Raw genomic sequence first — 144,179 nt, 5'->3', positions numbered from 1 at the left:
ATCAGTCCTAACTCTGCTAAAGGTTTTTAAACTGCTGTTTGTTTCTTGTGTGTTATTAATGCAGATAACTTCCAGTCAAAGTTAACCAAGAGTTGCTGGCATTAGATTAAAGTATGGTATACAACAGATATGCTGTGGCTGCTATTACGTATTAGGCATGGTGCTAATTAGACTGTGGCTGCTAATACACATTAGATCATGTAGCTACTGTAAGTCAAGCCAGGCACTTAATAATCTTTTGTCAAAAAGAGGTTCTTCTTACAGCATTATTCAAAGATTATGTGATCCTAAATACACAATTAATGTAATGACAGGTGAAATTTAGAATACTGTATGCTTAAAAAGGAAATATATCACAGGAAATGTAGTATCTAAAATACTATTATTAATTGCTGTTAACAAATTTACAGTAGCATATCCATAATTTTGTTTATATGAATTCAGTTTAACTCCCCAAAATAAAATAACAATTTTGTTTGTAAGCATCCATGTCTACATTTCCATATTCCAGAAATATTGCTACTCGTAACTTTAAATTGAAAACTTTTTTAAAATTATTTTTAATATTCTTTTTGTTGCAAGGAGACAATTGATAGTCTGGATTGAGATCACTTGAAGAAACAGGGATGCTGTATAGAGTGGCCATACAAGGAATTATGCTGGGTATACTTGTATGTATGTGTATACAATGTATGTCCTATATTGGAGGGATTTTTACCTATTGTCACAGCCACACAGCAGTGAGGAAGAGAGGCATTGCAGATGGCAGATTTCCCTGGACTAATAGTGCCATCAAAGGGATGTGAAAATCCAAATAGAAAGCACTACCTTCCTCTCAGAAGAGGTCACTGAAGGAAACGGGAGTTGAACTTGTGTGGCTTCCTATTGTGTAGACTCTTACTTGGGTTCTGCTAAGACTTTCCTTCCCAATTGTTAATATCAGAAAGCTGTCAAAGGAATGTATGAGATGTAATCACTCAGATTCACGAAATAGATCATTAATTTCTACACATATAAATTTACTCATATTTCACTTAGACAAAGAGTTGGGGGTACTATGTTTAGTGAAAGTGTGTACTGAAATGTATGAAACAGAGCACAAACTATTCCTTACTTCTGATTCAACATTTAGGTATGTTAGCGATGCAAGCTGTCTTCTGTGGCCATGAGCCAAGGCAAAACAATTTTATGTGTAGGACAGACTAGAACAATTTAATTTTCAATTTTACATCCTCCCCCTGTGTTTTCTAGATGATAAACAGTAATCAAAACATAGATTGTTCTTGAAAAAACACTGCTTGCAAGGGGGTGAACTCTGTACCAAGAATTCATACAGCAAACACTGAAATGACAGTAGATAACATCATTAGGTATCAAGGAGAGAGGAACATCAGAAATTTGTAAATAGCTCTATACTCATAACTCAGGGAAATAGCAAGGTGCTATGCACTAAACGGTCAGTCTAACTAGAATTGTGTCAGTGGAGATGGGTTCAAGTAATTGGCTCAATTTACAGTGAAATCGTCAATTACAGTGTCAAGATTAAACTAGCAGTTTAATATCCTTGCAGCATCATTGATCAGGTATGAAGCTAGTGAGAAAACTATAAACTAGAAAAGTAGGCAAATGGGAATTTGAGAATGATAGATTCAATGTGGCAGCTAAAATCAGAGCTGCAGAGTGGTCAGTATGGTAAGAACTATTCACTCAAATGTCATAGGATTTCACACACAAATAAGCTTTGTTATATAGCTGAATGTAAGGAATACAAAACAAATCTTAATGTAAAATGTCTTGCAAATGTGAAAAATAATGGTATTTTGGCAGACTGGCTAACTATAGTGATTGCTTTTTTCAGTGTACATTTACTACTACTGAGTGTTTCAGATTGTTATGACTAGGAATAAATGGTTAATATGTCTTTCAGTGACAATGCATATCAAAGGTGTCTGGGATAACACAAATCTCAGAGATGCTCACTGCATAGCATTGCTCCAAATTGTTACAGGAGTAGGCAAAAATGTTTGGTTAATTTTAAAGTGGGTAGTACCGTATTAATGCCAATTACAATCAATGAATACATGATATGCACATATATGCTTATATATGAATTACATGAAAATGATGGTAAAAAACATACAAAACAAGAAACACAGAGACAATGCAATAGTACTACAGAAATGTGGAAAACATGAGAGTTTATGTGAAATGCTTAATGCATTTTGGAATCATAAAAATTAAATATAAAAGACCAAATGTGATATTTTGACTTTTTTTTTTTTTTTTTTTTTTTTTTTTTAATTAAAAGCAGTGGTGAGATAAACACACTTTGACTTTAATGAAGCTGTCTTTTCTAAAGCAAAGTGTCTTTCCTGACTTATATTCATCAATTCTATTGTAGACTTGGTAGAAATTCTGAGGAAGATTTTTGCTTCCTCCTGACTGAAAGTAGTTTGACTCAACTGTGTGTTAGGTAACTGTAGGAGAAGTGCTCCTCTGTTTTCCTTACTAGGTGCATCCGGATAACTCGCTGGCTTTCATCTTGCAGCTCAGACAATCTGACCACAGAATAGTTGCGTAATTACCTGATGCTGTCAGCTTTGCTGCCTTGACTGACTGGTACAGGACTCTTTTCGACTGCAAAAGTCTTCAGCACCCCACAGTCTGGACTGTGGAAAGAAAGATTAAAGGCATTTCTGAGTTCTTCTCAGAGGGGGGTAAGACAAACACATTTTACTGTGTGTGTGGTTTTTTCCTTTGATTTTTTTTTGTTGCCAGGTCTACCTATCAGTGTGTTAAGATTAAGAGGAAAGAAAGCTCTCCCTTGGGAAGGGAAGGGAAGGGAAGGGAAGGAAAGGAAAGGAAAGGGAAGGAAAGGAAAGGAAAGGAAAGGAAAGGAAAGGAAAGGAAAGGAAAGGAAAGGAAAGGAAAGGAAAGGAAAGGAAAGGAAAGGAAAGGAAAGGAAAGGAAAGGAAAGGAAAGGAAAGGAAAGGAAAGGAAAGGAAAGGAAAGGAAAGGAAAGGAAAGGAAAGGAAAGGAAAGGAAAGGAAAGGAAAGGAAAGGAAACTATATTTTAGCTAAGTGAAAATTTGACTGAAGGAAGTAAGAATATATGGAATGAGCCTGGCTGCACGTGACATTGTAAGCAGTGTGAGAACAAGTAGATGGACAAAAGAGCACAGAACGGAACTGATGTTCCTTTCTAGTGCTTGCTATTATCTCATTGTAGGTAAACCACATATGTATCTATTCGTGTGAACAGAAACTTGCAACATATTTCCTAGGCAAATAGCAACTCTCTCTCTTTATTTGGTATAATACTAAATTGATGAAAACAGCCAGGCAAAGATGAAAAACAGAATCTTTGGGAAAGAGAGTGTTCTGTTTACAGCATAACATGCTTTCATTCTCCCAGAATGGCTCTTACCTGGCAAACTGAAAACTCCTAGAAAATCATCTTCCACATACAAATATGACAGTTTTAACATTTTCATGGCTCTGGTGCCATGGTTAGCATTGGAAATAACAGAGCAGAAGTGAGAAGGAGTGCTAACATTGCAGAAGGAAGTGTATGAGTATAGAGGTGTGTGTTTCACTAAGAGGAAGCAGGATCCCTATGCCAGAATAGAACAACCTTGAAAAAAATTAGCCAAACCCATTTAATTCACCAAGCAGAAACAAGGAAATATCACAGTACAGTCTTTCTGCATCTGCCAGACCTTACAATTATGAGAAAGGACAGCATAAAAAACTCCCCTTAGTAAAAATTCACTGCACCCATTACTGACATAACAGAAATAGGAAGTGGCTTTCTACATCTTTCCCTTAACTCAAACTCTTGGGCTGGCCTTTCTGATTTAGTTCAGCTTACCACAGACTGACCTACTTCAGAACAAGTGGGTCATGATACAACTTCAAATCAGGAAGCCTAAAACCCACTCTTCTCTGCAAGAAAGAGTGTGTTTGAGTCAGAAACACTTTCTTACTCTTCTTAGGATGGTACTTTGGGTCAAGAAAAGAGATTTGGAGAATCTGTGTTGGCAGAAAGAACCCACAGTTCTCAAAAGGAAGCTCTTCGTTGTAACCATATTAATTTTACTTCACACTATCCAACACAGTTGTCTCCAGCACTCTACATAAATGTATACTGCAGCCTTTCAAAGGCTTTTGAATACTGACTGATAGTGAAGTTTATAGTATCTTAACTTTCAGCCACTCCTGCAGACTGCTGACATAAGCAAAAATGCACAGGTCACAACTGATGTATGTTATCTTTCCAAGCTGATAACATCAATAATTTTGATCTCTGTACATAAAAGCTGATTACATTGCTGCAGATCCTGAGTGTGGATGTCTCAGCATTTCTTTTCTTTCCAGTGCAGATATTTTTGAACTCTCTACAGTGTGCATAGAGTCTTCAAAGCTGGCCTTCCATTGTTCAGAGGCTGCGTGCACCTTTTGGATGCTGAAAAACCTCAGGAAACAATTTTACCCCAGCAGCCGAAAAAAAATCTTTCTAAAATTACGCACTAGTTGCCTGTTTTCATGAACTCTAAAAAGCTTAGCATTTATGCTTAATAGTGCAGGGTTAGTGGTATGGACTTCAGCTCAGGCGCCCTACTTTTGTGCATCATTGCTTGCCTAGCCCTTAAGCAATTAGCTGTGTTGAAGTCCTTCCTTTCCCTACAGTTGTTACCTATGCTGCCAAAAGTCTCCATGGATAATCCTACCTGCACCAGAGCTGTAGTTCTGTTTTGTCACATACCATTAGTTACTATCTATTTATTTTGCATGCAAGCCTATTCACAGTGGCACTTTGGGAAAAACTTCATCTCAGAATAGCATAGCTCTTCGCCACCTTCTCAGATAGTCAGCATTTTATTTTTTTTCTATTTTTTATATAGGAATAGAGTAAACAATGCCATCATGCCAGCAAGGAAAGCGGATGAGAGTCGAGGCCTGATTTGACTGATAATGTCATCAGCACCATTACCTCTTATTCCTGATGATGACAAGCTGTGAGATGTGTGTTTGAATGGAGATTTACAGGGAGAAAGTAAGGCAAGAACATGGAAGGAGCTGTTGTTACAGAGCTCTGTGGCTGCTCCACTTCCCTCTTCCGTGTTCAGACTGGGCTGCATTTGTCCTTTCCATGCCTCATGAAAAACAAACAAAACAAGCTTGTTGGTATATGGTATGCAAAACCTTGAAAAAAAAATATTTCTCAAGAATACCACAGTAATTGATCCAATGATGCAAATACCATCCTGAAGTACAGGACTGAAGAGAGGCTTATTGTAGAAAATATATTAAAATAGCAGATACTCCTCATTTATGTTGTATAGAAGTACCAAGCCTTCAAATTTAACTAACAAATCACACATAACACTTCTAGTTGGTGTTAACTAATACTGAAGACATCAGAGAGGCTGCATGAGTGTTTGCAAAGAACAGAGAGGAAGGAGTTAATGTAGAAGCAGCGCCCATGGCATGTTCATTGTTAGCATCATTTAAGCTAAAAGAACAGAAAAATATTTATGCCTAGAAAGAATAATTGAGGTGGTTACATATTACGCTAAACAAATACAAAAAACTGTTAAGACACTAGAGGACGCCAAGACTAGGGGTTGTTCAAAAAGTTGTTTTTGAACAGGGTCATTCCAAATAAGTCAGTTCTGTTGTAAAGTTGTTTAGATTAATTGTTTTCAATGAAAATATTTCCTATCCGCCTCAAGATAACCAATCTTCCACATATGAATGAGACAAAAGATCAAACCAAACCCCAGTCATGTCTCACAGACAACCTGGAATTGGCCATTGTATTTTACTTCCTAGCTTTGCAGAACCAAAGGTCTGTCTTCAAAGTGAAGCTGTAGGGAGTCCTGTGAGTGTTTCACAGAAGTCACGTACTGTTAGACAGTGACCTGAACCTTGTTCTAGTGACCCCTCACCAATGATACGGGCTGTGAGGAGACTGATGAAATGAAAGGATGTTGGCTGCTTCCCCCCGTCGATGATCTACAGCCATTTCTGCATAAAGATCAACTCTTGGGTACATTATCTTCTAATGGTTCCATGTTGGTTACCCTTGTAGCGCACTCCAGCTCAGGCTTTCAGGCTGACACCTTGATTTCCGCAGTGCACGGGTGAAGCCCTGGGCCAGCCCTTCCAGCTGGTGGTGCTCAGTGGGGCACCATGAGGTGACTGCAAGAATGGCAGAAAAGCCTTCAAATACCAAGCCCATGCATAACACATTGTTACAGGTAAAATTAATAGGGAGAGGTACAAATCAGTCCACCTGGGAAACAAATCAGTCCACCTGGGAAACAGCAAGCCTGACTCTATATTGATGAGCTCCCAGGTGACTATTGCTACTGTGGTGACATCTTGCTGTTACAACAGCTAGTTCTGCTGAAATGCAGGTTGAAAGCCTGGATGATGGAGAACAGAGAAAGGAAGAAACCAGCGCTCTGCTGCCCGCCTGTTGCAGACACGGCACAGCCCTCGCTGTGAGGGACCCCGGCCAGGGCACCACCACCACCACCACCACCATTTGCCCGCCCCGCAGGCGGCGGGGCCGGAAGATGGCGGCCGCCACTGCGGGTGGCGGCGCATGCGCGCAGGCTCTGTTTGGCCGTTGCCGTGGCAGCGGGCCGGGGCTCGGGGCTCGGGGCTGGCGGCGCACGATGGGGCTGAGGCGGCTGCTGCTGCGCTACTACCCGCCGGGTGCGGGGCTTGGCGGCCTGGGGGCGGCTGGGTGGGGGCTGTCGGTAACCACGGCCCTCCTCGCGTGTGCACCTTGCTCGTGTGGGGCGCTGTGGGGCACAGGGCAGCTGCTGTAGGGCTCCTGTCCGCCAGCGGCGTGCTGCGGAGGGGGTGCTGGTGATGGCACCTCGTGTAGGCGAGGCAGGTGTTTGCGCATCACCTCGTTCTGCTGAGGCGCGCGGCGTTTAGGAGTTCAAAAGTCGCGGCAATTAGCACCAAAAAGCATACGTGTGGTGTAACGGCCTGTTTAGTGGACAGTTGCCGTGTTGCTTATTTTTCGTGTGGTTGTTGCGTGGCTTCTCTGAGCAGCTCTGTGCTTTGATGAGGTATTGGCAGCGAGCTGGCCTCGTCGTTAGCTCCTTCAGGAGAGTGACTGCTTTCACGGAGTGGAACAAGGTGGAGAGGGCAAGCCCAGGGAGTGTGATGTGATAACAGATCTTTCTGTCCAATTAAATGTTTTCCTTACATACAGTGATGTGAAAATTAATCCAAATTATCCATTCCCACAGAAAAGCAAGGAGCAGCAGAATACTGAGCAATGAGGTTAAACATTTTAATGCGTTAGCTCAAAGTACATCTTGTGGAGGTGATGGAGCACACCTGGAAATAGGAAGTGTGCTCTGGTTTTCTGTGTGTCACTGCCTTTGCAAACAGTGAAATAAATGTATCAGTTTTTGTAAAACAAATTTTCTGGGCTTCTTGGAAATACAAACTGCAGCAAGTATCTTCAGTACAGTTTATTTGAAAACAGAGCTGATGAAATCATGTGAAAAGTGGTTGGGGAAAAGCAAACACCAACAACTTGTTATTTTCCAGAATTGAAAATGGATCATAAATATTTAAGTAATAAGATTTAGTATTTGTTATCATATAAACATAGCAGAGTTGTTCTGCTAACTGAGAATTCCTAACCTCCTTCTTGTCTCAGTAGCTGGAAGTAGGTCTGCTAAGTCAGTAGGGCAACACAAGCAGAAGCATTAACAGTATGCATTATAAAATCCCTAACATCGAATTATAACCTGTTTATCATATATTTTTAAAGGAATTATTCTGGAATATGTACAAGATGGTGAGCCGAAGACCAGACCTATAGATCTACTTGATCTTAGTCCTGAGTAAGTATTTCAGGCAACAACAGTATCTGCTGTTTTATAGCGTGCTTATATACAATTCTGATTATTTTAAACATAATTGAGGTGAATGATGTTTCTTTCACTAAAATGCACACTGAAAGATCCAAATATAAAAACTATTTATTTTTGCCTACCTGAAACTGTCCAGCTCAGTATTCTTGGTATAACAAGTCACTGTGTGAAAGATAAAAGTTGTCTTGCATTACTTAACAGGAGCATAACCACTGAGAGGATACTAATTTATGGGTATATTAGTAGCTCCTGTTTAGAGGACTGAAATAGGAAATCCCTTTTAGACTGCAATGATTTCCATGCTAGCGGGAAGGCTAGGCTTTCTCAGTAGGACTGGTTATAAGTGTATGTTTGCACTTTCAGTGCTGCATATTGTCAGTCCTCAGTTTATCTCATGGATGGGTAGGATTCAGCAGTTTATCTGATTGTAGAAAAAGAAGATCTGATTCTACAGATTAGTTGTGAACTACTTCCTGGGTTCTTTATGAGTACCAGTGGACTGCGGACCATGTTCTAGTAATTGCTATCATAATTATGTGTTACAGCAGCATACATATATCTGTGAAGACACACACAGAGATCATTTTAATGCTTTCCACATCTAATTTTTGTTGTTGCTACTTCATGGGCAATTCACGAAGCTCCACTGTAATTTAAATACTTATGCCAAAACCAAGTTTGGATGCGCATCTCCCATGTCTGACCGTCTGTGGAAACCCATTGAGAAGATAAAGCTCTTGCTAAGCTAAAATTCTAACAAGTTAAATCTGACTGAACTGCTTTACTAAAGAGGGAAGTAAGAATCCAAGAAAGATTTATTCATATTTCTTTTAAGCCATTACAGGATGAGATAAATGAATAGCATTTAACTTCTTGCTTTCATTTCTCTGCAAGTAAATAATATGCTTGCATTTATAATCATAACTATTGCCAGAGGATGAAATCTGTTTTTTTTTTTTCCCTCATAATTAGCACAGATGTCATAGCCTTAGTAGAAGAAATTCAAAAAGGAGAACCTCTCATCACAGCTTCATGCAAGGAATATGTCATAAATTTAGTACGAAGATTGCAGGAGAAGCTAGGGGAACAAGAAGATCACAAGTTCTATCTTTTTAAGGTCAGAGTTATCTTTAAAATAATATTGGAGATTTGGGGGGTTTCATTGGAATGTTGTAATTATGTTTTTAGAGCTGTGTATTGTACTTGAGAGCAGCATTTGGACTTCATTACTAATTTCTTGTGTCTTTTTGATCACGTCTTGTGTCTTTTTGATCACATTGTTATAGAGACTGAATATGGCCTGGTTGTGCCTGTCAGGAATTCCCCCAAAAGGCCAGAGGTATAACTGTTCCTAAACTCTATTTACACAGGCATATGTACAAGGGTGTGTTTTGGATGGAAACAAATAACTACCTTATTATTCAAGTAACTCTGTGGACAAGCAACACCCATAGTTAAGTTTAAACAAAAACTACAAATAGAACCTAAATAATTAGCTGCTGGGAAAGGCCCTGAATATTTTTATACCATTGTCTTCTTGTTCTTCGTTTTGTGGAACTTAAGTTTGATTTAGATATTTGGGTACATACAGTAATACTAGTTGTAATTACTTTCTGCCAGCCAGGACATAAGCCAATGAACTGGATAAAGAGCAGTTTTCAAGGTTAGGGTTCATATAAGCCTTCCATAGTGAATTTTGTAAATAAGACTGGAATAATAAATGGAATAATGATAATAAAAAGTTTCTTCATTCTTTTTTCCTTGGAAAGCTGATGAAAAATGTAGTGTATGGGCATGTACCCACACTTCTTTTCTTTGAGTAACGGAGTCATAGTTTCTGTGTTTATACTGTGCTTTTTTTTTTTTTCTAAATTAATTTGTCTTCTTTTAAGTTGTAAATATTAATACATAAATATTCACATCAATATGCGAATATGGACGGTTTGATCTTCAGTTTACAGACAGCACTTTGTAAATGTATTTGAAATAATACAGTTTTTTAAGAGCAACGACTAGAGAGACTTTTTGGGACTTGAAATCCAGGATTCAGTCTATCAGAAGACAACAGACTTAACTGTATTTAATTAGGCAAAGAAAAACGAAATTGCTTCCAAGAGATGGCATGTTGCAATCTGAAATAACTAAGTGTTCTGTCTTCATTGTGTCAGCAGATGGCGTTGTGTAGCTGTTAAAAATTGCTGGTCAGTAGTACGGTATTGATCATTGTCCTCAGCATAGAGAGAGAAGGGAGAAGTTTTGTGTTGGTTGGTTTGGTTAAAAACAGAATTTGCAATGTTGTTAGATATAATTTGGATTCTTCTGAGCAACAGTGCACATCTGAGTGAATAATACAAAAGATCTGTACATTTAACCTTGAAAACAGAGCTTTCTATAATACAGTTTCTTAAAACACAACAAAGACTTTTTAAATTTAAGGTATGCTCTCAGCTGTTATAATAACTTGCTTTTCACAATTTTTTAAAATTGTTTGTTCCTCACCAAGACTGACAAATACTCAAATGTATGTCCAGATTTCAGTGTAAATAACCTAACTGTCATTTGGTGGGTATAGTGCCGTGTTTGATCAGTTCAGAAATACTTGAGGAGGGCAAATCCAATTGATGATGGCTTAGTTCTTTCACAAAAGAGTAGTTAGAAGTGTGGGGAAAAAAACTTGGTTTAATTTTCAGTTCCATTTAATGCATATAAACGAAACGGGTATCTGACTTTCTGAGATACTAATAAAATATAAAATATGAGTGTGAGCATGATTTTTTTTTTAACAATGTTCAGTACTTGCATTGTTTGGAAATGAATATTTTTTTCCTATTGCTCAAGAGCATGATCTTAAGTGAGTAGATAGGCAGTGAGATAAATCCATCCTTTGGTTATTTCCAGTAATTGTGGTGACAGTGCAGTGTTAGGCACCCCGCAGGGAAGCGAGCCATTGTAATGAGTTCTCAGGTTTTAAATTACTGCATTGCAATGGCACTCTGCACTGATTTGCAGATATTATCCTAGGGGCTTCTGTAACAGATCTCGCAGAATGGAGGTATGTTTTTTAATATCGCCCTACAATTTGATTATTATATCATTTGCACAAGAAATTCTTGCAGGTTTGGAGTTCTGTGGATGAAGCAACTGCAGCAGTAGGCATCGAAAGAATAGCGTTAGTTCTGTGGTCTGAAATTGAGCATAAACCATCTAATTTTCCTCCCTTTTTGTTCATAACTGTTAAATGTATTTGTTGTTTGGATTTGCCTGCATGGAACCCTAAAGATGTCATGGATCAAATTTCCATTAATTTCCATAATTTTTCATACTTATATGCAGACATTTGTACACAGTGGGTGTTTCAAAAAACAACAACAAACCAGAACCAAAGTATTTTTGTCATTTCCATATCTTGATTACCCATTCCTATTCTTGCAGCTGAAAGGACAACTTGTTTCACTTTCTTTAGAGAACAGAAATTTTCTGTTTCTCTCTCTCTCTGTCCCTTACCTGACCATTGTTATTTCTCTTCCATTTCCATGAGTTCATACTCTTCTGAGTCGAAGATCTCTGAGCTTCCGTTATTTTCCTTTCTGAGACAGGCAGCTGAGAAAGCTAGAGATGAGAACAAAAAGTTGAAGCCATGGTAATATGTCACTGATTAAATGGCATTGCTCGTAAGTCATTCTATCTTCATTCGTGATGCTACAGAGCAGCGGACCACTGCTGTATTTTTATCATCCCTTCACTCTCAGCAGTTGCTGTCATTTCCCAGGTCATTATATTGTTATTCTTTAGAGGAGAGTCCAGCTTGTGGTAGATGGAAGTTGTTCAAATGCAAACAATATTATACAGTAGCCAGATTATATATTGGCACACTGACTTTTATTGGCCAGTGTCTGAAACTACGGTTACCTATGTGTCTGAAACTATTTTTATATATGTTTAATAGGCTTTAGTATATGTTATTATTGGTATGAGGTAATTTACATTAAGCATATGTACTGTCTGATTAAAGGGCCTTTGAAACATTAGAAAAACAGTATCCTCCAGAATCTAAACAACACAGGCAGAAATCCAATCTGAAGTCGCCTCATTGAATTTTGTTTTGATAAATATCTTTGTTACTGTTCTGTATGCTTTTTTGTCATGACCTCATAGGATACAGCTGCAGCTTATTTTTGTTCTTCCTGTTTTTAAAAGCAAAATCATATACTAGCTGAAAGCATCCCACATATGACGTAAAACATTCAGAATACTCAATTCATCTGGATCTGATGCTTCACTATTTAAGGCTTAAAAGTGGTTAGGATTTTCTTCATCAGGGAGCTCACTAGGCATGCCGCCTTCACTCATTTGTTTTTGCCCTGTCAGCTAAGGTTACCTCACTGGTCTCAGAGAAATCGGAGGACAAGCAAATGGGAAAACACAGTTCATTCAAGTGAAATAAGAATTTTAAATCAATGCTTTGTAATGTCTGCAGCAATAACTTGCTGAGGCATGACTTTTTTGGTTGTTTGTTTTTTAAGTTAGAGATTGATATATTACGGCTGTAACTGCTAATCTGACAGGAGGAGAAGATTGCACAATCACAAGATGTTAGGCATCGGAAGGGACCTTGAAAGATCATCTAGTCCAACCCCCCTGCTGGAGCAGGGACACCTAGATCATGTCACATAGGAAAAATACTAACCTATTGAATATTTTGAATATATATATATACAAGTGTGTATATATATATATATATATATATATATATATATATATATATATATATATATATATATATATGTTATTTTTTTTTCACGTGTCAACTGTTTTCTTCTCTCTTCCCCCTTCTATTTCAGGTCCTTAGGGCACATATGTTACCACTGACTAATGTAGCATTCAATAAATCTGGTTCTCGGTAAGTTGTTTTCAAATTCTAGAAACATAATCCCTAATTGAAATCTTGTATTTGTAATTTACATTGCAAATCAAATTCACTGCTCTTATCTTTCTGAAAAAAAGTCAGCCATGCTATTTATAAACAATGTTAGCCGTGACTAGGGATTAGACTTTAGGCTTCTGTAGGAGAACCAACGGGATATGCAAAGAAGTAGTGAGTGAGATTCAGTGAATGTCATTTTCTTCTTTCAAGATGATAGTTTGTTGACAATTACCGTATTTCACAAAGAAGCGCCTTTATGGCAATACAGCAAGCACCACTGAAAGCTGAAAGAGTCTTTGACATAAATTAATTTGGGACTTTCGTGCTTGTGGAATTTTGTGTTGATTGATTTCACTATGGGCCTATACCAAATCGTTTTTCTTTAATGTCTTGAAAGCAGCAGCTTGCATTTTAATTGAAATACAATAAAGATTAGAAACAAGTGTTTTATATCTCTAAATAAATAATAAAAAGGGATCTTCCATGGTCATTAATCAATATTTTAGAAAGAAGAGATTTAGGGTCTGAGACAATGCTAACTGAAATTTGTGGAAGTCACTTATTTTCTGATGTATCAGGAGCAGTAACATATTCACAGTATTCAGAAATTATTTTCTTTGTTTTAGCTTTATCACTGGAAGCTATGATAGAACCTGCAAAGTATGGGATACTGCATCAGGAGAAGAGCTACGTACACTGGAGGGACACAGAAATGTTGTTTTTGCAATAGCTTTCAATAACCCTTATGGGTAATTATATTTTTGCTGAATAAATAACAATTGCTAATTGCATTATTTTGCAAATACAACACTGTTACTAGAGTTTTGAAGTAAAATACACTATCTCAAAGAGTTCAAATTCTGAATTGGAAAAGTTCTACTGTAGCTAATCACCAGGATGGCACTGTGTATTGTTTGTATAAGCCATACATATAAGCGTTTTTTCTGCTTTGATTTTTAAAATGATATTAAGAAATTCAAAGCTTACATTTCATTAGGTATGCAGTGTCTTGATAAATCTATGTACATGCCAGTTTAATGTATTGTAACACAGATTTATTTCTGATAATATCTACATCATCAGATTATAATCATTCCTTACTGCCTCCATGTAATTGTATGTGAGATATGTATTTAATACAGTTTCTGTTGCCGCAGTTAAAGAGAAATATTTCTGTCATAACAAAAATGGATTTCTCCACTTTTTGTTACATGTGTATTACATAGTCATTACTATTTAAGACATGATATAAAAATGTCAGAGATGTTGAGTAATTTTTATAAAATCCACAGGGTGCCGCTGTATGAATGTCAAATATGCATCTGTGCATCTTTTGTTTTCTGCAATAACTGTTTGCCCTAGGTCAGAATTGCCACCTGTTAGATGAAGAAAATTATGTTAGGCACTGACTTTTCATTGTTGTTTGCTTCCTGAGGAAGCTTTTGTATAAGTAAGTCATTTTGCTTCTCTGCAAAATAAGATAGAAAATAATTCCTGTGTTTATATTGAATCACATTACTGCTTTCACTGTCAGATGCCCTATTTACCAGTTAAGCAATACACAGTTAACATCAGGGATTAAATGTTAAAGACTTGTTCTTATACTATTTGGAGCATCATCATTTCCTTCTGAATGAAAAGACTTTTTCCAGCTTAGAGACCACTATGTCAACGTCTTATATTCTCATATTATTTTTTACTTTAAAATAATAATTCATGAGATTGTTTTATATAGTTCAAGTGAACTAATATCTAACAAAAAACTGTGCAGAGGTCAATAACTAGACTGTAATATAGGAGTGGAGAAGCAATATATAGAGAGTGAAAACCCGATGGAAACCTTGTGCTATTTTAATTCAAAACTTTAATTTAAAAAGACCATTTTTTCCGCAAATTTTTAGGTTTCAATATCCATTCCCTTGCTATGTTTTCTGGGTACCTCACTTCAATCTTGCTCTAACTGCAGTTAGTCACAACTCTTCCATTGACTTAAGTGGGAAGAGAGTTCACTCACTGAAATTTGCGGAAACTGCTTACAAAAAACAGACTGGAACAGTTTATAAACAAACAAGCTCTCTCAGATGAAATGACATAGCTTTTAAATACTTCTGGAAGTACAGCAGATAACCTCATTCCTAATGTAAGTTCCTCATCAGTTATCTGCTAATTTTTCCCATTAATATAACTTCTGCTTGTAAAATCCTGCTCTAGGATCTTGTAGTGTAGCAGAATGCACCAAAATGCATGCAAAAGCTGAAACCCCTTCATGCAGCTTTCTGCAGGGAACTCCAGATACATTGACCTCTGTCTTGTGTCAAGCTTGTGCAGAGGGAGTGCCTGCTGGCTGAAGTGATGGCAGGTGCCCTTCGTTCTGTGCACGGGAGCAGAGGTAGAGAAGGTCACAGCTGCCACTCTCTTCTTTGCAAATCTGCACAGGAGCAGTCAGTACTTAATTAATAGAATGTATTGCTAAACTAAAACATCATGCAAGCGGGAATCTGAAGAAATATACTGCTCTTATCCTTTGAAGACTGGGTATTGTTTCTGTGAGTTCTACTGTCTTTGAAGTCAAAGATTTTTCTTCCAAATAAAAATGACAGTGTTTTTCCATTTAGTGACAAGATTGCCACTGGATCATTTGACAATACCTGCAAACTGTGGAGTACAGAAACAGGAAAATGTTACTATACTTTCAGAGGACATACTGCAGAAATTGTGAGTGCTGATGAATGTTTCTTACTCCTTTCTGTTTCCGTGCAACATTATAAATAGCTTTGGGTTCCGTGTCTCTGGGAGCTGACACTGGAAGGGGCAGACATTTCGCAACATCTGTTCACACATTCAGATCCTGTGAGTTTTCCTGCTCTGCACAAAGAAAAGATACTCTGAAAGTTCTTATGAAATAGAACAAACTATATACAGTTGAAGTGGTTATTTTATTTTTTTCTACATTTTTATTTGCTAAATGTTTAAACATTTTTGAAAAACACAACAGTCTGAATTTTCAATTTATTGCACATATTATTCCTTGATTTTTTAATGTATTGTCCTGTTATGTTTCTACATACATTGTATTACCTCTCATTTGCAGAGCTAAATACACAAGAACATCATTGCTTGCTTCATGCCCAGGACCAACTGAAGCCACAGAAGAATCAATTTCTGAAATAAAATAGCATTTTAGTATGTTAACTGAGAGTATGTGGGATGATGAAATGTTAATGATTTATGACAACGAAACAGTTTAAGCTTAAAGATCTTTGATTTCTGTTCTGGTTCTTCTATTAGCAACAGCAAATGTCTTGATGCACAGCACTTCAATTTAAAAGATCAGGGCAAACCCACTAAAACGCTCTGTTTCAGTGCAGAATATATTTCTGAATAAAAGTAACTATAGAATCATTATTCAATAAGCATTTCTGGAAACTGTTTCTGGAAACGGTCTGCATGTATATTGTCAGTTGCAAGACCCATAAGTAGTGTGAGAAAATGCTGCTTTACAATGGGGAAAGGCAGTGTTGGTTTCAGTAGGTTTTTAATTCTCTGTATACTTCTGAGACAGGTCTCCCTTACCATGAAGAACATGATTGCTCATTGAGATAGTTTGTAGTGATTTTGCTTCTACAAATTGGTTAGCTAAAGGCCCTTTCGATTTCTGACTTCTGTAGGGGTTTAATCTGATGTGTAATGAATTTACTACCCAAAGTGTTATGAGGTGTGCTCGCAAATAATTAGTAGAAGATTATAGCCAGCAGAAAATTCTGTTTCTCTGAATGAGACTTGTTTCTAAAAGAAGGCTGTTGTTGTGGATGCCCCTGGCAGGGGCATGTCCTTGGCTATTCAGTATTAAAAAAGAAAAAGACAAATGGACAGAATGGAAGTGCATGAGTGGCTTTAGCTACTGTTTTCCTTTTTATATGGCACCTCCAGCTCCTTGTTAGCAGAACAGTCATACTGAATAATTACAGAGAATGCTTTTTTTTTTTTTTTAATGTGAAAAAATGAATTATGGAAGTTGTTGAACTTTTGTTCTTGCTCTTTCATAAGTAAATATGATGTTGTGGGGGCACCTATGGCAAATGGCCTAGATAGTGACACAGAATCACAGAATCACAGAATTTCCTAGGTTGGAAGAGACCTCAAGGTCATCGAGTCCAACCTCCAACCTAACGCTAACAGCCCTCCACTAAACCATATCCCTAAGCTAAACACCTGTTAAATGTGCGAGTTTACAGTGTGTGTGTACGCAAAACTGGAATGCTTTTGCCCCAGACTGATCTTGTTAAAGAGGAAGGCTACCATCAGCCCCCAGGTGCTAGATGGGAGCACTCTCAGCCAACTTGTACAGTAGCAGGGGAATTTCAAAGATAGTTTTGAAATAAAGAAGTGGAAGACCCTGAAATGAAGTATATGAGAAACAAGATGACTTATAACAAGGTTGGGGAAACATTAGACTGGAAGCAGCAGTTGGGAAAAGCTGCTCTGACATGGTCAGAAGTCACCCTGACCATCACGATCTCTGAGTAGATCAGACAGTGTAGCCTTATTTTTTGAGAGACCAGGTGGAGTCTACATCTGGCTGGTGGATTGTCAGCATGGCTGACAAGCAGGCTTCCTTCCCACCCCATAAGGTGTGAGTATGTGAATTTGGATGCCTGCTCACTGGCATGGGGATCAGCAGATTACATGAAGTGACATAGATTTACCTACAGCTAGAGCACTTGTGTCTCCTGTGGAAGGTCCAAGTAGGGGAACACATACTCGTAGAAGGTGGTGTGTTTGTAACCCACACATCCTGGGAGAGGCGACATGTGAGCATGCGGGAGTGTGGCAGTTTGGGTGTGACTGAAACTTCTTGGAGCTGTAGAAGAGTGTTTAGAAATTTGTTGCTGTTAAGATTGCATAAGATTCTGATGCTGTAGTTTATTTACATATATTGATGCTGAATATATAGCTCTCTGCCAGATATGTATGCACTGTCAATACATAAATAAACTGCTTCAATTCTGTTTAAAACTTTGTGAACTAGATTTCTCCCTGTGATGCAAAATGAAGCACCTAAATAGTGAATTATAATCCAGGCTCAGAAAACAATACAGGGAAAGTTCCAGTAAGTCTTTTTAACACGATGTCATTGTAAAGCAGCCAATTAGTCTTCTAGATTTGAGTAGTCATCAGGAGCTATGGGACAAGGATTTGTTGCTCTCCTAATGAACTGTCAGCCTTATAATTTTTCTGTAAGTCATAAACTATTAAATCAGACTGTTGTCTTGTTTAGAAATATTGTGAGCCTCTTTCTTTGTTTTGAGAAAGGGTATGCAACTGATCTTTCCCACGTTTTTCTCTCCAATGTTTCTTGCTACAGGTATGTTTATCATTTAATCTTCAAAGCACATTGGTGGCAACTGGAAGCATGGATACCACTGCCAAGTTATGGGATATAGAGAAAGGAGAAGAAGTAGTTACTTTAAGAGTATGTTTTCTTTCTTTATGTTTTTAAAGGTGTTCCTTCCTTTCCTTGTTTTCTGACTAACAGTATAACTAATACTACAGTTTTAAAACTTGCACAGAATTTCTGTTACTAGATGGTCCCACAGAGGCTGCAATTACAAAACATTAAGAAAGCTTGAAGAGAAGGATAAGATTATGATGTTTTATAAGGAGTCCTGTTTATAAAAAGGCAGATTTTCTCATTTTAGTGATGTTACTGTTACAGGTTAGAATGTCTTCCATTGCTCATTAAATCATGTTGTTAATACTGTAATTTATCACCTCTTCTGCCTAAAGTAACTCTGAGAAATCGATGTCATCTACATGGATCTTCTTCATGTAAATATTGGCGGAGGAAAGCCATCCAGTTACCTCTAGATTGTGATTTTGTTTTGCTCTACATGGTTTGCTGGGATAAATGAATCATCTGATTTTGGTATGCATTGGTGAACAAATGTGATTCTGCTAAAATCAAATATGGAAAAATACCAGTCACATATCTGATTCATTATCTATCACTGGCTCAATGTACTCACTGCTTAAGTGATGTGCCTGATTTTTTGCAGTTGTTGGGATATCGACTGTTCTACAGTCCAGTAGGTCTTTTTGTTAAACTTGTGATATATTGGACAAGGCAGTAAATAAGATACTAAATTGTTGTAGACAGATTATGCTGCTGAAAAAGCTACATATTGAACTAAGGTAATGGAAAAGTCCTATTTGCATTCTCACAGTCCTTTTTTAAAATTTTCTCAGGGGCATTCCGCAGAAATTATTACATTGTCTTTTAACACCACCGGAGATAGGATTATCACTGGCTCCTTTGACAATACAGTAGCAGTGTGGGAAGTTGTCACTGGCAGGTACTAAAGTACTAATAAATATCATTTTGCATTACATATTTAATGACAAATGAAAGAGACAATGTTGAGCTACAAATTACAGACTTTTTTTTTTTCTTTTAGATTCTGTATTCTTTCATCTATTCATCTCTTATCTAGTTTTATTCTTCTAAAAAGAAGTGCCACTCACCAAATGCTTTTGTATGCAACGGGTTTAGGTTTTTGTTCTAAATTCCCATTTATTCATGGGATTGGAGGAGGCAGACAATGGTTATATCCTACACTTGTTACTGGAGAATGCTCCAAACAGGAAAATATTTTATCAGCATGGAAACTTGTGGTTTTGAAGGTGTCTATAATTTCTAGATGGAACTGACTGTTCAAGTAAAAATAAAGACTGTTATTTCATAGAAAATTAGTATGGTCACATTGACTTTAAAAAAAACACAGTGTCCATTTTCCTCCTCACACTACTTTATGTTAATGTATATTTATGAAGAGGAGAAAATTTGGTCCCTCTGACTGTAGAGAACAAAATGTCTTTATTATGCCACCAAATAATAACGTAATAGCTAAGTATGATCTTGTATTATCCTGAAAAATCCTCTTGTTTTTTTCAACTGGAAACTCAGTACAAGTAGGATAATAAAATGATTGCTCTGATTACTGACAGAGTAATTTATGAAGATAAAGATACTGTGTCTTCAGAGGTGATTTTTTTTTTTTTGCAAGAGCAAGAAAAATATCACTGAAATTAATATATAAAAGGAGAATGGGAGCATAATGATATTTTGGAGTAAAAAAACAATGTTGTATAGCTTCAAAATAAGAGTTATCATGATTTTAAAAAGTAATGTACACACATTAGTGTGTACGTTAAAGGCTTGATTCTGTAAACTTTGAGCTTACTCAACTTCAGCAGTTTAATGTTTGGTAGCACCTTGGAGTCACTCATTCAGCAAATAGGATGTTTGGTTTCAACTTAATTCAGCCTGGTGTTCTTGCAAGTATTTTTGTTTGAAAACAGCTTCTTCCAGCTTCTTGTCTAAGGCCGCACTGAAGTCAAAGTCTTGGGATTTATCGTTGCATTCTTTTTTCTACAAAATGAGCGTGGGCTTCACATCATGGCAATAGCAGGAAGTGGAATATGAAGGAAGAAATTCTTTAAACACTGGTAATTCTGGTAATTAGCAAGTGGGCAACACAGTGCCAGGGCCAGCATTCAGCCTTCTAAATGTCAGTGGGGCATGGATGCCTTTAGTAATAAAGAAGAGGTGTGGTTAGAAAGACTTGTGAGCAAATCATGCTTGTCTGCACACAGTGTCAGGTAGATTTGCAAAAAGCTTGTATGTGAGGTTGTGTGCCCTTCCTTCACCACATGAAATCACAGAGAAACACTGCTTTCCAAATGTGGGTATAGTTGAAGTTTTTTTGAAATATGGATTATATGGAATATATTAATTTAGTTTTTGAATATGTTGGCTGACTCTGATAGAGTACCTGTATTCCTCAGTTCTTTTCAGGGTAGATACCCAGAAATTTCTTGAGAGAAGCAGACATAGTAGACAAGAAAGAAACCTCAAGAAGACTCAAGTTTTTCATTTAAATTGAAAATTCTATATGGCATTTCACCAGCCTGTTTTCTTGGTTCTTCCTGATTGTGTATCTGATAGCTCATGGTTTCTGTGAGATGTGTTCCACATGTTCATATTTATTCTGCTTAATCACCAGAGATTTACACTGAGGCCTGAAGCCTGGGCTGTCTTTTCAAAATATGGGAATCAAAGCTTTATCAACCTCCTTCATGATTAGATTTTTTGGGTATTAGGTATTAGAATAATAACATTCTTGATGGCCAAATAATACGTTCAAAAAATAACAAAGATAACTTTTCTGTTTGTTAATTTTTGTATTTACTGTAAAAAGCTCTGCACCATTGCAACAATGCAGGCCTCACATTGTTAGAAAGGAAAAGTAGTCATTCTATAAAACAACATGAGTAGCATCAAGTTTTTATTATCATAAACAAAGAATTCAATTGCTCAGGAGACTTGCTTTGTGATGTGTTCATTTAGCATATATATTAATTTATTTACCCTTACAAATCTTATGTGACAAATAAAAACATTTCAGTTACTTAAACTCATTTAGTTGTTTTTCTAGTCATTAGTTTATCCATTAGTTAAAGCTGTTTTCTATTAATGATTCCATAATATTAGCATTGTGATAATATCCTAATTTACTTATCCTTTAATATGTATATCAATTAATCTTTTTTAGGGTTCATTGCTTTATAGGCCATTAATTCATAGTAAGCAATAATGGCTAATTGTACCCATCTTTATTCAGCTAAAGCTGATTGAAGATTTTAATGGAACTAGTATTTGTCAGTCCTTGTGCAGCAAGTTTAGGATTAATGTGGATTAGAAATCATATTCCAATTTGGCTGTCATTTGCTTGTTACTTGGGTACATGCTTACTTTAAGTACCTGATTAAGTTCCATTTGATATTCAGTGGATTTTAGAAAAGATTTAGATTAAATATTCTGGTGATACGGAGTTTTAAAAATACACTGTTTACAGCTCATTGAAGTAGGATAATGGGAGAGTAATGTGGAAAAACTTGCTGCATACGATTTATATCTAGATGAAAAGAAGAAATCGGTCTCACACTGAAGTCATCACATTTCACTGGAAATACAGTCATTAACATATTTTTGAAACAGAAGGGAGGACTCTTTCATTTTATTCTTCACTGCCTCTTTGTCTCAAAGAGAAACAATGGAATTGATGTAGTGCTGGAATGCTAAATGAGCTGTACCTCTCCGTTTAATTACTTTGATGGATAAAGTAGTGAAGATTTGACACCTTTTTATATATATATAATATACCGTTTTATAAGGCTGCTTTTAATTTATATTGTTATATACACACTAAAAATCTAAATTCTCTTTTTTTTTTTTTTTTGGTAGGATGTTACATACTTTAATAGGCCACCGAGGAGAGATTAGCAGTGCACAGTTCAACTGGGACTGTTCTCTCATTGTCACTGGATCAATGGACAAAACGTGCATGGTAAGGAACTTGAATATGCACTGGACACTCCTGTACATAATCTCTCTTGATATTCATTATAATGTAGCAAGCAATTAATTGTCAGATTTTATATAGAATATCGTGAATCCCTGTTTTCATTCAGAAAAGCACTGTAGACTATTTTAAAAACTTTTCTATAAGTTAGTTAACTGTGTGGTTTAAAATGTCACCCAGTACAGCTGAACTAAAAGGCAGACCTGGGCTGTTAAAAGTAATTAATATTGTTAGTATGGAAAATAAAGGACTATTTTTACATGTCCTGGAGTCTAATTCTTTTTTTTTCTTTCTTCTTTTTTCCCCTTAATACTTGTGTCACAAGCATCACATGTACTTTTGGCAGGTCACTAGGAGACAGATTTTCAGTTGGATTGCTTCTGATGAATGCCTGTGATTGTTAGCATTAAACTGCAAAAGGATTACATTTCAGTGGTGAGAAATTGGCCTTATTTCATCTGCACTGATACTGCACACACAACTGAAATAAAATTGAGATAGAGGTGCTCAGCAGTTTGGCAAATTTGGTATGCCAACACTTAAAAAAACAAAAATCAAACAACAACAACAACAACAAACAAAACAAAACAAAAACAAACAAACAAACAAAAAAACACAAAAGCAGTCACATTTATAGCATTCTTGTTTTGCTTGCTACGGAACAGACAAAGCTTTACAGCTTTTTATTTCCCAAATCCACCTCTTCACAGTTTATCATACAAAAGGTTTTCACCAGAAAGGTGGAATTTTGCTTATTAGAATCAAAGCAGAATCACAGAATGGAGGAATTAAGTGTCTGACTCTGAAGGTCCAAGCCCACCATGCCCTGTGTAATAGCTGAATACCTCGAAAGATATTTCAGAGGATAAGCTCTTATGAATATTTTTTTGTGTTGCAGACACCTCCCCCCCCTGGGAATTCAAAATGCCTATATTTAAAAAACAAAACAAAAACAAACAAACAAACCAAACCAACCAAACAAACAAAACAAACAAAATAAAAACCACCAGCAAACCAAACCCCGCTCTTCCTTCATTTTAGGCAGCATAAACAGATTGTAACAATTTAGACAGATACTGGTTCTTCTCCTGAATTCTGTCTCTTGTATCGTGTTTACTGTATTTTTGGAATTCTGTTCTGTTTAGCTCTTATGGAAGCTTTCTTGTCAGCTCCTTGATATGTAAAACTATGTCTTTTGTAAACGTGAGAGCATTAATTTAAACTAATACACATTATTCATTAACAAATTTGTAAGTAAATGCAAAGCCCATGAGCTTCTTATATGAGCTTGTTCATTTCAATGAAGTTCAGTTAAATAATGATGTGTATTGTAAGTTTCATTTAATCAAGATGCTGAAATACAAAATATGTAGTACTTCATTAGGCTGAAAATGCAGTGATTCTATTGATTGATATCCAGGTTTCATGTTAACACATTCATTCAGGCATCAGAAAAGACCTATACATGTCACTTCATTGATCAACTAGTTACCTTTCAAGTAAATTCACCAAAATAAGCCAAAAAATACCTTTGTTTACCTATGCAGCTGTGGAATGCTATGACTGGGGCACATATAGCAACTTTAACAGGTCACAGTGATGAGATACTGGATGTCTGCTTTGATTATGCTGGCCAGCGTATCGCAACAGCCTCTGCTGATGGTAAGTGAAGTGACTTGGACTACTGTAAAGATTCCAATATTTGCATAAAAGCATCTTCGTCCATTTCCTTTGTTTCTGTTCCGAACTCAGCTTGATCAAAATGGAGTATTATTAGTTGAAACTATAGATTGAGCTATATTTGTTGCATTATAGAAAGTTTTGCATTAAACTTTGGATCTTTTCCCCAATTAAAATTTTAGTATTTTTCATATTTTATTCACCTTTAACATCAAGCCTGTTATAATATAACTTGTTTGTGGCTGGAAATGTATTTTAAATATTTAGATAAGTGGCTTTTGAATGAATTTTGCTTTGGGTAGCACAGATTTAAGCACAGCAGGATAATACACAATGAAGAGTTGGTGAAATAAGCAAATTTGTTTGTTATTGGTATGCAGCAATTTTGCATGCTTATTATTATTTTTTAAGAATGTCGTGGTTTAACCTGGCCGGCAGCTAAACACCACGCAGCCGTTCGCTCATCCTCCCCCCTCCCTCTCTGGGACGGGGGAGAGAAATGGAAAGTGAAGCCCGTGAGTTGAGATAAAGACAGTTTAATAAGACAGGAAAATAATCATAACAATAATAATACAATGATGATAATAGTACTACTACTAATAATATGTACAAACAAGTGATGCACAATGCAATTGCTCACCACCCGCGGACCGATGCCCAGCCTAACCCCGAGCAGTCCGGCCCCCTCCCCCCGGCTAGCCACCCCTATATATTGTTTAGCATGACGTCAGATGGTATGGAATACCCCTTTGGCTAGTTTGGGTCACCTGTCCTGGGTCTGTCCCCTCCCAGCTCTTACTGCACCCCCAGCCTGCCTGTTGGCAGGACAGAGCGAAGGCTGAGATGTCCTTGGCTTGGTATAAGCACTGCTCTGCAACAATTAAAACATCGGGGTGTTATCAGCACTCTTCTCATCCTAAGCCAAAACACAGCATTCCACCAGCTACTAGGAAGAAAATTAACTCTGTTCTAACTGAAACCAGGACAAAGAATCACAATAAATAGTTTTCTGTATTTACCAGCAGAAACCATTAAGAAGACAACCTTTCCAAGCCAGATCATAGCTCCTTTAAATGTACTTTATCCTTGGGGAGAAACTGAGTTAAAACCTGTATCATTAGAAATCAAACTTGAGGATGAGGCCCTTCTGGCCTTATTAAGATGCTCTTATTGAAAAGCATACTTAAACAGAAGAATCGCAAATGGCTCCTAATCTATTAACAGGATCAGGAAGAGTCTATAATGCAGAAACAAGAAAGTGCATTGCAAAACTAGAAGGGCACGGATGTGAGATTTCAAAAGTAAGTTGTATGTGATTTACACCTTTTCTTATTTAATAATGTATGACATTCAATCCGCCATAATTATTATATATAATTATTATCTGCCATAATTATTCCGTGACACAGGAATACTGTTAAAGAATAAGCACATGTTTTTTAGTATTTTGGTGAAATGTTAAGACCACTGCCTGCTGAGACTTCTGCCATCACCCATACTCCTTGCTTCTGTTGGACCTCCTGCTCTTCACTCTTTTTCATTTCTATGCACACCTGATTTATGAAATGGAAGAGAAAGAACATTTCTGTGGGAAAATACATAAAAGGTCTAATTTTCAAAAGTGCTTAAGGTACTTGGAAGCTCAAAGCCCATTTTAAAAATCACTTGGTTTTGAGAAGTTTACTCATGTGCTTCACTGAAAATCTTCTCAAGCTCAATTTTGAATGCAAAAGTTCAATGTCAAATGCATTTAGTTACTTCCAAAATTTTGCATATTTTAAAAACTTTGTTATTTAATGCTTGCAAGTTTTCAATTTTCATTTTCAAATAGGTAATTTTCATTAGCTTCCATGCTAGTGGGATATACTTGTGTTGCTTTTTTTGGATGCATTTTGTAATTGAATTGTTCATATTTTGAAACTAGGATGGTTCTTTATGAACAAAACACACATGCTTTGATTGTGTTGATTTGGCTAGTATAATCACTCTACTGAGAATATTAAGTTCAGCAGTGCTAGTCCTTCCTCACTTAATATGCGCAGTACAATATTTGACACTCAGTGTAGGTACACTGAGGAATGTAGTCTGAATACTTGCTGATGTGGGAGGGTTAGGGACAGTACTCATCAGGGTCCACAGTTCTGGCATGATTTCTCTGCTGGAAGTGAGAATCCGCTGATCTGGGAGCATTCTGAGAAGTCAATCTATTTCTGCAGATGTTCTGTGTAGCTGTGATCACTTGGGAAGGTTATTACTTAGAATCTGATTTCTGGAGAATGGGCATTTTGCCCTCAGAAATTAAATAAAATTGCATTACAGTATAAACCAGGTAGTGTCTGGTTAGTGCTTAAAAAAATCTGATTATGTGGAAATGCATGCAATTTAGGGAATGAATGTTTAACAAAATATGAAAACATACTGCATAATAAGTTACATTCAGTGGGAGTTTGGATATTATACAGACATATGGTATTTAAAGTAGAACTCTATAAAATATGTGTATCTGCTACTTTGGAATAATTATAATGTTTAAATAAAGTTGTTACCATTGTAGAGCAATTGTGATCTTGGCAGATAATATTCTAAAGTCTTGATCCCAGTGTGGTCATTGTCTATGGACCTTGGTACATGCACAAAATTTCCAGCCACAGAAGTTTGCCAGGATGATGCTAGTGGAATACTTTCCTTAATTTTAGTGGGAAAAAAATAAAAAAAAAGAATGCAGGAGTTGCTGGCCTCTGTTTTCATCTTTTAATTTCTAGATATGCTTCCTTTTCTAGACAAAGTAATATGTTAAGTAATATAATTCTTTTCTATCTTTTTAAAAGATATGTTTCAACCCTAAAGGCAATCGTATACTAACAGCCAGCTCCGATAAAACAGCTCGACTCTGGGATGCTGCTACTGGACACTGCCTTCAGATATTAGAGGGTCACAGTGATGAGATATTCTCCTGTGCTTTCAATTACAAAGGCGATATAATCATTACAGGTAACTAACATATTCCAAATTATCTTTTTTTTTTGTCTGTTTTTGTAATACATTTTAAATCTTGTTATGCTAAAAAATTAAGGAGTCTGAAAAGAGCCCTGCCGTGACACGCCAAAAATAACTTAGCAGTGACTTAAAATACAGAAAAGCTATAACCTTTAAATATTTTTAGTATATATTAAATATGTAAATGTTTAATATATAACTATGGCCATGAAGAAATTTGTGTAGAGACATGAACGTACCTTACTGTCTGTCCTATGGGCATGTACTGGCCCCAGGCCAGCGAGGAAGCCATGCTCTTGTAATGCATTGCAGTGAGGAAGTTCTGGGTGAGAAAAATGCAAAGCTTTTTGAATGGGAGCATACCTATTGGGTACTTGATGCAGCACTTTGTTCAGGTTTCTTTCATTTCAGCCAAAAAATCCCAGGAGTGGGAAAACATGTAAAGAGTATTTGTGATTGCTTTGACCTTTGTATTGAACTACCAAAATATGGGGGTGCAGGATGATCTCAGTGAAAGATACTGCTGCAGGTCCTGCTGTCTTTTGCTGGTTGCGGAAAGAAAAAACGTTATCTTTCTGTCTTCTCTGCTTTCAAAGCAGTCTGTTGATATAGTTAACAAAAATGAGTATGTTGTCCTAAACTTTCCCTCACAATGTGTGTTTATTACTAGGGAGCAAGGATAACACCTGTAGAATATGGCACTGACTGAAGACAAGGAAAGATCCAGTATGGAATGTGCCTGCATCATGAGTTTTGTAGTCAATAAACTCAGTCTTCAGATCTTTTTTCTATTAACCCATTTGTTGTTTCAGCTTTGCTGAAGTAACCAAGTTACCTAGATTTTGATAGGTTAGACTTACTGATGTCTAGTAGATGGAGAATCACAGAGTAGCAGAAGTGACCTCTGGAGATTGTCTAGTACAATATCCCTGCTCAGAGCATGTCAGCTCAGCAGGCTGCCCAGGGCCCAGTCAAGTGGGTTATGAATATCTCCAAGGATGGAGACTCCACAGTTTTTCTAGGCAGTCTGCTCCAGTGTTTGATCACCCTCACGCTGAAGTGGAACGCTTTTTTGTATTTCAATTTGTGCTTGTTGCCTCCTCACTCAATACTACTGAAAAGAGTCTGGCTCTGTCATCTCTGTTACCTGAGAGAAATCATGATTAGCATGAATGAACCTGGGACGCCCCCGTTTCTTTGTGTCTTTGTTTTCTTGTAGCTCTCCTAATAAAAATAAATAAATAAAAACAAAAAATACAGCATTAGTATACTCTCAAGAGTGAAAGGTGTGTTGTTATGCACCTGCTTTGAGTAATTTTCTATTTTTTTGTGTAATAATAAAGTATTGAGTTAAAACATTAGTTTTGTTATTTGTAATAAAATACCCTACTTGATATTTTCAGTGAAAAACATTAAAAACTATTTATGAACTGTACTGTTATTAACTTTTGCATGCATGCCGCAGTTAAACTTCTACTCATACCCTTCCGTATTTGCCCACACCTTTCCATTCCTTTTTGGTCATCCCTAGTTTTCCATTCTTACCTAAGGTAAAAAAAAAAAAATAAAAATAATAATTTTAGTGGCAACTTGAAACACTGCCCCATCTAAGATTTGTAGCTAAGGTGTTGTCGACGGAAGGAAGACACAGACGCTCAATATGAGTGAACAGTGAACTTCAACTTTAATGGATAGCTCAGTCGCCTTTTATCTAGTTGGAAACTCATACATATTCCTAAACTCAACTCAGGATTGGCTAACATTTCCCGCGCTTTGCAGTTGCTACCGTCCTGCCCCAGGGGGCCTTCCCGATCGCCCAAGGGCATCGTGTCCTTGATCCTGATTGGCTCTCAGCCAGCTGTGTACGTGCCCAGACCCATGTAAGCTAAGTACGGTACTTCACTAGCCTATTGCCTCCCAACTGCCCAACATTCACATGTCCCACTTCACTTAACCATTCCTCCACAATTCCCCCGTTTTTATTTTGCTCAACAAATACCTTCTCTGTGAGTTGCTCTAGTTTCTTAGTTAGGCAGTTAAAGATTACATATGCAGCAATTATAATCAATATAACTATAAGTAGAAACCGAAGTCCCTCTTTAACTAACAGAACCCATCCACCCATGTTCCCAAAAACAGATTTAAGCCAACCGTCAAACCAACTATCTTGTACTACAGTTTTTTGTGTATGATCCCTTAACCATTTCAACTGGTCATGAATTGACTGACCATGGTCGGAAAGGTTAAAGCAACACATTCCTTCCACATCTTCACACCCATGTCCCTGAGCCAGCAACAAGAAATCAATAGCAGCCCTATTTTGCAATACAGCATGTCTTAGACTCTCCATATCTTGTGACATTTCAGAAAGAACTTGTGTTGTTACATTTGATTGTTTAACAGCCCAACAAGCAAGCTTATTAATGTTAGTCAAAGCGTGTGCAGTTCCCACACCAGGTACCAAAGAAGCAAAGAATCTTTCTGCTGGACCCCACAATTCTACATCATCATTACAGTCAGAACCCAAAGTTTTTAGTTCTCGTTTAATTCTTCTGCTCCTTGTCGAGTTCTGCCACGAGTGCAAATCTGGAGCGAAAAGTGCGAGTCGCCCTAGGTAACACGGTCCTCCAAAAGCATTGGCTGGTACTCTTTGCCATGCACGGTCCCCACAGATTAAAAACATGCCAGGTGGCAAAGCTTTGGCCTGACTTTGAAGCCAGGTCGAATTGGTGTCACCTATTCCATACGCCCCAAGTGGTACACTAATGTTACCGGTGTTGTTCCATCCGCAGTAATGTCCATTGGCCTCAAATCCAAGGGTCCTCGATGTTATGTTGGTCCAGTTCGTTTTATTTTGCTTCCCTTCACTGAGTACAAAGCATGTTTGTGTCCAGTTGCTACTGCTATTTCCTACTACCACAGACCCCAGGAGATCCAGTTCTGGAGGGTCCCATGGCAGTGAGTTATTAAGAGCTTGCAGGGCAGCAACTACTCCATCCGAGACGTTTGCAGAAAGGGATCTACTTAGTAGAGTAATACTGGCAGAATATGGTGCTAACATTTCACTCAGTTCCTCTGGATCCCCTATTGGGACCCCAAACAAACATGTTCTAAAAGGATCAGATGCAGAAGCGAGAGACAGACAAAATGAGCTCTGTCCAGACTGATTAGCCCAGGTGACCCATATATTCTGCTGAGGGTCAATTTTCCCTAAGATGGCATTACCATGTCCAGCCATTATTATAACTGATAACATAACCAAAGTCCCTTGTTCTGTTAATTCAGCCAAGGTCATTGTCATCCTCCTTAGTCGGCTTTTCTTCGATGGCTGGCTTTACACATTTACTAGGCACCCAGATCGGACCTGTAGGGGAAGAGACGCATACATAACCTCATCCCACATAAATCACATCAGCAGGCCCCGACCATTGTCCTGTTTTCATATCTCTGTACAGTACTCTCATAGCACATTTATTATCATTTTCAGACTTGGTGTAATGACGTGCTGCAGGTGGTTCTTCATTCTCCCCAAAAACACACAAATGATTAAGAACAAATAGAGTCTTGCCCACCCTTTCTCTAATATCAATAATGTCTTTAAACCTTCCCAAGTTTTGTTTAACTGTTTCATTAGCTCTTTCCACAATAGCCTGACCAGTTGGTGAATGTGGAATACCAGTAATATGTTTAATGTCCCATAGTTCCAAAAATCGCTTAAGTGGCCCACTAACATAGGCTGGACCATTATCAGTCTTTATAGTCTGTGGTACTCCCATTACTGCAAAACAACTGGCAAGATGACGTCGTACATCCCGGACTTTTTCCCCGAGCTGCGGTGTAGCCCAGATCATGTGACTATAAGTGTCTATTGTTACATGCAGATATTTCAATCATCCAAATGCTGGAACGTGAGTGACATCCATTTGCCACACTTCGTTGGCTTTAAGCCCTCTCGGGTTTACCCTGACTCCGAATCCCACCCCTGAGTTATAATTACTACACGTTGGGCAAGCTTTTACTATCGCTTGCGCATCAGCTCTAGACAGTTTGTAAGCCCGCACAAGTCCCTTAGCATTCTGGTGAAAAATAGCATGAGCCTCCCGAGCTCTGCAGAAGGGAGATAATGGCGCTTCAGTGGCTGTTGCGGCAACTAATTTATCCACCCGAGCATTGCCTTCTCCCAGTCCTTCCACCCATTGGTGACTTCGTATATGTATTACCGCATAGGATTTGCTTCTTTGTGCTATAGCAAGCTGTAAGCTAGTTAATAGTTCTGCAAAGTGTTCATTCTTTACATCTCTTAAGGCAGAGTCCTCTATGCGATTAGCTATGCCTACTACGTACAGAGAATCAAATACTACATTTAACATAACATCTTTCCATTTTATAAAAGCGCATACAACTGCATAGAGCTCTAATGTCTGTAATGAATCGTTGTCCTGGCCCTTTAACATTTGATGTTGCCAGCCTTGTTCGTCTTTCCATGTTATTGCAGCAGACTTGGAGCGCTTCCCAGCGTCCGTAAAAACAGTTACTGCATCTGCCAACGGAGCAACCGACTGCTTGGGCTGGGTTATCCATCCTTGGTTTTCCATCCATGACAATGTAGTTGATTGTAATGTCCTTGCCACTATTGTGGTGCCATCCTGCAATAATGCAGCTTGTAATTTTTCAGAATTCTGTATGTACCATTCCAAGTCACCTGGCTTTATTGGTATCCAGATCGTACTTGGCGGAACTCCGTCTATTTGTAGTATCCGATTTCTTCCTTTCTTTACTAATTCTGATAACATGTCAATTTTTTCTTGAATTGTTCTTCGGGGTTGCAATGGGGGAGCTATCCATTCCAATACCACAGTTTCCACTCCCGTCTCCCCCATTTTTATTTTTTGCTGTGTGATAGCACCCATCAAGTATTGCGGACCACACAGAATAGTAAGATCGAGTGGCCTGTCGGGTATGCGTCGATGTGTGACACGCGTTGTAATCAATGATGCAATTTGTTGTAATATTTCTGACAGTTTTTCTGATAATGTTACCTTTGTGGCAGGGTCGGTTCCTTTTAATAATGGCCGAAGGGAATTCAACAGTTCATTTGGAATTCCGACCACTGGCCTAATCCATTGTAAATCTCCCAGCAGTTTTTGAGCATCATTGAGAGTTTTGATGTTCGATCGGATGGTAAGTTTCTGAGGCTGAATAGTGGAATCCGTAATTTTCCACCCCAAGTACTTCCAGGGGCTTGTCTCCTGAATTTTTTCTGGTGCAATTACCAGTCCCATTTGTTTAAGAGCAGCTGCCAGAGCATTTTCCTGTTGCAGGGAAAATATCTCCTTCTGGGTTAGCAAAATATCGTCCATGTAATGGTAAATTATCGTTTTGGGCCATGCGCGGCGAATTGGTTGAAGTGCCGCATCGACATAGAGCTGACATAAGGCAGGTGAATTACGCATGCCCTGAGGTAATACAGTCCACTCAAATCTCTGACACGGCCCTTCACAATTTATGGCAGGGAGTGTAAAAGCAAACCTCTGTTTATCATTTTCATGTAATGCAATTGCAAAAAAGCAGTCCTTGAGATCTACAATTAACAATTTCCACCCTTCTGGTATCATAGCAGGATTAGGTAACCCAGGTTGCAGTGCTCCCATAGCACACATTTGACTATTAACTGCTCGTAAGTCGTGTAGCAAACGGTATTTCCCTGATTTTTTGGCAATCACAAAAACCGGAGTATTCCAAGGGCTTGTTGACAGTCTCAGATGCCCTTGTTGATACTGTTCCTGTACTAATTTATGAGCATGTAAAAGACTTTCCCATTTTAGTGGCCACTGTTCAACCCACACAGGTTCATCAGTTTTCCATTTAAGTGGGATTGGGAAAGTCCAAGCAATAGCCACACCTAAAAATTTTGATGATCTGTCGTGAGAACCGCTCCCATTTAGGCAAGGATATCTCGCCCTATTAACGCTTGTACTCCCTCAGGCAGTGATAAGATGGATACACTGCAATTTACCACCTTATCACCTATTGTCCACTGCAGCACTGGTGATCGACGAGCAAGAATCATACCTCCTACTCCTGATACCATGGCACTAGACTCAAATGTAGGCCAATGTGACGGCCAATCTTTTGTGCTAATTATCGATACATCAGCACCAGTATCCAACAATGCCTCAATTTGTATTTTCTCATCCTTTAAGCACACAGCGATCTTTTGTCGTGGTCTTTGACGCATACCAAATGTCAATAGCACCACTTTTCCCGTGGAGCCAAATGCTCCCTGTCCTCGATACTTTCCAGATTCTGGTGCTAACGATTCAGCAAGATGAGGCAATGGGATTAATTGTGCTATTTTTGTGCCCTGCGGCACATGAATTGGAGGGAACATTGCAGAAACCATAACTTGTATTTCCCCAAGGTAGTCCTTATCAATAAGTCCAATTAATATTTGTAATCCATTCATAGTGGCAGACGATCTCCCTATTAATAGAGCTCCCACGGGTTCACCATTAATAATAATTGGTCCAATAACTCCTGTCTTTACCCTGGTGGGTCTCGAATCCAATAAAGTCACATCGACTACTGTTGCCAAATCCAGGCCGAGGCTCCCTCTGGTGGCTGGTCGGAGAAAGAGGGAGTCGCTGCAGATGGTGCCGGTGCTGTTGCTGCCGCTGTCGCAAAAGCCGCTTTTTGTGTCGTCGCGGGGCGGCTCTTCCCGCTGCTCCGGCCGTTTCCCGACGCACCTCGTCGGCATGCCGAAGTGCTATGAGTATTTGATTGACAGTTCTGGCACCACACTGATTCTGTTTTACACTCCCGTCTGATGTGTCCCGCAATACCACACCGAAAACAACGGCGCTGCGGTGCCGATCCTCGGCCATTAGAACGTCCTCCGGGGGTTTGCAAAGGTGCAAGGGCGGCAGGCATTTTAGACTGCTCGTTCATGTTGTCACCTAATTGTTTTACTGCTTTTACTAACATAGCCTGTGGACCTACAGGTACCTGAGACATTCTTTCCAATCCTTCCTCTATTGTCCAAGTACTCGGCAACGTAGCTAATATACTTCGAGTTGAAGGGTTACAATTTTGGAGTGCACATTGCTTTAATATAGTGCCTTTAAGATAATCGGGAACTCCCGCGGCTTGTATTGCATTTGCTACTCGATCGATAAACAACCCGAATGGTTCCTCCCTACCCTGTTTAATTCCCATGTAGGACGGTATTCCCCCTGGTTCTCTAATTTGTTCTAATGCCCTTCTGGCTAGATTCATGGACACCTTAGCTTTGTCCGGTCCCAAGAGTGCCTGCGCCTCTGTTCTAAAATATGGTCCCATACTCATTAATTCGTCTAATGTAACACCATACAGGGGATCTCCAGGCGCTTGTATCATCGCTACTGCCTCTTGGCAGACACTGTGCCAATGTGCATTAAACAAAAGTTGTTGATGCTGTGTTAAGATTAATTTCATTGTGCTGCGAATATCTCCTGGGAGTAAAATATTTGTTCCCCAAATATAGTCTAACATTTGACGAGTAGGTTCTCCTTTTAGTCCAGACTCATTTACTGTAGATCGTAATTGTGTCAATAATTTCCAATCCAAATTAGTCAACTGAGCCTGTACATTTCCCTGTGCATCTGGAGGTGAGTACACCACCGGGAAGGCTGTTGTTATCTGTGCTGCTATCTCAATATTCCCGTCCTTCATTGCCTCATGAGCTATTCTTTTCCATGTCTCCTCCCTATCCTGTACATTGGATTTAAATGGATTTGTCGAAAATGAATTTGTTCCCGATTCCCCACCCACCCTTTCTCCTTTCTCTAATTGTGCGGGTGGGGCTGTCGGTGGCTGTGAAGAGTCTTCTTCCCCTGATATGGGTACAGACGTTTCCCAGCCACCCGAGGTCCCCTGTGGAATTATAACTGTTCTATATGATGGTGGAGAGGGGTAAGACTGTTCCTCAGCTCTTTGTTGAGTAGAGGAAGCAGCAGAAGTCGCCCCATTCTGACTGGATGATCCTAATTGCTCTGTTAGGGCAGCAGCTAGTTTTTGTTCAGCTTGGTGTGTTGCTAATGCATTAGTTACCGCCCTCCATGGCTTCATTAATTTTCTCGCCACCTTGTTATCACTAATCACCTCATCAAATAGTTTGTCCCCGAACTTCCTCCACTCTGCTTGTTCAAACACCATATCAGGATTTAAAAAACAACCCTTAGCTACCCCATAAGCTAATAACTCTGGCAATTCCTTTTTACAATATATACACCGTGTGCTCCGCTTTTCTAAAAAGGATTTGAGCAAATCATACGCCGCTTGCCTCTCCATACCTTTATATGCGTCGGTACCGTTGCAGCCTTTGCAAGACCTCGGCGGCGCTTTCCGGCGGGACCCTCTATGGGCTCGTCCCGGGTGCGAGGACCCCCTTTCCGAGCTGCGGGTGCGGGGATTTCAAGTTTTCGTCCCTTTCGCCTTTCAGGCCTCGGGTGCGGGGATTCAACAATTTTGTAATCCTTTTCACCTCCTGAGCTGCGTTGCAGGACCGGTTCCCGTATTCCGTCGAACACGTGGCCCAGGATCACTGCCGGCAGCGTCCAAATCCCGTTCAGACCGGTCCCTGTTCGGGCGCCATTTGTCGTCGACGGAAGGAAGACACAGACGCTCAATATGAGTGAACAGTGAACTTCAACTTTAATGGATAGCTCAGTCGCCTTTTATCTAGTTGGAAACTCATACATATTCCTAAACTAAGCTCAGGATTGGCTAACATTTCCCGCGCTTTGCAGTTGCTACCGTCCTGCCCCAGGGGGCCTTCCCGATCGCCCAAGGGCATCGTGTCCTTGATCCTGATTGGCTCTCAGCCAGCTGTGTACGTGCCCAGACCCATGTAAGCTAAGTACGGTACTTCACTAGCCTATTGCCTCCCAACTGCCCAACATTCACATGTCCCACTTCACTTAACTATTCCTCAACACTAAGGATCATGGCATGAGCTGCGAAGTGGATAATGAACTCCTGCAAGTTATTTGCCATCGTACAATGAGCTCTCTCCACCAATTGCCAACACGCTTCACCTGTGCTCAGCTCTCCCACCTCCTACCAGAGCACCTGAACCTGCAGCTGCTCTTTTCAGGTGAGTAGCAAAGTAGCAGAGCTGAGTGGTGACCTCTGGCAGGCTTGGAAGAAGGGATGAAGAACCAAAGAGGGTAGGATAGAAGAAAATAAGTGATGAGGTATTGAGTAAGAGAGACAAGGAAGAAAGGAAGCGTGTAGCAGAGAATGCACTTGAAGGTACGTGTTTATATTGTGTATCTTAGGGTGGTTGTAGACTTAAAAATGTTAAGTGTAACGTGAACTAGTAGTGCTGGTACGGTCTGGCTCTTGCTGAATGCTTGTCAGTATCTTTAAGCATAAATGAAGAAACAAAAGTGTCCTGGAAAACACCCTGGTTGTTTCAAGAAATGTCATCAGTGGGAGAACTAAGCAATGTGCTGTGCCTCATTTAGAATTAAACCCGTAGCAGGAGACAAGATGGCTAGTATTAATGTTGCAGTAATGCTTGTGGTGTTTCCTTCTGTCTTGTGCAAAGACTTGTGGTATCAGAGTGTCTCCCTAATCTAGAATTAAAAGGGTCAGGAAGGACAATACATTTCTGTTTTATTTTAGAACTGATCAAAACCCCTAAATCAATTTGCAACTTTAATAGGAGATGTGAAATGGTGAATTCTGGTTAATGAAAGTGGAGGAAACAGAGTATAATGAAACGTGCAAATACTGCTCTATAGTTAAAAACTGAAATTTGACCTGCTGTAAAATGATCACACAAAAAAATCTTTGGACTGTGAAAAGGAAATAGATTTTTGCTTAATCTTTGTGTTATTTTCTATTTTCTATTCCATTATTAATTTTCTCCTGTACTATGCTAGCGATTCAATGAATCAAACACCTGTAGTATCTTCTAGCTTTTGGTCCTTGTCCTATTTTTTATGATAAAATTCTGACTGAGTTGAGGTTTCACAGACAAAGCATTGAACTGGGAGGCCACATGGACTTTGTTTCTCTTTAGGTTTCCTGAGGGAATAGAACTACTTTTCATGTTATGTTATCCAGGTTTCTTGCTCAAATGTTTAATACATCTGCTCCAATTCACAGCACTGTGGAAAAATGTACTGACTTGGTACTTCAAAAAACTTAAATGGTACACCAGGTATATGCTTGTGTATGTGCTAGGTGTATACTAGCATACATGTGTATGCTTCGATGGTAGGCTCTCTACACCTTGATTTACCCACACGTAGATTTAATACATTATACAAAGACTTATCAAGAGTGCGTTCTATAGATTTATCATTCTAAAACCATTCTGTCTATGAATGAAACCAGCTTGATACCACTTCAGTCTTCACAACCAAAATTTCTTGTGTGTGCTCTAACTCTGTTGTCTGGTACATTTTAAGTCTTACCAAAGCACTTGGCTTCTACATACCTTGTGCTCTCCAAGCTACCACTTGAGTGATTCCCACTTGTAATCACAGAGCAGATGGAGTGGAGCGAGGTTTTCAGCATCTTATCGAAACTCTGTCAGCTTCACCCCCTGACATGTTATTGACAAGCATTACTGCAGGAGGCTCCTGGAGTTTGCTGCAGTAAGGACTGTCGCAGTGGAAATCAAATTTGCTTTATTGTTTCTGTCCTTTAGACCTCTTAATCCTTCTAGCATTTACCTCTGTGAATATACAAGTTTCTTTTTATGGAGAAAGAAGCCCTTAGCTTGTGTCATGTTGTTTTCCCAGGACAGTACATACATTTTGCAAGACAAGGACAAAGATTTCCATGTAAGTGTATGAGGTGTACTTAGACTTGACATATGCTTTTTGTGTCTCTTGAGATTCAGATCCTTTTCTGAATATGTGAGGATGATGTTAATACTCATACCCACTCAGGTTTTAAAAATGGCATTTTGCAAGAACTTGCTTTTGTGCTCCTCCTGTGTGGTCACTTGTATTTCCTGGGTAGTCAGTGAAAGGATATGGAACATGCCCTGCGTGGTTGGATGTTCCAGTTTGCTGTGCTGTACTGTGTGATTTTCAGCTGAAGCTTGGAGGAGGGCACAGTACCCCTCAGCCAGACCTGTCCTACACAAATTGTTTTAAATTAGACAGCTGGATTGTCAAACTAATTAACTGTCTATCCTGCTAAATGCTTGGCAACTACAAGGTATTTTCTGAGGGCCTATTCCTAGTGATGGCAACGGCCTTAGAGTGGATTTTAAACGTTAATGCAGTGGCATTGTGAGTTTGCTTAAATGTTACTTAGGAATGGCTCTGGCTTGAATTAAAATTTCCTTCTCAGTTGGACTTTTATTTTTTATAATTTATTAAGTGACTTATGTGGGCTCTTGATTTGAGTGTGGGTGGTTTTTGCTGTTTTTTAAAGGCATTTTGAACATCAGAGTGTAGGATTCATTGTGACATCCCTATACTCATGTTATGCATCTCTGTGTGAAACCAGACAGGAGAAAGTTAAATCAGCCTCTCCAGAAAGTTATTTGTGGAATTTAATAGGCTAAATGTAAATAGGCAACAGTTTTCATTATTGACCGCGATACAATGAGTAAGCTACTGAAGACTGTCGTAACACTGAAGATTTCTCACAAAATGGAGGAAGATTGTTTTTCAGATTCTAATAATTCCACTATTGAAAGCACCCTAAGCTAAACCAAACTAAATGCAAAATCTTTTTAAATGCTTGTTTTTTCAATAGGTAGTTCTCCTGTGTAATTCAGGTATTTACAGGCCACGTTCTGCACTTTGTTAGCTGGGTTGTACAGCCACTACTGGGACCTGCACTGCACCTGCTGCAGAAGCAAATCTCATGGGCTGCTTTGGATAGCCAGGGATTCCCTGAGTATTATAGGGCTTCTCTCTTTACAAAATCATGGTGCATCACTTTCAAGTACTTAATCAGGCTCCACTTGAACCTATGCCCAAGTTTTGCATCCTTTCATCTGATTAAGAGTCACCTCTTTTTGTTTATTTTATGGGTTTAATTTGATGGGTTCTAGCTTTTATGTTGCAAAAGACAGTGAGCAGCCACTCACTGCATCCTCATGGTATTAACAACGTGCATCCCACTCAGGTAAACAGGCTAAACCACACATAATTTACTCTAAGGCTTTTACTAAAATCTTGTACATTGTATGAAGTTCTTATGTATTTAAAGTTGACTTGAATTTTTTTTCAGGATATATCTTTTTTAATAGTGAACAACAACTCCTGTTCTAATTTAAACAGCTATGTTAAATGTTGGTTTCCTTTTTTTGTTTAGCAGTAGAAATACCTTTCCATCTAGGCAGTAGGGAAGTAAATATTCTTGCAGACTTTGACAGAAGAAACTCCTTAATGTCTGTAAGCATATAAACTGTAAACATATTAGTAAGCACTAACAGGGTTTTGTTATGTTGGCATTATTCTGGGGTTAATTCTTTGCAATGAATGTGTAATTTATTTTCTGTGATAGCAAGAATGTTCTGATTAGCCTTATGTCACCTGAATGAATTGTGGAATGTGAGGAAAGCCACTGCTCTGGGAATGAGGTAAAACCCAGTGCTGCTTTAGTTAGGGCTGTGGGTCAGATGTTTCATTCAGAAGCATTGCTTTGAGAAACAAATAATGGATGCTACAGGGATGACATGCAAATATTATTTAATTGGTCGAACATTTTTTTTTTTTAGGAAGACAAAGACGACATGTTATAACATAAATTTATTTCTGAACAAACTGCAACATTAAGAACTATACAGAGAAACTGCATCACGCTTACAACTTAGTCATGATATTTGTGCTTTGTAGGATAAGTAAACATTAATTCTATCACAGCAAAAAATTGATATACTGACAACTAACTGTATTTGGCTTAAAATAAATACACTTTCCCATTTATTAACTCAAAGCACTTTTATATAATACTTGGTGCTTTTTACTGACTTTCAGCCTCGGAAATGCTGAGCATTCAGTGTTACCACGCGTGTTGGTGTGAGTTGTGGATGTTCAGCAGTTTGTAGGAATAAGCCCAGTGACTGCACAATTAAGTTTAGTGTATGCAACAAACTGACCTTTATCTCAACAATAAAGAGACCTCCACTGTTCTGTATATGTTGCAGAGATGTAGAATTTCTCATGTTATTTAATGTTCTGTATTAGGTTTCACTGACAATTTGTTTCTCTCAACAAATGAGTGAAAATCATTCAACTTCATGAATGGTTTTAAAGATAAAATTGAGAATAATATGGCTCTTTTTCATAAATTATTTAAAACTACTTCAAAATCTTCAAAAATAGTTAGTGCAAAAGGATAGTTTTCTCTTCCCCCCCCCCTCCCAAGTAATAGTACAGAAGCATATATTGTTATATGGAAAATAAAATTTCTTAAATATTTTATTGGGAAAGGCTGGTTTTCTATTATGCTATTTGGGAAGGGAGAGGCAAAAGATAAAGATTTTCAAAGAAATAAATCTCAGAAGAGCTTTGATGTGATAGGTTATATTTACCTTTAAATTCAAAACCAATCTCTTTGGCAGAGTCGAGAGTATCACTGAGCACATGATACTAACAGATCAGCAAGAAGATGCTGTAGTATATCTTATCAAAGTTATATAAATGTTATAGCAATGTGAACTATCATACATAGTCCAAACACTTGCATCCAAAATGAACAAGCACGTGTGCTGAGATTTTAACAATCATTTTGATTTCTTAAAAATCTTAATTTTCATAACTTTCTGTCGAGGCAGCACTCTTTTCAGATGTGTATTTTTTTACTTTATTAACAATTTACTTGATTAAGCTAGAACTAAAATAATATTTTTTCACTACTTTTAACTCACATGTAGCATGTTACATGGTGCTTTAAATAAAAGCACTTTGTGTAACACATTTACTATCATCACTCCCTTTAACCAGGTAGGGACACTGAGGCACAGAGGTGAAATGACTCGCCTGAGGTCACCTGGCAGGCCTGTAGTGGGACAGGACTTCAGAAACCCGCTGCCGTGACTCCCATGACTCACAGAGCTGTGCTCGGGGACATACCAGGCATAGAGATCCCAAACTGCACTGCCTCTGAGGGAAAAGAAATTTCTTTTAAGGGTACTAACTGAGATTCTAGATCTCATTTCCTTGAGAAGAATACAGGGATGGCAAACAGCTATGGGAGAGAAATAACTGCATGGAAATAAACTGAAATGTGTTTTCAGTAGGCTTTTATTGTGCCATCTAACTGGAAAGATCTGGTGTGTTCAAAAGTTTTTACCCCTTAGAAGACCTTGGAGGTTTGGTTTTGTTTTAATTTTCTAGGGACATGGGTTTCTCTGTGCATCCTGGAACACACTCAGGTTCTAATAGGTAAACTGTACAAACATCAGTGTTGTTTTAGAACTGAATGTTAGCATACTATCCCATTTCAGCTGATTGATTTAATCAAATTGATGAAAATGGATCTTATTGGAGATTTAAGTCTTTATTGTGTAGTCCATTAATTCAGAAGGCTAAAAATCCATCCCATCCTAGTACAGTACATCCTATAGCACAATATGTCAAGAGTCCCTCAGGATACAGAAAGATACAATACGCCTTGGTTTCACTTTGCTCAGTGCTCAGCTGTGGAACAGACGCGTGCTGTTTCTGTAGAGTTTGTCTGTCTTTGCTCGTTGTACTCAGTGATGTTTGAAAGTCAGAGCGTTACACAAATCACTGCTTATTTAAACTGGATTAAAACAAAAATGCCAACAGGTGAACTTTCTTAACCCAATTCAAGGAGCCAATCAAACAGGCTTGGTGTCATCTCTCTGCCTTCCTCACTGAGCTTGCAGTACTGCACCACAGCATGAAAGATATCACCAACCTTCCAGGACTTCCGTTGAACTAGTTGCACAACATCTAAAAACTAAATTAGAGGAAAACAAACAAAAAAAGCGATAGCACTTAGGATTTGATTAGCACTTTGCTAAGGTTTTGTTAAATGAATTACATGCAAACAGCTGTGAGACCATCCTTATGTACAGTGCTCTATCAGCAAAAGCGAGAACAGTGAAAGTGAGCTTGCTACAGAATCAAAACCTATAAACAACTCACTCTTAAAATAATGAAAATGTGGCTATCCATTTCACAGAAATATATCCTCCTTCATTACCATCAGTTATATTTTAACTTACATTTGTGTTTCTGTATTTCCACCCAGTGTTTCAAATATTCAAACAGTACTGGTGAGTGTTTCTGGGTAAACTGTCACACGAAGACTTTTGCCACAGTTGTGGTTGAATCACGATTAGGTTCTATATTTGCCTGTTTTGTTTAGTCTCCATATAAATCAAGGGTTAAATATACATTCTTAAACAGCTGTAAAAAATCCTGAATTTTGTCCACTTTGTACTTAATAATGGGCTTCACAGTGTCACACATCTGGTCCCACTTTTTTTCAGCAGCATATAAATGAAAATCAAAGCTTTTCATTTCCTTGAATTTCACAATCAATATCTAATTAGCTTGCTCCTTCTACATTTCCAGTTTTAAACGACACAAGAAAATATTGTGTCTCTAGTTCGTGTAGCTGTTTGCTATTTACATACTGAAGCCTAAACTTTTAATATGTATTTTAACGATACTTAATAGGCACACGATTTCCAAGAGCACTGTTGTAGGCAGGATGTGCTTCATTATTCCCTAGTGTATTTTTGCAATTGAATTAACTGTTTGCCAAAGCACATGGGTGAAGCTGACAGCTGTTTCTTTAATTAGATGCAATTTGGACTGTTGATGCTGAATGCATTTTAAATTATGTTTGCGATTCCCAAATGCATGTACTCAAGAAAATCAAACAATATCTCTGCTACTCAATATGATCTTCCCATAGACATTATTTTAACAGATGAAAATACTGATTTGTAATACTTTTTTTCATTAATTGATTTGAATACTGTGACACTTCTCATTAGCTTTAAGGCTTGAACCAATCTTTCTGACCTTGGAAAAGGTCATTCTGGTTATTTCTGAAATGTTGTAGATAGCATTTAGTGGTGTCTCCAGCAGATTGTGAACTGATTCAGGAATAAAATTGCTTTTAGGCTCAGTAACTTCAATACATCATAACTGTTACTGCGATTAAAGTGAATTAATATTGTGCCCAATTCTGTGAACGCTACCTTTTCAATTCTGTTTTCCTGAGATTTTTTAAAATAGATGGTTGGGATTCCAAGTTCAGAAGCAGCTATCCACTGCAGGGTGGCTCGAAGCTCTGCGTCAGGGCATTCTGGTTCCAGATCAAAATTTATCACCAAGAGGTCCTTCTGACAATTGGCTGTTCCCACTGAGAGCCCTGAAGTACTTTCTGGAAAAATAATTCCAACAGTTACCGTGGAATTCTATGTATTAACTTCAAATTGTATGCTGTGATTGATAAGGTTCAACTTACCCTCTGTATTTTCTGTCTGTTCTTTAAGGAAAACCTTTTCTTCTACTAATTCACTTAGAAACAAACAACAACAAAGCTTGTTAGTGATATTTAGGAACAGTCTACAACACCGCGTCATGATGGACAAACTTCTCGCCCAATGTAAGACCTAGAAAACTGCAAGAAATATGCTAAACAGGATAAAATAATAAAAGGCTGAATATATTACAGTAATTTAATCTGTAAATCAGGAAAAGCCATGGGAATTGCAGTGTTATTCCTGTGATATGATGAAGTACTTGTACCAGTTGCACTACGTGTTACGTTTTATCTGCGTATCTTTGTGGTTTATGTAATGACAAAGAGAATGGCATTATGGTAAGATGCAGCAGGTCTTGTAACCTAGGGGGAAATACTGAATTTCCAGTGTCTGCGTTTTGCAGTGCTATAGTTGTTGGGTGATTTTTTTTCAGTTTTGCTTACTAGTTTTATTAATTTATATTAACTATTATTTTTTAACAGTTTAACTATTTTCCATAGCTAAACACAAACATAGCTATCAATGTCTTCAACTACTGCTCTTCTCAAATATATTAACTGTTTGGATAAACAAATTCTGCTTACACTTTGCAAAAATTTCAAGACTTCTCTTCTTAATGTTCCATTTTTCCTGTTAAACTACAAACCCTGGCTACATTTTCACTGCTTCAGCTTCCATTTCTGAACATAATGTCCACGCTCCTGTACATGTGGCAGGAACCTGAAAATTCATGTCTGATGTTAGTTCTGGCAATCACTTTGTCAGTACTGCAGAGTTGGCACTTAGGTATTTCTGGGCTGTCCTGTTCTGTCCTCAGCGAAGGACAGCAAGACATCGTTTCCCACATGGGAGGATGCTACCCTTACCATGCTCTTTCACAGGCTTTCAGAATCTCCCCCAAGGCTTCAAAGGACCAAGCATATACACACACTTGTGTAGTGGTTACTGCAAGATGTGGAAGAGTAAAATGGCAGTATGCAGTCTATGGTTTGTCATGACAGAATCATAGGTGCCTAATAATGTCCCTTCCATCAGATTTTATTTTACCAGTGTTCTGTTTGAACAGCAGATGTATTCTGGGCCTTGACTTTGATTTGTGGAAGGACGAACTGCCCTGAGTGGTGGTGCTGTGTTCCCCAACATCTGTCCTGCCAGGATCTCGTGCCTGTTGGCTAACACCTGTGAATAGCCACTGAAAGCTAATGAGGAGTTGGAAGTGTATCACTTTAATCTTTGGAAATGTCAGGGAGAGGGGTGACCTTAAGGAATGTGTGTAGGAGGTATCGCTGCCTACTGTTAAGATGGAAATGTTTTAACGAGGTTAGTGTCCTGATCCAGAGAGAATGCATGCAACTCTACAGAAATACAAATGTCTGGGTTTCTGACAAAAAAAAAAAAAACAAAAAGAGCTTCTCAAAAGCAGGATGGTTTGTTGTAGAATAGCCTGGTAATGAGCTATAAAGGTCTTCTGATATAACTGACTTCACAAAGTTTCTGTGTTCAATATGTGATCTACAGTCTGTATGTACTCTTCTGCAGTGGCCATGCCCTGTCTTCATCGTGGCATTCACCAGCTGACTGGTACATATCATGTTTCAGGGTACCAGCATCTTCAGGCAAATTCTTACACATCTCTTGACAATTACTTTGTATGCTCGATAGAAAAAAACCCTGAAACAATACTTAAGACATAACTTAAGCCAAATTACAATAATAATGCCATATATATATATATTACTTTAATTGATCTTTATTTGCTTGATCTTACTTGCTCTTACATTAAAGTTTTGGTAATATTTGAAATTTCTCAGAGAAGAAAGTTCACACAATGTGAAATGGATGCTCAGAAGGCTGTCTTCTAGGCAAAACAGTTGGATCCATATTCTCAAGAGGTCCACCTGGGTGGGCTTTCCTGTAACTTTTCACCGTCTAATGCTTCCACACTGCACAGACACCTACTTGTGAGCTTTTCTGAAACTAAGGGCAGGCTAAGCAGCAGGTGCAAAGCAGGGCTTGGCGCATTTTAGATGGTGTAAATGATTTGCAGTTAAAATTAGACTAAACATCAAATCTCACTTCAGTGACTACTTACTTAATTATAGGAGAAGGTGACATGTTCTCCTGATAAATTTCCAGGTCCATAATGCCAAGACTGCTAGTTGTACTGCTGTTGCCATTGCTGACAAAGCAAAAGTTTAAATATTAGTGCCAAGCTGCACTGAACACATCTCTATACATTTTTTTTTTCTGTACAAGTAAAGTGAGGAGGCAGTCCCCTGTTATGCAGAGTTCCACAAAATCAACTGTGCTCAGCAAGTGTTTCCCAGAATGCAGCACACTAATCTGCTCAAAATAATGAATTTTTTATTAAAATAGTTTTAGGCAGATGATGTATCAAGTGATGCTGTGAACTGAAAAAAATCATAGACTGTCTTCTTGTGAATAGCTTATGCAATGAACATTCAGTCTCAAACAGAAAAACAGTCTGCGTGTGTCCTTGAAAAGAAAGATTACCAAGCATAGAGATGTCCTGGAAAAACTTGCAGAGACTCAGATACAGATTCAGAATGTGTTGAGTTAAACCAAGGTTTGTTTGTGTATGTGTATATAGATATAGGTACATGTATATGTATGTATATATACACACACACTGAGGTTGCCTATTATACTACTTACCTGTTGGCTGACTCCGTGCCTGTAACCAGCAGCAGTTTCAGCATATTACATCCTACCCTACGTACTGTCAGGGATCTGAGGCTGCCTCAGGTAGAGTGATGGTCCCTGATGCTTCTGGCTACTCTGAAAGACTGAGACTTCAGTTAAAAAGCCAATGCTCGTTGGGACCATTAATACCTCGAAGTATTCTTTGGCTGCTTCAAAAGGATGAAGTATAAAACCTAAGAATACTTGGAAAAAATAGCAATGTTATAAAGTGAACAGGTACTACATGCTTGACAGTGAATGTTTACACAGCTGTAATAGTCTGAACAGGTTGTGAATTTGCTGGCTGCTAGTCAGTTAGCATCAATGAATTCTGTGCGTTAAGTAAACTTGAACCAATTAATTTACACTAGAAAAGCAGATAATAGTATTATTCCTTACATCTGAGGTATTGTCTAGACAATTCTTTTCTCCATCATTTTTTTTTTTTCCCTGAATCAAGGTCAGTCTGCCATGCATTCAGACTTCAGAGACAATTTCAGTTTCAATGCAGAGCCAAATGGCACAATGCATTAGCTCTCTTATACCAAAGATTTCAAGGGTTGATACTACAACGAGGTGAATGTTCACCCATTTTTTTCAATGAGCCAACAGTGCTCTCTGACAGACTCTTCTACCTGCTTTGTTACCATAGTCTTCCCTTCCTGTCTTAATACCCAAGAGAAAGAAGTAATTACTTGACAATATTTTTTAAAATCTGATTTAAGATCAGATTTAAGGAGGAAAAAAAAAAACCTTGAAAAAAGGTAAGAAAAAACCTTGCTCAATTTGAAGTTGTGAAAGGGCTGAAGTCAAACTAACATTTGTTTGTGCATACTCTAAGGGCTAGGTAACACCTTTAAACATGTCCTGGCTAGAGTAGGAAAACAAAGTGGCACAGTGCAGTGGGAACACTGGAACTTATGCATACTAGGGGCAAACTCAGCTATCCTTTTTTGATCCGCTTCCCTGTGCTAGTCTAAGCAGATCAGGGTGCTATCTGTGCTCTCATTATACAGATACCTGGTGGGAATAGCAGTCTCATCAGTTTTGGCTAAAAAGATGTCATTGTTTTGGAAACAGTAGCAAATAAAGCAAAGCAAAGATCATAGCAATTAGCTTGCCTGACAGCCCTTTCACTGTAGGATGGGGGCACTTGCATGGGGCAAGGAAGTGCTTTCATGGTCTGAATGTAACTGCTCACCAAAACAAACATCTGGCAGAAAATGAGGACGTGGCTCTTATTTTTTATTTTTTTTTATTTTTAAATGAGATGAACTGTCACTAGGCTTTCTTTACAATGTTCTCAATCTTTAGTTATTGCCCCTCATTTCCAACATATGGTTATCAAATCATATGCTTAGTTGACCAAACCATTATGTATACTGAGAACAGATAATAACGGTACCTCAGGGATCGTTCACTGAGTTGTAAGTAGCTACTTGTGTCATCTGGATTGTCCTCATCGTTGGCCAGCTGGGACCAGCTACCAGTGCTTTCTTCACTGCTGCTGAGATGGTTTGGAAATTCTTCAGCTGTTTTTGTCTCTCCTGGTACTTCAGCATCCAGTCTGCTCTGAGCATTCTTGCTGGTAGGATGATAAGGAAGGCATATTGATAATTGTAATATAGGCAAACAAACTACTACTGCAAATCTTCAGGCAATGCTACTCATTAAAGTTAACTGAGCTGCACAAACTGTACAGATGCAAGAGACTGGACAAACTTATAAATTCATATGAGAAGACTAGTTCAACATATGGTCTGGGATGCTCTTTAAAAATGGTCTTCTTGTTGGTGCTATAAACAAATACAAAGCAAAATAAGCCATATGTGGACATATGCATAGAAAAGGCTTAACTTGTACAAAAAGAGCTGCTTGGTGAATAAATTTATTGCTTAATGTACTTTGGTCAACGAGTGGTGGAAATATGGGATAAATATTAGTGCAGAATGACAGCATAGTTGGAACTACATATAGGTACTAAATTTCTGTCCTGATGGTGGGTGAAAAAGTTTCTTGACAAGGTTTTCTGCCTGCTTAATGTGATCTCTTATTTTTATGGGACCATTGATTATAGTTAAGTATGTTACATGTGTATGTGAACGTTTTCTAGCTAGGGGAGGTAATTGAGAATAAAATCTGGATCAAAAATTATCCTTGCCTGCTCTTCTAATGCCAGTGGTAATTCTTAACAATGAAGAGATGGAGCATGTTGAGTTCTATACAGATTGTTTTTTATCTGTATGTTCAGATTTCTCCAGTTTCTGGTGTATGACAGTAGTGGTAAACTTCACAAAATATGTTAATCAAGAAGTAGAAATGCATGGTGTGTGTGTGTGTGTGTGTATACACATATATAAGGTCAAAATTGTTATAATAGAGTATAAGAACAGAAGACGACAGTATTATCCTATCTAGAAGTGAAATAATAAGATGAAATCAGGTGCATCTAGTTCCTGTCTGAGCTGTGCAGGATCCCAGATTGGAGAATGAGTGCATTCTACTATGGAATTTTTTGTTGTAAACCTAACTCAACCTGACATGAAAAATACCAACACATTGCGCAGCATCTTCACTGACAATGTTACTTTCTAAAGGTCTCTCATTTCTGTTTTGTGTACATTTTTCTGAATTGCTTGAAACGCACTTTGCTTTATTTAAATGCAGCAGAAATTTTCAGAAAAGTTTTACTGAATGCATTTCAAACAAAGCCACCTATTTTAAAGCAACACAGAAAAGACCTACAACATTCAGATATATCATTTATAGCAAGTTAGCAAGTAAAAAAAAAAACAACAAACGAACAACACCTTCCATCACATGAGACCACAACGTGCTCCACTGGCTACATAGACACACTTAAACCATACCCACTTCCTTAACTGCATGTTGCAGGAAGAAAATTTTTCTGAGGTGATATACTTAGAGCTTTTCCTACAAGTATAGTTGCGCATTCTGTAGCAAGTCTATGACATTTCACACTTTTTTTTCTTAGCGGAACTGACTCCTACAGATATCCACATTCACATACCCTTGCATGGATCACCCTATCATAAAAGCAAGCCTCCAGCTCTTCTACCCTGTGAACAGTGTAGATTCAAGAAAGGTCTAAAAGTAAAAGTAGGAAAGCATTGTGGGTTGTGAATCACTAATGACTTTTAGCCTGCTGTATTTCTTAAAAGCTTTATTGCTTTGGTTGTGGATGGATAAAATAATTTTTTCTCTTGGTAAGTTTGCAATAGGTAGAAACCAGATTGATTTTGAAGAATACAGGGTTAGGAAAAAATGGTTTATAAATCTTCATACTTGATGTGTGCCATGCATGCATGCGTGTATGTTGTATATATACACAAATGAAGAATAAAAACTATAGTTAAGGTAACTTTTCACAGGCAAACTGTGCATAGTGAGATTTACCAAAGGATTTTTGCTATGCAGGCAGAAAAGTATATAATAAAAAATGCCACCTCTTTCTGGGTGATCAGAAAGAATTAATTACAGCTGTAACAGAGTAACAGTTAAAGCAAAACTAGTTTTTGTTAATATTTACTGGATGGTCTGTTTTTGCAACTCTGTGATTTAAAAAAAAATAAAAATGTCATGTACTTGCAACTCTCTGGAGGACCCCTCTGAAAGTGAGAATTTCTCCAGGCTTTTATCTGTAGGTATGGCTAAGGCATCCTGAATTTGGTTAGAGCAAGAGATCAACCCCAAAATTCTATTGTCCCCAAGTAATTAACTCAATTAAGAATATACTAAGATAAAATCACTATGGATATCTCCATGTGCTGTGCTCTCACTCTGGAGACAACTGAGAAGTTGCTGTGCTAATGCTGAATGTTAGAGAGAGAGGCAGCCTCCTATACAGAGAGAAAGGCAATGTATTTGCCCAAGGGCCTTTGAACTACAAGGCAGTCAACATCTGTCAAATATCCCAAACTGTCATCTCTGACCTCTTGGGTACAAAACTCATCATCCTGAGCAGCTCGGTAGCAGGGTAGTGGTGCTATCCAGAGGCTATTTTAATACAAGGCAGGAAGCATCCAATATAAAGCCCAAAATATAAGAGATTTTTTGGGGGGGTAGCAACCTTATGGGAGCACTTTGGGTTCGTTTGATTCATTATGCACTTATGTGACAGACCAGTGATGCTTTTTGATAACGACTATATGTCTGCTTGGTATTTTGCCTGGAGTCCTGTGTGCCTGTACCTATTCTTCCAAGTAATTGCACACAATAGGAGTAGTTCAGTGGATCAAAGCAAGTGGTGCTGACACTTGTTTATCTGTTACATGTTTCAGGGTTTTTACTTCAGCCTCTGCTTGGTCCAGATGGCCCTGCCACAAGTGGTTCAAATCCATGTGAAGAATCACCAGAAGCTACCCCTTGCTAGCTGGGGGACGAGCACACCTGGTCCCCACTTGGAGCACAGCTTCTCATTGACATTCCTCCCAAGGGAATCTGCTTTGCATGCTGCACACAGAGCTGATGCATAGAAATGGGAATGAGTTGGTTCAGAACTGCAAGGCATTGCCAAAGAAAGTGCTAATATAGGTGTAGCCTCTGGGTACTAATTCTGCTCTACCAATCCTATGACTTTAAACTTTCAATAGGCACTTTGAGAACTCTGCATCAAACATAGACGAAAAGCTGTTATTAAAGGGCTCACAAACTGTGCAGAAAATAACTTTATTTCCAAACAGTCAAGATTCCAAATAGGCAGATTTCTAAATGTATCTTATTAAAAGCAGGTTGCATTCCAAGGAAGATGAAGGTTAGTGGGGGAGAGTCAGCACAAAATAGAGAGACTATAGTAATTATCCACCTAATTGCTACCATACACAGGGAAGTGCATGCTTTCTCACTTCCAGCAGAGCTTTGTCAAAAGCCAAAACACAGCACTGCCTAGCATAAAATGAGCTACAAAATGGTTTCGAACACTAGTATCTGCACTCTTTCTAGCACTCTGTTATCTCAGAGTGCTGCGATCCTCTGAGTGATTGGCAGCTTAGACACCATTAAAATAACAAATATGATTAAGAAGTATAGTTAAAAAATAGGCAATACCTTGAGAGACAGCTTTGCTCTTAACCTCCTAACATCCACAGTAATCCTCTGTGCTTGCACGACGCTCTCGCACAACAGGGCTTACCCTTTGCCTTAATCAAAGTTTAGATTCCTCAACAAAAGGAGTATAGCTGCAAGGAGAGGGTGTTAAGCTGTGCTATAAACTCCACCAAATGAAATTTTATTCTATTCTCTATCTGAATTCTACCGAGAGGTTGAACTCAAGTAGTTGAGGGGTGCTTTTAATTTATTCTCCCCTTCCAGTAAAAAATTTTTATTACTTATTCTTCCAGACTGTAAACACAAAGCTGAACCTCAAGCTTTTGGAAGCCTGGTCTTGTTTCCAGGTACGCAAAATGTTGGGTACATAAGCAAGCACAGGAGAGAACTACAGCTCAAATTCTATTTTCTGTTTTATACTAATTCTGATTTTTAGTTTTGGATTGAGATCTCAGCCAGTGCTAAATGAAAAATCACACTTCATCCATCTCTCCTTTCTTGACTGTGGAAGACCTAGTGTGAAAGGAAAAATTTACTTGTCTGTGTGGTATTGGATTTGAAACTTAGAACCATAATACTGTAATATTTAACAAAAGTTTGTTCCACATACCAGCACCGTGATGTATAATTTGGTAGTTTTATGTAGTTAGAAACCTGCAGTGATAATCTATCCTATTTCTCCAAAAAAATCCTCTTCATCTTCTTCCTTCATCACAATTATGTTTACTGGGAAATTGAACAGCGAAGCAATAAGCTGATTTTCTGTTTATCACCTACCTATTCAGTAAGTAACCAGAAACTGTGTGCTTCCCAGCATAAGCTTCTGGAGGTTTTTCATTGCTTTGATGCTCCTTTCCAGAAGAGTCATGTGAAGTTAAGGACTCAGAGTCTTTATCTGGCTCATCTCGTTGATCAGTTTCTATCTGAATTAAAGGCACTTCCCTGTGCTGACCTGCAGGGAGGCATCCAGGGCTCTTCATCTTCTCTTTTTGCTCATCCAAATTTATTTCATCTCTTTTGGGTTTTGTCTGAATCTGAGTTGTGCTTTGGGGATATTTGCTTTCCAGCATATGATCTTGGCTCATAGAATCAAAGGAATCCTGCTGGACAACTATTAAACTTTTACCACTTTCAACAATATTTGCAGCCAGTCTGTTTGCATATTGTTCCACATGTGGTGGGGAATCACTGTGAAAGCGATCTGCCTCTGCAACCTCTGCCTCATCTGCTATGATTTTGTTCTTGCGCATTAGAGATTCAATAGAACTCGCCCACGTCTCGTGAATCAACATATCAGTGATCTGGTCAGTCTTGCATCTTTGGTACAGGCAGGAATCAGACTTGCAAAGACCTGAAGAAGCCACAGTACTGACTGGCTGTACGCTTAGGGAATCCCGGTGATGCTGGGCAAATCCATCTAATGAATTTGCCTTGACTGGGATGTTAACTGTTAGTCTAGAGCTGCATGATCTGGTGTCAGGCATCGAGGATTGTCTGAAGCAAAAAGGTGATCGTAGAGAGGGTGGTAGCAAACTGCCACACCAGTCCTTTGAATTTCGAGGGGACGATAAGTTATCTTTGTTTTCCTTCTCTATTTCTCTTAGCATATACCTATAAAATTCTTCTGTTATGCTTTCTGTACTGGACTGTTTGGATGGGCAACTTGGTCTTACGTTAAGGTGACCATTTTTCTTGGCTACTTGTTGCAAAGCAGAAGTTAAGATGTTGTTTGCATTTTTTCCTGCATAGTAATCCAGTAATAAATCAAAGCCTCTTCCTTCATTTTCCATCTGGTTCACCATAAATCTTGAAAATTCATCTGTAATGCTTTCACAGCTAGATTGCTTTGAGACAGAACTTGTCTGGCTCACCGATTGACCAAAGGTGTTCATTAGGCCTAAGGTATTGACAGAGGCTTTGGAATCTGCATCCTCCTCTGGGATGCTCTCACAGCTTGAGGCCTTGGCTCGGCTCCATCTGTCACAGTGCAGCCTGTTCCTGGGATGGTTTGGACCTTGCCAGATGCTATCAACCATGGAGAGTTCAGTGAGGTTCATGATCTTTGCAGCCACTTCATTTGCAAAGATATTGACAGAATCTGGTGCATCCTCAAGGTTTATAGATTCATCTACTACCCGATTCATCAACTTTTCCTTTAGCTCAGGATGCTCATCTGTCTTTCTTTTGATCTCGCTGAGTCTAGGTGCCCTGTGCTTCCGAACAACTGAGCTGTTAGCATGGGTTTCCTTTTTCCTCTTCATGGTTCTGCATGACAAACTCTGGGTCACCAGATACTCATTGCCTCTCTTCCATGCACAGAACCAGGGTTGCTTTCCATTTGAGTTTTCAAGACAAATGGCAGCTATTTCTGTTGCCATAGAGACCACTGTTTCTGCCAATTCTTCTGCAAAATCTGTTATGCAATATTTATCTCTTGAATGTTTCACCTGGAGCACAGGCTGAGAAGGAAGCAAGACATGGCTTCCTAACAAAGATAAGCTAACTTGGACTTCATCTTTTAGCACAGCATCACACTTATGCTTCAGCTGGTTATCTGCATTCACAGCGGCATTGGAAGACTGTTGTTCTTGAACGCCATGCCTGCATTCATTGTTTGCAAAGATGTTTTCTCTGTCTGAAAATGATCTGTGAATCTTCTTCTGATTGCTACCCTGATTTGGGGATTTGTAACAGTCTCGTGTGGTTCTTTTCAGGTATCTTTTCTTGGGAGACGTTTTTGCAACAAGCGCATTATGCCCAGTGGCTCTACTTAGTTCTGAATTCAGTGTGGCACTTTCCTTGCTATTTATATCTCTCATGTTAGTTTTCCTAGTGCCTGTACCATTTCCAAGTTCTTTGCTAGCACTGTAACATGTACCAAATGACTTAACAGCAGAATGATCAAGGGGTCTGTGTGATGTTTCATGTGTGGTTGCCTGTGTAGGCCATCCTTCCACTCTTGTTACTTTTTTGGCTTTTGGGCTGTCAGAAAACAGAGGAGAACACTCTTCAACTTGTCTTATGTCATTCATCTTCTTGCAAGTGAAATATATCACATTAAAAAGCAACTCATTTGCAGTCTCCATGAAAATGTCTTGTGTACTTGAGCTGTTTTCTGAAGGGGGCTGTAGCTGTCTCTTCTTCCTAACCTCTTCGATAGAATGACGTAGAATAATATTAGATAAGTTTTGTGCAAGTTCATCCCTGATTACTCCATCAGAGTGTGGAATCTGTGGCCTTGCTGCTGTTTCAATAATTCTTCCATTCATGGATTCCATAAAATGCCCTACATTTTTGTATGTATTGGGTTTTGTCAAAATTGTTGATGCCTCTTTGAGAAGTGCCTCTGCAATGCTATCATTCAGCTTCTCCATGCTGCTTCCTATAGCTATGCTGCAATGAAGAGTGATGGCTGCAGAAGTCTGAGCTGCAGGCAGCAGACCACCCGAAGTTGCAGGGTACTTCTCTTCCTTTGCTTCCCCCAGTCCACAGACTGCTACAGCACTTGCTACCTGAGTCATGCCACACAGCGCAGATGGAAATGAATATTCTGTACCAGCACAATCCTCAAGTAGCTGTGAAGATGCCGTCTGTGTCTCTTCATTATCTACTGCTCCATTTTTGGAGTCTGTGGTTTCTTGGTCCTGTCTGAACTTTTCTGCAGCCTGCGGACTTGAGATGGTTCCAATGACAGTCGCTGCACATGCCAAGGCCATCTCCAGTGCACTCTGGCTTTGCCCATTTGAATGTTCTTCCTCGAAGTAATCTGAAACTTCAGCAGAACTTTCTGATTCAGTCCAGTGGCACACGTTTGGGAAGGCAGACCCTGGCCAGTCAGACACATTCTCACAGCTGTCTGGACTTTGCACTATGACGATCTTTGGAAGTTCATTCCATGATCGGGCAGCAGACACATCTTCTGACTTGCAGGAGCTCCCTACAGAGATGCTGACCGCAGCCTCCTCATTAAAAGTGGGTTGAGACTGTGACAGTCTGATGAATGCATCTTGCAGAACAGATTCTGCTAAATTTGTGGCATACTGACCTGTAGATGCTTGCTCATGTTGCCAGGGGGGATCACTTTTCCTACCACCTGCACATTCCTCTATGTCTACCTTACTGATGTGTTTTGCTATGGGGTCATGAAGAGGCCCCAGCTCCTCTTTAGCCATTTTGGTTAAAGATACATCTTCTAATACATTAACTGAGCAGGAGTGTTCAACCACACTAGTCAAATTACTAGTACTGACAGATGATGTAGCTGTTTCCACTAATTCCTTCTGCCATGGGATTTCTTGGTCTGGCTTATCTTCAGGTTGTGAGATGCCATCTTCAGCCACAGCATTCACAGCTTCAGAGACTCTAGTAGCTGTATTTTCTTTATTAATGGAATTTCCTTCCAGAATTAATGGCAACCTGGCTTTCCTGTAGTGGAGATTCTCAAATCCTTTTCCTTTATTTTTTTTGATATCTGAAGATGATTCTGAAACACTTATTTTTTCATGGCCTACTAAAAGAAAAGTAAGGTATTAATCTTTGCAGAATACTATGGAACTTTAAAAAGAAAATGGTTGTATAACTGTCTAATGCATTACTGCTCTGTAAAACTGCTGTACAACCACGTATCCTTGTCTTTGAAGAAAAATTTAAAGTATGAATGGCCATCCGTTTTCTAAATTACAAACAAATATATGCATACATTAACACTGAGTACAATTTCTGTAAGTACTGCTATGGCTGTTCTGCAATACAGAATTATGCAATAGCAGAATTATGCTCAGTCTCATTGCTTTTACCAGTTTTATACTCATCAGCCTCGTTTTCCTCCTCGAGGTGCTCAGATGCTGTGAGGAAATCTTCTTCTATTGAGGACACTGAGCAGTTTGTGTCATCCTCAGGCTTTGAGACATGAGCTTCTATCTGCAGCTGTCTCTCCTGAACAAGCTCAAGCCCAATCAGAAACTTGTTTATTTCAAAGATGATGCAGCTTGCACTGTTCTTCCTGTTCCCCCTTGCACACTGAACCAAGCAGACATCTGCTAGCCAAGGACACTAGAGGGGAAAAGAATCTCAAAGAGTTATTTAATTAAAAACAAACAAACAAACAAGCTTGTTTTAAGCATCCCTCCATCAAAATCTCAGGAATGTTCTGTTGTGAAGATACAGTTTGTCATTTAGAAATTTGTAACACAGTGTGCAGTCAGATATATGCCAAAATAAGACCACTTGGATCAATATCTGTTAAAGAAGCATTTTAATAGAGAACCCAGTTGCATCACAGGGGTGTCTTTGTTGAAATAACCATTTTTTTTTTTTCCAATCAATTTCTTGTTTTAATGACAGTGTTACTGGCTTTAAACTATGTCAGAGTTAGCCACCTGACACACTATTATTACAGCCCTCACGCCACCCAGTATTACCTGTCTCTGGAGGGAATTGTTTGTGGGCATGAATTCCGTTTCAGGATAATTTCTGCTGAAACGCTTGTTTTGAAGGCAGCCCTGTACATACTGGCTGGTGAGATGAAGAGCGGGTCACCTTTAGATGTTCTTGCAAACTATTTTAAGATAGTTTTATTTTCTTTGTTATTCCTCTCACTCCTTATTTGCTCAAAACCCTGTTATTTCAGACCAGCATAACCTCCAATTGCAAACGTGCAATGTGGTGAACCTTTACATAAAAGATGTCTTAGCTAGAGAGGCTGTATAGTTAAGCAGGAAGTTGGGCAGAAACTGAGAAAAAAGAACTCTTGTTATCCTCACTTTATTGATATTAAACCTGTTGGATGTTTATACTCCCTCAAAGCTAAGTTGATATCTCTGCATGGGACTGTGTTTGTGGTTCAGATATACTCTGAAGCAAAGCCAAATTTTTGTAGCTTGTGAGCTTTAACTCAAGACCCCCAGGAAGGAGACAGCCTAAGTGTAACCAACTCTGGATCAAGATTTTCAGCTATGTAAAAGACACCCTGGACTCCCTGTGCATTTGCAGAGTACCTAACATAACGCAACCCCATCCTAGGAATGGGTGTGAAAGCAAAGTAGAAACTTAGTAATAATAGTGGGATGATTATTTTGTTGGAACTGCCTGTTTTATTAGCCTACTATTCCTTTACAACTGAAAAATGTGTCTGAACAGAAAACCAGATATGTTAGCCTGTTAAAAGTAAAATACAAAAGAAAGATTTAATTTTTTTTTTTTTTTTTTTTAATAGCCCCTCAGGAATTGTTACTGAATCAGACCTAAGCATATGCTGTGTTGTGAGAACTGTTATTAATAACAGATGCAGTCTTAGAGCAAACATTCCCATGCTGTTTCTCCAGTCCTTGGTTTGCAGGGCTATGCTTGTGAAAGGGTATAAGGATGATGCAAGTCTCCTTACAAATGAAGTTCTCCGGAAAGCCTACAAAATATAAGGGCCAACATAGCATTTGCTTATCTATTCAATAAATCTCACTATCTCAATGCAAAAGCTCTACTCATCTTACAGAAATGTAGGTTAGTTTTTATTTCTGTTACCTACCGTCTGTGAAAGCTGCTAGTCCCAATGGCCGTGTTCCTTTAGCACTGGGCTGACTCTTTAATTGGGAAGCAGTGTTATCGCTGCGTGTACCACAGAGGCTTCCCCCCAGGGATGCCTGGCTTGGAGCACCTCTACCCCCACCCAAGGCTTGTGTGCTTTTCTTTCTAAATCTTTCTCAATTCAGCCACTAGTCACAAGTGGCAAGGAAGCTCTATAATCAGGTAATTTCTCTCTTTAATGAGCATCTCATTGGTATAAAATAAAATAGCTAGTGCCTGCTTCATGAAGATTTATGTACACAAATCAGTATCAGTGGAAGAAAGTTTTCTGACTTTTTTTTTTTTTTTTTTTTTTTTTTCCCTTCCTGCAGTTACCTGTTCATTTTTAAGCTAGTTAGACAGTTTTGTACTGCAGGACACATCTGCAGTTTTAATGAAGTGGTTTCCAATTCATGCTTAGGCAAATGAGATCATAATCGGACCGGAAATACCAAAGTATTTTTTGTTATTTTTCTTTGCACAGACACGAAGAGAAAGAAATAACAAGATAAAAGTGGAAAGGAATTTTTTATTTTTTAAAAAAACAAAACAAAACGCCCCCAACTCCCTGCAAACCACCTTTTTATTATAATAAGGAGTTAAGTTCCTGGAACTTGTGTGTTGAAATGCCTTTAAGCAAATGTTATCATTTGTTTCCTTTCTCAATGTGGTGCCAGTAGGAGGAATTTTTGGCCTGCAGTTTCTGATTATGGCACATTTCATTGGCAATAACAGGAGTGAAGGAGTTTGTGTGAGAACTTTGCCTTTAGCTCTTTTAAATGCTAAGTTTTAATTTATGCGTTAATTACTTTTTACATTGACAGAAGCTAAATGAAGTATCAGCTCTGATATGGTTAATGTGTCCTGGTATTTTCAGTTGTCATATTCAGGCTTAGGGTAGCCTCTAGGATTTTCAAGCCCTTTTGTCAGCTTTTTTCTGAGGTAGATGTGTGGGACCAGATGGACTGGGAACAAAAGTAGGAAGTAGACTTCAGTAGTAAGAAAGACTTCACTTGGAAGGGAGTCTGTAGGAGTTGTGCCCTGTTGTAGCTGTGTGTACAGAAAATGTTATTTCATTCCTTTTCCCCCTCTGTGCTGTCCTTCTGACTCCTGCTACTCTACTCTTGAAATCTGGGATTGTGAATCATCTCTGCCACCACTGCCTGCCTTTCCTGAAGTATCAACTGTTAATGTGGCTTACAGCATTATCATCTGTAACCCAGATATCTGCAGGATCTATGCAGAGGAGAGGCATCTCTCCTCTGTCTTTGTCCTCCCCTCTCTTACACTTAACTTCTCAAAAAAAAGTTTCTCTCTCTATATATTTTTATGTTTGCAAGCTGCTACTCAGTTCTTAAACTGGTATACAGTCCCTGTTTTCACCTTCCTTTTTCCAGTTTCCAAATTCCTTCACAGCTGTGATGTGGTTCTAAAGAAGAGTTTATGATTCCTACCTGGGGAACTTCATAATCAGCTTGAAGGTTTCCTGACGTTAATCCACTCAGCAGGACTATTTCGTTTTCCTTCGGTGGTTGTACATTCATAGAACTGATGAGTTTGGGGAGATTTGGAGAGACGCTGATCAGTTTCTGTAGTTTGAAAGACAGATCTTGCTCTCAGGTAATGAAGTCTGAGTTGTGCAGTTATATTCATAAATAACAAAATGAAATACAACGTAGGCATTCCTTTAGAAAGCTCAAACTTACTATTTCGAGTTCATCAAAAGTGGAACTGGCAGCATTAAAATGCATGTTCTTCCTTTTGAGCCCCCAGGCCATGACTATGGTGATAGTGTAAGCTCCTGCACAGCACTGCAGTAGGACAATCTGTCATCCCTTACACTGGTATGTGCTAAAGAGCTTGACTGCCTTTGCACATCTAAATGCTTGGCTTTCCTATTACAAGAGAGTTCCTAAGAGACTGAGAACACTGTGTTTGTTGATGAATCTTTTCTGGTTTAGATGATAAGTATGGTAATGAGAATAGGGCAAATCTTTCAGGCATATGATAGGCAAGAACCCAAAGGGAAAGTTAGCTTTAAATTGCTGATCAAATTAATGCATTTCTAAATCTGGAATAACAAAAGTATTTAATACACAGATGGAATATACGCTTCTTTGCTGCTCCACTGGACACTTTCATGACCTTTCATTTGTAATGATGCAGTCGCTTTCTGGCTGTCATGTATTTGCTAGAGCCAAAGATGGCAATAACAATAACATCAATCATGCTTAGTAACACAGGAAATTTGTACTGCAATACTGCTATAGTCCCAGTGGTGTGCCAGTAAGTATCTGGGCTCATTAGTGCACAAAGGCCAGACAAGGAGGACAATACCTGCTCTAAGAGTGCTTGCAGTCCTTTCTTGCCGAGGATCTCAGTGTGCGTTATGAACAGGAAATCAAGGACAACCCGTTCCAGAGGAAGTAAATACCACTTCCATTTTATACACGAACAGAACTCATCAAATGGCAAAGCCATTAAGGGAATGCAGATCTCATGTACCCAGCCCCATGCTTTAGTTACTATGCAATTCAATGACACTTTACTTTTTCCTTTTCATCTTTAGAATGATAATCTTGCAGTACTGTTATTTTTCCTCAGAGTGAATTAAATTAGATATAATAAAACTTTCTGGCTTAGCAAATCTAATTCGGTTTTGGGGAACAATTTACTTTTCAGTAGACTGATCTTCAGATGGGGCTAAGTATTTATATTTGACATAACTAAATTCAGCACTTCAGTTTGACATTTCAGTATAGCTCAAAAAAGTTCTCATCTTTTCTTTTTTTTAAATTATAACCTTTCTGTTATCACACACATTTCTCTACATATCTCTATCTTTTACTGCTTAAATTGCCACATTCTATCAGATTTTTTTAGGTACAAAATTATGACTTTTGAATTTGCTTTTTGTTCAGAATAAAAAATAATGGAAAGATGATTATGCTTTTTAAAAAAATAATAAAAAGCCCTCCAACAGTGTAACCCGTTTCAAGGTCCAGAGGATAATGCAAAACCCCAACAGTATCTATTAGTAAATAATTATATATTTCATATGAATGACAGCTATGCTAACATATTTTCTTATGTGATATGCTTTCACTGCGTTAGTGGGTATTAAAACCCCACCTCACTCAAAGCCAATTTACATTAAATGCAGTACTATAGGAAGAATACACAATGCCTGTGCTAGCATCGAGTGTTTTATTATCTACACTGAAAATTAAAATATCAGCCCTAGTCACACCTAATGAATGTGTTGACTCTGCACCAGAAAGTGTATTTGTAAAACGAGCCCAAAAGGTGTGGTTGTGCTGGTACGAGTCACGGGAGGTGGCAGGGGTGGGCACCCTGGGGGGCAGTGCTTGGGGGCTGCTGACTCTGCTGGGAACAAAGGTACTGGTGGCCACGTGAAGCGTGCCAGTGGTGTGTGCACTGCTGCTGTAGGGCTGAGAGGTAAAAATCATGCTGCTGCTGCTTTCAGAGATGATTTGTGCTTGTGAAGGAATAAACTCATCTCCAGCTATTGTAAACAGTGGCTGCATTAAACCAGTTTAAGGATTAGCTAGCAAATTGATTGTTTATTAGAAAACAACCGATACTTTTGTGGGATCAGTGAAGTTAAACCTCTCAATCTGTTCTGCACAGTTAACCTGCTGATTTAACAGAAAAATAATTTTTCTGCAAGAAACTGTATTTATTTTTGTCACCTGAATTTTCACAGATCCAGGACGTAGAAAACGGCACAGAGAAACAGCTAATTTACAACTTGCAGGAGGCAACTAGTTCCCTACATCGGTTGTCCTCCCATGAGCTAAAATGGTTCCAGCAAACTAACCTAAACGCTTTACTGAGGAACCCCCTGAATAGCCAGGAGACCGTGCCTTTGTGCACTTACCACATACTGCTGCGAGCAGTTACGTGTCAGGCATAGGCACCAAGCCAGGATGATGGAAATGAACTGGTAAAGGAAGATGTAAGCTCAAAATTGATTATTGGGCCATACCTTTAAAATGTGAGTTCCTCAGATTTGAGAATGTTTTGGAATGAGCATACATATTTTAAATAGAATATCATGACATAGTTTGTCTTAGTTTTTTGTAAAGTAACCAAGCTTTTTTTCTTTTTCTTTTTTTTTTTTTTTCTGTATGTATTTAAATCCCCCCTTTTTTCCTACCCCTCTAAACTTTCAGTTAAGCAGGTCAAACACACCTCTAGTTCTGTTTTATCTAATCTTTTCCTCAAGACCACACATTCAAACCACCTGGAGTTTGACTGAGTGAGATGGGCCAAATGACTAAAGTTTCAAAGGCTTTTTGACAATAGCAAAGAGTGACTTCAGAAATGATTTTGATGTATTATTGTGTCAAATTAAATACCTGGATGTATGACACATCCAAGTCTCTGACAAAACCATGGCTGAGCAAGAAGTCCACTGACAGGATAAATGCTGTTAATTCACAGGTTGCAGTAATAAAGTAGGCATTTCGGGGATGGGAATAAGAAAAGCTACAAAATAGGGACAGGCATTGAAATGCATTCATTTCATGGTGCATTCCGTTCTGTAAGAGCTAAATTCTGTCTTTGAATTGTCCATAGAATTTTGTTCTGGGTTTGTTTTGGAAAGTCCTGGTGTATCTACATTCATTGTACATGTTATTAGGACAGAAATTGTTACCTGTTGCACTTGCTCATCGCTGCAATCATCTCTATTTGCATCTAAATTCACAAAGCAAACCTGAAATAAGAAAGAAAACAGTAGCTTACAAAGTCACACTAGAATGGTAGCAACTCTTTTTAAGCCAATTTATGTTCCTTTTCTACTCTTACAGCTGAATATGTGCAGTGTTTTCCCAGTGCAAGAAAAGTTAGCAAAGAGAACAGCAAAACTCTTAAAATAATAAAATAAAAAGTACAAAAAAGGGACAGAAGAAGATTCATGGCTTCACCTGCTCTGACAATTATTTCATCTCATGAATGGGCAAATCTTGCTGATAAATTGTAATACAGAGGTTAGAGGAAAAGATACAGGAAATATTGAAAATGCATTTGATCACGTGTCAGAAATTATTCATGTCTTGCTTTTCCAATGAATTCCTCTTTTCAGCCACTTGCTACTAAATCTAAGTGCAAGTATGGGTATCTGTACAAATTGTGAGTTTCCTCTAGAGTTTTCTCCATGTCAAAGAAATACTGTAGTGTTTTTTCCTAACAAGAAGTTCATAAGCCAATCTGCAAGCAGAAGTTTTCAGTGCTAACCAGGTACTGCAGTAGGTAGCAGAGAACAGCTTAATATTTGCTAGGTTTATGTGTGATTCATTGTTAGATACTATTTTTAACTATGAGGTCTTTTACCCCTTCTCTAGTCACCATCAGTTTCAGCAACCTTTTAGTGACAGTGAGACTGGCTTAAACAGCAACTTCAGGTCTGTTTCAGTTTAAACCAAAGTCTGGCACAGATTCAGGGTTGAGCTAATGCCAAAAATGTATTCCAAACAAATTGCAGATCCAGACTACATTCTCTTAGTTGAGATTTTTTTTTTCAGTAAGCTGTAAATATTTCTTTCCCTAACTCATGTAAAATTCCCCTAGAAAAGTAAAATGCTCTGAATTATGTCCTTTACCAATATTCTTGTGTTAGGCATCCAAGCTTATCTTGTGTGCCTGCTTTTAACCCAAGACAACATTGATTTCAGCTTATATATGCACATACCATATGTACAGATTATGACCATCTGCAGCAACAGCCAGCACAGCAGATGGAAAGATCCAGCCAGACCTCCCATTATGAACCAAAAAAACCCCAACCTCAGTAAGAAAGCTTTAGCCCTTTAGAATGATTTAATGGCTTAATGCATCTTTATATGAACTTAAAAACATATTTTCCAACACTTCTTCAATTTAAAGAAAATATATTTCTCTGCCTGACAATGTCAACAATCAGGATGTGCAACAGTCATCTGTGTTTCATGGCTGGCAGAGTTTTAAGATAGTTATTAAAATGTTGAAATTATGGAATATTAAAAATACCCTATAGCAATACAGCTTGGTAGTTGTATAATGTCCTGAACACATGACAGTTTATCACATAGACAAAAATCTCTCTTACTTTTCACTGGGATTTTACATGCAGTCATTTTGCATACTGGCAATAGGTGCTTATTACAAAGCATTAGGAAACTACGCTGTTGCACACATACTTTGGTGTTCACAAAAGTGATACCTGAGTCCACAGGTGCATGGCAGTGTGTGTGCTCAAAGACACGTTCATTTGGCAGCTGGAGGAGGAATACTGGAAGGCATATGGCTGGTTTCTGGTCCTCTCAAGCAGGCTTACTACTATACCGAAGTCAGGGCTCTTGCTTAGGACCTTTGTTTTCAAGCCCTCAGAAATGTAAGGTCTAATTTTGCACTGGATTAAGTGTAAAGGCTTTATGAAAAAGCTATGTTGGAGAAGTTTTGTCTGTGCATAGGCATTTGCTACCTAGCCATTGGTAGGATGGTGTGCTATATATACACTGGCACTTCCAACAGGGACACTGACTGCCATCCTAAAAACATGCCTGTTCCAAGCAGCCAGATAAATCATCATCTCTGTTTCATGTGCTGTGGATCGCATGTAACTCACTAATGCCCTGGGAGAAGAAATAACAGTATATGCAGGACTATCTGTTAAAGTCATATCCTGTTTCCTTCATCTACATTTTATTTTCAGACCTCAATGAACTGATTATGTAACTCGTGCAGCAGTACTGAATGCAGTTTCCAAATACACTCATCAATTCCATTGACATTGATTTATTACACTGTCTTGTCACTGTAGTCTCTTAGTGCTTTCCAGTTCTGTGCATTTTACAGTTTTAATTGTAGGCAATTTTTACACAAAAATAGTTTCAGACCAGTGAAAGGCACTGAAGAACTGTTTTACTTTTTCCTATCCTTTTTGCTGTTTGCTTTGAGATTAACTCTGCTTTGAGTAGGTAGTGGGACTAGATGACCGCCTCATCATAAATGAACTCTTCAGCTCCAACCTAACAGGCTCTGCACTGCTGCTACAGTCTAGAAAATTCATTGTGAGGATATTAGTTCTTGGAGATGCTTCATTGGGGGTGCTTGAAGAGAACACCACCAGTCTGAAGAATCTCTGTCAGTAGGTGGAGTATGACCATGTAAAGACAGTATCAAAATGCTGAAGTGGCGATGAGAAAATTCAGGTGGCACAAACCACTTCATTCAGGCCACTCTGATGCTGTATATATAACAGCTGATTGCCATCAGCTTTGGGGTAGCTCATCCAGGGTCACTAGCAAGCTGGATTTGGTGTCATACATCCCAGCATAGGCTCAACTTCTACATATGTGCATGGATTTGTGGTGGAACTGTGCAGAACTCACTGCTGTGCTGGTTGCTATATCCATGTAAATGCTGTCCAGAAACTAAGCTTACAGGGACTTCATGTCCCAGGCCTGTGCTGTTCTGCTTCTTCCATCCTCTCTCCTGTCTTCTCTCATAGGACCAAGTCTATTTAGATGTGCAAGGTTCCAATTCAGACAGCCCAGGAGAGAGTTAGAGGAAATAATCAGTTTGGGACTGCACTTCAGTGTGCCTATAAGACTGTAAGACTCATGTTTAGCTTCCTACTAACAGAAGTGAAAAAGATTATTAGCCCCAGGAGAGATTGTGGGAGAAAAAAAATCTGAGCAGGCAGTTCCTGGGTGCAAAGTAAAATATGGTTTAAATGCCAAAGCCTGAGGACATGTGGGATAAAAAATCATGTCCTAGGAAGGCTGAGTAACTGCTGAGATGGAGGCTGGTAGCAGTTCGGCATACAAAACCAGCCTGAGAGCTGAGGAGAATGCAGTCCTCAAGGGCAAAGAGTTTGAGCAGTGACTGTACCTCCATAGCAAAGAAGGCAAGTTCAAATTGTGTTCTTTGCACCTTAAGCTCTCCCCAGTGACATTCAGTAGTGATTTAATTCTCTTTACAAATTAGCAACTTAAGAGTCCAATGGGAGGAGGAAAAGGGCTGCATGGCAGGGCAGTCAGCCGCCTCTCCTCCTGTCCCTGTCTGCTTAACGTGGGTATGATGCTCTCACAATACAGCTTTTAAATTAGTATTAACCTGACTCTGCTAGTGCCCTTGCTCCTTCTGCCCTATGTGAGAAACATTCATCTCACATTAATGCTGTGATGTTTTTCTGATTTTTTTAAAACATTATCCTTTGAGAAACTGAAGACCTGGAGTTTATGACTACCTTGTTTCCCATCTTTATGATGGGCTGGTGTTGTCTGTTCTCAGGATGTGGATTGTTTTTTATATGCTAACATCCTACTGGAACGCTTTATCTTTTTTATTATTTTTTTTTATTTTTTTTTAATTTTAATTTGCAATTATGAAGGTACTGTTTGCGAAGAGGGTTGTGAAATTTTACAGCAACTATGATTGCTTTGACAGTTGTCTTTAAGGATTTAATGGAGTGTCTGACCTCACTCATTTCTGCTCTCAGCAGTAGCTCTGCAATGTGATGGCAGTTTTGCAATACTGAGCTCTCTTCTCATCTTAATTTCATTGGTACAAAAGTAGGAAAACAATACAGTTGCTCCAAACTTATAACAAATACAAACAATATGCTCTAAACTATTAGAGCCAAGTCAGAGTCTCCTGGTTTCTAGAAAGATAGTTTAAACCACCATAATTTCCCCATAGCACAGTAACCAAATATAGTGACTCCAAGTCCTCGCTCACCAGAATGGTGTCTGTTTTGTACAACATACAGCTGCATGTTGGGCTCCCTTAGGAGCTGAAGTCAGCAAAAAATATTGTTTTATTTCATGCATCTGAATCAAAGTGAACTGTAACCCACAGGAAAGAGAAGTGGCAGTGTGCCATGTTTTGTCCAGAAATGTTCAGTAATTTTTTCTCTTTGAAAGTGACCAGCGACATTTACACATTTTTGACTTATATTAGGAAGGCATAAAATGCCTTTTCCAGTAGGTTCTGGCAATGCAATTATAGCTTTTTTTTTTTTTTTTTTTCTTTTTAAGATCACTGGTTCTGATGGTTATCAAAATGCTGGTCTGCAAGACTCCCTAAAAGAGCTTGCACTTTATTTTCACTTGAATTATTTATGCCAATGTAAAGTTTAAATAAAAACACTGGGACCTCTTCTGATCTGTAGGGGCCCCTAATTATTGATCTGACTGTTCTTCTTTGAACTTGCAGCTTTTTGAATCTTATAGTTCCAATAGAATTTCAACTGCCATTTAATATTTTTTCTTACAAGGTCAAACCAAATATCTGCAAAACGATGATTTCTTAGTAAATGTCACAAGATTACCCTTTCATTAATAATTAATCTTATAATTTTGGGGATCCTATGAGTTTTTTCACATCTTGGCTTAGTACAAATAAGTCTTTTTTACTTGAAAGAAGTCTGCTTGCACAAGTTTTTGGGAAGTATGTGTCTTTGGTCATTTCAAAACAATCGTTTAAAGAAAAAACTTACTATAACTGATGCTTGAGATGTGTTTGGATAATGAAAAGCTTCTATAAGGGTTGCACTGTGACTCAGTGAGACTTGAGAGAGTAGAAGTCTTCCTACACTGCAGCTTCAGAAATCAGAGGTCTTGGAGCAACTCCGAGTTTAATGGGAGTTTTGTTACTGATGACACAGTGACCTCCCCAGCAAATATGCATGTGTTGGGTGCAGAACTTCACAGGAATGACCCTGCATCCATCAAGGCCAAAAGCAACATCCTACCTAATATTTCTATTCTTTGCTTGTCTCCCATGAACATTAAAAGTTTTATGTTTCTACATCACCATTTTAATTTGCAGATTGGGGTCAAAAATAGTCCTTGCTGCAGAAGGAATAAAAACTATTATGGCTCATGTAAGACCACCAAGTTAATGTATATTTCCATAAAACCTTACATTCACGTTACTCTTCTTAAATTACATTTTTGCTAGGCCTTATGCTTGCTTATTTTCTTTCTTTCTATATGCATTTAAATGTCATGTACAATCTTAGAGAACTAGATAATGTAAGCGTGACAGTTAACAAAGCTGAGAACTCTGGTTTTAAGGCTAGCTTGAATAAAATGGTGATAAATCTAAACCAATAAGCCCTAATTTATACCATAATTTAGCTTCATTTTAGTTAATCTTGTCTTTTTCCTATGTGTTAAGATTGTTGATATAGAAAAATTATGGTTCCATTAGACCATGGCAGGGGATGTTATTTTCAATGAGGATTTTTTCCTGAGCAAAATAATGAGTATAGATCTGAGATCAGTTTGTGGGTGGCACAGAAGCAAGTCCTGCTTCTTCTCCTCCTCCTGCTTCCTTCGATCTCCTGCTCAGCAGGGCAGGCCAGTGACTGTTAACCAAATCTCAGTGCAGCCTCGAACAGTGTGTCAGTTACAGGACTGCTTCAGGAAGCCAAAGACTAAACTTCATAAAACAGTACTACCAAATTTTAGACACTTCTAGGGAAAAGATTGCACGGAAATTGTTGAAACTTTCAGTTGTCAAAATGCCATGAAGTTTTAACTGTTGTAGCTAACTAAAGGGCAGGCTCTGTTAAATAAATGCACTAAAGGATATAAATTATTTAATGGTTTGGAAAAATGATCTCTTTAACAATGAAAGCAAAGTGAAAGAGACTCCCTGCAGCCTTGAATTTCTGATTCTTTGGCAGTCTCTTCTTAGGCCAGTCTTGGTACGCCAAGAAATATAACTGCCCATAGTCTACAAAGTCAAACAGATGCATTCTTTAATCTTATAAATTACTGAAGTGGGGAATTACTACAATCTTGGATATATGGAAAACACTGATGGTGCATAAAATGAATGTTCATATTTCTGGGACAGTTGAATATTTGTCTACTATTTCTTAACACATCTAGATAGTCTCATTTGGTAAAACGTTGCTCTAAAGTACTATGAAAGTCATTTGTTTTTCAAGAATCAAGAAAGGTAAGTAAAAAGAATAAGTGCATAAATCCATTCTTCTTATCTGTCCATGTCAGTTCTATTGTGCACAAAAGAGCGGGCATTTTCAGTGCTTGTGAGAGACAGCGAAGTAAATGCTGTGAAGCCTAATATAAAAATGCAAATGTTTTTGCTAAACAGAGATATCAAGTGAAAACATTCTATAGGAGTGTCTATAGGGGAATGATTAGCTGCAAGTTCCAGCTGTTCCAAGTCTCTGGGGTGTATGATTAGCAGGTAGTACCAAAGCATAAGTATATCCATCAGCTGGATGGAAGGAGTAAATTGTGTTAAAAACTAGATGTAAGCTGTTAGATCAGAAGTTAAGATAGAAATATCTGGAAAATATATATTTAACTGAGTGAGCTAGCTCTTACATTCAGAAATGTTTATCACGTCATGATGATACCTAGTATGATATTTTTTTCCCTTTTGTAGTACGATGTTAATGTGCATAATGGTTTAGTCTGTATTTTTCATATTTGTGCTGTCATTTGTGCTGTGGGGAAGTTGTGCTACAGATCAGTGTCCCCTGAGCATAGGTGCCTTTCCTCTGGGCTGCAGCAGAGGGGAAGGACTAGAGGAGTGGTACTTTGCAGGGCTGCAGTCAAATTCAGCAGCACCAAGGTTGTCACAGTTTCTGAAACAAGTCTCCTGATAAATATTAGCTCAAAGCCTTCTGCAGAAAGGATTTCAGGACTGGGTCCTGTGGATCAGAAATTGTCTCTAGATGAAAAACAGTCCACTTTGCTACTTAGTGTGATCCTTCTGTAGCACAGGCACAGCATACTGTAACTTTTATCTGCTTTTGAGAAAATTAAGTGTGAACTAATTAAGGAAGGAAACATGGACATTTGTTGGTGGACTTTTACTATACTGGACTTTTTCAACTATATGATAAATACACATCAATATACATATTAGGAATAAAAATCAAGTTTATAAGATATGATTAGGCCAATGCCCTGAACTCTTTCCTCTCCTCCTCAAGTCTATCCTTGCTCCAGTGCTTTTCTTGCTTCCTGGATCATGATTAATTTTTTTAGACAATACTCATATTTTTCTCTCCTGTGACAATGAGTACTTCATCTTATCCTTAACAGCACTGGCATTCAGCCTGCAAAAGACCAGCTACAGCTGACCAGTGTTATAAGAAGCAGAAATTAGTTTTATAATGGAAACAGTTTGGTGAAAGTGTTCTTAGATGTTACCAATAAGGTGTGTGGAACTAAGATAGTCACTCTAGATATCTCTAGGTGAATTTGAAGTACAAATAAAAATAAATAAATCTCTTATTCTGTAAATGAACCAATTGATTTTTTTTTAGAGACTTTCTCACAGAAAACAAGCTCTTACCAACACAGCTAGTGGTTTCCACTGCAATTCAGAAGATAACATGTCCTGTTCTCAGCACTGAGTTGACAACACATGGCATGGTCTCTAAATTCACAGTCTCTAAATAGAGCCTTAAATCTACTAACTTACAGGAGTTCAGTTACACAAAATGCCTTCTGCTTTGTGGGTCCTCTCTTAACAGTGTGTTTCAAACCAAGGGCCAATTCCCCAACTTCTCTAGCTCAGTCTTTTGCTATGGCCTTTGCTCCTGCTGTGGCTCACCAATCTCTATTTTCAGCATTTCTGACTGTAGTTCTATAATAAAGATAGCATACGGTTTGCCAACAGCTTCTGTCATGTCAAACTACATGAAGGTCTGTATGGCCTGACCTCTGTTTCCACTGAAGGAGACTTGCACAGCATCTGTCTGCTCACACACACTTTATAAATTCCAGGGCAGCTCTGCCCCAGCAGTTAGACAGGTTATAAACTGAGCTCTGAAGCAGCAAGATTGCTAGAAAAAGTAGTAGTATTACGCATTGTTGTGCTTATGAAATGGTGCAGAAACAAGCTGAATTTCTGATGGGATACATGAGTGCTGGAATTCAAAAAGTTCTCTCACCTATGTAGTAATGTTTCAAAGTTAACTTTTTTAGCATCTTGAGATGTAAGCTCTGATGGGCACTTTCCCCTCAGAAGAACATTTGTGAAGGTGCGGCCTTGCCTGGATTCTGTGCTGCTCAGGAAGGCGCAGGCTTCACACACAGCCAGTGTGCTTACAGTCTCCCAGTGCCACCTGCACTCATGAGGCCAGTACAAACTTCTGTCTCTGGGACCCCTGAACTCTATTATGTACTTAAACAGATGTCATCCAACGACTTCAAAAGCTACTGCAGGTTGTCACCTGGGCTCACCTAGACTGCGTGTCCTCACAAGCTATGTCATGACGGGAAATTAAGATCTAATCTCCAGCACACAGAATGGTAGCTCTGCATAGCATACTGGATCCTACAAACTGCGGAGGAGTTGCAAGAACAACGCTGGTGGGGCAGAAGCACCAGTTCCTCCCACTGTCAGCACTGGTGGTGACACAGTCTGTCTCCTGATCAAGGCTACCCACCCTCTTGCCTTCTTCCTTCTTCTCACCCACCTCCCACATACCATCAGGGCTTTAAGTTTGACTTGGAAAAAGCTGAAGCCCAATGCTTAATTTCTGTTGATGGTGTCTGTTTCTGTAGGAGATTGTTTGACATGGCTCTGTGAAGACATTGGTCCCCTCTGTTTTTCTGTTTGGGGCTCTCAGAGACATCAGGGGAGGCTCTGCTGCCAAATGTGTCTCTGAAAGGAGTGGGCCCGCAGGTCTGTGTGCTTCTGCGTAAGTGCAGGTTTACTTTGGTGCTGCCCTCTCTTGCTCTCTGCCTATTTTTAGAGGACTGTTTTGTGTAAGCATCCATAAAAATTATCTAAGATATCACCATCTCTGATCCCACTTTTTTTTTTAAATGAAATCATGAATCACCATGCCTACCATGCTTGGAGAATGTGTTGTTCAGTCACATTAAAAAGATCCATCAAGTCAGTTAATTTGACATCTTAAATACACGCTCTCAAAACCCTAAATGCCACTGCATAATTAGAAAGAAAGGCTTGACTGAACTTTGAGATTTCCTTTTTTTCCCCTTTCTCCTTTATTCATTTGCTCCCCCCTCAACTTGGATTTGCTCTTTCATTGTTCTCAGTTGAGCCTGAAATTATTACTATTGGTAAACAGGCAAACAAAACTGCAATTAGGCTTCTTTACTGTCGCTGTAATCCTAGGTATTCCCTTTATTCTTAAAAACAATATTTTAACTAAATTAACTCTAATTTGACTACTTTGTCAAAATATTTTTATGCACACAAATCTACAGCTATTTTGGGACAATGTTTTGCCTAATTACATGTAGTTTTTGAGAGATATAGGTCTTGACCCAGTTGAAGTATGATTTATTGATTTCCAGAATCTAGTATTAAATAGCAAAGATAAATCATTTCCTCTCACGGAGTTCTTTAAACATCTTTCAGGGGAGGGGGGAAAAAAAGGAGGGATGTGGGAAAGGGGATCTGGAAGAAGTTATCTTTCCCAAAAGCGCTGTTTAAGAAGCAAGATGGGAAATTCTCTTAACTATTTATAGTGCATAAAGTGATGTTAACTGGAAAGCCTAATTTTGGTGAATTTGACATTGATTCTTCCTAAACACTTGGAAACATTACTTAGAAAAGCATGATTCTACCCACGTTTGTATAGCATCAGTTGAAGAGAACGTAAAAGGTCTCAGCTAAACATATTCTGCTGGAATCTGGAGGAGAGGGCTACCGCACCAGAACTGTCGATACCATCCCCAGCCCCTGTGTGTCAAGCCAAGTAGCTGTTCTGCACTCACCTATTTGCACATATTTTCCAAGCTAGACCACACATCTGCTGAAATTGTGGATGTTTTTCTACTAAGTTAAATAGAAGGAGGCAGAAATAAAGATCTTTCTGCTTGTGAGTCAATTAGATTCTTAGCTTTACCATTCCCATTTTTAAGCTCTGAAGCTCAGAAAACCTGAGATGTTCATTCTACATATATATATAAGAATTGCATTTATATAACTGTCAGGAGAAAAAAATGTCTGAAAAGACTGGGGTATTTTAAAACAAGCTCCTTAAATAAAACAAGAGTTTTGTAGCTTCCAATTTATCATATCTGAAATGACAAGGCTGAAAATTAAAAGGATGTTTCTGGTCTAAGCTTTCTTCTAGTGCTAAACAAGCTTCTACCAAAAAAACGACTGCTTTCCGTGTAAGCTTCTTAAACCTCTAGCTCCTATGTGAACAGGACTGTGAGGCTCCCTGCCATACTTTCGGTGGCTAGTCACCTAATTCCAGCTCATCCCCTAATTTGGGCTCCCGTTGCAGTGTGACAGACAGAGGTCTGCAAGATCTTACAGTGATGATTAAAGTCAGGGCTTTTGTAGCTCCCAGTGTATCTGTGGAAGAGCAAAGAGATGAGAAATCCTGACATCTAGTTAAGGATTTGATTGGATCTTTCTGGAAAAGGAGCAAGAAAACCTCTCAGCCTGAACTAGTTTGCTGCAACACTTCCAGGAGCAGAAATTTAGGTAATTTCAGAAGCACTGTGTGGTGTGGTTCCTGATTGTTTTCTGACTTACGCTGATACTTCAGGAAAGGAAATCTCTTTACAAAACAGAACCCCCATCTCTGCTTCTCATAGCTGGTGGTAAGGTGTTCTTAATTATGGTAGGAAAAAAAGTCATGTGCTGATACTATGATGATATAATGGATGCTGTATGGATGTAGTTGATCACTCAGTTCAAAGGACATGTGAATATGCACTTTGTATGGACGAGGTTCTGAATTCTGCAGAAGAAAACAGTCATGGCAACTAGGTGTAACTTCCATTGAAGATAAGCTTTAAATTCTGTATGCTAAGAGCTGAGGACCAATACAACAAGGGGCACAAAGCCATTGGGAAGGAATTCCAACCCTAGTATGTTCTCATGTTCCCTCTTGCTCTGTCCTTGGGTATGTGTGATTATCTGTGTTATAAAGAACTGCTCATTTTACTTTAAAGGAGTTTGCTGCAGCCAGCAGCAGACTGAGCTGGCAAGGAAGCAGTTAGCATAGCTGCCTGGGGGCAGATGGGCTTGCATTCACCCAGGCCCGCTCACTAATTTCTCAGCTGTTTTAAGACATAACTGTGCAGTCACATGCTCCCTAATGAAGAGGAAATGAGAATTATTTTAAGTAGGAGTGTGTGCGTGGCTTTCTCGTGCATACAATTTCATAATGTTTAGCATGTGATCTTCATTCAGCTTCTATATTGTGCTTCTTTAAAATATCTCTAAGCAGAGCAGTCAGATTTGTGACACCCACATTATAATGCATGTACAGGAAAAGGTGTTGTCCTATAGTTTCTGGGAGAAGGAGATCCCAACTGTGAACAAACTGCCAACTGAAATTTGCTAAGTGTCAGCTAATATTCTGTAGTGTTCCCCCACTTTTTTTTTTTCTTTTTTTTTTTTTTTTTTTTCTGTCATCACTGTTATTTTGTCTCCTATCACTCCACCTCTGAGTAGCTTTGGGAAGGAGACTGTTTTTTGTTTCCTACCTTGCTATTGAATTGGTGTGCTGTCTTGGGAGGGAAGAAGGCAATTAGTTAATACCCAAGTGTTTCCTTTTCCTGAGCAAAGAGAGAAATACCTACTGAAGAAGGATGTGTTACAAGGGTTCACATGTCCTTTCTGTAGGGATCTGAGATATTTTGCAAGTAATCAAGAAACTAAAAATTACCAGTATTTTTTTTTTTTTGCGAGTATTTGCTTTAAGATTACATTTTTCCCTTCATTAAATATTGGTTTCTCTCCATTGGCTTTCACTTCTTTTTGGAGGCACTAATGGTTATAACTAATGAGTACAGCTCAACCTTTTGGTAGATAGGAGACTGGAAATGGTATAAGGGATGTAGTTCTCCTCCACACACAGTAGAATTTGATCCATAATACTTAAATGGTTAAAGAGGATCTTGAGTTGAATGTCTTATATGAGATGTTTGGAATAATATGATAGTGATTCAGGGAAAAAAAAAAAACACCCTCTGGAAGACAGAGCTAATTATCCATTAACATTTGGATGCAATGCTTGTCTCATGTTAATTTCCATGCTTGCCAGAATGATTCTGGCAGAGGAACCAGCTGTAAAATGTAGAAATTAAAAAAATATTGGTTTGGAAGTACTAGATACGCCACACAGTTGGAAGCAGAGGCAGTGGTATAATACATGTGGGAGGAATTACAAGTGGTAACCCCAGAATACAAAGAAGCTCAGGTACACCTTCTGCACTGTAACCTCAGTAACTCAAAAGGCTTTATGATGAGGATCCCTCAGCTATACAGCGGTACCTTCCTGACCTCACAGAAGTGAGATCAGACTGCTGCAAACCAGCAAAAAATAGGACAATGGCACTCTCTGCTCATAGTTTGTCCAGAAGTTCCTTTTATCATACAATCCTTTACATGAATAGAGGATGACAGTTTCCCACTTTAGCTGTAAGTGGAAAAAGTATTTTTCTCCCTTCTTCCTTTCTATCTTCATTAGGATAACCAAAACATCACATTACTCTCTTCATATTCTAAAATCTGAGGGCCTCTCTCTGGCCAATATATATATAGTACAGAAACAGCCATCTTATTTCTCTGCCATACTTAGAAAATTGAATTGCTGTGAATTTGAGATAGACTTCTAGGATGTGCATGAAGGAAGAGATGTGAGTGGCCTTTTTAGCTAAAATAAAAATAACAGACTGAACTGCATACCTGTTAAAGCCAGGTAAGTATTACATGATTAGTTCAGTTTGTCAATTTGTCTTCTGTCAGAGATCTTGTAACTCCTGTAGAGATGCAGGACACCTATAAACTATGTGTGCTCATTTCTACTTTTGCTCCTTAAAATGTTCCTAGTGATGGCATCCCTCCGTGGACACTTCTGTGGAGTTTAATGGGTCAGAACCCCTATAACTGAAACAGAGAGTGTGTGCAGACATGGATTTGGGTACGGAAAGACTGTGTTGACTTGAAAGGCTAAACAACTTAAGTAATTTAGTGTCATTTAAGTGGGGTTATTCCATGCCTACTGTATTGTGTCTAGCATCAAGCAGCAGCTCAAAGGCAGAAACAAAACAGCAGAAGTCTTTGAGAACATGGCAAAAAGGTAAGATAAGCCTTTTAAAAATCTCTGCCTTTTCTGTAAGGGGAGGAGGAAAATGGGATTGGGAAACAGCACTGTGGAAATGAAAGTGCCTGAACACATCTTCTCTTGATTTGCTTTAATCCCCTACATCCTTCATTACCTTGTACATAGGGTTCAAGAGGTTCACTTATGTAAAAATCTGCCCCATGAGCTGCACAACTGCTATCTGATGTGCAGATAGGGTTTCAAACTTCTCTTCCTGCAAGCCCTAATATTCTTTCCAAAAGGAGACAACCCAGTATATACTGTCTTTTGTGAGTCACTCAAGTTCACATGAATTAGGTCCTGATGTGACCTGACGGGACCTGAAATTTAGTCCCAATTACTCTTTACAAGGTGCATATCTCAAGCAACTTGGTGGATTTATGAGTCTTGATATTTTAGAGACTATCCCTGTTTTAACGGCTGGACTGCCATAATGAATCATCCACAGCCATCTCCTCGTAATTTATTGCCTCAAAACCAGCTGTGAATATTTTCTTCCCATTAAGAGTCATTCCTTTGGGTTTGATGTAATTAATTGTCACTTATGACTTAAAGAAAATATGCCAATAAATATTTATGCCACATGCCCCATCTGTTTTCTCTAGTGCCCTGTACACTCGATGTTTAACAGATTTCTGCATGCCTCATGCTGCAGTTTATGTTAGAGGGAGACTGTGGTTATGATAGCAGCAGGCAGTTATAGATGTCCACTCTGGAGACAGCACAAGAATCCCATTTCTTGAGACATTAGACCATGGAGGCACTAAGAATAGGACATTTTTTGACATGCTGATGGGGATACAGTGCTAGTACACTACACTATGGCACTTGATCCTCCCAGTTTTGGGCAACCCTACTTACAGCTTTATCAGAGTGAGGCTAAGCATCCAATGCTCTTAAATAAAGGTAGGAAACTACTGCTGTATAAGAATATCACAGAGGGACAGAAGAGAAGATTGCAGGTCCAGGCAGAAGATTAATGAGCATTCAAGTCTAAAGTTACAGAGGAAAGAGAGGAAAGGCTGTTGTCAATCCTCCCCCCTCCAACATGTAAGGAAACTTGTTTGCTGTATAAAATGTGTGTGTGACACTGAAAATGTGGAAATGCAACTTTTTATAGGAATATTTAATTTCTGCCTGAACATTAGCTCATATATATATAGCTTTTTTTCTCAGACAAATATGTACAAGAGTAAAAAGAGAAATATATTTTACAGACTACAAGTAATCCTTTCAACACAGAGGTCAGTGGTTTTCTGAACTGGTAATCAGTCTGCCTGCTCTGGGCTCCATAAGGCACAGAACAACAAGAGGAGTGTTTCTTGTTCCTCCATGTGAGCTAGAGAGTGGTTCTCTGAAAGGTGCTAATCCTTACCAGAGCACAACACCCACACAAGCCTGAGAAAGGGCTAAGACTCAATGCCACAATCTAGCCTGCAGCTGCTGATTCCTGCTCCTTGTCAGGATATAATTAAGGTATCGTCGGGCTGAATAGGAAGATGGGACTTAAAACTAAAAATACCTCTAGTAATTATGGCTTAGATCTGGAAAGCAATGGCTGGATTTTGATTTCTGAAAGAGACAATGCTGTTCTGGAAGAAGCCTGAGTAACTACTGACTGAAAGGCAAAATAAACACTCTTGTAAGTCTCTGTCCATGTAACAGATTGATGAGTGTGTGTATGTAGGGAGGATATGCATCTTCATGTGTAGGTTTATCTATTTTCTGTGGAGAAATAGGCCTTCACTATGCTTACTAGGAAATGTTCATTCAAACACGATAAAATATGAAGTTGTTTCAGCCACGTATGGTCACTATTCAGGAAGCTGTATTTAAGAATTTTTCTGAATGTGTTTTTGATTTAAAACAAACAGAAAACCTTCTTTGGAATTTGAGTGCACTTCCATACTTGGCTGTGTAAAAGCCCTGCTGAATCAAACCTGGGAAGAAACATCCTCTTTTTTGAACCTTTTAAGACTTATTTCCACCCTTCAGTAAGGGCATGCTCCCCTCCCCTGGAATCTTTGGAGAACATATGGGCCTTGATTAAAAGATAACAAAATGCCCCAGTGCACAGATTTTCACACCCTGACCACTTGGTAACTGCACTAAGAAGTTACTTGGAAGTTATTCTCATATGAAAGAGGTTGATGTAAAACATAAATAGGTATATCTGTACCTAAACTTCTAAAGACACATGGTGTCAAATCTTCAAAAACCACTCATAATATACTTTAATTTGACTAAAAAGCACACATGCTCTTTTCCTCGAAGTACACCTTGCCAAGGATTCTCCCTTTCTGCATATGTTATCATTCAGTTTGAATTAATTTGTGAGAGCTGTTTCCTGGATGTTTCTGTTCTATCACTTGAGTAAGTACTGGCATTTGTCTGACAATACTGAGAGATGACTCACAGAATTGGCCTGAAAAATTAATTTCTTCATTTCACAATTGCTTTTCTCTGTGGCTTGACTTACTGCATGTTCATATGCAAGGGCAGTAAAAAAGTCAAAGGGGATGGGGGAGATGAGACCACAGAAGCTCCTATTCAACCAGCTCAAATTAGTGTGTAATGGCCTTAACCTCCCCCGAATCTCTTTAAAAACTTGATGGCTAAACTGCCACAAAATTGACAACACCTAAGCATCCACTTAGGGTAGCCAAGCTATGCAGTATCAAGGTGAGCGATCAGTTCTGAAAGTCCAGCTGTTATGATGGCAAAATGACATTCTTCATTGTCTCAGTAAATAGAGATCACAGAAAACATGATCTATAATACATCACCTGTTTTCTTAACAGTCTGCTTCCTTTCTCACCAAGACAACAGTCTTGCCACCTTTGATTAAAATAACTATTACTCCCTTTCCTTGATATGCTGATGTCTGTATTCTAGACCAAGTATATTCTACACTTGACTGACCAGCTAACAACCCCATGCTGCAATTCTTCCTCCCCCTGTGCTGATGATGGATTAGGGTTCTTCCATGCAGCATAATCCCTTCCAGTTGCTGGTTACAGCCCACCATCCCTGCTTCCCTAGTCATGTCATCTTCCCCTCTCCACTATGCTCCCAGCTTTCATCAGGCCACTCGTAGGACCACTGCACATGGGCAGGGGGTCAGGCAGAAGCAATAAAAATCTAGTTAAGAGGACACTATAGCAGCACTGAATTTGGCCTAAATTGGGGCTGAATACGTCCTTTGCTTCTCCCTCCACTCTGTCCATGAGCTCCTGCTGCTCCCTTGGGCTGGAGCTAACCAGTATACAACTCTGTGTCTATGCATATACCCTATACTGTACATGTACTTGTATGGAGTACTCTGGTGTGAGCATTTGGAAGTGTTGTTACAGAGTAGGAGTGCTTGCAAGAGGGAAAGTTGCTGGACTATTTCAAGAACGTTTCAAAACTTTAAACTCTTTATTGAAACTTCTCTCACCCATCTGCCTGCAAAGCCAGACTTTTTTTCAGTTATAAGGAGCCATAAAAAGATTTAAAAATGACCTTTAGTGATCTTGACAAATCCTGATACTTTAAAAACTGGTATCTTGTTATGCCAAGGTAAGAAATGAGCACTGTTTTTTATTGGTTTCTTTTGTTCCAAGTGAAGAGCAGGGATTTTCAGTCATCTATATCCATCACTGCTACCTAATAGTGTTAAGTTTGTGTTTTTATTACTCCGGGATACTTTGCATTAAAAATTGCAGTATTTATATCAAAGAAAGCGTTTCTGCCAAATTCTGGAAATCCCATTACCCCTGACAAGGAAGTGCACTGTTTGGGAAGGGAAGGGTATATTTTCTTGGTTTTCAAGTGCAATTCTTTGCAGGCTGGCATGGTGTAGGAAGGCCTGCTTCCCAGCCTCCATGAGGGGACAAGATGATTGCATGAAGTGAGGGCATGATGCTGCATTTTATGGGGATATTACTGGAGCCTAAGGCCATTTTGAAAGAATATATCTATATATAGATATAGATTTATTTTTTTTCCAGTGCAAATATCAGTTCTAAAGGCTTTCCTATTTATTACTGGACTGGAACATAAAAGTCTAGGGGACTTCTGGAAAACTTACTGCTGTGAGTTACGCATCTCAAGTTAAATGAATGGCAAATGTCTTGCAGGACTATAATTCTATCGTTTTGTTTTGTTTTGCTGTGCTTATTTTCTAAATAAATCTTTCCATGAAGAATTCCTAAAAGACAATTAAGATTCAGCTTCAGTATCATGGCAATGCCACCTTAATCATACTGATGCACAGGCAGTGAAAAGAAAAACATCAAATCTTAAGATCTGTGGAATCATAAATGACTTTTTTGTATGCATTATTAAGACTTTGTGCTTTAGGTGAGTTTCTGGCTAAAAGACAAAACTGCAAATTATCTAAGGAAGAATATCAGTTTCTTAACCCATACTAACACATGCCAACCATACACAATTAACACTTGTAATTAAATACTCTAGCTCTATGGAGGGAAAGCAGGGACAAAGTACCTACCAGGTTTTTCTTTTTAAATAAGGTTTGCTTAAAACCACGTCCAAAGCAGCAAACATTTGATGTAGGTCCAATGAAAAATAGTTGGTGACAATGTAGTGGACAAAGATATATATAATGTGAAGCCACATGCTTTTGATGGCGTCTCTACAGGGGTTATAAGAATGTCGCATCATAGATATTTTAACCATGTTTATAAGTCATTCTGTACAATTTATGAACGATCGCGTTTTATGAATATTTTATTCTATTAGGTGGATTTTGACTGTTCTCATCCAGTGTAAACAAAGCAAGACTTGTGTAATTAAACTACACTTATAATTTATACTCTCTAATTATAATATCACAAAACTATGTATTTAATTTTGCAGCAGTAAACTGTTGCAAAACAGTATTATTTTTAATCATTGTTTAATTTAATGTTTAGCAATTACTCATTCTTTTAGGAGGAAAAAAATCAGATGCTAGAGCATTCTACCACATATACTCATAAGACCAGTGTAGAAGTTCTTTGCAGGAGTTTAACATTTTCAAGCAGACAGCATGGCAAAATCTGAAAGGGGTCATCTGAAACAGGGAGGGTAGCACACTTCAGTGCAGGGACATTTTAAAGAGATCTGTTAAGAAGTTTCATTTCAACACAGAAATGGAAGAAAACAGCACTACAGCCTAGGACCTTCATGCTCTCCCATCAAAACTTCACTTCTTGTTCACATAAATCTCTTTCAGCAGCCCCTTCCTGGTAGCCTCTGCAAGAAGTCTTCATAGAAAGCCCTAATAACTAATATTTAGCCCTGTCCACCTGGGCTAAATTCCAGGGTACCTCATCTAATTTCCTAAGTGTAAACACAGAGAATTGGACAAAAAATAGCTCTTAGTCTTCTACAGAAATTAGAAGAAGACAGGACAAGACAACCTTTCAAACTCTGTTTACATCATACTCATAATACATATAACACTTTTGATAGACAGCTGACCAACATACCACAAAGTTGGCATAAAAACAGAGAACAGGTATCACATCTAGTTATTATTTCTCCCTATGGTTTCTATTGTTCATCCTTGCAGATGACCACAGTCCTTGGATTAAATATGGACACGCTAGTATTTCTTCTATTATGATGGGTTACCAGAACTTGAAGTAATGAAAAAAATATATTCCACAAACACTGTCCTATTGTCAGAGCCCAGGAAAATATCTCCAACTTAGGCAAATATGCAGTACCATTCCTCTAACACAATTTATTATTTTTTATATCAAAATGTCTATCTTTTCATTAACCAGTTTGGAGTTTAATGGATTATTACATGTACCAAAATGCCCATTCTGTTAAAAAATTCTCTTTGGAAAAGAGATCTGTTATAACTGAGTTACATGTTTAGTGTTTTAATAAACTGATTTTAGTATACTTGGTGAGCATATGTAGGACAGCCATCACTCTATTTTTACTTGTACTAAATGTGCTAATCTGTAATGGGAGATAATGAATACAACATTTCTGAAATCTATGTTCATATGGTCTTGTTGCATTTATAGTTACAGTAAGATTAGGCCTCTTATAACTAAACATGAACTCTTCCAAGTGAAAACTGAACATTATAGCTAAATGTACTAAAAACTATCTTTGAGAAAAGCAACCATTAATGATCTAGTACATTTTAGATTTATTTTTTCCTTCTGCAAACCTAATGGCAACTTTGATTAAAACATCTCTGGCACTATTGGCAACAGCAGCTTATAAAGTCTCCATAAAAGAGAAATTAAAGCATATTTTCCACGAAGGGCAGTCTGGTTTGCTGTCTAACTGAGTAGCTGGGGAAACTACTCCATGGTCATATTCCTTCTCATTGCTGCTGTCATCACTTGTTTAGAATCAGACACTGGAAAGAACTCAGAACAAAATGCTTTGCAGGTTCTGCATATGATGCTGAACTACCATGCTTGAACAGTGGTTAAGTGCTCCCTGTTCCTGAGTTTGCTCATGTTCTGTGCACAGCCGGATATACATGTACCTAAGGTGGGGAGAGCAATTTGGGGGGGGGACAACAGTAAAAAGTAGCGTGTTTACACTCTGGTCTCCATGTCGGGTTTGATGATTAACATCAAAGTTTCCTAGTCTACTGCTTGTACTTACATTAGTTCTGTAATATTTTAGGTACTCGAGTTAAAATTCTGTCCTGCACTACCTCTGAGATTAAATCAATCAGGAGCATGAACAAAGCTTCCGTTCTGCTAATAACAGTTTGAGTGACTATTTAATTCAAAAGAATAACTTTTCAGGGACAGATCAAAAACTGTTTCCACACCACTTAACACCTTCCATCTTGATATGAACAGTGATGTTCCAAAAGAACATTTAACAACTTAGTTTCTAAATGAATGCTCTCTCTATATATTTTCATTTCATTTAATATATTATTGTGAATTCTATTTCTATCCGGTGAATACAAAATCATATATTTCAATATCTCTATTTCAGCACAATCTCTTCCATAGTTATAATTGTAAATTCCAAAATCAACTAAGGTACTAAACTTTCTCTTTGAAAATTACAGAACATTTGTGTGTATGTGTGTGCATAGAGCTGGCATTGTGTGCAGAAAGCTGCATAGGGAAATCTGGCTGTCTTCTGAGCACGCTATGCAAGTGAGCAGGCAATGGGGGAAGACAACTTAGCAGACCTTGTCTGAAAACAGATTCTAGTTATCCTTTTATGTAAGAAAGGGGTCTGCCAAGAGTTTGTAGTTTCGGGTGGAATTAGGAACTGTCGGGCAGAAGCCTCATGGTACATCTCTGTCCACCCCACTGCCTCCATGCAGAACTATACCGTCATACTGTCATAACAAAAGCTGTTTTATTAGGAAAGAGTTTTGTCTTTTTCACCTTCTCTTTGACAAAGGGGATTAAAAGAAAGTTATCACCCCGCATGACTTTGTCAGGGAAAGCTGCGGACCTTTAGCACGTGTGAGATTTGGGTCTGAGACTTATTGAAACACCTTATCTATGAAACTCTTTTTGATATTATAATGAAAGTCATTTCAGTACTTCTGACTCTTCTATCACATCTGTAAAATGGTAAGAATAATGCTTATTTTCCCTACAGGGGGACTGACCAAGGCTAGATAAAACCTGATTTGTGCTTTCGAGGGGAAAAGGTTTAGTGGCAGTATTGTGGGGGGTCGTGTGTATCGAGAAGCTGTACTGGTTATTTTCCAACCACGTCTGAGAAAAGTCTTGCTTTAATGATCTATATTTCTCAGTAGTGTCAAAGCTTAACATACCAAAAAGCAAGGCACATTTCATTTTTATATTATTAGGGGTATTCATTTCCTCTGAAAAAATAAGCCTTTTTTTTTTTTTAAGGATGTGAAATAATGAACAGTAAAACCACGTAACTGTGGTAAATGTCTCTTGTGTTAAAAGCAATCCTTTTCTGTATCAAGAAAAAAGGATACCACTGATTACCTGCCTGATTACCCTGTTCTGGTTAAGAATATATTAAAGGATACTGCTCAATCAACATACTGCTCATTTCAGCTGTAGTTGAACAATGTTGTGTACTTTCTAATACTGTGACTTTTCTGCTTGGGAGAATGATAAAGAGGAAACTGAGCTCTGTTTAGTTTTGGGAGTCTTGGGAATTAGTACCATTCCATCCAACTAACCATTCCTCTTTAATACCCCCTTCCTTGTTTCACCCAGAATCATCCAAAGTAGCAATGCAGAAGTCTGTTTCTCACCTTATACCTATGTGGTTGCTTACTAGCACACACTAATTAGGTTATGCGTTTTGATCACCCTGTCTTTTTGGAGTTGATAGTCGAATGGACAGCATGACATTCAGTCCTAAAACCTTTGACCCTGTTCCCAACTTTTACATGCTCTAAAAGCATGTTTTCTAAGTAATTCTGGTTCCTTGTTTGTTTTTGGTCCTTGCTTTGTTGAGATTTTTTTTTTTTTTCCAGAAGGAGACATGACTTCTCTGCTCCCTGTTCTGCCAGTGTCAGTGGGGAGGTGAGGGCTAAAGTTACAGTTTAGTATCACTACTGTTCTTAGCCTCCTGCTTTACCCCCTGGCAAGACACAATGCCTCCAGTCATCACCACCATGGGATGGAAATTCAGTTCCTTGACAGAAGGCATCCGGTTTTTGTCAGCCAGAGCTGACACACGCATGTCCTTGAGGCAATCCCAGCACATACTGCAAGAGTCCTCATCTGGTCATTAGATCGTGCAGCATGAGCAGTGCTGGAAACCTTTCACCTGAGAAAACTTTCACTACTAGTAGTTTTGACTAATAGCAGTACTAGTAGTCAGTAACTACTCGTGGAGTCAGAGAGGAGCAAGCAAACAGGATTCCTTGGTAAGGATCTGCTCTTCAAGTCCTTTCTCAAATGAAAAACAATTACAACTATAGAGATGTACTGCCATCCACGTTTATGTAGATGGTACATATATGTTAAAAACTCCTATTCTTTCAAATACAAGCTCAACCAAGTTCTTAATTTAATTGTGTTATAACAATACTTGGGGAAATTTAAATTTCATTTCAAATGTAGAAAAATTCCATTTGAGTTCTTTAGTAGCTTCTCCTCATCTAAGATGGAGTTTTCTCTCTAATTGTACCTCTATGCCCTCAAGAATATGGAGCAGCTTTTTAAACATTTTCTCATTCCTACCTGCCCCTTAACAAGTTACAGTTTAGAATAATTTTCTTCTTGGTTTATTTTTATCTGTTGTTAGTTGCAGGCTACAAGCATACTTGAAAGAGGAGGACCAAAGTCTGAAGCCAAATGTGGGGAAACCTCTGAAGCAATCTTTATTAACGTATTCTGTATAGAAATCTGTATGCAAATTTTTGCTTTGGATGTTTGCTTTTAACAGAAAGCTGGAAACTACAGAAACTATAGATAGATTGCTATAATTTTGGAGTCAGTTAGTCACTGTCTTTTTTTAATCTAACATGTACTGTGATTGCCCCCGCACCTTACCCAAATAGCTCTCAATGGACTTTTCCCCAGAGGAGATCATAGTGAGTACTTACTGAGGCACAGTTGCTTTCTGACTTGTCTTCCAGAAAGCCAATTTGGCATGGTGTCCTCTGATTCTGCAGCCAGTAGTCTGTTGATTCTAGCAGACTGTTACTGCAGAGAATCTGTTAAAATAGTTAAAAATAGTTAAAATAATTAAAAAAAAAAATTAGTACTACTCTGCTTTGGGGTTTGAACTCTATTGTTTGAGCTCAAAGAAAATATTGCCTACAAATATTTTTGGAAGGTAAGGCTGGGACCCCTGTTTCCATTTCATCTGGACCTGTCCTTGTACCTAAGATTCAAGTAACACATATCCTCTAAAGTACTAGCCAATTTTCTCTATGAACTAAAAGTCCTTGAAGGAAATGCCTTATATATATATATATACAATAATATGTATTTTATATATAGTATGTGAAAATATTGCTAAGGAGTTTTGTTCTATGTTAAAGTGGCAACAGAGATGTTAGAAAAACTAATTATTTAATTCTACCAGAGTGTATAAACTTGCAGCTTTTATGATTTCAGGGACTGCCTAAGCTACAGATCCTTTCTTCTTAAATATATTTTTCTGCTTTTTGAGAAGCTAAAGTACTTAAGACCTGTCGTAATGAATACTGAGCTTAGTCAGTACACTGAGACCAAAACTTTGAGTTTAATCTCTCTGTGTTGACTCAGTCCTACAACAGATGCCTCAAGCTTTGACCTAACAAAACCAAAGTGGGACTACAGCTAATCTGTAGGCTATAAAGAACCAAAGCTAGTTTTGCAGGTCTGATGCTTCAGATTGAAGTGAATTCCTTATTTGCTACCCCTGTACTAATATGCACAGTGTTCAGGGGGGTCAAATTGCCCTTTTAATAAACAGACCTCTAATATGTTCCTGCAACGTATCTGCAGAAAATTATGTTCAGAAAGGACTGTCTTTTTGAGCACGGCATGAGATTTCTTTGAAATGCCATCAAGTCTGGAAATGAGTCATGGCCCTGGGCTGGTGGTGCCCAGCCACAACCAGAACTGTACTGCAGTGACTACACAGCCAGTCTCTGCACAATTTAAGGGGGCTAAAGAGTCACATCTGAAAACAGGCAGGCTTGTGCTTTATTAAATTTACATGGCCACTGCAACATCCAAAACAAGCTGGGGAGACAGCTGACAACATTAGGAATCACTAGTTCATGTTTGCCTTTTTATTGAGAGCATGAAGCCTGGATCAATTTATCCTAACTTCCAGTAGGGATGGAAGTGGAGCTGAGAGGTACCAGGGGTTGAATTCCTATGCTGTGTAGACTGTATTAAAACCAAAAAGGTTGTTTCTAGCTGAGTTTATTCTCTAATATGGTACAAAGGACAAATAATTGAGAATGGGGAAGCATGGAAGAGGAGGTACTCATATGCACAACTTGAGGAATTTTACTAGCCAATGAAGAGTTACACTGACCCCCTTCCTAGATGAAGTGTGCTCTCTGGCTGTACAAAAAGCCTGTCAGCCTAGCTGACTCAGCTCTTAATTCAGTTTAAGGCATGTATTCCAGGTACTGTGATAGTCTACAAGTAGGGAAGCAAAGGATAAAAACTCTGTCTGGAGAAAATGATCTAGAGGTTAACAATTTGTCATGTTTTCCACACCCTGAAATGTTCTTGCATGAAAAAGAGGGATGCTAAGTATTTTTGAAACAACTAAGTAACAGGAGGAAAAGAATAGCAGCAACAACGATGATACTTACAGAATATTTTATATGGCCTATCATCCCCTGGCAGTAATATTAAGAAGCATGTTTGGGAAATAGATGTATATTTTATTTGCATTTTTTGGGGGGGGCAGTTACATGAAAATAGGCTGTACTCTAGCTTTTAGCCTTTTACTTTAATAATGATATTTTAAAATACGCATTTGTCCTCCTGTCCCGGAAAAAAATCTATCCACAGTATCTTCTGTTATCTTACTGCATATTTTACATTGACATGTTTGTCCTACTTCAGGAACACTTACTTCTGAGCCTAGTCCCATTCCTTAAGAAGTGAGAACTAGTGAGGCCTCTTCACTTCTCAGGGAAGATGAATGACTGTGGAAAGCTCATATGGCCAGCTGACACAATTTTCTAACACTCGTGGGCGATCCAGAAGTAAGCTTATTAACACATACAGACTAACAGCCACTCTAATTTTTACCTTTCTGGAAGAAAGTCAGATAGTTAATACTGTTCTCACTGTAATATTCTCTATTGATCACTGAATCAACGTCAGTGGAGGATGGATGAGGAAGCAATAGGGAACACCACAGCCCATAAACTGAGGCTTGCTTCAGTGCCCTCCTTCAGTGCCCTCTAAAAGGTTATGCACCTTTGTGCTTCTTTCTTTGTCATGCCAAAAGAAGATAAGTTTTTATGCAAAGACTCTCAGTACTCTAGCCCTGCTATGGGATTTCTTCTGAATACAAATGTGGGGCTCTCAAAATACTCCGAAAAAAAACAGCGTGCCCAAAGACTCTTCTAAGAATGACAAAAACTTGTGAATGCTTCACATCACCACCAGTTTCTTCTTGGGGACTGCTAGCTAATCTCATGTACCATCTCAATGACTCTGCACTCAATAGATTTTATAGCTTCTTGTCCCAGGGTGAATGGATTCCTGCCATCATAACTAACTCTGGGACTAGATGGGAAAAATAATATATTTCATATCCCAAAGAAACAATTTCCTGTTACTGTCATAAATTTAGCCTTTTTATTCTTATTTTTTAAGAAGTGTTTTCAAATGGTGAAATACTGAAACATTATACACTGGTTGGTAAAATCTAGAATCTAGCATATTAAAAAAAAAAAAAAATCCAACAAAACAAAAGCCTATCTTCTGTGGCTTTTATGAAGATAAAGAATTCAACATATACATACACGGACACACATACACATTTTCACATATATACATGGTTTCAGATTTCATCTGGTTCGAGATATTCTCATGCTCAAGCATTGAAGTTCTAATTACTTGTTAGACATGATTTCCATAGCTAGGAAACAATCCTCTTTAGTTCAAATAGCTTTTTCAGTAGCATGAGGTCTTGTATCATTTCCTTAAAAATCATAGTGAAATTGTCTTCTGCTTTAATGGCTTCAGATCTTTCCCAAATCTGACAGTTTCAGAGAAATCAGAACGGGCAGAAATTATCATGCAGAAACAAGCTTCAGAAAACCTTGGTGGTACTCTTCTTTTTCTCCTAAGGACTTGGTGTGCACACACCCTTTCTCTTCAGAACAGCTAGATCACAGCAGATGTACACTGTAGATGATTAACCCACAAAATGAGATGGGCATTCCAAATTTCAGCTAGTTTTCTTCCTATGAGATATTAAATCATTCTTGGTATCTCTATCTTGCTTTCAGGGGATGTTCTAATCAGGAAGCAAATACAGGTAACATATTAGCAGAAGAAATAACTCTCTTGAAAAATTATTTTAGTCAGGTCAGGTCACGGTTGTCAAGCCTGGGGATCACTCCAGGATGATTTATATGTTTCAGGGCTTTACAATGGATGTCATTTTTGTATGCAGCTTTTCATTATAGACTTTGAAGTCAAGAGTAGAGATTATTCCATGGAAGATTTGGACAGTATGTGATTTTCAGTAACCCTGAGGAGATGAACAGCATTAGTAGAGTGGTGTTCTCCCTGGCCCAGATTCTGCTCTCACGTGTGCACAAAGAATGCTGCACATGCACTTGAGCATGCAGTCAGAAATGTGAAGAAGAGTGCAACAGGCATGCCATTTTTTACCGTTGGAGGTCTGAGAAAATATTTTCCAGCAATTAAGATTTGAAGAAGATAGGTGAGAAAAGCAAAATAAGATACACTCAAGCCCATGCAGCAGGTTAGAAATTTAAGGAATACAAGAAGGCCTAAAGTTATCTGGAAAGCCTCTGGAAATTACTCAAAAAAGACAGCACTGTGGGAAAGGGAGGCATGCAGGAACGTGTGGGAGAAGCCTTCTTCCTCTGGTTTTAACATCTGAATGGTGTTCAGGAGACAGAAGGTGACTTTTGAATAAGCAGTGGCAGGAAGGAGAAGTAAACTTTGGATGTTTAAATTCTACCTTCTGAAACGCAGGTTTCTGCATTATGACTGTTACAGACGTTATTGTTAAGAACCCTCCCACTAATACTTGTATGCAGGAAGGATAATTTGGACCACTCCACAATTTTGATCACTGTTGGTTTACATACTCCTGCTATGAAAAAATTCAAGTATCCATGTGAACTTTTGAGCATATTTCTGTGGTAGCAAACAGCAATGTTATCATGGTCAAAGACATGCGTGTATAGGAGGAGTAAGTTTAATACTCCTAGGATCCAACTATTGTAGGACAATTCTACTACTGTATGTATATAAGTGGGAATTTGCATATGTATTCAAACATGCCAGGATAGTTGTGCTTTTAAGGAATATACTGAAGTCCTTCTACTACAGTAAGGTATGACTGCAATGGTCAAAAGTATGTAAGCATGAAGGAGTTGGCCTAAACTGTCAGGGCTAACTAATGAAAAGAAATGCCAGCAGAATTATTATTCAGAGATGTAACTCTATGTTCTGATTGCCATTTTTGCATTTAGTGATCTTTTCAAAAATATACTGAGCTGCTCTGTACCAAAGGTAAGAAACCTAAACTTGTACTACTTTAGCTGTCAGTCAGCATCCTTCTTTTTCATAGCCTACAATTTTAATGTAGAATTTGAGAAAATTTCCTGCTCTTATCTTGTAGTTTTCTATATTCTTATCTAATTGAGATGAGTTCTGGGCCAATCCCACTGGCATATATTGTTAGCAGTTTTGCTGAATTCAGTGAGGTTGCTTCTGATCTGCAATGGTACAACTGAAAACAGAACTTTATTCATTGACCATACTTATGTGTAACAGCTGCACACACTATACTGCTGTATATCTGGTTCAGAGCAGGATCATCACACTCAGAAAATAATTCAGGATGAATTTGCATCATGCACAAAATGTGAAATCAGCAGTAATTCATGGTTCTAAAAAAAAAGTTTTCCACTCTCATCTGGAGACTCAGCCGTCAGCATTACTCAGTGTGCTGTGAATCAATGAACTAAATCAGCCTCTAGCAGAGTGAGGATTAGAAAAGTCACTCTTTCCCAGAGGAAAATACTGCATACCGGTTTAGTGTAACAGCTTCCTGCTCCCTGATTTAGATCGCAAGGCATTAAAATACAGTAAATATCTATAACTGAGACAACATTAAAATGGCCCTGCTCCACAAGTGAAACATCTGCGTCTTCATGGCAGATCATCTTAATTGCTTTGGTTAATTACTACTCATCAAAAAAGATATGAGAGTGGAACATACAGAATGAGTTTTCAAGGGGCACATTTTCTGCATTTATTCAGATTGGTCTGTGTGGTAAAAGGCCACATCTCATATGGTTCCTAACAGGAGCCATTCATGCCAAATGCTTGAACCCACAAGTGAACTATTCAAACTCTTCCCTTGCAGCAGCAACCCATAGGGTTTCACTCCAGTACCAATTACACATCTAACTTAAAATAAATAAATAAACAAATCACCGAAACTAATCTAGGATAAAAAAGAAAGTAATGTCCTACTTTGATAATTCTGTATCCTTTTTCCCCAAATAAGGAATGCTAACACATTCTGTGACAATGCTGTAAAGAAGCCCAAAATATCCTGCTGTTTGTCAGAAGTGCTGGCAGAAGTGAATCACTTTTTTTAGCGTGCCTACAATCATAAAATTGACTCAAATTACAGTGAAAAGTTCAAATGTAAGGGATCAGACAGGTGAAGCAGCTCTAAATTGGGAGGTAAAGGCAAGTCTGTAAGTCATGCTTCTGGAGGTGACCATGCTTGGAACATTTATAAACACATTTATAAGCACTTTTCTGTGCTGTGCCACTGTCCTTCAGCCTTACTTAAAACGACCAACTCTGAGATTAGACAAAAATCTAAGATGTTCAGCCATATTTTTCTGCTTATTTCTACAGATTCTAGTTATAGTCAGCAGCATGTATATAAAAAAAAACAAAACAAACAAAACAAAACAAAAAAAAACTCAGGTATTCTTTTGCAAATAAGCAAGCTTTTTGAACAAATGGAATACTGACACTTTGTCTTTTAGTCAGGCTGGGATGAGCTGGAGATGCCCAATCCCATCGTACAGATTATTAGTCTAGTGAGTTTTTTTTATTTCAGTGATTTTACAGTTATTGAAATCTTAGACAGCCAATACTCAACCTTCACATCCACAGTTTGAGTGAGAGTCACAAGCCTCACATCCACACAACACAGTGGAGTTTTCAGAAGTATAAGGGAAATAAATCTTTATCTTCTACATGTTTTGTCTTTCCATCTCTGTTTATGCATATAAATTGTTGTCATTTATTTAAAAAAAAAAAAAGTAAAAGAAAAAACATAATTATTACAGTGTGAAGGAAAGAAAAACTTATTAAGAAATATGGGGAAATGGATTGAACTCTGAAGTTTTATAATTTTTTTTTTTTTTGTAAAACAGATGCTTCCTTATTAGCTCTAGAATTATGTGAATTAGAAATAATCTACTATGAATAGAGTATGAATAGAAGTAGAATTAATCTATTATGTGGGAAATAATAGAGCTCAGAGGGTTATTGCAAAGTGACAGACAAAAGAAGGCCTGCCATCCACAACAGGTCTTTGGTAGTGGTCTTCCCTTGGGCTGCATGGCCACAGCCTGACCCTGGGGAGCAGGAGTGAATGGAAGCATCCAAGGTCTGCATCCATGTATTCTGAGTTGTACTGAAATTACCTACATGCATGAACTACTGCCAGTCATACATGATTCTTCCTAATGACACACGTAAAGGCACTGCTTTCTTTTTTCCCTATCCTCCAAATTATATAAATACATATAAAGCCATTTTGAGACAACAAAAGCAGCAATGGTCATATCTATACTGCTTCCTCAGTTGCTGAAACTCTTCTAGCAAGATACTAGGGAAGGCAGAAAAGCTCCCTTCCATGAAAGACCCCGCATCATTTTGACCTGAGAGAAGCAAAGCTCTAGATCCTCGGGCTGGGACCCAGAAACTTGCAACCTATCACAGAGCAGTTCTGAAATTATCCATGCTCTTTATGACTTTTATTTCACATTTCCAGATATCAAGGAAAACAAGAAATACTTAGGAAACTTACCTCCCACATGTATATAATATATTTTGCAGCAAGACAAGTATAGACCATGCATGCAAAATTGCAAGATACCATAACAGCGTCCAGAATTTATTTTTCTGTATCAGTCCTTTTCTTCTTTAGGCATCAGTTAAATTTTGTATTTCTCAATAAAAGTAAAAGCTAAAAAGAAGAGCTATAAGCCAGGATATATATGTCTTTGAAAATAACATAAACTTAGAAGTTACCTTTTTACATGCTGTGACAGAGCTTCCCAAACTGCTTCCCGAACTGTCTGTGCTGTTGCCTTGGTGCTCTGGGACTTCTTGCATCAGTGGAGATTCAAAATTGCTGAAGAACAAAAGAAAAAAACACACAAAAGAAACCCCCAAAAACCTTTCCAGTGACTCAGCTACGTAGATAACTCAAATGATGCCAAAACTACAATGGATTAAAGAGATGTAACTTAAACCTCGATTACAAGAAGCTGTCTATAGTCTCCTTGCTGACATTACTATCCTATCTATTACCTTAATTTTCCTTTCTTGGACAACTCTCTGGAGCAATGTTACATGAATATGAAATAGCAGACCATTGCTTTTTGAAGACTGGAGAATAACACATAGTTGCCTGTAATCACATCCATCTCTCCTGAATCATACTGTAAAACATGGAACTAGCTCATTTTTATAAGTAAGCAGCTTGGAACAGCAAATGAAATACTTCCTGGATTAATTCACCCGGGTGGACATTATAAAAAGAAACATTTGCTGAAAAAGTTAAGGTGTAGTGACTAAAATGTAAACAAACAAACAAACACCCACACAACAAGAGTGGTTGAATTCTGTAACCCAGGCAGAACAGCTTGCTATACTGTAGGTTTAGAGCAAAGGTAAGCCATGCACAGTCTGTTTTGTGAGCCAGTTGTATACTGCAAAGCCACACTCACTTTGGGATGATGTTGATGTGAAAGACACAGCCATAAAGATAAGTAAGTTCAACAAATTATTTCCATGCAGAGCTGGTATCACCGCTTGAACAGTACATTTGGAATCATTCAGGCCAGCCAGGTAAGATCTCCCTCTACATCATAACTGACTTGTCACAAGCTTAGTGAAACTTCTCTCTCTGAACATAGTGTGACAGCTATCAGAAGCCATACAGAGCTAAAGGCCTCTTTCTCCAGAAATTTCCTAGAGTACCCAACAGCATCATGTTCTGCTTTTAAATTGGGTCTGTAGGGTTCTTTTAATTCACTGCAAGTTACCTATGAGAAGATACGGAACACATGGTGATAGACCATAGTAAGCAAACAGGTTACCGTGGTTTAATAATCTGTCATCATTTCTGACAGGATAACAGACCACATGAAATCTAGTTTTCTCAACTGAAAACTAAAATGAATATTCATTAAGTCACCTTCACTAGAGCTTAAGTCAATGTGTTACGAGGAAGCTACTTTCAGCTTTTTGCACAAATCCACAGTCAAACATCAGTAAGGCTACATTTCTCTCAAAGGTTCATGTACAGATATTTTATTTAATAATCCTTGATAATCTGTTTAGGACCAGATATGGATATTCCCACTTCCACGGACAGGTAACTTTGTTGATATGTGAGGTACTATTCCATACATTTTGGAAAAAGCAAACAAACAAACACAGAACACAAAATTTATACACTGGAATTAGGACATTGAACGAAAAATATAAAACTAATTTAGCACTTATTCATTGCTAACTAAGGGGAAGATTCATGAAGGGAGGACTGAACACACACAAACATAAAGGAGACCTTTATGTTTCCTGACTTTACTTGAAAGGTGCAATACCCCCAGTACTCTCTAAAATACCAGCACCATTTGTATTTAGAAGGAAGAGTTTTGGGTGTTTACAAAATACCACTCTGTTGCTGAGATTGTATAGATAAAAGTATTTCTCTGGGATTTGAAAGCGCGAAATAGCACTTTGTAAGCCTTATATGCTGTTCTTTAGCAGAATGAAGGACATTAAACATATGAAGTCACTCAGGTTTATATCTTCATTAAAAATAAGAACATCATATTCAAAGGTCAAATACCGTATAAGTGAAGTGCCCTCCTTGACAACTCCACATTTAGACTAGCGGCTTCCTCTGTACTCCGTACAGCTCAGGACTTCCCAGCACAGGCTGTGCATGGCCTCCTTTTATAAGATGCATCACTTGTGCAATCTAATAGTAAGTTATAATCAAGCCTGACCTGCATCTTGAAGAACAATGGCCACTGTTTTCTCATTCTCTTCCCTTACAGAAAGACCGAGTGACTTTGCCCTGCAGGGAGCTGGTATGTTGACAATGAGTGTTGCTCTCAATTGTACTGGGTGCAGGTAACTGAACTCACATGGCAGAGTGTCAATGAGTCTAAAAGAACAAAGATGATGGTGTAGCTGCTAACTGCTGGCCTTTTTGGACCTCAATTAAACAGTACAAATAGAGTAATGTATTAAAGTATAGCTAGAAAATAAAGTTAAGGAGTCATGCTCTGGAGTAACAGCAAATCTGTGCTATTTCTGGATGGTACTCCAGTTAGGGGTAACGCATTGCAACTTCCATACAGCAGTAAAGCAGTCTTCCCAGTCATGTGGAAAGCAAAAAGATCTATAGCATCTTCTTGATTCTTTAAAATCTGCTTACTTTCCAAAATAAATGACTTTTCATTTGTAAATATAGAAAACTTAGTTAAAGTTATTTGATGAGTGAAATAAATGTAGAATGTTATTATATGTTTTGAATGAGAAACAGTTTCGTCTCAGACTGAAGTTCAGAAAGGCAAAAGCAACTGTCTTTGAAATTACTGAAATCTCATAAACCTAAATTCTCATGCCAGCTATCCCAGTAGTCAGAGATATAGTTCACGTCCAGCTGATTACTCTGTGCATAGGTAAAACCACTAACTGTTTCCCAGAACAAGAGGCAACACATTCAGGAGGATCTATAAAACTTTGGAGCTCTTTTTTGTCTAAAGGTTCATGTTTCCTGTGCTGTGGCTGTAGAGCTAAACCCTTATCCTTGTGCTGCATTGCAGTTCAGGTCTGGAGCTGTGCTAGTAGAACAAACTCTAGCTTTTCACTCTTTGCAAAGCAGTTCACCCTGTTAGGGTTCACAAACACTGAAAAGGGGAAAAAATTTCATGCATAAATGCAAAATTATAAGAGTTACATTTGGGAACAGTCTTAGACTCCTCAGCTGTTTTTCAGTGAGTTTATGGATGTACACTTTATAAACGAAGTACAGAGAAACACATACACCCACATCTTTGCCACCACTGCTAGTCAGTTACGTGAACACCATAGGTATCATGCAAAGCAGATACACAGCAGCACATACTAATTGATGGGAAAACGAGCACCCAGCTGAGTTTCTTCAGGTTGGCCATCCAATATCACAAAATGAAATCTTTCACAACACAAGCAGATGCACAGTATCAGGTTCTGTCTAGCTACTTTCATGGGTCTTTCATTCAACACAGAACACAGGTTTGTCTTTTCAACACCTCTTTTACAATTACCTCTTCTTTCCATTAGATCAGTTTCCTCTCTTAATAGACTCCTCTCTAAGCTTCAATTTTCAACATGTTATGTGATTTCTTGAGAGCCTCCTCAGGCCATTCTGCTGTGCCACCTTTTGCTTTGTAGCAAAGCCAGTCAGATAGGCCAACTTTTCATCAACTCCCTAGTGAAAAACTATTCTGTCTTTCTGAGAAGTTGCCTGCTCTCATTAGTTTCTCAACAGCAGAAAGCTGAAAGAAACTGCTGCAGAGATGTGGTTGTGTCATCATCAAATGGTAAGTCTGCATTCATGTCCTATGCTCATTACTGAAGCACATCAGGAGTCTACACAAAGCACTAGTCCTTCAAGTCATCAGGCACAGATCAACGCCTTTTCACTGCAAGATAAAGCAAGCTGTTGAAGGCTTCAGGTCCTAATTCTCACCTTTCCTAGGCTCCCCTTGTTTAGCACCTGATGGAGAATGCTGATCTGACTTGGACTTGCTCATTGGATTTAGAGCTATCATGGAAGGCTTAATGAGGAATCTTTGTAGGAGGAAGGCTTATTGCAGGGCTTCAGTCAGTACAGTGCTCAGTAGAGGGTGCACATCTTCTGTAATATCTACCAAAAATGTTCTGGATCTTGTGAGAGAATGACTTTTCCTTTGGTGTCAGAGATCCAAATTTACAATTCACCTTTTGAAACTGAAGCTGGGAACCCGAACCAGTGGCCTGATGCTAAGAAGCATGCTATTTTCAGTTTAATACATCCATCAATAGAAGAGTTACCAGAGTCATTTATATGCCACCAGATGCTGTTTTACTGATACATGAATTATGATTGATACTTCTTTCCTACAAAGCTAAATTGTCTCACTAAGAATGCAAACAGATTCTTGGAAATGGGAGGACTGCAGCAAAGAGCTATGAGGTTTATGGCATTAACTGTAATAGAAACCCATCCTTTGCTATTGAACAAAATGCAAAGCAATTGCTTCTATTTTCCTACATTGAATAATTCAGAAATACTGACCTTGATGACTCAAGACTTAATCAAAAAACCACAGCTGCTCCTAAAAATAATTACCTTCTTTGCAGATGTGGCAGATGGTGCTACATCAACTACGAAGAGGTAATTTATAGAATTCCCCAGGTTATCACTAAAGAAAATTAATCTTGTGAAACAATATCAGAAACTTCAATTTCCTACCATCTTGAACAATCATAACCTGCTTCAAAAAACCTTGCTGTTTAGTAATTGGTCCGAAGGAACAAGTTCAATAAATAATAAGCGACCACTACAATTTTTTTTGAACTAATCCTATTATAGCCTAGTACTTTTCATCTTTTCATTATGATCCCTCATCTCAGCATTTGGAACATACAAAACATACTGATCCATGGAAAAGATAATCTTGATGAAGTAAGTGAACCAAATTTTACAAAGTGAGGTTTCTCAGTGCAATTAACTCCAAGCTACAGTCGGCCACGTTTCTTATGTTCTGGTAATATCTGTACTGAATGTTACTGCCACCGAAAACTGTATGAATCTTATTTTGAAATAGAAATATGAGACAAGTGAAAGCACGGCACAATTCTTCAGCATATTCTTCACTTTGTACTCAGAAATAAACCAAAAAGCTACTCAGAAATTGAGGAAGGCAGCTAGCCTAATCCAGACCCTAAACAAACAGGTTTTTTGCAAGGCATGCTGTGTTCAAGCAGAATCCCTTAACTTCAAAGTCCAAAGCCTTTTTGAAGTGGACATACTAGTCACATTGCTTCTCATGCTACCTTTCATATTTTGCAGTTTTAAAATTTACCTTTTTATGTAAACAGGTCAATAAAGTCACTAGCAGTAAAATCCTTAGATGTAACACTGTCAAAGTTACTATTTTAATCCACAAAATTGGTTTTGATTCAGTCTGGACCATGTGTATACTTCAATCAGAGCACAGATGGTTAGTCAAACAGATGCTCTATAAATACCTCAAACAAATGTCTTTCTGATTTTGTTATGGATTTGGAACCCATGTGCAGAATGTAATCAGTGGCAATACCAGGGGCTGATCTTCTAAGGTATTCATAGACTTGTTTCAGTCTCCCTTGGCTGCTACTGACTTCACTGGGAATGGAAAATACTGAATAGTTCCCCTCGTTATCAGACCTGAGTGTCTATGCAGTCTAACAGGTACAGGATCAGGTTGCTAGTAAAACTAGCTCACTAAAAAGAGCAGAAGTTTAAGCCTTTATATTGAGATTGCTCATTTCACCATGCTTATTGGGTAATCTTGATTTACATTTAATTTTTTATCGGTGATATAGCTGCAAAAATGCCAGGTCTTTTGCTGTGTAGTAACGAAAAACAAGAACAAAGACAACACATAATATTGTATGGGTTATACAACCCATAATTATACGATGCCTTTACTTTCCATGTTTCCAGAGCCCTGAGTGCCCTTTATTCTGTTTCAATTCAAAAAATAAAAATCTAGAAGCCTTTGCAAGCATTAGCAATGCTCGGACTCCTTTCAAAACACATTTTAAAAATATTACAAAAGAAGAGACAAGTTTAATGGAAGAATAACTGTAAAAGTGAATTAACAAAATTTTGTGTGATCTACTGCGAAATATTCCTCCCTTCCTTTATTTAGTGACTGAATCCTTTAAGGAAAAATAGCAAGAAGATATAAAAAGAAGTCCTGGATCAACAAGTAAGGACCAGACAAAGTCTGATGAGGAAAAAGGCTGACTGATGTAGGGAAAGACTAAGGAACTGAGGCTTAAATTCACATGGACTGACAGATCAGCTGAGACTCCTTTACTACCCTACAAGTGAGGAGATCATACAGAGCACTGGCATGCCAGCTAAGTGGGAAATTTAATGCACAGCTGAGAGTTTGACTGCAGGAAAGATAAATCTTGTTAAAGGAAGGATTCTAAAAACTGAATTGTTTATGTGTACCTAACTTAAGTGGGCAGCACTGACCAAGAAGATGATTTTAGAGAGAGACAGACTGAACCCGCTATATCCAGATACTACAAAAAGAACAGAATAAGTCAGTTTTGTTTCCTCTACAGCAAAGTAATAGGTTTGCTACTACTAAGCCAGTGAGCAGCAATATAAAATCAGAAATATTCCCAACAAAAATTCCTTATTTACTTAGTATTTGTAGGTACACTGTACAAGAGCACATGTTCTTGTGCTATAGAAAGGACAAAGAGAAAACACTTGGGTTTCCTCTCAAGAATATTAACAACTGTGTATTTATTAAGCAACTTACCTTACTACTGCACTTTTGAAGGCAATGCCTATTCTTTGAGAAATGAATACAGATTACGTTGTTAGTGTAGCACAGTGTAATATTCCGAGGGTGTGATGTTATCTGACCTTACTTCTTTTAAAATAATGGAAAAAACATGGTGACACAGCTGGAATCTGGTGAAACTTAGTCCAAATTAAACACACAGCAAATGTGTGTGCAGCTCCCGCAGATTTCAACTAGAATTGGAAATTCTTAGCATTTTTCAAGATGAAGTCCAAGATGCTGCAAATTAGGCTTTCAAGCCAAAAAACACTGGGTAATTTTTAGAAGCCTGGTTTAAATGTTTCTTGCATTTAATAAACAATTTGATTTCTCTGTCTGCTCATCTTGTTATGCACACACTGTCAGGTGGGCATTTCAGGAGAACCAGAGGAACATAAGACAGGAAGAACCTGGTGATTTCATGTGCAGGATGTTAATCTTTGCTTAACTAGCTTGTTAAATATTTTTGGCATCTTGTTTATATCATATAGCTGAAATTCACTGTCAAGATTCTAAACTAGCTTTTGCCATAGAGCCATGCAGTGTGTTTCTGATTAGAAGCATTAGAGCAGCACAAATCAAATATTGGCAAAACGGGTGTCAGAGTGCAAAATGTGCTATCAAGTATTTCACTACCTGACACCTCTCTTGAAAGTTACCTTTTAAAGATCTTAGTTGTACTCTATAAAAGCTTTTCATTAATTAAATTCAAGACAGATACTAAATATTTTTGAAAGGAAGAGAGAGGTGACAACAATGTTTGTAACTTAAAAGCTAATGAGTATGTCATGATTTTATTTGAATAGAAAATGCAGGTAGCTAATCAAAACTTGCTAGATGTTTCAGTGTTTTCCTTTTTAGATTGATTGCAAAACAAATAGACTGTAAAAGCATGAGTGCAATGTGGTAGGTACTCAGTATTATGTGTGTGATAGGAAGGGGAACACCGCTTCATGTTCTGAATGGGGTGTTTCTAATGGTAGGAAGACTTTTGGAAATTCTTTGTACCTACTCACTTCTACTCAGGAATAATAAATCTGGCTTTGGAAATATGACAGTAGGAAGGGGCTGATTTGTCTCCCAATATTTAAAGGAGAAGCTTGGAAATTTTCTACTGAAAACATTCTTGTTTCCAGTCCTTTTTATTTGAAATAAAGTCAAACTGTGCAGATTTGAGCTGAATCTTTCATAACATTGTTTAGGATCATAGTAGTGTTCACAAACCAATGATTTTACCTTAACTAACTACTCCAGAAATATAATACAGTAGTCTAAAAATAAGTGTCTTCATCTAAATTAATCTCAGAAATATCCTATTCTCTTCAACCCAGTATTGTTTCTATGACCACCTGCAGTTATATTCATAAACTATCTAGTTAAAATGTCAGGGTACATTCTGAAGTTATTTTAATGCCAAAGAATACATTCTGTCATTGTTCATCCAAAACACTTATTTTTACATAATTTACATGTCTGAAACATTCCTGAACAATTCTGCTCTGATTTCCTATTAATATCCTAATGAAACACAAATCTTATCAATTTTGATGCTAAGTTAATATGTCAATAAACAGCAATTTGTGTTAACATAGAGACAAGAAGAGCTCAATACCACTGTTTGAAAAGTGTGAGTTTTTTTTTTTGTTTGTCTGTTTGTTTGTTTTTTAACAACACAATAACATTATCAGAGAAGTGACAAAAATGAAGCTGCCTTCCTGGTTATCTTGGTGTTTACTAATATAAAACATGCTTGTATATAATTCTATCAAGATATTACAAACATTGTTTTTCGTCTACCTTGCCTTTTTTTTTCTTTCTTTTTTCTTTTTTTTTTTCTTTTTTTTTTTTTCCTTTTTTTTTCCCTGGACTATAGTATGTTTAACAGGATTAAATGGCACGTATAAAGGCAACATTCTTGATTTTTTTGCAGCTTAAGCAGCATAAGGAAAGCATGAGATTTCAGTCCAAACATTTTTTTTTTCTTTTTTTTGGCAAGATCAATCCTCCTCCTTTCTGTCCCCTAAAATCTTCTGCCTTTCTAACCGTATAAGGAACTTATCTCTGAGAGTCTAGAGATGAAACAGATCACTGAGCTATTTATTTTAATTAATCAATTTTTTTTTTCCTTGGTGGCAACTCCAGAGCTTCTTCAGCCACTGCTCTGCAATCAACTTCAGAATAACTATGAAATTGTGATAACTGGGCCTGAAATACTTGCTGACTTTTTCCTGGGATGCCCAGGATCTAGCAGGACTACACACTGTTGACTGAGCTCAGGATAAGCTCACAGATAACCTTGCCATTATGTGCAGTATGATTAAGCGTGTATTTGCTAATCGAGTATTCTTGTATTTACACCTAACACAAGAATATAAACCAGACTACGTGTAGACAGGGCTTTTCAGTTATCAACTCAGAAACCAAGAGAAGATTTGGTTGCAGAGAATGTGAGAAAGAAGAAATTGCTCTTTGATGCCACTTGCTCTTTTTTTATGTTTGGTCCTTGAAGACAGGAGGATAAGTGTTTCTGTTAGAACGATTTTAGTTCGGATGCAGACACATTCACTTACACCATAGTCTAGGAATGATCCTACAGTAAATTCAGTGAAACTGACCAATTAGTTGGGTCATACATGATGAACTAAACCCAATTCCTATATCACAACTGTTAGCTTGTCCAGGCTTTTTAAAAAAATAAAAATAACATGGTATTGTGACAATTTTGTATTCTGTAATGAACCCTAAAGTGTCAAATGACCACAACAAACAGTACAAAGTAAACCGAAGGTGTTCATTGTTTCTGGGGCAGAGGCATGAAACTACCTGAGCAGAGCCCAGCAGCAGCCGTGCTCTTCCTCTGACCTTCACTGGGCGCAGAGATGGATTCTTGACTTGGGTCTTTGGGAGCATTTAGATTTTACTCTGCTCACCACTGCAAAGTCTTAATCCTCTAATTCAAAGGAACAAAGAAAACGGTACACACATAAATCCAGGTTTTGCAAAATTACTGTTGTTTTACTAGTGGGAGATCACTGTAGCGAGTTCAGCTAGAGAAAGATACAGTATAATATACAGGTCATGTTCTGTGCACCCAAAAGAAATCCATTCCAAAATAAACATGGTCCTATGATCTCTTGCTCTTAAAAAAAAAGAAAAAAAAAAAAAAAAGAAAAAAAAAAGCAAGAGATCATATATATATATTTTTTTTTAATTTTTTTTTTTTTTTTTTTTTTTTAGATGGACTTGGATTATTATTTACACTAGTGTTATTTGTTTATGGTCCATCTCTGTTTTTTTTTTTTAATAGTTATTCAATCATTTCTCTGTACATGACATATCCGTGTTATGCTCAGATGCCCATTGCACAATGTACAGTATTGATTTCCATAACCTTAGAAATATGGCTGCACTTTAAGCAGCATCAAGGCTTTGCATTAGGAAACTACACTAACATTTAAATTATATCATGCAAACCACTGAGACATTCAAATCATGTGGCCATTGGATTTCAGTGGATTTATGGCATATATTGTATACAGGATTGAATTTATTGGCAGGTACAATATGAAGCCAAAATTACATGACCATTTAACTACACCCCTCAACAGCCATGCTATTACTTCTATATTTTTACATATTCCAGAAAAAAAGTATTTTTTTCTAGTTGAGGGGAGGGTTTCATTCCAGACTTGTGGGAGGACAATGGGTTTTTCATTTCACTATCACAGCATGCAATTTTCTTCCTTTTAAAAATAAATGAACTGTTCATTTTTATTGGATATCTACAATGGTAATACACATCTTCGTCTGAGAGGGAAGAAATTGCCTTGACAACATAGAATAGCGATCTATAAGCATGTTGTTGGACTGTTATCCTGCTGATTTGATCTCTTCCCTTTTCAGACTGAAATAGCATAGACAGCTATAAATGAATCTTGGGGGAACAGGATAAGGACCTAATTTAAATACAGTTCTGCAAACTAAGATACATTTTTTTTTTTTTAATCCCTTTAAAAGCCACTGCATGTAATGAGCAGCTCCACTGCTGGCAGAGATGCACTGTAGCTGGTATACAAAATTCTGAGGCATATTTAGAAGTATGCAATCTCCTGGAGGCTACTCGAGGACCCCTTAAGTTTTTCTTGCTGAAGGAACTCAAGTAACTTAAGGTCAGCACACAAGGCAGCACTGCTGCCCCCTTAGGGCTGCTGAATGCATTTCCTTTTACAACTGTTCTGGCATTTGGCTGAACGGTTGCACTCAAGCTTCCTGAATTTACCTATCCCATACATCCTGTGCTGCCACTCCAGTAAGAAAATTAGCCTCTGTGCAGAGAGAGAAAAAAAAAAAAAAAAAAAAAAAAAAGCAGCCTACACATCATCTAACTGATTAGTTAATGCTACAAAGTCACTAATTCTATATAACATTCCACCGCATGGGTGCCCAGGGTATTTTTGGGAAGGCAGTAAACCATTATCCAAGTCTGGGCATCCTAAATTCTGTGCATCTTTCTTTTTAAGAGGTTTTAACTGTAACACAAAACTCCTTAGTTCAATGAATTCCAGTTTTTCAGCAATTCACGTAATAAACCAAAACTCTTCCAGAAAAGAAATGACTCCCGTAATTCTTGGAAGCTGGTTACAGCTAGTGCATGGAGCTAGCTCAGAAACAGAGTGTAGAGGGTAGGACCCGGTCTTAAAATGGACCTGCTAGGGTTATACAGGACTCGATGACCACATTTCACTAACTGGGAAACATGCACTGCATCAGGTTCTGTGTTAGATTTCTTTACAAGTCTTTTATTTCAGCTGTAGATTAAACTTCATTGAGATCTAGAACAGAATTTTTCTTAGGTAGCAGTCAAGCAGAATTTATTAGGTATACAATAAATTGTGATGCCACAGCCAGCAGAAAACAGCTTTGATAAAAAATGCTGACTATCTACTTTGTGTCATGGACATTGGCAGCAGCCAGATATTTAATAATAATCACTCAAGTCTTGAAGTGAAGAAAATTAATGAGGGAAACTAAAGAGATTAATGAAAATAATCCAAGGTTGACAGGACTAAGCAAATCCTAAAAAAGAAGATTTAAAATTTATACTGAGCACCAAATAAATGCTAGCAATCATAATACTTATCAGCATATACTAAATTTGTACTAGTTTTTAAGAGAAAAACAGCAATACTCCATATGAATTATGCGATCCTGGACCGCTATCCTCACCTGGCTGAGCTCTCTCAGCCTCTCCTGGCAGTCTGCCCCTGGCCGTGCAGCACCTCAGGCACACAGAGCACTCTGCTGTCTGAACATGGGACTTGCTGTCCTGACTTCTGGCTGTGCAGGTGCCAATCATGCCTTAAAATACAGCTTCCGTGCATGCTCCAGTTTATGATGTTCATAGCCCCAAGTGGCTGATGAATGACAGCTGCATCGGGGAGTGACTTGAAGGCGGTTTTAGTGCTGGGGTTCCTTATCCATGTGTGGATGAAGGCTCCCATCAGCCTAACTCTGCCTCACTCCTGCTCAGACTATAGCTTAACAAATTACATTTGATGAGAAATAATAAAGTAATTAACCTAAGGCTGAGGAAGGAAATGGCAAAACCCTGCTAACTTAATAAGTGTGCTTGCAATCATTATTGGAAAGAACTCATAGCCTAAAACATATATAAAATGCACAGCACAAGGAACAAAGTATGACACCAATCAGATTACCATGGAAGTTTTCTGAAGCCTATCCTGGGGGAGAGATGTTTTGAAGGAGGAGAGGACTGGGTGATACAGAAGAAAGACTGGTAAGCATAGGCAGCACTGCAAATGCTATGACTGATACCATTACAGGCAGTGCAGTAAGAAGGGGAGAGGTGATGCATAGCAGCAGAAAGGAAACTAAAAGAGGAGAGTAATGGATGCAAGTATGAAGTTCATGCGGGAGGCTAGGCTAGCCTGGATTAAATAATTCAAATTAGGTAAAATTGGTAAAATAAAGCAGAAAGTGTAGATGCAAGTCTGGAAGCTAAGCGCTAGGGTTTTATCACTAGAATGCATATTGGGTTAGTGAAACAAAACACAGAATTTATGCTGTTCAGTTCTTTACTGCTTCTGCAAGTCTCCCTCCTCCTGTCACCCGCAACCCCACTGCTGGAGGCAGCAGATTTCTCATCCACAGACTTACAAACATTAATACTAAGTTGCTTCTGCTTTTAGAGGAATTTTTCTCCCTTGACCTCACCGAAGAAGAATATCCCTCTGAGAATTATTGCCTGTTTGACAACACAGGTTAGCCAGGTTAATGAACTGTTCAAAGTATTTCCCCTTGAAAATAGAACAGAGCGTGTCATTTCAAGAATTCCCACCACTGACAATCAAATTGACAATACAAGCTGACATTTTAAGAAGGTGGTGAATCTCACAAACGGTCATGTTAGATATATTTTCTGGCCACTCCAATGAAAACATTTGGTTAATTCACATGCTAATTTGCAAATGAAAAGCATATCCATAGAGTATTAAACTTGTGACACCATCTACTGCTCTAACGCATGCAGTTATCCTGATAATTAAAGTTCTGGCAATACACAGTTCAGGAGATTTCTTCAGTTGTTCTCTTTCATTTCAGTAAGATTTGTAATATATTTGTTTCTCTTTTTGTTCGCAAAGGTGGACAAATACAGAGAATGGATCTGCACCCTAGGCAGTCTCACCGAATACTACCCGTCACCTCGAGTAGCTCAGTCTTTGCCTACTTCATACATGGGTCATACATGATGAACCATGAGTGGAACCATCATTCCACTCATCACTGACAATGGCTCCAAATTAATTCAGAGTACTGCTTCCTGGTGTTCTGTTTTTGTTGCTTTCAATTCGTTACCGATTCCTTCAAAGAAACTGTTAGATCTAGCTTAGTTCCTTGATTGTAGTACTTCATAATTTGGGTCATTGCCTGCAATTTTGTCTCCTTACAGGATCAAAGTTTTATTTCACTCATTCCTAAAAGCATCTTTTCCCATTTTAGCACAAAGCCACCAGATCTGTTCTCTCTCCTATACAAAATCTGGGCGGCTTTGCGGGACTGCAGGAGCAGCTGCCAGCTGAAGTCTGGGACATAGGACACTTAGACAGTCTGGCTACTAAGTTACCGACTGAAATGATCAAGGGCAACATGCCTACTGTCTGTAAGAAACGTCTCATAAAAACACAGCTTTTGCATCTGTTCTTAGCTTTGAATATCTTAACTTACCTCTCTGCATCTTTGATCAGGCCTAGCATATTGATCAAATATGAAAAGTGCTTGGTTTCCAACAGGGACCTATAAAATCAGAAAGGCTTTTCTTAGCTTTTATCTATGCTCTGTGAGCTTAAGTCTTCTGCAATACCAAGTATTACTGGGATGTAGCAAAGATACTTTATTTCATATAGGTGATACAAAACTTTTTGTAGTACATGAAGAGTGAGTTTATAAAAGATAGCAAACATTCTTTGGGCTTCTCTTTTCACTGTTTAAAATATAAAAGCTGGTATTTCTCATCTGTGTTTCATGGGAATGCATTTTAATTCTTTTGAATTCAGTCTAATGTTGCTTCTAAGCCTCAGTGATGCTTCTAATTCTCATGTGAAGAACACATTATTCCTCCTTTTCTTTCCAGTTTTCACACAAAAAGTGAGTTGAAAACATGTGCCAGTCCAAAAGACGAGTGTCTGAAGACTCTTATTTCTATGTCAGCTAAGATGACTTTCAGATAAACAGGCTTGGCCAATAAATTGTGTATGTCTATAGGTTTTGTTTCATAAGCTTAAGCAGAAAAGCTGCAATTTTACCAAAAACGGTAACTGTGCAACAGCATTCCAGGTAGTCAATAGCTTATACAGGGGACAGAAGCAGAGCAGTTCCTGGCTTCTATGTAAATAATGCACATGTTTTTCTTCCTGCCTTTCTCCTGAAAAAGCAAAGTGCAAGCTGGTAGGTTTAAGGACTTAATGCAGTTTTGTTCATTCACCATAAATTAAAAATCATTATGGACCACAGTTGCAGGTTCCTAACTGCGACGTCTACCAAAAATGTCTTTTAGCTGCTTGAAGAAGTGACAGCTACCAGTTCTGTGCAGTTCTCTGCAACTGCTCATGTGATCCCCAGGGTAAGCATTCACTCCCAGAGCTACTGCTGGAGAATTAATTTATCAGTGGATGCCCAAAGGCTCTGCTCTGCTGTGCTCCATGGTTGCTGAAGGCATCCAGATACAGCCTGTTGTTTTTACGTTCAGCTATGGAAGCGAAAGCAAGGGAAGGTACTGAGCAGAAATTAACATGCAGCCCAAATTTACGTAGTGATCACAGCATGTGATGGTAGAGTCAGCAAGGAAGGCAGAGCTTTGGCCCTGGTTTAGCAAGCTGGGTGTATGTGACTAAGATCAGCCACAGAAACATGCCCATGTCTAAAGTGATTTTGCAGGGAAGATGCAAAAATCTGTTTGTTCTTTAACATTTTGGCAGTAAGACTTCCTTCTTTGGTAAGGTCTATAAAGCTAACTCCCAAATGCTAACGTTAATTGTTTGTGCTTCTGGGCAGCTGCTGTAAGTAGCTTCCAGTTAAAATCCCCCAAATATTCTAGGGGCTGGTGGGTGGATATGATGAGCTGAAGGTGTATGAAGAATAGCTATTTGTCCCAATGTGCTTTTTTTCCCCAAAGTTTGCTGGTGACTACAGCACTAGGCATTTCTAATTATCAGCTTTTCTGGGATCCTCTGACCCTTATTTGCAGACAGAAAATACGAAGTTTATGTAGCTCAGCAAAGAGAGGGTTACCTTGATTAAAAAATAACAAGCAGCTGTCAACATGCTAGCTACAGGAGATAAAAGGGGTGAAAAAGAGGAGTTGCAGTTCTAGGAGCAAGGAAGGCTGACTTGCTTAGGCTGCAGAAAGGAAATCATCCTTCAGTATGAAGAAAAAGGTACATTGCTTACAGGAGTGAGCTAAGTCTTGGCCTTGCTACAGAAATAGACAGTATTTCCAGGTAATATAGGCCTAGCTAGGGTGAAGAGCTGACCAGCTAGCAGAGCTCTAGAGCTGGACTGGTTTTTCGAGAGACTTTCTCTATGATGACGAAAAGCTTAGCAACAATTGTGTGGAGTTGGAAGACAGTTGTATCCCTATGAGGAAGCAAGCATTTAACAGTGAAAGCAAGACCATAAGCAAGGAAAACAGCATGCCAGCTTGGTAGCTTTAAGTCTATCTCTGTGGAATGTCTGTTTTATCCTGACCTGGGCTACTGGGTTCAAGATTGCGTTTTACCCATTTTTTCCTTCTAGTGAGTGAAATACAGGATGTCAGATCAGACAAGCTGGAAGTCTTTGTCCTTAAATTCTGAGTCCTTTCTACCCCCAGACTGCAGCTTCCCATAAAACACTAGTTTATAAAATCACCTTGGTGTGTGTGTAGGGAAGCTTTATACAGGAAATACTAATGGTGATTATTTTTTTAATTAAAAAAAAAGAAAAAGCTAAATCCTCTTAACTTCACCCTTAAATGCCAAGGGAGAGGGTTATTCCTCCTAGGTTAGGCAATTCAGAACAAAGTGCAAAAGCATTATTAAGATTTTGTCAGAAAATAATTATTGATTTGAAAGCCTATTCAGTCATTTCTCTTCTAGAGGGTGTTTTGAAGCTTTTTCTTTTAAACAAATAAAAGCAATTTTTCATGCAAGTGATTATCGCTCATTAAATACGTGTCCCCCTCCCACCGCTGCTGACTGTTCAGGTAGCTCTGTATCGTTTCACTGCCTTCCTTTTGAGTGAACACAGCCTAAATTTCTAATATTTCAGCTTTCTCTTTGGGACGCTGCATGACCCAAACAAAACCAATCGTAATCACCTGCAGCACACGCTCTGCATCTCTGCCAGTCCGTAATGCACCTAACGGGCACAATTTCTATACTCCTGCCTGCCCGCTGTCATCAAAATGCGATTTCCTTGTGATAGCTGAAGATTACGCTTAACTGTATCTCGCATCTCCAGCAGGCTGCTCCTGTCTGTGCTTCAATTTCCCTCTTGCGGGAAGTTTTGCTCTAATCTGCTCCCCGTAAGCGGCGGCTCGATGTCAGGAGCGCGGTGCCGGCTGCCCGGCCCCTGCCCGAGACCCGGCCCGCCGGCTGCTGTCCGCACACGGAACCGGCTTAAGCGCGGCACCCTAACGGCGCTTCGTTTAGATTAACTCACCGGCTCTCTTAGGACGCTAGAGCAGGGGAAAAAACAGCAGTTAGAGGAAAACCCAAGGACTACATCGCCGCTCCCCTCGCAAACACCCTCGGGTTCCCTCGGTGCGGCAGCGGGCCCCCCCGGCAACCCCGGGCCGGGCGCCGCTCTCCCTGCGAGCCCCGCGGTACGGCGGGGAGCCCCGGTACGGAGGGGGGCCCGCTGCCGCCCCCCGTGTCGGGGTAAGGGGGCGCCCGGCGGGGCCGTTCCTCCCCCGGGGAGGGGCGCGGTGCGGGCCCTACCTGGGCGGGGGGCGGCCGGCCATGGCCGTGACGGGACTCCGGTGGCGGCGGCACCTCCGCTCCGTTCCGCTCCGCTCTGCTCCGGCGGCGGGGCAGCGGGAGCGCGGCCCCGGCGCTGCTGCCGGTGCCGCTGCGGCTCCTGGCAGCCCTGCCCGCCCCGCCTCACTCCTCCCCGGCCCGCCTCCCCGCCCGCCCTCACGGCCCCGGGGCTTTCCCCAAGCGGTGCCCGCGGAGCCGTGCCGGGGGTCCGCAGGGCTCGCCCAGCGGGGAGCGGGACCCGGCTCCAGCACCCGGGCGGCTTAAGTGCCCCGAGGGTTGTGTCTGTCCATGTGTCTGTCAGTCCGTCTGCCTCAGATGCGAGCCTGGAGAATTTAGAAGAGGGAGAGGGCTCTGGTGAAACGCCTCGGTCTTGTTTTGACCGCTTTCAGGATATTTTATTTAGCGGCTTGCTACTTGCAGCAGTCTTACCCTCCCTACCCCCCAAGACAGTACCAAACATCTTGTGCCTGGGCTGAACCTGCACTGTAGGAACGATTAGAATCGGTTTCTCACCGTAAATTTACAAAGAGGTGAGGTTAAAGGCATCCTTGTAAGGTGAGGCGTGGTGCAGACAGCGTGATGGTGAGCGCTGTGCTGAGCCGCCTGTGGTCGGGAGGAGACCTTCGGCTCAGGTGTGAGGCTCTCAGGGCTGGAGGTTACTGGCATCACCACCAGCCATGGCCACGATCCACCTTTTCCTGAGATTAGTTTTCAGTACGTTTATGCTCTAGGTCACAGCCCCTGCTCTGCTCTGTCCACTGGGGTGACACAGAGACTTTGCTTCTGTTAGTTATGTGGGAAACTCAGTGTTCAGCAGAGGAGTTCAGCAGTAAGGCCGTGGCAAGGACTTGTAAATATCCCCGAACACTGCTGGAAATGCAACTGATGTACAGTGAGCCCTGCTCTTTAGTCATTGCTGTGTTCAGAGATTTACTGAACGAATTCAAAGACTTAGAGGGAGGGCAGGTGGCCAGGGCAGCTAAAGCCCTGCTTTGACAGCAATCTTTTCTTGGTGCAACAGAGACTTGGTGTTTCTGTCCTTTAAATGCTTTGTTCCTGTGTCCTGTCTACACCTTGCTATTACCAAGTCATGAAGCTTAGCAAAGTCTGGAAGGGTCTGAGACATGTCGAGGGAATAATTTTATATATGATGTCAGGTTTTGTTCTCTGTTCCAATTTACAGTGCAGACACTTTGTAAACCAACTTTGGAGCTGTGGCATCATTTGACTACTCTGGAAGTGTAAGAAAGGCTACCTGAAGTTTGCTCTTGGTGACTTTGCTTAAACCAGAGGAAAAAGTTTCAAGTTAATTTTAAAACGCCTCTTAAGACTTTGCACTTAGGGTATGGATTATCCTTGCTGTTTTAGCAGTGGATCTGTCAACTTGTGAAGTGACAAACGAGGGATGGCAGGACTGATAGCTACATTGTGGTGGCTATGGGTAAATGGGAATCAAAGCAACTGAAAGTGCTGGGTTTCAAATGCAAAGTGGAGAAGCTGAGAAATCTAAGACAACACAGCCTCTTAGGGGAGCACCTGAAGCATGCTGGCCTAATGCCAGCCCATCTGACAGCACAGAGACCTAAGGAATCTTTCCGGGCTCTGACTGACTCTGAGTGAGTGGAAAAACAAGCCCTGCTCACTCCTGAAACTGAATGAAATGTTACCTGTGAATATGCCAATTTACTCGCACTGCTTACATCCTCCTTTGACACAGCCCCCATGGCACTGTGTCCTGCCTTTCTCACTCTCCAATTGCTCTTGCATCCCTCCTTCCTGGAAAGAAGCTTAAATGCCCTTTCCTCCTCCTCAGTTCTCCCCATACACACCTCATCTTTTGGGGTCATTCAGATTCCCAGGTCTGTTGGGTCCCTCGACCCTGTTGGCTCTGTCTCCCTTCAGCTCTTCTCTAATAGACATCATTGCTCAACCCAAGCAGTGCCTAACATTTTCTATCAGCTTTCACTTGATTGGTTACTTTAATTTCACCAATCCTCTCTAAACAATTAGTACATGACTTTGCATCAAATCTCCAGTTTTGGATTTAAGTGTCCTATTTTCTCTTCCTTGTCACGGCACTCCCGTTTGAATACATTCAATCCTGTTGCCACCTGCCCCCTAATCTCCCACACTTCTTCATTTAGTAGCTTGTCTGCTCCTTCTTCACTGTCATTATCTTACCCTTTATCTATCTGTGTTTAAACATTTCTTCTATCACAGATGTCTACTATTACTTCAGATTGAGTCCAGACCAGACGTGACTCTACCTAGGTGTCTCTTTAGGCTGTGTTTAGGCTAGTAATTAAAGCTAGGCTTTAGAGAAAGGCCTGTTCTCTGCCCCATGGGCACAGAGCAGAGCATGGCTTGTGTCTAACTCCCTTTGTTTGCAAAGCAGTTTGACAGTTTGACCTCATACAGACAGGTGGTGGTGGTGTGTGCGTGTGTAGTTTTTTTTATTATTATTTTTCTGTACTGCCATTTTTTTTTTCCTCTATTTGAAAAACACTAACAATTAGAGAGTATAACCAATCGTGGGGCTGTGCCTGCTCTGTTGACACACATAGACATAGCTGATGTTACCAGTCATGGAACATGGTCATCTATTTCAGCCATCAATATGGTTAGTTTATTATTGTCTAACCTCTCTGAGGTCTTGGACACATCCTGAGCATTTCAGCCTCTCTTTGTTCTGGTAGCCTTGATTCTTGGATTTATGTACAGTAGTTATTTGAACCTTCTTGTCACTGCCAAGGGTAAGGCCTTTAATGTTAGATCATCCCCTGATCTTTTACTTATCTGAATTCTTCATGAATTCTGGAGAAGCTCAGACATTACTTACCTACAGATGTTCTATTTGACTGTCTCATGCCATTTCCCATCTTTAGCTCTTCAGTTACTCTCCTTTTCCCTAGCAGCATGCAATTCCTTTCTCTCTGTGTCTTTGCTGTTCTCTCTCTTGCTTCTTCTACTTTTACTCTCTTTGCTTTTTCATTCCCAACAATTCTGCTGTAAGTCCTTTAACTTTCTAGGCTACAGTTTTCACATTCCTGCATTTGGGTTTCAGAACAGCTTCTTCAGTACCGCTGGATTCTGTGTTCCTGCTGTGAAAGAAAAGGACAGACAGATCTTCAGCAAGGGACAGTTTCAAGAAAGGAAATACCAATTTTCTCTCACTGATGTTTGCACTCCAGAAGTTCTTAAAAGCTTTTCCAGTCTCTACTTCTTTCTGATTGCTTGCCCTTGTGCATGGTCAGGGGAAGAGCTCTGTGCCAGAGAAAAGTTTGTCCCTGATTAGAAGCATAGATATTTGTTGCTCATGCTTTCCCGTATGTTTTGTCTTTGTTCCCTGATGTGATACGGCTCTGAACCATTATTTTTAATCGTAAACACTGCTGCTCATCTGTCCTTTACTCCTGCAAATAGCACTGAGTTAACACACATACTGGTTCTTAGTTTGGTAAGAAAGATTGATCCCTTCTCTGTCTTTATTTATTTACTTATTTATTTACTTTTATTTTTCCCTTGGTCGCTCTTTGTTGTCTGGCTCGATCATCCTGCAAAACCCACAAACCCGTCTTGTATAGAGGACATGGACTCTGCTATTAATTCTACCCACTTTATAGCCCCTCTTGGAACCAGTAGTTATCTCCTGAATTTCCTCACAATCCACCAGAAATGCCCTTGTTTCAGGTACTTGCTCTCCCCTCCTGTGAAAGCCCATAGCCTTTGTTTCTGAGGAACTGGCCCTGTCTGGCTTTGTGCAGTTGTTCTTATTGCTTGGCAGTGTGGGTACATTGCCTAAAAAAACTGTTCTCTTGCCTGCAACCTGCCTTGACAGAACAGAACTGATTGCTGTCACACATTGACTTATTTCAGAGCTGTCAGTGGAAGTGTATCTTCTCCTCAGCTTTTAGATATGTGTTGGCAACAGGAAGAGACTACTGTGGCAGTTCAGTTAGCTCTGCCTGTCTTTCTGTGTCAGCCCAGGACAGCGTTCCCACACTGGGTAACAGAAAGTCATGGACAGAGAATAGAAGTGCCTTCGCAGGATACAGACTGTGCCAGCTGTTTGCCTTCAGTATTTGCTGGTTTAGACTTTAATAAAAATTCCAAGCAGCTATTTAAAAATAATTAATTATCCTTTCTGTTGGGAAGACAGGCAGAATTAACTGCTGCAGAGTTGTCAGTTTGCACTAACAGAAACAATGGTACCAAACAGAGCTGACTATCACATGAGAAAATATGTCAATCATTCCTGAAAAGGCAGAGGGAGCCAACCTTACACTAAGGCACTGAGGTGGGTTTGAAGTTTTTTTTCACTTTCAGTAAAAAGCTGTCCTTGAAAACTCTGCTTATGCATGACTTGGTTTTTCCCAGGAAACCTATCCAGTCTAAACTGATGATGTAACTCGATGATATTTTCAGGAATACATCAGTTTTGTGGGGGACTGGGGAAATTAGATTTCTGTTTTCCACTTCCCTTTGCTTGTCCTATGAGCTGCTTTTTACTGAACTGTCCTAATTAAAAGTAGGGATGTGGGAAGTTTAGCATGTGGTACGTGCTTAGAAAATCAAGATCGAAAAAGTTTGCAACATCTTAGCATTTTCGGGACAGAGGAATAATCATTCCAGAATAAATTTGACACTGTCTGATCCCCAACAGATGGACTACCTTTCTTGCATAACAAAGAAAAAAATAAAATTCATCCAGTGACAACAAGATCCTTATCATGGCCTTTTGGCTCTACGTTAATTAAATTATATTTTTGGTGCACCTCTATATCTCTCTTTGTCCATGTTTGCTGTGCAGGTGGTGTGTATACATATTACTATTTTGGTGGATGTGTAGTTACTCTTATAAGTTAAACTGTTAGCATTGAAGGTTGGGTAGTTAGCTTTTATATGGAAATGTTTTGGATGAAGACTTTTTCGTACAATAACAATTTTATTTATTTATTTATTTATTTTTACAATTTTGGTCATTTAACTCTACAATCTTGTTAGATCAAAGTCCTTTATACCTTTGCCAAGACAGGTATTGTGGCCATGGTTAAAGCACTCTTTGTTAACAAGCCAGTGTTGAAGAGGTGTCATAATAGGTTGCAACAAATAAGTACCATGAATGACTTTAATTTGTATTAGATCTAGCTCATAAGCTTCTCACTGGCAATGGCTAGAAACTTTAGAGGAAGATGGTCTAACAAAAGTAGCTGGTTGACATTGTGAAAAGAGAATAATCAGTACAGTTGGCCACTTGGCTCCAGACTGGATGACATGCCTCCCCATTTAATAAGTGCAGATCATTACCATAGAAAGTAAGTGGTACTTGTACTGATTTTTCATCTATATATGTATCTGTAACTACAAAGAAAATTTTTGGCTAAAATAACCTCAAAATCTTTGAGTTAATCTACAAATATAAATATTAAACCTACTTATTCAATCTCTCATACTTCCATATTTACGTGGTATTTTCAGCCGACATGCATTCCCAGAAAAGATGGGGGGAAAAGAAGGGAAGATAGAGTTAAATCTAAATATTCTTAATTTATCTTACAGAATAAAGTTTTTCCCTGAGTTTTGAAGATACGCTGCTGAAAATGGTTTGTTTGTCAGGTTCATTTCAGTAAACTAGAGAGTATTGAGTATTTCAGCTGATCTGAGCTGTTTTATTCCACAGGTAAAGAAGCTGATGTTTGAAATAAACTCAGACTGGGCTACTTAGTTCCTGTTAGGTCAAACATAATACACTCAGGTCTCTTCCAACCTAGAAATTCTGTGATTCGGAATCAGACTAGAAGCTGACAACAGTCATCAGCTGGTAGGCAATGAGCCATCATCTGTAGCATTCAGGGAAGTATTTAGGCATATAAAGGTGGTAATGCATATAGAGTAGGCAGGACAGACATTCACAAATATACTCTTTGGCTCCATCTGTGCTGTCCTGAGTTTTCAAAAAACATTTTTGGCTTCACCTTGTTCTCTCCACCTCCAAACCTAGTTGTATGAGCTGTGAGAATATACTGCACAACTGCTGTGTACTTACTGTTCCTTCCTATGACTCCAGAGTTAAAATGCTGCTACTTACTCAAAAGACTGTGACTACTTGACCCAGCTAAATTTTGAGAATTCATATAGAATTTTTAAATTCTTCTGAGTAATTATTGAAAATGGGTCTGGAATTCCGAGTTTTTATGAGAATCACTGGATTATATTTTTCATCTCTAGACTGTCTAAGTCTAGCTACAATCCTCCAAAATACTGATTTCCTCAGCTTCATATTTGTGGCCGTTCTCTTGGGTGAAATTTTTGAATGCTAGAAGCAGTTAACTTTTAAACAGGAATTAATTTGTATTTCCCCAGAAGGGGAGGTCAAATCAAAAAGACCTCATGGCAGATATGAAGAAGTAGTATCTTATGTAGACAGGCAAGAAGGGGAAAAAAAAATCGGGAAAAGGAAATTCAAAAACTAATGTAAATGATGATGCAGGAAGTCTGGTTTGAAAGGTTTCTCAGTAGCTATTGTATTCTGTGCTTTCAAAGGTGGCCATTGAGGCATTAAAATTGCATAGGTTGTAAGACCATACAATTAAAATGTGAGGGAAATGGCTTACTTTTTTTTTGGTAGATTTTTCATGTAAGCATACACCAACTGCTGAGTGTTTATTTCCTGGATGCATTATATACTCATGAGATGCAATGTAAAAAACTGCCCATGCAACCTAGTTGGATAAATGACACATGCTGACAATAAAATGCAGGTGTATGGAAAGAGCAGAGAAGCTATTACAACTAAAAAAAAAATCATTGATTGTACACTGTCCTTCAATCTCATTTTGGACATCTCTGGCTGAACTCTCAAGAACAACAAAAAGCTAACAACCTTAATTGCAAGCCTGAAGGACTTAAATAAACATAAAAACACTGACCTTTCATGGTTTTGGCACTTTTTGCTGTTAAATTACCATGTACAGTTGTTTAAATAGCTGCAGGAGGGGAGATTGTAAATGGATGCCTACAGTCATGTACAAAATCCTATGGAGTTAAAGATTTGTTTGAATGACTATGAAATCAATTTGTATCACCATAGTAGCTAATGGCATTTTCAGTGATAAATACCAACTGTTAAACTGAAATGTGCATTTCCACTGTAACAGGTACAGCTTTGTCATTGGTATAAAAGCCTCTCTGCACAGCATCGTTAACGTACTTCAGTCCTACTCTGATTTCCAAGGAAATTCAAGCAATGCAGTCCCTCACCAGCAATCCTCCATGTCTTCTCAGGACGCTTGTAGACATGGACTGCATCAGGGCTGAAAAAGTTGCCTAAACTTGCAAGAGCCTAAACAGTTCTGAATGTATAATATCATGTAATATCATGTATTTCTACTTGTTTGTAGGGCAATCTAAGACAGGTGCATAAATCTAATAATAAAACACGCTTGGGGAAAGTTTTAAGAAGGCAAAGAGAGTAAATTTATAGCTCTGAAAGGACACAGTTTATTTAGGTTTAGAGGAGAGAGGGAAGTGTTTGGGGCCTGAGATCCTGAAATAATTTTCTGTTTTATGAGGAAAAATTTGAGTTAGGATCTCATAACTATATGTGCAGGTGGGCATTTCACTTCAGAAATCTCTGCTTTCAGACATGATTTTTGAGTTCTATCAGTAAGCTTATATTTCAATGTTTTGGTTATTTACATTTTGACATAGGAAGCAATAATAAAAATGAAGTGACGCACACGTGCTTTTGATATGTGTCTGACTTCTAATTGCTAAATATGTAAATAGCTGGAACCAGAGGTATCTCATTAAAAATATAATTGAAGACCTACCTAGGGAATGGTATATTTCAGAGAGTGATTCATGTGGAAGCTCAGTGCAACTTCACTTGAATTGGATGAATTGTTAGTGACTGGGAGAGGAATGAGCGGAATACTTTTTCATTTATTTATTTATATATTTTTAACAAAAATAAAAAAGGTTTTATTTCAGGAACTTCTATGCGAAATTTTGAAAGGCCTTATTTTTTCTTTTTCCTCCTTTCTTTCCTCCTTTCTGTTTTGTCTTCTTTAGTTTTCTCCTGAGTTTACGGATGTTACATTGAGGCATCATCAAGATCTGCTGTTCTGGCAGATAACAGTATTTGGGGGTTCTCAGCCTAAGAGCCTAAGCATGGTCAATCAATGGCGTAAATTATTGTAGGATCTGTGACTTTAGCATTACAGGATGTTCTTTGAAGTGGGGGGAAGTCATCAGTAAGAATAAGGTGTTACACTGATGTTACACTCATATCCACTCCGTAGTGGATGGCTTTAGTTTCTTTCCAGTCCTATTTTCTTTGGAAAATGTGTAATAGATTGTAAAATAATTTTTAAAAGTCTATGTAAACATAACAAGAGAAGGAATCACGAATTCATTTGAATAACCTTTCCTGTGTGATTTTCCTCTCATGCTGCTATGAATACTGAGTTATGGATCTGACATAAAGTGAGTTAATGTACAGCACACTAGCACGTGGGAAGGATCAGACCCTTAACGTGTAGGTGTTATATTAAAAATTGGTCCAGCTGAGTAGTGCCTTTAATTTTCATTCTGGCAAAAGGATCTGTGGAACTAAACTATTAAGTTATGCAATTATAATGCAGAGACTTTTAAAATCAAGATTATGATATTCTGATATGAAAATGAAGAAATGCAGTTAAAGGTAGCATTTTCTGCTGTATTCTACATCTTGACTTTTTTGTGGTGTAGTAAAATGTAATCTAGAAAGTAGATGACTTTTGAGAGAAAACTATTCCGCAAAGCTCTAAAACATCTACAGGTTGTTTTGGCTTTGGGGTGTTGTTGTATGTAATTTTTTGTAGCACTCAACTATTTTCAACTATCTTCAAAATTAGAAAGTATTGCTTCATTACTTGGCCTCGGGCTTGTGACTGTAGGCTCAGAAAGACAACATATTAAGGAAGATGTTCTTTGAACAAAATACATAATTAGCTTGGAAGCATGGAATGGAATCCACCTTCCCAGTGAATTCTGCTCCCTTCCTGGTATTTGTTTACCCCACTGAATCTCAAAATCTTTTCCATATAATGATGGAATTTCAGGAAAGTTGGTTTGTGCTACCTTAGGCTGTTTGGGAGTGATTAGCGCATCCCCCTGACAAGCTGCTTATATGGCTATGAACCTTTTGATGCTCTGGAAATTAGATCCAGAGCTTTCATTTTTGGATTACAATGCCTAATTAGTGGGCTGTAATATATTTAAGGAACACGCTGTCTTTTGAGGAACTTCATCCGCTAGGTATGTAGCCAAGCAAGCAGCTGCTCCTGAGTCCTTTGTCAGAGAAGCATAAAAAGTGCATAAATGAGGTGAACACAAAACTAGTCTAATAGGTAGTTCCTTCAGAGAATTGTCAGTGCTTTCCAACTCTATGCACATTGATCTTTCCTTGGACTCTCCTCGGGCTGCTGTTTGTCTAGGTCGATTCACTGTTTGTCTAGTATTACTGCGTGCTTGGCAGTCCAATGGGAACTGCTGTGCTGAGCTTCCCCTGGGCTGCTGTCTGCTGGAAATCCCACGTATTCCTGTGGTGCACATGCTGAGAAACTGCACAGTGTGTGGAAACAGTCTATCAGAAATGTGCTGCACAGTTGATCTCCACATGCAGAGCATGTTAACGTGTGAAAATGTCATATTTAGTGTGTGTGCTTGGACAACATGCACGGCACGTGCACAGTGTGTCAGGTTCCCGCTGGAAGCTTGCATTTACCCTGCCTGCACTGAGAAATCTGAGTTCAAATCAGGGCATGCCTCATCCAGCTGGCTTTCAGTTCCAGCAGGCTACTAAGAGAGAATTGCATGCTCTGAGCACATACCTATGCAGGTCCTCCTGCTTGAGGAAAGGCAATTGCAGGATCTTAAGGCTTATATTTAGCATTGTTTTTGTTTTTGAAGTGGAGTGGCAATGTTAAAAATAGCAGAATATATCCTCTGGCTTATGGGCAGTGTCTTTCTAATTGCTGAAGGTATTGTTACTAATTATTTGCAGACTACTATTAGCTGTGTATTGGTTGTCCATGCAAGGTGATTATTGCATCTAGGAAGCAGCTTTAAATCTGTATTAATATTTTTGATTGAATTGTGCTCATCATTGTACCAATGCATTTCTAAAGTGCTGTGGCCAAGAAATAGTGTCTCTGGCCCTAACCATGAAGAAAATATTATAGAGCTGGAAAAAGGACTGTTCTGCAACGAGAAAATATGCTTTGTATGAAGCCTTGTTTTTCAAGAGCTAATGCTTTTTGGGTGCTGTCCAGAGTAAGTTTTCATCTTTACTACAAAAAAAGAATAATTATTTGTAGATTCACATATTTTTAATATCAAAAGCCTCCAACAGAAAATGAATTTCAAAGGCTTAACTTGTGTTTATAAACTATTTGTTTTGATGACTTTAATTTACATGCATATTCAGGAATTCGATTTCTTTTCCAGTGTTTTAAGGCTACACTAATGCTAATAAAGCTGTTTTTTCTCTCTCACACAAATGTGAAAAGCATGGTGGGTTTTCATTTCTGTTGGCAGATCTGACAGTCTCTAGAGACTCATCACCAGAGTAGTCCTGTCGTTAATCTTTAATCAGGCCACAGAAATTCAGTGACAACAAAGATGTGTGTTAAGGTAAGAAGTTTTCAGTCTGCAAAAATGGAGACTGTCTCTGTTTGAGAAAGTGCAGATAATACAAAGATTATTATTAAGAAGCTTATCCTTGCATGTTGATATTCAAATGGTGAAAGTACTTGATACGGCAAAGGGCCTGACAAAATGAAATGTTTTATTATACAGAGAGAGATTTCATCTGAGGACTACATTTCATGGCACCTGCCAGTAAGCTTTCAATTTTCCAAAGCTGAACTGTATTTATTTTCAAGTAGATAAGTAATGGCAAGTTACTTGTTTTATATCAGAATAGGAAGAGAACACTTTTTCAGAATTGATAGAAATAAAAACTGCAAATGTTAATAGAGTAAATTTGCAAAAATATCTGTCATGCACATCTAATTTTAACTCTATTAAAATCAGCAAAAGTTTTCTTAGTCTTTAAGAATTAGTTTAAACTCAGTGTTGCAGTATTGCTGCTTATTGAAGTTTCCAAAAAGTTGCCCTCAGCTGTCAGCTGGAATTGATAATTCAGTAATCTTAAAGTGTCTCATCTTTCACTTTCTCAATGGATTTTCTTCTCTTTGTCATTCGGTCATATTTGCACTCCTTATTATCTCAGGCATGAAAAATACAGTGCCAGTTCCACTCTCTTTTGCAGAGTGAGGTTGGACTTGCTTTGTAACCTTTGGAGTTGGACTTACCAGTTGGTCTGGAATCTGCAAATGCTTTGTTCTATGTAAGTGGTTTCAAAGGCAGAGCAGGCTGATATTCTTGCAGGGGACTGAAACAATTTTTTTTTTTTTTTTTTTTATTCATAAAGGACACATCTTGTCCCTCTTAAGTGCATTTATTGCACCAAACAACTGCTGGTTGTACATATGCTTGCTCTGTATCTGCACAAGAGTACAACACATGCATGAAAAATATTAATTCTTTGCAACTTTTGAATTTGTTCCCTATGCATTCTGCCACACTTTGATGCCAGTAAATCCTTTTGCACTATGGATTTGCCCTAGGAAAGAGGCTTTTGGGGAGTATACAGATGTTACCAACATAATAATAACAACAGTCTGCGTCTTTCTCCCTAAGTGCTCTTGAGATGTCCCCCAAAAAAAGAGTAAATGGCAATGAGACTCCTTTTGCATTGATTTCTCATTGTACTTTAAACCCATCCATATGGCATGGCATCTATGTTCTGGGTTTGAGCATGTGTGCATATGCATGCTAACACTAATTTTGGACTTACGGTGCTCAGTGTCCATGCCACCTGCTTGGTATTTTTTGGCAAATAATATTCAGTCACGTGTGTAGTTCCTGGCAGTAATATCATACATAACTTTAATGAGCTTTAAATTGTGATGGGATAGTCTGAAATTTTGCACTAGCATCTCAACCTGCAAGTCTCAGAGGCTTCTGTACTGTCTTTCCAAATGCATTTCTTGCTGGGGTTGGCTGTCAGGACAGGGCACCTCTACAATGCTTGCTTCTTTCTTTGAATTTTTAGTGCTGTTCACAGCTCCTGCTAGAGAGCTGCATATAAAATAGTACAGAGCTTCTGTTTCACTTTTGGCTTGCCAAAGCTTTTATACCTCAGAAATAAGGGGGCTACTTCACTGCACCTTTCCAGGGATGCAGTTCTCAATTCAGTATTGATTACTGGTAAGGGAGCAAAAGGCAAGAAGCCTGATAAATGCAGAATGAGTACTGATCTGAATGCAGGCTATGTCTGATCTTTGACTGACGGCCTTCTCTCCTCACTAAAGTCAATGGCAGTTTCATGAGTTTCTGTTCAGATCAGTATACCACCTGCTTTCAGATTCCTAAAATTCAGAGCTAATTTTAAACTTAAATTTTCCAGCCAAATGCACCCAAGATTGCACTTGTACAGCTCTAACATCTGCCACGTTAGCAGCTCAGTGTACTTCTGGGTGCAATCCAGGCAACCTGCATGTCCACAGAGCAGGGCAAACCTCTCACCGGGCTCTAAATCTGCCTTTAATTGGAGTTTCATCAGGAATCATCGTACTATAACACAGTTTTTAAATTATGCTCCTCATGGCACAAAATGAACATCTATTCTTAATTTTAGTTTCTCTAGGCACAACCCTAATTTTTATTCTTGCAACATTCTATACAAATGTTATAGACTCAAGTGATACAGTCATAATTGAGTCCTGTTGGGTTGGATTGACTAGCGGTTGGGAATGATGCTCTGCAAGCCTACTCAATGCGGTTATCTGATGTCAGTAAAGGTTTTCTGAAGGATTAGAATAGCTTGCTGGGTGGAATTATCCAGGAATGGATGTAAACCTCTAAGTCAGTTATTGAAGCAGTGGAAATGGCTGTTTCATGGTTTGTGCTTCTAATTCAATTGGTTCTTAACAATTCTTTTTGCTGCTTTCACCTAAAAATTCAGTTATTTTTTCCTTTCAAATATGGCTGTGAGTTTAAACAGAAATAATTTCTTTTTATGAACTCTGACAAGCTGTGCTATTCAGCTTTAATAAAACCATTTAAAGCTTGTCAAGACACTCACATTAAAGGTATTTAATTTATTATTTATTGTCAAGACACCTGCACTGAAAATAGTTATTCTTTATCAATTGGTTCTTATTCAATCGTGTAGGACAACTCAGAAAATAATTGTTTAGGCATATTTCTTTAAAACCACATTATACAGAAAAATTGCAGTAGAGCTTTTGCATTAAAATTCTTTCATTCAGTAACTATGTTTTCAGTTCTGAATAACTTAGATACATGTAATTTCACACAATTGCACAGGTACCTACAGCCTGTTTTCTCTGAGTGACTAAGTGGACTCAATGTACAGATGCATCGTTCCTGGCATGGGGGTCAGTAGAGAGCTCTGCTCTGTGCCATATTGGAATGTTGACTTGTTAGTTTTTACAAATATAGAGGAAAGATGTGACTTCATTCTTAATTTGTGGTTGATTTAAGGGAGAACAACAGGAAATAATCCCAAGTTTGTATTAAGGTGTGTGCTGTTCAGAGGTGGTTGACTTGTGGCTGGAATACAAAGGCAGCTGCTGCTGCATGGTTCAGAGGGAGCTCCTGCTCTGCTCCCTGCCCTGTTACAAACACAGACAGGTTCACATGAAACACTTCTTAAATTTGACTGAGTTCTGTTTTGTATGCAGTATGGTGTTTTACGTGGTTTTCACACCACAATTCAGTTCTCAGCACCTCACCCCCCCCTCCCCCCCAAAAAAAGAAAAAAGAAACAACAACAACAAAAACAAACAAACAAACACAACCACCCACAACTTTTTGTCTTGGGATATCAGCTGTGAAGTTCTTTAAATTTTAGAAAAAAAAATGGGCTATCATTACAGTTTTAATGATGCTTTGGGCATAGCTAAATCACGTCTATCATCAGAAACAATCTGTAAATGCTCTATTTTTCATGGAGTCATGAAGCCTGTTTTTCTTGTCAGAAAACACTTGGTAAGAAGCACATTCTAGAGAAAAAAATAAAAATTGTGTGGGTTTATAACATGCCGTAAGTACATGTAAATTACAGCATTTATCAAAAGCTCATTTATACTAGGCAGATTATAAAGCTAGTTATGCTGAGGGCTGAACTCTAGAATGTGGCATTTTTTCTAAACTAATCATTTCTTCGGGTTTTCTTATTTTCTGCATTGAGATCTCAGAGCCAACACAATATATCATGTCCACATAATCAATCATAAATAGGGAAAAATATTTACTGCCTCAAAAAGCTACTTATTTATTAAAAGCTTTATTGTTATAGCAGCCAAGTTGTTACTGTAACTGCAAATTAAAACTCAGACAAGTATTTTTTTCTTTGTTCTGAATGTTCATCTATAAGTATGGTTTGGTTAGATGTGGAGATCTTTCAGAATGATAACATGTTTGTGCACAAATTCTAAATGCATCAGGGAAGCCACTGAAATTCTGTTGTTGTTTTCCAGAGGAAAAGAGAACATTTGAGAGAAACAGGGAGTACAATCAGACAGCACTAGAGAAAGAAACAGATCGGGGCTATACACACTGAGATCAAGGGTATGAAAGTTCAGGAGAAGAGCCATGTTTATACATAGGCATGCCTGTTACCAGTCTCCTCTATAGCTCTCCAAATTTGCTTTGCCCTTTAAAATCGCAGCGATGTACAGATGGGAGCAGTTTGATATATAGCAATCTATATAGCTATACAGAGAATCACAGGATAATTCAGGCTGGATTGGACTTCAGAAGTTCCTATAGTCACACAGAATCCCAGAGTATCTAAACAACTGCAGTTTTATAAATGTATAATGTAGTTTAAATGTTTCAATGCTGTGAAATTCTATAAAACAGGTCTGGGAAAAACCATGAAAGATAATGCCCTTGTCTGAAGGTAACGTCAGCTCTATTTAAGCAACTCTCAGAAGCAGTTTATCCAACATATTCTTAAAAACTCTCATTGCCAGATATTTCCGTAACTGCTGCAAGTAATCTATTTTTGTGCTTTAGAGCATTGGATAGGCAATGTACTTTAGCATTATAGCAGTTAAGATGCCTTTGTACCACAATTCAGAAGCGCAGAGTACTCATGGAATTAAAACAGCAGGGGACAAATAGGCATATAGGTTAATTTATCTAACTAGCAAGTTCAAGGTATTCTTACCTCTGTGCTCCCGAACAGGTAAATTCTGCTATATTTATACTGTGCTTTGAACTGTCTGTTGTCAGAGTATTTATCTTTTAGGATGTTTCAGCTGGAAACGTTTAAACAGAGCCTTACCAAGATATAATGGAAAAAATGATGACAAAAAGAGTGATTAGAAAACATACATTTACAGACATAACATTAATCCAAGGACTTCTAGCAGAGGAATTGAGTGGAATTGTGCAAGGTGTTTGCCTGGACGGTGGTGCCAGTACTGTTATGCTTGTGAAAGTTACGTAACTGTTAGCTGAAGTAGTTCATATGGCTGTGAAAACAGCTAATCCAGTAATTCAAGCAATTCATATTTGTTGAGAAGGACTGAAGGCAAAGGCTGACTCGTGATGTTAAAAATGGAAAAATTCTGAATATGGGCTTGGATTTTGGCAATAGCAGTGCAGAATTCAGCCCACTAACCCCTATGTATATTAAACCCTCTAAGCTTTCCAGAGTGCCAAGGTAGTTCTAGCTACTGCCAGCATTTTGCTGAAGAAAGGTTGCTCCATTATTCTAAAAAACGCCATCTGATTTCTACAGACTGGAAGCCTAATGATGCCAGTAATGCTGTAAAAACCTCCATGTGAAAGTCTCATCTTTAGTTCTTGTTTGTGTGCTTTCATGACATTGTGGGCAAAAATATGCACTGCAAGATCATTTATTGTGCTGTCACAGCCCAGCCCTCTCTGCTGTTAACATTAGACAGGATTATAAGCATCAAAGAGAAATGAAAAGTCAAACTGCCCACTAAGTAACTCTTGCATTTTCTGTTTATTAGATGCGATGATATGATGAAATACTTTAATTCCTGGGCTGTCTAAGAGCAATCACTAGCAATTTATTTGATAGTTTTTTGTTTTTTTTTTTTTAAGTTCAGTCTTTATTTCCAGTCTTCACAAGAAGGGCTATTTAGCTGCTGAATTTTTTCAAATTTACTTGGATTTCTGGTGTTTACCGGCTTTCTCTTAGACTGCCTAGGAGAGATGGAAACACCTTCAAAAGACTTTTGAGTAGGTGTTGAACTTTGGTGCCTTGAACCACTGCCTGGAGAGCCTGCTGAAGCCTTTTTTTCCCTTGTCTTGTTAGGCAAGTTACTTCCTTTATGTAGCGCCTGAAGATGAGGCAGTGTGACTTTTCCATTTGGTATAATGGGGCCCCTCTGGATGCTGACAAACTTCAGGTCACTTTTCTCTTTTCCTCCTTATTGTCCTTGGCACTAGGGTATGCATTCAAGGAGTAGAGTCTGGACAGACCAGCCTTTGGGGAAAAATAAAGATAGAAGGTAATATAGATCAGTGTTCCATTCAAAGTCCTCCGGGACCTATCTACTTCAGGCCACCTCTCAATCTGTAGAACTTCAGCAACACACCCATTGCCTCTTCTTTACAGCTTGCAATCACTGAAGGTAGCAGCATAGAAATATTTGAAAAGAGGTTTTTTTTTTTTTGATTTTTTTTTTGATTTTTAATAATAAAACATTGTAGCCCAAGATCTTGCCTCCAACAGAATTCAAAAACAGGTGTCTAGAATAGACATGAGAACAAGACAAACATGACTTGCATCCTCTCATCCTCTCTATTTTTCAGACAGAGACATCCTGAGGTGATATGGTGTCTGCATTGATAGGAATTGCCAGTGGGTAACTCTTCCATAATTTTGTTCCGTTTCTCTTTAATCTGTATATACTTTCATCATAATATGACAAGGAGATCCACAGCTGTACCACTTTTCTATGAAAAAACAAACAAAGCCTACAACAAACTTTTGTTTGTTTTGAGTCTGGCTATTGCTAGCTTTGTGGTTCTTGTACTAAAAGAAGGTGAATGGGCCATCTTGTTCTCCTTGTTATTCATAATTTTGCAGACCTATCTCATATGTCTGTCATTTGCTTTTAAAGATTTCAAAGCCTTAGTCACTTACAAATGGTATTCCCAAACTTTTAAGTGATCTTGTTTTCCCTCTGTAAATTTTGATTAGCTCTGCATTTTGAGAGGAGGTGACCAGAACTGCATGCAATACCTTTTCTTTATCCCCTTCCTCTCTTTACCTTTTCCGGCAGGTTTCAGGCTTTATTTACATGACATTTTTCAGAGGTTTAACATTTGTGCAAACTTGGAACAGCAAAAAGCACATTCACAAGCATGCTATTCTTCCAAATCTCAGGTTCCTGGTCTGGAGCCTGGAAGCACTGAAGAATGACAAAGACAGGTTGTCAGCATTGTCTTGAGTGTGTGTGTGTGTATATGGTGGTGTTTTTTTTTGTTTATTTGTTTTTTAATAGTTATTACATGTGTTTCATCTTAGGAAAATTGTCAAGAGTGGTTGAAATAGAAAATGGAAAATTTCAGCCATGTGCTAAATCCAGCAAATATGTGTGTGAGCGAAGCTGAATGAAGGTTGTGGATTGAAATGCGCTACCAGAGGCACTTTATTTGCTGCGCTGAAAAGGAGCTGCATGTAGAGATGAGCTGCCAAATATAGGCCTCCTGCTTACTTTGTCTAACTGCTTGGTTGATCTTTTTTGTTCACTGGGTGAAGAAGCCGTTGAGAGGGTTCCTGTGCTCTTCCTCTTCCAGTGTGTTCCTGCAATGCAGTTTGAATTTGCTGAAACAAAGTGCGTTTTATAGCAATAATAATGTTCATATGACCTCATGCAAATCAGTGCTGAACCTGGATACTTTCATGCTTTTGCAGTATTTGAAATGTACTGCAGAGAAATGATATGGCAGCTTACTTTCTCTTAGCAAAAGCCCTCAGGGCTGAATTTACAGGGCTCCTATGCAAACTGCTGCAGAAGAGTAAATCCCATTATGGGATTTTTTGAAGCCAGACTGAAGAGCTGACAAAAAGATGGGTCAGTTCAATTAGCTTTTTAAGTGTAGTAATGTTTCATTCAGGAAAGGTGTGCTGGAATGATCAGCTGCCTGCAGTGCCCACAGGGCTGCCAGGACAAGGCTGCGGAGGCTGCTCTTGCAGCAGCATGGTGTTGCTTCAGGCAGGCAAAGGACTGTTCACTTCTCTCCGTGATGGGCATGAGGTGAGCGCAGTGACTTCATGGTGCAGTTACTCAGTTCTTATTTGATTCTGTGATTAAAATGAACAGGCATCTCCCAAAGGATTGTATCTGGTGATCTTTCTGCAGAGGGTCTATGTGAAAAATGTCAAATTCTTGACAGATGTGTAGCTGCTGTCCTAATTGTAACATAATCACCATGCAAAGCATGCAGAGGCTATTGTGTTCACATGACTAGTTATAGCATAAGCTGACTACAAGCATTTTAATTGTTCTGTCAATAAGAACTTCACTGGTGATGTAGCAGAGGCCCTGATTGGGCACGTTTTGGTGCTAAGTAGCTGTGTCAAAATGCCAACCTCACTGAAGCTGGTACAACTGCTGTGTGGACTGCACATGTCTGTGCATAACTGGGACCAAAGTGATAAAGTAACTACATGTTTCTCCCCTGACTTTACTCCATTGAATCCCCAGACTACAGACTGTGAATTTGAACAGTCACTTAGTAGGTCATCATGGCTCTACAAGCTGCAGAAACAGAAGTAAAAACTTGTAAACGAACCAGGACTTTGAAAATGTGAGTGCTAAGGGTTCACAAAGAGAGCTGCTTCCTAGAAGCTCTGGGTGAGCTGCAGCAGTACCAGGTGAGTCCCTAGCAGCAGATCCCAGGTGCTTAAAGATGGCCTGGGGCATGGGATGATGACATGGCTCAGATAGCAAGAGTATCTGCTAGTATAGAGATGTTGGAAACAAAATTTGAATATATAGAAAATGTGTTGGAATATCATTTGTCTAACAGCAAGAAGTTACTAGATTTCATATTCAAGCTAATATGCTTTTTTCTAGGCCATTATTATTAAAAACGATCACAGAGGGAAGGATAAATGAAGAGAAAGATAGCTAATCCTGACCAAGAAAAACATTGCAGGGAATGGTTTTGGATTTTCATATTTTAGGGGGTGAGGGTATGGGATGATGAGATAGTGCTGTTAGTCATTTATATAACTGCATTTTCCTCCCAAATGCATGATGTTGATATAAAAGATCAATCTGAGACTCGTTGTTAGAATGACTGTTGGACCCAAAACAAAATTACAGTGAGTGAAGGGTAGTGAAGAGTGGCTCTGCAGCATTCAGAGAAATGAGCTGAGCTATGCCAAAACCAATTTTACATGATGTGCTCATAGTTATCCATGTTCGTATACACCACTTTAAATCTAGTCCTGTGTTCAAAGGGAAAAATTGGTTTCTATTACAGGCTAAATCTAGTTATAACAGGGGTTAACAATCTCCTGCTTCAATATCATGAACGTCAGTCACATTAGTCAAACAGGTATCTAGGGTTCATGTGCATTTCCAATGGGTTATTGATGCAAAGGTCTTAAAAGAATTTTCATGCAGAAGTACCATTTCAATGAAAAGCCATTGCACATCTGTTAATAGCACAGCTCTCACATAAAAGATATTTAAAACTAAAGGGAAGAGCTTACAGAGGTATCTAGTTCTCCTCTTGAAAATAGAATGGCTTAATATATTACTCTGTACTGAGAAATTGAGTATAGACTTGCACCTGATCTTTTACTAGAACACTGCAGATATGGATTCCTCCTTATGTGGAGTTTTTTTGCATGTTCACATTGGCAGATGAAGGCATGATTATTTAAATGGTTGTATTGGTCTTTAGGTTAGACAATGCACAGATTAATATAGACCAAGAACAGAAAACTGGTAAAGCATTTGCCTTCGTAACATAAAAGCTCCGTAGGAGTATAGCAAAAGAATGTAGGAAAAAAAAAAAAAAAGTTGCATTGTGCTTTTAAACTTCCACCTGCAGCTTCCTGGTTTCATTCTGTGCTTCCTTCCACCCTCTCATCCTGGCTCACATCCCACCTGCTCGCTTGTTCTCCTTGCCATATTGTCTGAGTGATAGGAGCAGAAGCATTGACAACCAGGAGGCTGCTGCACATTTCTGCTTGCAGTTCTGTGCGTGTTGCCTCAACTGCCTAGGCTGTAGCTGCTTGGTGCCAGGAGACTGCATGTTCATGAGCTGGAGGGTAACTGCTAAGGAGTATTTTTTGCAGAAATGGTTGAAACATAAGTGGCTGATGACAAAGAAGCACCTATACAAAGTGAGCTACTTAAGAAAATAGTTGTGTAGTGAATATTGTTAATGGGGCAAAAGAGAAGTTTTTACTAATGTCAATATTTATAAATGACTGAATTACTTCTGATTTAGCATTTAAAATATAGATTATATATTTAAAAATAAATAAAATTTGCCATTGTGGTGCACATCACAGAATGGTTGGGATTAGAAGATAATGTTAGAAAACTTCATTTCTGTTTTCTGAAATAAGTTATAAAATTGACTGATACTTTCATTATAATAGTTATATATTATAGTGCTTGATATAATGTTATTTGTAGGCAGCATTGCTTACTCTGATCACTATTTTCATTTGCGTTCCTCTGTATGTTTTAGCTCATGGGCTTTCCCAAAGATTTTTTTTTCAGCTGCATGAATAGCTCTGGTTTCACATATTCCTATGCTGCCCTGTTTTTTTCCTCATTAAATTCTTACTGATGGGAATCTCTATATTTTGCAGTTTGCTTGTGCATTGCTTAAAAACACTGTGTAGTACAGTACCACAAAAAAGACCTTAGAATAAATTAAATATATGCTTATTATGAACTGTTTGCTTACTGCTGTTTACTGATTTGCTTGTAATAATGAATTTTGGCATCAGAAAGTGAACACAGTCATCTTTCATCTTTTTTTTTGGGGGGGGTGGGGATTTAAGGACAGAGATTTCTATGTAACTACAACTGTATATCAAACTTGCTGAAGGAAAGTAAGGTTTGATTGCTAACATTCTCATGACCAAAAATATAAAAATAACCGATATATGACTACTATAAACTACATGTAAAATGTTGTTTTGTTTGATTTTAGAGGAAAGCTGTTGTTTTTGATGACTTAAACTACTCTATGAACCTTTCTTTGATTAGCTGTTGGAGTCTAATGTATTTGCAATGTGAAGAGCAGTGCAAAATAACAAAACTCTTCAAGACTAATTTTTGTGATATGGTCATCCACACTAACAAGTGAATTGAATTATATTCATACCAGTTCTGTTGGAAAAGATCTGTAATAAAATTGCCAAGTATAAATTTCAGTATGGGCTACTCTAAGGTCTCGGGAAAACAAACAAATCCACCAGACTGTTTCATCAACCAGGAGCTTAAAAAAGAAAAAAAAAAAAAAAGTGTTTTTCTTCCTGTATTCACCTCTGGATTTTTTTAGTCTTTGGTATTTACTTTTTCTCTTTCATGATAATTATAGTGTTATTTGTTTCTAAAGAAAGCTAAGGTTCTCAGTTAATGCTTCATGTCAGAAGCTAAGCCTTTCAGAAACAAACCAAATAGCACAAAACTTGATGCAGAACAGAGAATGAGGAATACTGTCATGACATTGCACAGGAGTGTTTATTAAACAACTCCATCAATATCATGCTTCCAGCCTTGCTCTACACTCCTGAATTCCAATGTTTAAGATCACAGTTTCTTAGCAGTTCAGCTGTACATGTTATTTACCTGTTACTGAAACAGAACAATCTTGCATTAAATTTCCTGAATTATGAATTCAGGAAGTTATGAATTTGCCAGATGAGATGTGAAAGATCTCTTTAGCAAACAAAGGTTCCTTTTTTTTTTTTTTTTTTTTTTTCCTGTTCTCCTCAGTCAAGGCTTGCTTGTGTAGGTGCAGAATTCAAAGCTTTCTCTCTAAAGATCTAGCCTCCTCCTCATATGGCTCTCACAGTCCATATTTATTTTGCTATTCAGTTTGGTTTTACAAAGACACAAATCCTGTCAGACTGAGCTCCAGTCTCCTTCAGCTTTATGGAACATTTCCAAAGGAAATGTTGAAATAGACTTCATATGTTACTTGAACCTCAATAGCCATTGTCTGGTCTCAGTGCCTGGTCATAAATTAACTTGGTACTTCTAGATATTTAGATTATTTTTTTTTTTTTTCTGTGACATTGTTCTGAGTTCTAGGGTGTGGAAGATGCTCAGAAATGGTCTTCTTGTAGAAATTAAGGCTTACTTTGGTAAACAAAAATACTACTTCCCCCCACCCCAACATTAAGATGTCTGAAACATGCTTGGGGTATTCATCATGCTTGCACTGTAGTCTGATGGCCACCCTACTGTGAAGCATTTTCCTGGCATGGACAAGCTATAAAAGGTGTTTTAAAAAGAGATATAATTAATATGATTTGTTTTAGAGCCTCCTGCTTGCTGGAGCTCTATAGTGCTAAAGATGAACTAACTACTGGAAGAGCTTTCACATCCAGTGTAGGAAACGCATGGTCTGCAGTCAGTGATTGGTCTAACCTATGTTATGTTAAATACATTCTAAAATAAATTAATATAAAATACAGTGTACTCCCTAACAGGAGAAACACAAATGGCCCTATTTAGCATTAAAAACAAACAAGTGAATAAAAATAAAAACACTATCTATATCTCAGTTTCTCAGCAATTTCTAATAGGAATGACTACATAAAATACATCTGATCCAGTTCTTATCTAAGTGAACAGAAGACTTAATAACACATTTTCATGATAGCAGGGTCATAAAACAGAGTTTAAAAGTATTTGCATGCCCTTTCCTTCCATGCCCACAAACCCTCTTCCCAAAACTTCCTACTCCCTTTAATAAAGGCTCAGATATGCAGCCTTTATTAAAGAAATGTATGTATGTGTAGTTAACGGATGACAACTTACTAATTTACAAAGTCCTTGTCTCCTTCTCAGTGGTGAGGCTACAACTTGCATATTCCCTGTGTGTCCCATGGCTTTGCTTCAGGGACCTGAAAAGGGATCCTATACTCCTGGTGTTTTGAGACCTGATATTCACACTTGCCTGATAATCAAAACGTGATGGGCAAAAATGGCTGCTACAGAAGAATTCCCATTCAGTGTCTGTTGACCTGTGGCAGCAGAAAATGGGTTGTGAGTAGAGCACCATGTGATAATCGAGCATTAGAGCCTCAAATCCACCTGGTTGTGCCCTCATCTTGAGAGAGGAGAGAAATGGCAGCGGGGAATGGAGCCTTCTGGAAGGGAGACAGAACCTCTCTGCCTACCGGCTCCCCCACTGCCCGTTTGTACTGGTGTTGCTGCGCCTCATAAATCGTACTTAGAAAGACTTGGATATTCTAGCAATGGCTTTATCTTACCTAGGAGTGAGTCCTTGCTTTTTTTTTGTTGCTGTTGTTTTCTTTCAAAAATCTTTTTTTTTTTTTTTTTTTTTTTTAAAAAAAAAAGAAAAAAGCCCACAAACTAAAGTTCCATTCCTGTTCCACTGGAAACTTGGAAGGAAATGCGCTTTCCCTGAGTCACAAGCAAGTTTGGTGTGTGGGTGAATGGCATTATTTAGGTAAACAAATTCCCTCTTTTAGTTATGAGGGGAAAAGCCATGTGTGTTTCTTTTGTAAACAACCAAAAGCACAAATGTGTAACATAACATTATTGGAAAAGGCTTTAAATCTGTGAGATTTTAATGCAGCTAATTATTTAAAGGCATATGCCTAAACATAGTGACAGAAAGGGCACTAAAATGCCTTTCATTAAGGAAATATTAAATTTTGCTTTTCTCCATTGTTGTATAAAACTCACAAACAGTGGGCAGCTATGTACTGGCAAGGCAGCAGCCATGACAAGTTACTCAGCAGTCGGTGCGACTGCAATCAGTGAGCGGGTGACATGGCACGCAGCTGAATGACTTTGATTCACAAACTACATCCCAGAGTAAAGAACAGCCACTAAAGGCGGAAGCTTGTGCAAAACTTCTCTCAGATAATTTCTGGGGCCTGGAATGCAGATTGGGTGTTTTGCTGTGAGGTAAAAGTTCTGCTTTTCTACTACAGAAGATCCCATAGACCCACCTAGCAGGTGGCAATAATGAGCTTATGACTTTAATGCTAACTCTGAGAAGTCTGAACATGATCCAAAATCCATGGTGCAGTCCCCTCTCTTAAAGGTTAAGGGAGATTTTATGCTTCTGTGAATTTATATTTCATACAAGTCCTCTCATCAGTGAATACGTTTACTGGAAGTTTTACATGTGGAGGCAGAAATTACTTTATGGGTCATACTCTAAAATGGCCCTCAGGCCCATCAGCCATTGGCTTCAGTGCTTACAGCAGTGCTGCTGTGGAATGATGATCTTTTAGATCTATAAAATACTGTCTTCCCCGAGGATGCTGTTTGTTAAGTGCACTGGAGTCTTACCAGAGGAAATAATCTTAAAGACAAAATAGTTTGGCTTTTTTTTTTTTTTTAATGGGAGGTATTGGCACAAAGTTGCATGATTTTACAGCCTCAGAAGAGCTCAGCAGGCAGCCTTTAATTTTTTTATTTTTATTTTTTAATTCAGTTTTGCTGTTGCTGTGGTAGTTGAATCTGTTGTGTTCAATACAAAGTGCAGTACTATGTTTATCCAATGCATGGCCTCGACCTGGCATCTGGATCAATGTTGTCATATTAATGAAGAAAAAAACAAACAAACAAACAAAGGAATAAAAGGTTTCTTCTGAAATAAAAGTGAAGGATTAAATTGTCATTCTTAACCTAGGTGCCATGTTATTCCACCATAGTCTTTTTAATAGTGATTGGGGAGGGGTGGAAAGTATGACCAATGGTTAGGGATTTCATACCTGACATCTTGTTCAATTTTGTCTGGAATTTTTTTATGAAAAAAGTAGCTTACCTACTATGTCTGCATTCAGCTAAGAAACCCCTCAGTACCCTATTCCTCTTTATGCAGGAAATTACTCTTTAATAAAGACATTTATGACTTTTCATTACTGAAAATAATAGACCTGCCTCTGTGTTCATACATCCTATCTGGAATGTTCCCAGTCAGCTGCTCTAAGAATCTCTGCCCTTCAAACTCATCTAGATAAAAACCCTAGTCCTTTATTTTTGATGTCACTCACACTTTTAATGGAAAAAAAGCTAATTATATTCCGCAATAATCTAAAAGTATTTCTTCCAGATTTAGTACTTATTTTGGGACAGTATCTCCAACAATGTTTGTCACTTTTGTATTCAGTTCTCATCACAGTTCTGCTAGGTTCACAGGATGATCTTCTATAAGGAAATGAAGGGAACATCAGATAGACTGAAGATTTCTCATGTTCTTTAGCAAGGTAGTGCTTTATCAGAGTCCATAACAATGGATTAAAATACAGTAATATGTCACTAATGCGAGGTTCTTGCAGGAAAAAAAAAAAAGAGAACACATTTTTTATCAGAGGTTGGACAGCTATTGATTTGGGAAATGGGTACAGTGATGGGGATGAGTGATTTCTAACATAATGGGAGGAATAAACCTAATACAAAACTCATTTGCTTTATGCAGTGCATGATGGTAAGATTAATACATATCTTGTTGCTTCATTAAATGAGAGTCAGATTATGCATGCACTAGAGAAATGGGATTAGCAATACCAAAAAGAAACTTAAGTCAAAAACATTAGCCCAATTTTTCATGCTTTAGTGGTATAAAACTATTTTCATATATTCAAGAAGTTCTAATAGAAGAGCAGAAAAGGAAGACTGGGGAAAAATCTCTTACCAACAGGCTGAAGCCATGGTCTTGGGCCATCCTGGCAAGATGGGAAGGAATATGGATTCAGAACTCTTCATGGCAGTCAGGCATCCTGTATTTTTCTTACTTTGACCAGATGTGATCAATTTGGTCCTTTGTCAGGAAGGTTGCTAAGACCTCTGACATGAAATGGAGACAGTGGTTTAAAGAATCTGACAAGCAGGCTTAGAGAGGATTAATTCAAACATGTACCTCTTCTCTTCAAAGCAGTAGTGTGATGAAAGGAGACCAAGAGAAAATGCTTAGTACTTCCGTAGAAGGTTCCTGATATGGAAGCTGGCTTGTGACTTGAGGAGGAGGACAACCTATGTTTTATGATGCTTCTCTCAGTCTTTCTATTTCTATTCCAATTTTTCACTCTAAGATTGCAGTGCAGAGGGAGGTGACCTGCTAAGCTTCTTCCAGCTTGCTACGCTATCCCAGTTTTTGAAGAACTGCATCAGAAAGAAAGTGATATGTTTAGCTCATGGCTGCTGTTTAGTCATCATCAAGAATCACTTTCTTCTCCATGCTATTTTTTTTTTTTTTTCCTAATTTGATTGATGTAATTGACATGTTAACTTCTGGTTCAGCTGCACTTACAGGTGCATCTTAGTATCTCTCTGTGCATAATGGTTCAGGAGAATTTATACAGTTCTTGTTACAGCTTCAAAGAAACAAGATGTTACAAGTTGATTTAAATGAAAATATTAATGCACCAGAGAGTTGCCTGGGCAAAATTTGCTGTGACTTCTGTAATCACTGCATTTATTTCTTCATACAGGGAATTTCACCTACTCACACTTCATTTATCAGCATGTTCAATATAATCCTCACAGGCTATGAGTATTGCAGTACTTGGATTTTTGTTTTTAAGCGTGATTTGTGTTTCTGCTGTTACCTGGAAATTAGTCTGATATAATTTCTTTACATTTCTTTGTGTCAGAATTGGTTGTATCATTTTAAAGGAACAAGCCCACAGGGCTTCCAGATTTTGTCAATATGAAGGAAGTAATATCATGAAGAATGTCTTTAATATCAAATTGCTGCTCTGGTATTTTAATATTATCAAATTTTCTTGTATGACACAATTACATTTCTGACAGGGGTGATTCCATCTTTGGCATTAGGACAGAAAGGAACAGGTTAGATTTCCTGCAGTATTTTATATATTATTCCCAGCTCAAAGACAGGAATATGACATGCTCTGTACAGTCATCTAGAAACATATTCTGGCATTTTGAGTGAAATTCTTAGAAACCTCTTTTCCTTTAAGTGCAATTTTTAATACACAAGATTCTTAAGAAAGCCCACCTCTCCCACTTCTTCCATGTAGATGTCTAACTTTTTGTAATGAAGTTTCTGCAGCAGAGTGATACCACTGCAGTCCCTGCCAGCTACTGAAGCCTTGCCACATAAACCTAAATGGTGAATCTTTCTGCAAGGGAGAAAGAGATAAACCAAAGTGATACCATCTACAAGACCTTGCATGATAAAGAGACAAAGACTTATGCTGTTTTTTATCCCTTTTTGCAGAGGAAAAAAAAAAAAAAAAGAAAAGAAAAAAGAAAATGAATAAGGCTAAGTTGTTCCACATGCATGTTTAAACCTAATCACAACCTCAAATTTAGACTGCAGTTCTTCAGTTTTATTTTTAGAAGCTATTCAGCCTTCTGCGGATGTCCTTGTAATCTGGTACTAAACAGTTTTTAGGTACGTAAGTCCACTGTTTCTCTTAGAGTTGTTAAACATTTGCAAGTAATACTGGCTCTAGATACACGCCCAACTGATTTTAAGCATCCAGTTTGAAAAAATGTACTCAAATTCATGCAGAAAGCTAGTTGTAGAGCCAGTCTCACAGAGACACTTACGGATTTGGTGGAATATGGTGCCATGTCCCACCACCATTGAGACAAAAAATGTATTGCTGTTCTAAACCATTTGCAAACTTATTTTCACATCTAATACCCTATTTGAGTGGGGAGAGGTAGAGAAGTTGCAGAAGATATTGGCAAGCAGTAATCTAAACTAAACTGTGGGAGAGACCTGTGAACAAAGGCTGCTCTGATTTAGTCAGCATCACAGGAAAAGTCAGGTAGAAATGCAGCATGTGGCTGCTTATGTCTGGAATGGTTTAATGCTTCAGAACCTTCTACAATGATCTTGCACATACAACATAAACCTTATTAATGTGTTTTGCAATTCTGAGGGCTGCAAGCCCACCTCCTTCCCTTCCCTTCCCTTCCCTTCCCTTCCCTTCCCTTCCCTTCCCTTCCCTTCCCTTCCCTTCCCTTCCCTTCCCTTCCCTTCCCTTCCCTTCCCTTCCCTTCCCTTCCCTTCCCTTCCCTTCCCTTCCCTTCCCTTCCCTTCCCTTCCCTTCCCTTCCCTTCCCTTCCCTTCCCTTCCCTTCCCTTCCCTTCCCTTCCCTTCCCTTCCCTTCCCTTCCCTTCCCTTCCCTTCCCTTCCCTTCCCTTCCCTTCCCTTCCCATCCCATCCCATCCCATCCCATTAGTAGAGAAGACAATCTTTTATATGTAGACAGTGTTATTGCTACAGAAGATTCCCTCTGTTGTCCCCTTTCCCTGAAAAATCCAAGGACCTCGAATTCCTCAGGTAGTCTCTAACCATTCCAGTGAACAGTATGAAGATGAACACACACATCTATTTCCTTCCTAAGTTTCTCCAGTTTACTTGACTGCAGTAGCCTTGTTCCTCAATATCAGGCAGATGGCATGGAGGAACTCGGAGTGAAATTTTTCCAAAACTTGAAGTATAATTTTTCCAAAAAGAGTAAATGTCTTCAGTCGTATCTAACACAGAAGTCTGTTTCTGGTCTAGATCATATTGTACATCCAGCCACATGAGCCTTTTTTTTCCTGTGCTCATGTTCCAATCTAGCACCCATTCTAGCTGTCAAGAACAAAGTAGGTCATGGTTAATGCAAAAAATTGAGAACAAATCATTTTCTGAGTTTGCATTTGTATTTCTCAGTCTGTTGACTCCCTCATGCATATTATGTTTGGCATTTTATCTCTTCCATGTTGCAGATAGGAGTACTCTAAAAGTTGCACAAAAATGGGTGCCCCTAACTGTTAACTTCCTGATGGTTAGATCTTTCACACCCTTCTTTTCAACAAATGGAAAGCAGTTGCCCTTAGAAACTCATGAAAATTGGCAGATGGCACTGTCAAATAACCAAAAAAATAATGTCCCATCTACTGAGATCTGTCTGGCAGAATGTAGAATGCTTCTGTCATTTCCCTGACACCATCCTATACTTAACCATGGCACGTGGACAAGTCTTGTCATTTAGATAAAAGCCAAAGCGAATGAAGAAAACTGAGCCACAGTCAAGTTATTAGTTTGCATTAAATCCAGAAGAAAAACTGCTGTTAAGAGTTCTGATATTCATTTTATGTGACTGTGCACTTGCTGTAAACTATAGTGTCTTGACCCCACTTAGATGTTTCTGGTTTTATAAACACGCCTTCTTCTGAAGTTAAAATGCAGTGTCTGTCTGCGGTCCTTGTAAGTGGCTTACCAGTATTAGCTATAAAACTCTGTATAACTGTGGCATCAATCTTGGTTCATTCCTCTTTTTAAAAAGCACCTAAATAAATGCAGCAACTGCAGCAATCTGTATGTTAAATGCACAGAGTCAAATTCTCAGCTTCTAGCCTTTTAAAATTCTACATTACATTCTGTATGGTAGCCATATGTCATTTAAAGCAGCGTGTTGCTGTTTCAGGTGTAATAGCTTTTCTATCATATTTATTTTCAGGAAGCTTTTCTCTGGTCTCTACATAGCTTTGCAATTGCTCTGAGGTGACTCTCACAGTTCCCTAGATCTTCAATAATTAGAAAAAAAAAAAAACAGGAGTAATGTGAAAATATGATTTTCATTTACATTGGAATACCTCCAGAGTATGTCAGTGGAGAGAAATATTGAAAGGATTTGTGAAGAATCTGGCTAGCAGTTGTGGGCAAGGAAATGGAAATAGGACAGGCTGATACCACAGAGATGAGGATTCACCTCTTGGTACTTGGATCCTGAGCAGTCCAAGCAAGCTTAGGAGAACTCACTTGATTTCATTGCTTTGTTCTGCTTCCCCTCTGTGCTCTCTATATAGCAGGACTACTCAGTCCAACATCATGGTGGTACCTATGGCATCACTGCTGCTCGGCTGGAAAGCGGTGCAGGAGGAGATAGGACATGTCCTGCGCAGCTCTGCCACTGGGAAGCTTTTTCAATATCGAGACAGAGCCTTCCTGCCTGACAGGCTGGGAGGGGTTGTGGTAGTGCCTCAGGAAACCGGTTGCTCAGTCAGATTCCTAGCAGCTTATCCCTGCCATGTCATGTTTGGTCATATGTTTGTGACCATGGCAATGTCTGTTACAAAGTGCTTTCATAATTTGGACTCAGGACGTTGCCATCTCTTCGTGATGTTTTGATACAGATGGCTGGTTTCCAAGAACTGTCACTATCTTCAAAGAGATACCTTGGAAGATTAAGTAGGTTGCAAGCCCCTGAATTGTTATTCTTTTCTCCAAAGAACCTGCATAATGTTATAAAATCTTCTTTAATATGTTTTTAAGCTTGTAAAATACTAACTTCCTAGAGCTAGGAGCTAGTATATACTGGTCATAACAAAGATGGGGCCTTGGAGATATTGTGTAGTGGGGGTGGAATTAAGTCACTATAGTTCAATATTGAAAACAATAAAGGGCGTAAGTATGTAATGGGAAATATCTTGAGAGCACATCATTAGTAGGAACAAGTGTAAGATGATGAGGACATAAATCCAAAAACTCTGAGAGAATAGAAATTATGAATAAATCAAACAGCTCAGTTTCTAGATATGACACTACTGTTTTTTTCTACTGCACTCCAAAGGGCAGTGAATGTAGTGAGAGACTGATGTGGGACTATGTCCTTCCTTAGAGTGCTCTCATAGGAGTAAAAGTTGGAAGCGGTATGTGTACCAAGAGGAAGAATTGAAGAGAAGTTTCAAAGCTGTACTCAGATTCACTAAAACATATCACACAACTAAAGCAAGTGTCTGGACTTCTGGAAACTGTTTACTTACTGTTTACTCCCCTATAAAGCCCAATATATCCTTACAAAAATTAAGCTCCTAATTAAATCTGAAGGAAAACATACACTTTTTATTACTCGTCAGGAGAACTGCTACTGTGTATCTTGGGGAAGTGGAAGAATTTGCCCTGAGACACAGAGTCATTATGTGATGAAATTAGACACATATGTCCAGTTTGTCTGTGAGCCTGTTGGTAGGTGCCTGGCAGGGTGTGCCCACCAAGGCACCCAAGAGGGAAGGCAGTGTGCCTGCCCGTCATGCTGCCTCTGCCCTGGTAAACGTCTCGGCAACGTCAGTGAGTCCTTTGGAGCCAATGGTTTCGCAAGTCTTCTGCTAGAAAGGTTTAGCACTGGCTTTTGTGAAAGAGAAGTTATGTGAAAATTGGTGTGCACGTGGGTAGAGAGGAAATACCAATGTGGAAATACCAACTGGCTTTGTTTGATGTACCCTACTTCTCACACTGGAAGGAGAACAAATGGTTCCACCTTCTCCATAGAGTGGAAAGCGAGGAGGTATCCGTTTTTCTTGACTGTTTTTGGCTTGTGGTCCCACTTAAATAAATACACCTTGTGCTAAGCTTATTTATTTTAAAATGCCTCTAGTAAGTTTATCTCTCTACCTTAGAAATGACCATTGACTGACATCTGTTCATTCTGACCTTTCATTCAAAATTTGTTTGTTATTTGCCTTCTGTAATAACACAAATTACTTCCAGTGAGGAGGATGAGGTATGTGTTTGTTTGTTTGTTGTTTTAAAGAAATTGGGACTTTATGTTGTATTGTATGTAGAGGAAATATAGTTTTAAAAGCTCTAATATATAGTAAGAAATATCCTCTTGCTCTGAATTACTATGAAAGATTTTCCCAGGTAGTTTTAAACTTGTAGTTATAATTTTCAAAGCAAATCCATGAATAACAGATCTTGAGGCTTTGGCAGTATAGACAATATAAATGAGCTACTCTAAAATGAATTAAAACACTATATAGTCTCTCTGCAATCAGTACTTAAAGTAAGGTTAGGGGTTAATTTTCTCCTAAATAAATCAGATAGTAACTTCAAGATGAAGCACAAATTTCACTAAAAAATATCAGGCAGAATATGTGAAGAGAGCAGTGGTAATGCTTCAAAGTAGATGTACAGTGGCTATTAACTTATTTATGAGTTTCTTTGAGTCAGACAAGAGCATATATATATATATATATATATATTTATATTTATATTTGAGAACATTATTTTTTGAGAGCATAATTAATAGGGTTTTGGGGAAAAAAAAGCAAAATAGTGTTTTAGCTATTACTTATTAATAAATAGTTACTTGTCTTAAAATTACTGCTATGGATTTCAGACTCAGTTTACTGAGAAAAACAAAACAAAACAAACAAACAAAAAGACCAGAGGTGACACACACTTAGCTCTATTCTATTACAAAATTTGAAACTTTTTTTTTTTTTACATATCAGTAAATATTGCATATAGGAATAGCTAACTATTTCTTGTCTCAGCACTAACCTTCATCACTACCAAGCACCTCACATGGGCACAGGCATATAACTGGGATCCTTTTTATAGCATTTGACAATTAATTCCACTGTCATTTTATTCTTCCAAATAGAAGTTTGGAACACTAGTATTATTGTGCCCTTGAACAATTACCCCCAAAACAGATTTAACAGTAGTAGCCAGGTAACGTATCATCTGAACAGAATAATAGTGTTGAATTTATCTAAAATGCCATCTTAAACTGGTAAATGCAATGTGTTTTCACCATGCAAGTTCGTTTCTTCACTGCTGGAATAAAAAACAACCACCTTCCCAGGTTTGGAACATATTAAAAAAGTCATCCACCCATCCACACTTTATTGACAAACCTTAACTCATCCAAGTCCATTCCTTGACAATATACACCGCTGCTTCACATGGGCTGGGACCTCACATCACTTAGTAGCATAGAAGAATTCCCATTTCATGTGGAGGCTTTGGCACAGTTTTTATTTCCACACTCTATTAACTCACCTTTCAGGTGCAGTTACTCTATTTGTCTTGCTCAACAAGAGGCTCATTTCATCCAGCCTACAATGAAGATTCACAATTCAGTCACCAAAATGCAGTTGGCAGGGGGAAGAAATCATGTATCACTTCAATAAACTGCTCATTTAGAACAGGTTCGGTGTAGTTAGATTAATCACAACAGAAACCTCTGAAGACAGAAATTAGGTAAGTTACTTAAGCTGGTAGTGAGCGACTGAGAACTTTTTATTAAGTTGATATGAAACATTTATGTGTAAAGCATAATTTACTTAATATTGGCTGCATAAGTAATTCATCAGAGACAGAATGCTTAGAGTAGTAGATTGGACAAGCCTGTTTGTGCTCATGAAAGTGTATGCACACACAGCTTAAAAATAATGTGCTCAGAACCAGGATCCTAATGCCACCATTATCACAAGTTACTGAAATGGTAGAAAAGCAGCCTTTAGATTTCCTTTGCTAATAAGATTTGGCTAGCAGTAGCAGCAGCAGCAAAACCAGCATGTCCTCTGTGCCCATTAGTCCATGCTAGTGTGTAACTACAGTGTTTGATTGCCAGGCTAAGCACTTCTGAAGTGCCTGTGTGTGTGCCCACCCATCTGCCCTATGGAGAGATTGATTGCAAATACCTGATTGCCAGACAGGTCAGGCCAGATTGCTTGGGTTTGGTTCCTAATGATGAAGGATGAAGCACTTGTGGGCACTTGTGCAAATAAGTACACAGAGTGAGTCTTCCTGGTAAAACCTGGAAATACACTTTGTTATTTTTTCTTGTTTTATCACAGTGGCTAGATGTAAAATGTCTGAAATCACAGCAAACCCGTGTATATGTTTATCAACAGTTAAAAAAATCTCTTTATTTATTTATTTATTTTTATTTCTCACATTTTCTTAAGATTTTCTATTGTTATTTATTGTGCTAATGAAAAGGAGTTCATGAGACAGGTTAATCCACATGAGAAGTCTGGGAGAAAAAAATAGTCTTCTGCAAAGTAGTTCTAAACATGATGTTAAAAATGCACTTTTGTATTTTGTGCCCTAAAAAAATTGTCATAGGAAATTCTGCCTTTTTCTGTCTGGTATATGCATGTCTTGACATTCTATACATTTGGTT

General features: G+C 38.6%; 2 protein-coding genes across 4 annotated transcripts; one reads left to right on the top strand and one right to left on the bottom strand.

The window, feature by feature from the left end:
- The first annotated feature begins 6,584 nt into the window (after nucleotides 1-6,584).
- On the top strand, nucleotides 6,585-27,894 carry DAW1 (dynein assembly factor with WD repeats 1). Its single transcript, XM_032193224.1, has 13 exons — nucleotides 6,585-6,726; nucleotides 7,808-7,880; nucleotides 8,883-9,027; nucleotides 12,752-12,810; nucleotides 13,461-13,583; nucleotides 15,450-15,549; nucleotides 18,200-18,307; nucleotides 19,081-19,187; nucleotides 22,139-22,241; nucleotides 23,804-23,918; nucleotides 25,161-25,237; nucleotides 26,765-26,927; nucleotides 27,604-27,894. Exons 1-13 carry the CDS (start codon nucleotides 6,585-6,587, stop codon nucleotides 27,636-27,638), a joined length of 1,350 nt encoding a protein of 449 aa, XP_032049115.1. The 3' UTR covers nucleotides 27,639-27,894.
- Nucleotides 27,895-39,673: 11,779 nt separating this feature from the next.
- SPHKAP (SPHK1 interactor, AKAP domain containing) lies at nucleotides 39,674-109,955 on the bottom strand. Of its 3 annotated transcripts, XM_032192953.1 has the most exons (13): nucleotides 109,883-109,955; nucleotides 106,632-106,700; nucleotides 92,800-92,902; nucleotides 85,392-85,502; nucleotides 62,432-62,491; nucleotides 59,205-59,339; nucleotides 55,986-56,241; nucleotides 51,967-55,699; nucleotides 47,528-47,707; nucleotides 45,512-45,598; nucleotides 43,401-43,453; nucleotides 43,132-43,316; nucleotides 39,674-41,876 (listed from the first exon to the last, which is right to left on the bottom strand). In XM_032192953.1, exons 1-13 carry the CDS (start codon nucleotides 109,903-109,905, stop codon nucleotides 41,733-41,735), a joined length of 5,139 nt encoding a protein of 1,712 aa, XP_032048844.1. In that variant the 5' UTR covers nucleotides 109,906-109,955; the 3' UTR covers nucleotides 39,674-41,732. The 3 variants fall into 3 exon arrangements, with proteins under 3 accessions (XP_032048844.1, XP_032048846.1, XP_032048845.1); XM_032192955.1 differs by lacking the exon at nucleotides 45,512-45,598; XM_032192954.1 differs by lacking the exon at nucleotides 106,632-106,700.
- Nucleotides 109,956-144,179: the final 34,224 nt, after the last annotated feature.

Source organism: Aythya fuligula, chromosome 9 (genome assembly GCF_009819795.1).
Source record: "Aythya fuligula isolate bAytFul2 chromosome 9, bAytFul2.pri, whole genome shotgun sequence".
NCBI classification, from domain to species: Eukaryota; Metazoa; Chordata; class Aves; order Anseriformes; family Anatidae; genus Aythya; species Aythya fuligula.
The sequence above is the reverse complement of the archived record's forward strand: the minus strand, read 5'-3'. Positions and strand labels throughout refer to the sequence as shown.

What these genes read in the sequence shown, in the direction of transcription:
- DAW1 (XM_032193224.1), top strand. Translation starts at nt 6,585, where the DNA reads ATGGCGGCCGCCACTGCGGGTGGCGGCGCATGCGCGCAGGCTCTGTTT. An exon ending in GAGGACATACTGCAGAAATT is followed by an intron (nt 15,550 to 18,199) that starts GTGAGTGCTGAT and finishes TTCTTGCTACAG; the next exon opens with GTATGTTTATCATTTAATCT. An exon ending in ACGGATGTGAGATTTCAAAA is followed by an intron (nt 25,238 to 26,764) that starts GTAAGTTGTATG and finishes TCTTTTTAAAAG; the next exon opens with ATATGTTTCAACCCTAAAGG.
- SPHKAP (XM_032192953.1), bottom strand. Translation starts at nt 109,905, where the DNA reads ATGGCCGGCCGCCCCCCGCCCAG. An exon ending in CTCAGTGAACGATCCCTGAG is followed by an intron (nt 45,599 to 47,527) that starts GTACCGTTATTA and finishes TTGCTTTGTCAG; the next exon opens with CAATGGCAACAGCAGTACAA. An exon ending in ACAGACAGAAAATACAGAGG is followed by an intron (nt 43,317 to 43,400) that starts GTAAGTTGAACC and finishes TTATTTTTCCAG; the next exon opens with AAAGTACTTCAGGGCTCTCA.